The following is a 129708-nucleotide window of genomic DNA, read 5'->3' as shown; positions in this document are numbered from 1 at the left end:
TGAAAGGTAACGGAAATCTTTTCATAACTAATGGCCTCAAAAACCCAAGGTAACCTAAACCCCTTCTAATCCTGTAACTAATATGCTCATTTTCTCTAAATATGCATTTTTCACAGTAGATAGAATTTGAAGTTTGTCCTTAATGTCTGACACAATATATGTAAAAATAATTGTTTAAATAATTATATTTTTTAATAAGAATATATGGCCATATATAGATATGTTTCTTTTTTAAGCTTTAGGTTGAATATAAGCTCAGAAATATCAGAGAGCCATTTCTGCTTGTTTGTTAGGTTAGTACCCAGTAATTCAGGCCAGCCAAAGTAATAAATTATTAATGTAGAAGCAAATTAATACCAGGCATATATCACTCAGTCCAGCAAAAGAGGTATTACCCTAACTTCACAGATGGAGAAAGTTGAGGAGCTTTACTCAAAAGCGATAGAAACAGGATTTAAAACCAGGTTGGCTAGCTCCTAATTCTTTAGTTCTCCTTTGCATCATGGAGAGCTAAGAAGCTACTTTTTAGGTTGAATGGTATTAGAGATCAGATTAATTTATTCTATGGAAATGGAGTTCCAAAGACCTACCAGTCTGTTTTAGTCATTTCAGAGGTCAGCCAGATAGGTACTGGGGGGTGGTTGCTGTCATATGCATTTAGATGTGCATGTAGGACCACGCACCTTCAAAAATAAACATCAGTTTCATGAGTACTTTGGTAGAATAGGTATATGTATTATTTGCAAAACTTTTTTACGCAAGAGATTTCAGGAAAAGTTTTAAGTGGTGTTTAGAGATTAATGTAAAACTCAGAATACCTTTGCGAATAAAACTTTATTTAATCTATAATACAAGGAGTTGATAGAATGATCTATTTTTTTAAAAAAAAATGATTGCTTTATTAATTAATTAATTTATTTAATTTTTGGCTGTGTTGGGTCTTCCTTGCTGTGCGCGGGCTTTCTCTAGTTGCATTGAGTGGGGGCTAGTCTTCGTTGCGGTGCGTGGGCTTCTCATTGCGGTGGCTTCTCGTTGCAGAGCATGGGCTCTAGGCACACGGGCTACAGCAGTTGCGGCACGCGGGCTCTAGAGCGCAGGCTCAGTAGTTGTGGCGCACGGGCTTAGTTGCTCCGCGGCATGTGGGATCTTCCCGGACTAGGGATTGAACCCGTATCCCCTGCACTGGCAGACGGACTCTTAACCCCTGCGCCACCAGGGAAGTCCCAAAGAAAAAAATGCTCTGAAATATTGCTGTGCTTCATTTAAGAGCAATGGTAGTCATCAGGGTGTGTGAAGCAGTACCAGGTCCAGTTTAGTTTTATTGCTTAGTGCAAAAAAATTGCAAAAACAGAGAGACAGAGAATGTAGGAACGAGAGTAAGTCTTCTAAGTATCGTGTTCCGTATACCGTAGTACAGCCTTGGGAATATAAGGATGAATAAGATGCAATTTCTGCCCTCAAGAAGCTCATATCTAATAGGGAAAACAATCATGTAAACAAGTTTTTTTTTAAAGTAAATAGGTGAGTGTATGAATACGGAACAACTTGGAGTGCTTGATTAATCCAACTAGTACATTTCAAACTGATTTTATTGTGGAGTTTTTAAAGTAAGTGTATATTTAAAATAACCAAAGGAAAAAAAGAAAAGACTTGACATTATAATTATATTGTTAGACCATAAATAACATCTTTGAAATGGTTTTTGTATAAAGGCTAGTTAGGATGGAAAAAATATGCATGTGATTTGTATTTTTAAATTCAAAGGACAGGTTGGGAAGTAATGAGCAAGATCTTATAAACATTCTGTAAATTCATGAGCCAGAGAAAAGGATGCAAACTCAAGTACTAGCAATGGCCTTGAAAGTAACAGAAATGAGAGAATAGGCAGTGAAAACCGCGGAAGAGTTGGCCGTTGACACTTTGGCCTTGGTATGAGGGAGAAAACTTGGAGAGTTGGAGCTGGTGGCCCTGGAGAGGGCTTACAGTGTTAAACTACTCTTCTGCTTCAGCTGATTGATACGTTGGAAAACTGACAGATACAATGCTGATGCATCTTCTAAAAAAATTTGTTTTTACTGTTTTAAGTTTTAAAATTAAAAAAAATTTTATTTGTGGTTAAAAAACCACAAAATTTACCATCTTAACCATTTTTTAGTCTACAGTTCAGTAGTGTTTAGTATATTTACATTGTTGTGCAACCAACCTCATGAACTTTTTCATCTTGCACATCTGAAACTATACCCATTAAGCAACAACTTCCCCATCCCCTCTTCCTCCAGTCACTGGCACCCACCATTCTACTTTCTGTCTCTGAATTTGATGACATGATGTCCTCAAGATTCATCTATTCTGTAACATATGTCAAAATTTCCTTCCTTATAAGGCTGAATAGTATTCCATTGTATGTATATACCACATTTTGCTCGTTCATCTGTCAATAGACATTTGAGTTGCTTCTACTTTTTGGCTATTATGAATAGTGCTGTTATGAGCATGGATATACAAATATCTGCTCAAGACCCTACTTTGAATTCTTTTGGGAACATACACAGAAACAGGAATGCTGCATCATGTGGTAGTTCCTTTTATAAGTTTTTTAGGAATCGCCATACTGTTTTCCATAGTGCCTGCACCATTTTGCATTTCTACCAACAAGAATTCTAATTTCTCCACATCCTCACCAACACTTATTTTCTTTTTGTTTATTTTAATAATATCCATCCTAATGGATGTGATTTCGACTCTTAAAAAGAAGCCAAAAATCTGGATTGTTGATGTGTAACCAGTTTTCAAGTATGGCAATTGAAATTAAATAATTTAAAACGTTATATGAGCCAAGCAAATGTGCAGGGCAAAATGTGGCCAGAGGGTTCCAGCCCGAAGATAAGATCAGTTTTAGAAATTGGAACTTGATTACTATAAAAACTTATTTTCATTTGAGATGGTAAAATTTACCGAGTAAGTTTGTGATAGGACGTGATACTGTAGAGAAGTACTTTGGAGCCAAATCTCTCTGCTATGCCTACCTCACTGAATTTTGGAGATTAAAGTCTATATTTGATTTTTAAAAAAATATGTAGAGCAATATTGGTTCAAATGTTGGCCTGGAAAAATGTATACCATATATGACGTACTTGATAAATTATTTCTGAAGTCATTGGAATTAGTGCCTGCTTGAGAAATAACATGTAAGTTAGTAGAATTATACTAATTTATAGCTCTACCAGACAATTTAGATGTGTTTTTTTTAGGGATATTTTTAGTTTGGGGGCACTGTTTTATAATGGTCTTATAGACATAGATTGTAAGTGAAAATAGTCTACTTTCTAAGAATTTCCAGGATACTTTGGGGCATGTGGTAGTATTTTTAAAATATAGTATTTATACTTTAAAATATAAAAGGTTGTAGACGGTATGAAAATGCAGAAAACAGTGAGTAGTCTACTTTGGCCAGTGTAGAATGCAGGGGTGGGAGTAGAGGAAATGGAGGGAAGGTGTACTTGGAGATTAGGCCTAAATTATGAAAATTATTAAAGGCCTTATTATTTGCTATATAAGCCATAGGGAGTAACTAAAGTTTGGTTGTTGTTAATTTGAATGACATTTTAAAATTTGGTACATTTTTATGAGGATCTACTACTAGCCAGTCACTATAAAAGGTGTTTTCCATAAATTAACTCGTAATCATCTGCTTTAGAAACACTCTTCCTCTGGTGCAGCAGGGAGGACAGATTAGAGAGGGAAGAGTCTGAGTCAGGAAGAGCAATTAAGCAATTACAGCAAAGATCTGTTGATAAATCAGTGATCCTCAAAGAATGGTTCTCAGCCCAGCAGCCCAGCATCAGCTGGGAATATATTAGATGTGCATATTCTTAAGCACCACCCCAGATGTAAGAAACTGGAGGTGGGGCCTAGCAATGTGTGCTTTGACAAGTCCTGCAAGCGACTGTGCTAAAGTTTGATGCCCCCCAAAGTTTGTATATCAATGGATTTCAAATTTAGGAATCATCTGGGGAGGTCATTAAAAATTCAGGTTCCAGACAGAGGAATGGATAAAGAAGATGTGGTACATATATACAGTGGAATATTACTCAGCCATTAAAGAATGAAATAACGCCATTTTCAGCAACATGGATGGACCCTAGAGATTGTGATACTGGGTGAAGTAAGTCAGAGAAAGAGCAGTGTCATATGATATGGCTTATATGCAAAAAAGAAATGATACAAATGAACTTATTTACAAAACAGAAAGAGAGACTTAGAGAATGAACTTATGCTTACAGGGGTGGCGGGGGAGGAATAGTTAGGGAGTTTGGGATTGATATGTACACACTGCTATATTTAAAATGGATAACCAACAAGGCTTACTGTGTAACACAGGGAACTCTGCTCAATATTACATAACAACCTAAATGGGAAAAGATTTCGAAAAAGAATAGATACATGTATATGTATAACTGAATCACTTTGCTGTACACCTGAAACTAACACATTGTTAATCAGCTATACTCCAATATAGAATAAAAAGTTAAAAAATATCCAACTTCCAGGGGCTACAAATCTATTTTCAAAAACTTCTCAGGAGATTCATCAGCCAGGTTTGGATCCAGTGACCTAGATGAAAAGTAATGTCCTCAGCTAAGATAGTGGTGATGGAAATGGAAGGATCAAATAGAAAAGATATTTCTAAGACACTCTAATACCTCTAGAATTATATTAGGCCCTGATGGCATAAAATTATACGAAGCAGTTACTGGTTTGAAAGTACTTTCTAGTGGGAAAAGAGACAGGCAGGTGCTTGAGCAGGATGAGGAATAAGTTAGCATGTCAGTAAAGCAGAACTGAAGCAGCTCAAGAGACCTGAGGTTTAGGGGTGGTAAGTAGTGCCACATGCTCCAAATGATCACAAAAGGTGAAGATGAAAAGATGCCCTAGATTTGGCAGTTTGAAAGATTTTGTAACTTTTGTCATGGCAATTATATTGGAGTGTGAATTTGTGGGAAGGTACGCAGAATTCATAACGCTATTTGCAGCATGATTGAGAAGTAAGAAATATGTTCAATTTGTGGGGAACAGAGAAGAGATTGCTAAAAGCTATGTGCGCCAAAGCCCTCCTCTTGCCAATAGTTTACATATAAAGATTGCCTTTGGGTGTGTGGTCCTAGATTGTAACCGCAGAATCTAGTTGTGTTTTTTGTGATTACCGACTGCTTTGGAAATTCCATTTCTGATTGTTGTGTTCTAAGTTCTTATATCTGCTTCTTTCATATCTAAGATGTTCTTAAATATGCTGCATTGTTTCATGCTGCCTAAGTATCCTCAAAGTGTAGTTTTTTAATGACCCTATTCTGGTTAGTATGTTTATCATATTAAGTATTCTTGGGTTTTTGTTTTATTTTGTTTTGTTTTGCTTTTGGCCAAGCCACACGCGGGATCTTAGTTCCCTGACCAGAGAGGCTGAACCCCACACCATGGCAGTGGAAGTGCCGAGTCCTAAACACTGGACCACCAGGGAATTCCCTAAGGGTTTTAAATGGAATAATGTTTTGAGGTATTAATTTGGAAAAATATAATGCTGAATTGCAAGGAGAAGACTAAAATAGCAAAGCAAAGACTAAAGCAAAGGAGAAGACTAAAATAGCCAAAGAAAATTCTTAAAATTTTTTCAAGTTAGTAAATCTTTTTTTTTTTAATCTTTATTTATTTAGTTTTTTGGCTGTGCTGGGTCTTAGTTGTGGCACATAGGATCTTCAGTTGTGGCATGCGAATTCTCAGTTGTGGCATGTGAACTTTTAGTTGCAGCATGTGGGATCTAGTTCCACCTGCATTGGGAGCGTGGAGTCTTAGGCACTGGACCACCAGGGAAGTCCTTCAAGTTAATAAATCTTAAAAAATGATTTGTGTTGACAAACTGTATATGATTCCTCAGTGAAGTTCTCTTTGTTTGCTAATGAGAGGCTTTGGGAGTATTTTGGTAAAGGTTTGAACTAAAGCAGGCCTAATGGACCCCCTTAAGTCTGCAGCTGCTTTAAGTTGTTGAGGGATGAAGCTTTTCAATGTTCTGGTAAACCTGGAACAGTACAATTGCTACTTACTCTGACTAAACATTTCACCTGGCTCTGCTAGAACAATTTAGGGTCCTCTGGAATCATTGTTTTCTTTAAGTTAAGTAAGGAATCAGAAAGAATTCACTTGTAAGCCAAAGTCATGTAAGACAAATACCCAAAGCTGCTCCATAAGCTTGTGAAATTTTAAAAAGCTGTTCAATAACTGTATCTCCAAAACTCATTTTGATGAAAAAGCATAAAAATTAGGAATGAAAAAGGCTAGGCACTAGTCCTGACTTTCCTATTCATTAACTTGCTATGTGATATGAACAAATTAAATTATCAGTGGGCCTCTGTTTTCTCATGTATTCTTAAGTATAAAATAGGATTCAGCTGATAAACCATAATGGAAAATAATATGAAAAAGAATGTATATATGTGATATAACTGGGTCACTTTGCTGTACAGCAGTAATTAACACATAGTTGTAATTCAACTATACTTCAGTAAAAAATAAATTGAAAAAATAGGATTCAGAATGTGTGTACTGTAGAGTATGAATCATAAGAGATGTTATTACAGATATTTATTGGACAGTTGAAGTAAAAAGTAGCAGTCCAAAATTGATGAAATGTCGTGGCTAAGAGACAAGTGGAATAAACACAACTGAAAAAAGAAGGGTAATCTCACGAAAAGGAGGAATTCAAATTCTTTTTCTCCTGTCCATTCCCCCTAAGAGAAACATTCAGCTCTGATGTTGGTGTTGGTTAATCAATTAGCCAACTTTATCAAAACCCAATTAACAAATGTTAATTCAAAATTTAAAGTTACAGAAACTTTTACTTGCAGTAGTTCTAAAGTTAACTGAACCTGAGGACACAGTGTAATGTCCTTATAAAAAGTATTTAATTGTGATAACACTTTAGTATTTAATTAATGATTAAAGGAAAGGAACTAAAGTTTACCGAAATGTTTTTTTCCCAAAGATATCTGTATCCATACAATTGCCTAGATGAAGATTTTTTATTTTGTATTTATTTTTGGCTGCGCCTCATGGCTTGAGGTATCTTAGTTCCCCGAACAGGGTTTGAACCCAGGACACTGCAGTGAACGCGCTGAGTCCTAACCACTGGACCGCTGCGGAATTCCCCAGGATGAAGTTTTTTTTTTTTTTTTTTTTTTTTTAAAAACGATATTCACTATCTTGTTCTCATTCAGAGTCATGGCTTTATTTTATTTGTCTGTTTTTAAAATTTTTTGTTCTTGGGGTCATGGCTTTAAATAGCACCTCTACATGCTGATTCCTCTAAATTTCCAACCTAGACCTCTCCTGTGATGCCCCAGATTTGCATCTTGACATCTCCACCATTGCCTAGTAAGCACCTCAAATTTGATGTACCCACATTGAGCTCTAGATATTCCCTTCATGGTAACTACTCCTCTGCTATTTTCTTTTTCTCAATAAATGGCAACTCCATGGTTCTAGTTTCTCAGGCCAAAAACCTTAGTCATTCTTACCTGCTCTTTTTCTCTCACACTCTACCTCTGATCTGGCTTCTACCTTCAAAACATATCTTGACTCCAAATGTTACCGCCTCTGCTGCAGCCACCCGGGCTAAGCCACCATTGTTTCTCGTCTCAATTATGTAAACAGTCTCCTAACAGCTCAAAACCCTCCCATTTCAGAATAAAAGCCACATGTTTCTACATGATTTTCCCCCTCCTTGTTATCTTTTTGACCTCATCTACTATTCTCTGAACTCACTCTGCTTCAGCTACCACTTCCTCACTGATTTTACCAAAATAAAGTCCAAAAAATTATAACAATTTATTATATAAAAAAGCTACTCTACTACAATTTGGTAAGATTTAATACTGTAATTCTTCACGTATTTTTAGAGTTAATGGCTTTTGAAAATCATGCTAAATGATGAAAATTATTGTATTCACACGTTTTTAAGTGTTTTGTTCAAACCGGAATATTTTTCTACATATTAACAGACGGTGACCTGGTTTGGGGATACTTTTACATTAAAGGGCCCACGACCTATGTATTTCTAACTAGTCACCGTATTAAAAGGTGTTGGACCAATTTTAAAACGTCAGTTCACTTATTTCGGCTGGGTACCTAAAAGGAACATATTAACAAAGTCGTTGAAATTACCTCATGCCTAAAATGCGGCATAATTTAGGAGCTGTATGGTAAAAATCCATTATATTTTTATATTTTTACAATGCAGACGGACCATCAAACTGCACAAACATATCCATGTAGATGTTCTCAGATTTAAGAAATATGCCTCATCTGTCCTAGGATGTGGTCTGTAGCCTCAGCATGAACATCATGTCTGACCGTAGGCAGCAAATAAATATTTTTCGAATTGAACCATAATCCCGAAGCAAACTTGGAAGAGCTCACGGAGAAACGCAAAAGCACTTGCGCAGTGATTCGATAAGGTCGTCCAATCAGAGTCGAGCTGGACGGGGCTCTGCGGAAGGAAGGTAGTGCGCACGCGCGGTGGGCTCGTCCGCAATTGGCAGCCCCGAGGCGGGAATCTTGAGCCGCTCTGGCGTTGAGGGAGCGCTGTCTCCCCCGGTTCCTCCTGGCTGGTGGCGCAGCTTCCTTCGGAACCTCTCTGGTGCGTCCCTGGAGGGGGAGGCTTGTGAGGCTGCGACAGCCTGTAGGCTTGTGTGGGGCAAAGAGGGGAGAGGCGCCGGAGCAGGCCTCTGACGGAGGAGGGAAGGAAGGCGGCGGAGCTCCTGTGGCCGCCTCCTGCGGGTCTGGGAGCGCGGAGGGGTCTCAAGTGTGAGGGGCGCCTTCGCTGCTGGCCGTGGGGTGGCTGGTGGCGGAGGGCGCGCCGTGGGGGTGTGTTTGTGGTGGGGAGGCCGAAGCGAGAGGCGACTCCGGGCGGTGGTGCTTCCGCGCCCGCACTGCGGTCAGCCCGCTCGGCTTCTGTGGCGCTTGGGTTTCTTTCCCCAGGACTAATCTCCACTCTCCTGCACGGTATTAATTAATAGTAAGTAACGGAAGATTTTTGTAGGCCGGTTTAGCGGGGCCACAAAATCAAAGGAGCGACCTAAGCCAGGAAGCGAAATAACTACTTCCTAATGTAGTTGGAAGGCGAAAAGCAGAAACAGCAGGGGGAGGTGCGTAGCTGGTTCTTGACTGTTTTATTTGCATTCTTGCATCCTAGAGATTTTTTTTTTTCATCCTAGAGGTTTGATGGTTGCACCCCATCCCCCCTTCAAAGCCAAACCGAATCCACAGATTCTGGTCATAATCCCCTTTGTCGAACTTCATCCTTTGCTATCCCCCTTCGCGGAAACTCTGCTCTCATAGGACCTTATGTATCAAACATCTAATAATGATTATCATAGTAACACTGAGTGCTTACTGTGTGTCAAATTTTGTTCTAAGTACTTTAAGTATTTCATTTAATCCTCCCAACAATCTTATGAGTAATTATTGTTGTACCGCCTGTCATAGATGAGGAAAGGGAGACACAAAGAGGTTATGTAAACTGTGCAAGATCACATGCTTGGAAGTGTCAGTCCAGATTTATATTCAGGCATTTGCCTCCAAACCTGTCTTCTTAATTATTACACAGTACAGTGTATTAAATTGCCAAGTGCTGTAGGCCTTCTGATGTGTCATCAGCCTGGATTTGCCGTTTTACTTGGGAGAACAGAAGCAGTAGGTGTTAAGAGTGTAACAGATGTTGGAGCATCACAGTAGGGCTGCCAAATGGGCGTTATTTTTAGGGCCTGGGAAGAGGGCTCAAATAGCACTAATTTAAGAAGTAGTAAGGATCGGGCTTCCCTGGTGGCGCAGTGGTTGAGAGTCTGCCTGCCAATGCAGGGGACACGGGTTCGAGCCCTGGTCTGGGAAGATCCCACATGCCGCGGAGCAACTAAGCCCATGCGCCACAACTACTGAGCCTGCGCGTCTGGAGCCTGTGCTCTGCAACAGGAGAGGCCGCGATAGTGAGAGGCCCGCGCACCGCGATGAAGAGTGGCCCCCGCTTGCCACAACTAGAGAAAGCCCTCGCACAGAAACGAAGACCCAACACAGACATAAATAAATAAGTAAATAAATTAAAAAAAAAAAATTCCCTATCCTTAAAAAAAAAAAAAAAAAAAGAAGAAGTAATAAGGATCCAGAAGCATTTAGGGGGAAATATACTGATGTCTGCAGTTTACTTTGAAATGCATCAACAAGTTAAATGGCTTGATGGATGCCTAAGGTCATACATAAATGGCAGAACTAGAAATCAAGCCAAGGCAGGCTGGCTCCAGAGTGCCCTGTGCTGCTTCTCACATGCCTGCATACTCAAGTTCATTATTATTTTCTTTAGTTTACAGGTTAAATAGCAGGGTCGAAAAATTAGACATTGTGTATTAGATGTAGAAAAGTTTAAGGGTTTAAGGTAGTGATTCTTAGAATTTAGTGTTGAAAGAAGTTTTAGCAGCTAGTCTGTTCTCTTTATTTTATAAATGAGGAAGTTGATATACAGAGCGTTTAAATAGCTTGCCCGAAGTTTCTAGTTACTGTATTTTCCTAGTGTTCCTTTTAAAAAGGTGTCAGTCTGCAGGTGGGTCTGACTGGAACCTATTACATTTCATGATGTGGACATCATTTTTTTTTTTTTAATTTTAATTAATATATTTTTATTTTTGGCTGTGTTGGGTCTTTGTTGCTGCGCGTGTTGCTAGGCACGCGGGCTTCAGTAGTTGTGGCTCGCGGGCTCTAGAGCACAGGCTCAGTAGTTGTGGTGCACGGGCTTAGTTGCTCCGCGGCATGTGGGATCTTCCCGGACCAGGGCTTGAACCTGTGTACCCTGCATTGGCAGGCAGATTCTTAACCACTGCGCCACCAGGGAAATCCCTGGACATCATTTTTATTAACGATATCTAGAATTTATTACGTTAAGTGGACTCATCATTATTTTATTTCAGTTGAGCTGTGGTTGTCTAAAAGCCTTGAGTTTTTCATCTGAACTTCCCATTGTTCTGTTTCATTTGACTGAGTAACTGAGTCTAAATGCAAGGCCTAACATTTACCTGTTTTTAAATCATCTTGTTGCAGTTAGCTTTTGTCAATTTCAAATTTTATTTCAGTTACATGTAATATTCTGCTGACCTATTATAAAAAGGAAATGAGGTTGATGAGGTTATTCTGGCATGACTTGTTTGGAAAGAATCTGTGTTGACTATTGCTACTAGTAAATACTGCTTCTAAAGTAAACAAATAATCACGAACAATCTATATAATAATTTGATGTAAGATTGTGCTAATAGAGATCTGTTTTGCCCTTTGTTGACCTTAAACAAATAGACTGCAAGTTAATTCTCTAGCAAAAATGGGTTTATTCAGGATAAGCAAAGAACTGTAATTCAGAGTCTGCAACGACGGTGAGCCACATGCAAGTCCTGCACAACAGAGAGAGAAGACTTCTTTTATAGCGGGGAAAGGAAATTTATTTATTTATTTATTTATTTATTTATTTATTTTCTATTTATTTGTTTATTTATTGGCTGCTTTGGGTCTTTGTTGCTGCGCGCGGACTTTCTCTAGTTGCAGCGAGCGGGAGCTACACTTCGTTGCGGTGCGTGGGCTTCTCATTGTGGTGGCTTCTCTTGTTGCAGAGCACGAGCCCTAGAGCCTGCGGGCTTCAGTAGTTGCAGCACACGGGCTCAGTGGTTGTGGCTCACGGGCTCTAGAGCACAGGCTCAGTAGTTGTGGCACACGGGCTTAGTTGCCCCATGGCATGTGGGATCTTCCCGGACCAGGGCTCGAACCCGTGTCCCTTGTATTGGCAGGCAGATTCTTAACCACTGTGCCACCAGGGAAGCCCAGGGAAAGGAAATTTAAAGGGCTATGGTAAACAAAGAGTTCAATGGAGGAATTGAGAATTTGAAGTATCATGGCTTTTTATTGGCTGAGCTCTTGCCAAGCAAGAAGAGGAGCTCTTTCTTCTTCCTGTTGGGCTCTGTTGTCTCATAGGGCATGAGAGCTCGCTCTTCTTGCCTCCTAACTCTGTTATAATTGAGGTTTCTGTTTATTAATTTTTACATTTTCCCCTTTTGATCAAGGTCTTTCTCTGAATGCATCACTGATCAAGAGTCAGGTTTTCCAGTTTCAGCAGCTTTCTGTCCCTTAATGCCAGGAAGGGCCTTTCCTGGGTGAAGTGTCCCTTGTTGGAGGGGAAAATGCACAGATTGGAAAACTATTGAGGTCACATTTGAGTAACAAGGAGGAGTAGGAGAAAGAACTCTCAGGCACTTTTTATCTAAAGTCCATATGTCATCAAGATCTTAGACATTGAAGATCATCTGAAGTGTTATGTCATCAACAAAGGTGTGGCAGACAAATTTCCAACAGGCCTGGTTTGGATATCCTTGGAAAGCTGTCTCATCAGATGTCATCTGCTTCAGTTCTGGGAAATCTTTACTTTTGGGTCACCAGATGATGTGCTGTCCAGTCAGGGTTTGGTGCTTTCTTTGGATATGTCACGTGAACCCAAGTGTCCCCTGGAGTTTGGCGGCACATTGGTTGGGTAGTATTACCTGATAGGGGGCTTTCCATTGAGGTTGAAGAGAGTTCTTCTGGAGGCGTATTTTCTAATAGATGAAATCTCCAGGTTACAAAGTGTGATGGTTAAGGTCTTCACTTCCTGAGAGTGCACTGTGGAAAGATTGCTCTACCAAAACATTGTTATTTTTAATAGAAGCAATTTGGCCTTTGCATTATTGGACTATCTCTTCTTTTATTAGTTGTGGTTCAGAAGAGCCAAGTGCCTTGAGAGTCCTGTGACTCTCAAAGGGTGAGAGTTTATGAGTTCCAAAAGGGGTAGATGTGAGATTTAGAAGGAAGGACCAATGGCAATGCTTTTGGCCAAGGTATTTGGAGGGCCTCTACAAATTTTGTCAATTGAGTCTTAATAATGCCGTTAGTGTGTTCGACTAAACGAGAGCATTGAGGGTGGTCAGTGCAATGAAAGTGCTGTAGAACTGGCCAGACAGTGCAGACTTGTTGAAGTGCCTGATGAGTAAAATGGGTTGCTCAAATATTTTGAAGTTTGAGGTTGGGGCAATCTTTTCCAAAAAGGCTTTAGCCACAGAAGAGGTGGTAACTTATCTGTAAGGGAAGACTTCAGTCTGGTGTGAAAATGTACAGACCATGACTAGAACATGTTCATATCCTTGAGATGAAGGAAGTTGTGTGAGATCCATTTGCCAGACCTCAAATGGTCCAGTGGCCAGTTTAAAATATCTGGGAGCAGTACCAACAGGTTCCCTGGGTTGTATTTTGGACAAGTGGGACAAGTGAGGTAGGCACATTTTTGCAGCCTTGTTAATATTTCCCCACAAATATCGATTCATGAATGCCATCGTTTTGTCAGTAGACCAGTGGTTTAATGCATGTACAGTGGTTAGGAGTGGGAATTTTAGAGTCTCCAGTAGTCTGGGTTGTTATCTGGTCTAAACCAGAGCTTTCTCTTTTTATCAAGCCGTCAACTGTTGAATTTCCAATCTTGTTTTTCCTTTTCTGAGGCCCATTGTTGGGCTTGTCTAGCCAGTTTTTCTAAGTTGCCATTTGGGAGAATATCCGTTTGGACCATGAGAAACGTTTGGCTGCCATTGGTTCCTTTAAGGGCAGCATTCCTTGTGGAAATGTCAGCTGGGTGATTTCCCTTAGCTTCCAGAGAGTCAGGTTTAACAGAATCTTAATAATGGCTAATGTGGCAGGTAAAAATAATGCATCCAATAACTCCTGAACATAGGAGCCATTTAAAATTTTATTTCTGCTGGAAGTAAGGAAGCCACATTGCTTTCACAGCGTTCCAAAATCATGAGCTACTCTGAAAGCATATTGACTATCAGTATAAATATTTACAGTTTTCCCCTTGGCTAAAGTACAAGCCCATGTAAGAGTATATAATTCAGCTTGTTGGGCTGAAGTAGTAAAGGTGCTGCCCCAGCACTGTCAAAAGGAGTTGCAATATTGTCACTCTCTCAACCATCAGTGAACCGTAAAATGTCAGTGTTACCCAAAGGAATTTCCTGCAGATCATTCACAAGGATTCAGGAGATGATCCCTCATCCTTAAGCAGTCATGAGGGACTTTGCTGACAGAGGGGAGAAGAGTAACGTGTGTCAGGTTATTACACTGTAAAAGTGTTATGTAAGGAGTGGTTAACAAAAGGAGGTGAGGCAGCTGACTGAGAAATGTTGAATGTGATGAGACTTTAGGAGGATTTCTACTGCATGAGGTACAAAAATGGTTAAAGGGGATCCCACAACTTTTTTCTTTGTGGTCCTAATCAAAAGGGCAGTGGCAGTAATGGCTGTAATACCCTATGGGTTGATGGTGGTCCCTGTGTTTTTGGGTGAGTACTGCAAGGGCATTTCCTTCCTTTTCAGATACAGAAAGGAAAAGAGGAATCTGATAATTGGGATGCCCAAGGGCAGGTGGGTTCATCAAACCCTTGTTTAAGACCTTAAAGACTCTCTTGTCTGGTTCTTCCCATGACATTGGTTCCGGGTTTTTCTTCAGTAAAACGTACAGAGGATTGGCCATAAGAGAGAAATTTAGAGTGTTATCAGAGTGATAACCAACTAGCTTGAGAAAACCTCACAGTTGACACTTAGTTTTGGGTTTTGGGAAACTTTGGACGCTGTGAAGGCTATCTGGATCTATGTGGAGCCCTTGTTCTGATATCAGATGCCCTAAATATTGAACCTGGGTTTGGGCAAGCTGCGATTTTTCCTTGATGATCTTATGTCCCTTTAAGGCTAAAAGCTTTAGCAAGTGGTTGCTTTCTTCCAGTGAGGTGGCTTGAGAAGGAGAGCAAAGAAGCAAATTATTCACATATTACAGCAAAGTAGAACCTGTAGGGAACTTTATATCATCCAGATCAGACCTTAGGATTTATGAGGAATAAGGAGGACTCTCAGTAAAACCCTGAGTTGTTGATTTCACCAGAAGCTAGCTATTTATTTATTTATTTATTTATTTATTTATTGCTGTGTTGGGTCTTCGTTGCTGCGCGCAGGCTTTCTCTACTTGCGGCGAGCGGGAGCTACTGTTCATTGCGGTGCACGGGCTTCTCATTGCCGTGGCTTCTCTTGTCGTGGAGCACAGGCTCTAGGCGCGTGAGCTTCAGTAGTTGTGGCACGCGGGCTCAGTAGTTGTGGCTCGTGGGCTCTAGAGCGCAGGCTCAGTAGTTGTGGCACATGGGCTTAGTTGCTCTGTAGCCTGTGGGATCTTCCCAGACCAGGGCTTGAACCAGTGTCCTCTGCGTTGGCAGGGGGATTCTTAACCACTATGCCACCAGGGAAGTCCTTTCTGATGTTGATGTTGTTGCTTTTATCAGTGGCTCAGCCATGCAGGAGCCAAGCCAAAGGCAGCTCAGCAAAGCTCTAGTGAAACAGCCTAGTTCTGCAGGAATGAGCCCGAAGGTTTAACAGTGCAGTTCCACCAGAACAGCCCATTTCAAAAGGAATCTGGCCAAAGGCTGAACCGGCACATTTCCAGTGAAACAGCCCCTGTTCCACAAGGAATCAGGCCGAAGGCTAGTGCAGTTATAGTTGAAACAGCCTGATTTTTAAAGGTGTCAGGCCAAGTGCCAAATGAGTACTCACAGACAGAACAAGGCCTTAAATAGAAAGAATGGGCCCTTAAAATAGATCCCAAATAAAACCTAGAGAGCTTCAAAACACAAAGAGGGTGGAAGCTCAGATCCAGGAGAAAGACTTACTCTTGAACCTCAGGGTTAGGAAGAAAAGCAGTGGGCATCAATGGACTCTGTGTGGGTACTGCATTTGTTTGCTCACCAGCCTTGAAGTCATCAGGGGTCTTCTCTGGATCCCAGTCTGGGCCACCAAAATGTTGACTTTAAGCAAATAGACTGCCAGTTATTTCTCCAGCAAAAATGGGTTTACTCGGGATGGGCAAAAAATTGCAATTTGCGGTCTGGAACCATGGTGAGCCAAGTGCAAATCCTGCACAACAAGGAGAGGAGAGCACTTTTATAGAGGGGGGGAAAAGGAAGTTAAGAGGGCTATTGTAAACAGAGTCCATTGGAGGAATTGAGAGTTTGAGGTATAGTGACTTTTCTTTTTTGGGGGGAGGTGGGGTCACACCGTGCCCCCTGCAGTGGAAGTGGACCACCAGTGGACCACCGGGGAAGTCCCAGTAGTGGCTTTTCATTGGCTGAGTTGTGACAGTCTTATTGGCTGAGCTCTTGCAGGCAAGAAGAGGACTCTTTCTTCTTCCTGTTGGGTCTCTGCTATCATCATATAGCGTGAGAGCGTCCTTGTCTGGCCTCTGGTCTGTATTTTTTTTTTTTAATTAATTAATTAATTTTATTTATTTATTTATTTATTTTAATTTATTTTATTTTATTTTTTTTGGCTGTGTTGGGTCTTCATTTCTGTGTGAGGGCTTTCTCTAGTTGCGGCAAGCGGGGGCCACTGTTCATCACGATGCACGGGCCTCTCACTATCGTGGCCTCTCTTGTTGGGGAGCACAGGCTCCAGACGCGCAGGCTCAGTAGTTGTGGCTCACGGGCCCAGTTGCTCCATGGCATGTGGGATCTTCCCAGACCAGGGCACGAACCCGTGTCCCCTGCATTGGCAGGCAGATTCTCAACCACTGCGCCACCAGGGAAGCCCTAATTATATTTATTTTTATTTTTGGCTGTGTTGGGTCTTTGTTGCTGAGTGCGGGCTTTCTCTAGTTGCGGCCAGCAAGGGCTACTTTTCGTTGTGGTGTGTGGGGTTCTTATTGTGGTGGCTTCTCTTGTTGCAGAGCGCAGGCTCTAGGCGCGTGGGCTTCAGTAGTTGTGGCACATGGGCTCAGTAGTTGTGGCACATGGGCTTAGTTGCTCCATGGCATGTGGGATCTTCCCTGACTAGGGCTTGGACCTGTGTCCTCTGCATTGGCAGGCGGATTCTTAACCACTGCGGCACCAGGGAAGCCCTCTGGTCTGTATTTTAATTGAGGTTTCTGTTTATTAATTCTTACACCACTACTAATCCCTCAAACTATATAAAGCCTGGTTATTTATCGAATACTCATGTATGTCATCATTTTTAAGTTGCTGTAATTGGGAAATGTCTAACCATCAGTGATGGCGTGTCACAGCTTAATTGGCTGCAGTTCTTTTTTTTTTTTTTGTAGAAAATTGGAAATACATAGGAAAGAACTCAGAAGAAATTTAAAAATTACTGGTAATTCTAACATCTAGACATAGTCAGTGTTAATGTTGTGGCATGTGTTTTTCTAGTCTTTTAAAAATCTTTATAGATGTGTAATTTACAGTTTATAATTCAGTGCGTATACTTAGACGAGTTTTGACAAACTTGTAATCACACTACAATCTGATGCAGGTTATCTCAGTCACCCCGAAAAGTTCCTCATGCCCCCTTGCTTTCTAGACTTTTAAAAAGTACAAACACACATACTATTTTTTTGTCTTTTTTTTTGTTTTATAAAATTGGAATGATGCTGAACATGTTTGGTAGCCATTTGTGAAATGAAAACTTATTATTTTTAGAGCAGTTTTAGGTTTACAGCAAAGTTGAGGGGAAGGTGGAGATTTCCCATATACCCCTGCCTTCCCTCATTATCAGCATCCCTCACCAGAATGGTACATTTGTTACAGTTGACACACATAAGCACCCAAAGTCCATAGTTTACAATAGTATCCATTCTTGGCATTCTACATTCTGTGGATTTGGACAAATATATAATGACATGTATCCATCATTAGGGCATTATACAGAATATTTTCATTGCCTTAAAAAATTCTGTGCTCTGCCTTTGCATCCCTGCCCCTCCCCTAACCCTTGGCAACCACTGATCTTTTTACTGTCTCCATGGTTTTGCCTCCATAGTTTTTCAGGATGTCACATTGTTGGAATCATACAGTATGTAGCCTTTTCAGATTGCTTCTTTCATTTAGTAATATGCATTTTTGGTTCCTCCATGTCTTTTCATGGCTTGACAGCTTTTTTTTTTTTAAAGTGTGGAATAACATTCCATGGTCTGGATATACCACAGTTTATTTATCCATTCACCTACTGAATGCTTGGTTGCTTTCAAGTTTGGCAATTATGAATAAAGTTGCTATAAACATTTGTATGCAAGTTTTTGTGTGGACATAAATTTTTAACTCTTTGTTGAAAGGAGTTATCCTATGTTAAAAGTACGTTCAGTTTTGCAAGAAAGTGCTAAAGTGTTTTCCAAAGTGGCTGTACCGTTTTGCATTCCCACCAGCAATGAACAAAAATTCCTACTGCTCCACATCCTCAACAGCATTTGGTGTTGTCAGTGTTCTGGATTTTCTTCATTCTTGGTGACATATGATGTGGAGCATCTTTCCATGTGCTTATTTGCTATCTGTATATCTTTTGTGATATGTCTTTTAAGGTCTTTGGCCCACTTTTTAACTGGGTTGTTTTCTTATTGTTGAGTTTTAAAATTTCTTTGTACGTTTTGGATAATAGTCCTTTATCAGATGCACCTTTTGCAGATATTTTTTCCCAGTCTGCGGCTTGTCTTTTCATTCCCTTGACATTGCCTTTTTTCAGAGCAGAAGTGTTTAATTTTAATGAAGTCCAGCTTATCAATTATCGTCTTTCATGGATTGTGCCTTTGGTGTTGTAGTTAAAAAGTCATCACCATACCCAAGATCATCTGGATTTTCTTCTATATTATCTTCTAGGAGTTTTATAGCTTTGCGTTTTACATGTAAGCCTCTGATTCATTTTGAGTTAATTTTTGTGAAGGGTGTAAAGTCTGTTTCTAGATTCATTTTCTTTGATGTGAATGTCCAGTTGTCTCAGCACCATTTGTGGAAGACACTGTCTTTGCTCCATTGTATTGCCTTTGCTCCTTTGTCAAAGACTGTCTTTATGTGGGTCTGTTTCTGGCTCTCTGTTCTATTCTATTGATTCATTTGTCTATTTCACCAATACCACACTGTCTTGATTACTGTAGCTGTATGTTAAGTCTTAAAGTCAGGTAGTGTCAGTTCTCTTTGTTCTCTTCTTTCCATATTGTGTTGGCTATTCTGGGTCATTTGCCTCTCCATATAAACTTTAGAATCAGTGTGTTGATATCCACAAAATAACTTGCTGGGATTTTAGTTGGGATGGTATTGAATCCATAAAGTTGAGAAAAACTGACATCTTAACAATATTTAGTCTTTCTATCCATGAACATGGAATATCTCTCCATTTATTTAGTTCTTTGATTTTGCTCAGCGAAATCAAAAGATTTCACAGCCAAAATCTTTTGATTTTTCCCCATATAGATCTTATACATGTTTTGTTAGATTACACTTAAGTGTTTCATTTTTATGAGGTGCTGATGTAAATGGTATTGTGTTTTTAATTTCAGATTCCACTTATTCATTGCTGGTATGTTGGAAGACAGTTGACTTTTGGATGTTAACCTGGTATCTTGCAACCTTGCTAAAATAGCTTTTTGTAGCCATTTTTTATTTGATATATAAAAAACATTTCTCATTAAACATTCTTTTATTTTTTTTAATTTAAGGACTTATTTTTTATTATTAACTTGGAAGTATTTTTGATACCAGTTTTTAATTATTTTTTTAATGTTTATTTATTTATTTGGTTGCACTGGGTCTTAGTTGCAGCAGGTGGGCTCCTAAGTTGTGGCATGCAAACTCTTAGTTGCAGCATGCATTTGGGATCTAGTTACCTGACCATTGATTGAACCTGGGCCCCCTGCATTGGGAGCGCAGAGTCTTATCCACTGTGCCACCAGGGAAGTCCCTAAACATTCTTTTAAAATGTGATATTTTCCCCATTAATGGCTGTAGAATTATTTATATAACAAATACTGAATGCCTTCTTGTGTTGGTACTGGCAATATAGTGATGAATGGAATGTAAGACTTCATGCCTGATCCAGGAGTTTACAGCTTGGGGGAATTAATAGGTAGTTTCATTACAGTGTGAAAAGTGCTTGGGTAGTGCACACATAGGAAGGGTCTCTAATCCAGTCTTTGAGCAGAGATAAAGAGGGCTCATAGTTAAGAGTCCTAAAGGATAAATTGGAATTAATCAGGCAAAGGAAAATGCATAAAGGCATTCCCAGCACTGTAGAGGGGAAAGTTTGTTCAAAGGCCTAGAGGAAAAGAGAACACGGCTTGCTTGGGAAACTGCAGTACTACTCACCATTTTAGTGGTGTATGAAGAGAGTGTGTTCCATTTTGTGGATGTGACATAACTTATTTATCTAGTACCTTCTTATGGATATTCAAATTTCCTTTTTTTCTCTTACTATAAGTAATAATGGCATGATTACCTTTATACATAATTCTTTGAGTATATCTTTGGTAATTCCTTAGGGTAAATTCCCAGAAGTGGAATTTCTGGATTAAACAAATAATATTGGTAGCCATGTACATCGTTGTTGATGCCATATCTTGTGTAGTGTTTTGTGAGATTACTTTGAATAAGAGTGCTTACTGCCATCCATTGCAGAAGCATGATGTGTGCATGTAATGCTCTTGCCTTTTTTATCTGTCTCACCTGTTCCTGGTGGAAATAATACTGAGCAAAAGTTTGGAAACCTGGGTCTAGTCTCATGATTTATATATTTAAAATATCCCACTGTTTTAAAAGGAAACTGAACTGTAAATGTGTTCTTTTAATTGCCAGGATTTTATTCATTCATTCAAAAATATTCTTTAGTGATTATAATGTATCTGGCTTTGTGGTCGAAGCTGCTTACAGAGTGGTGAAGAAAACAAGAATGATTGCTACCCTCATGCTGTTTATGGATTAATGGAATAGAAAAAAAGCAACATGCTCGATGTATGTCTGTGAATAATTATGTTTCTTTTGATTTTGAAACTACTATCTAAGTTGAGTTTAAGGCTTTATAATCATTATCTAATCTATAGTTTTATCAAAATCGGTACAATATATGCTCAGGTTTACACCATGTAATTTAAATCTTAAATATTTTTCAGAAGCCTTTTGTGATGGAAAACAAAATGTTACCAGCTGTTGAATTTGTTTCCTAAGGCTTTTTACAGGCTTATTCTCTTATATTTTTAAAGATGTCATGATTGTAGTGATGATATACTTGGAGGTGATTCTAATCTGACTTACGATTAAATCATTTTTGTTTTGGGTATTTTTCAGGTTAATACTGCTGAATATGAGACGATCGGCAGCACCAAGTCAGTTTCAAGGGAATCCCTTCAAAAAGCTAAAATTTATACCGCCAGCAAGAAGTAATCCAAGTCCTAATGAAGAGGTTACAAAGCTGAATTCAGATATAAAATTATTTGAGGTAAAAAAACAAAACAAAACAAAACAGTAAAGGAAGTATAATCTAGAGAAGCATGTATTTTTTTTAAAAAGTGCCATTTAAACAGGTAATAATACTTAATGCCTATAGGAATTTTCAGTATCTCTGATAAATTCTTCTAAAAACCTTAGAAATAATGACTAAATATATATATTTTAAAGGAACGACATAAAATAAACTTGGGTTAGGTCTGTAAAATAAACTTTTGGTAACAGTGAAAAATACCTCTGCAAGGGAAGGGGTGGAGATTCTTGTTAAAAAAAAAGTTGTTCTGATCAGTGTTCTTTTTAAAGGTACCACATAAATAAGTGAAAACTTTACATAAGGCAATTTAAAGGGAAAACATATAAATAATGCTTTATATCACTGTTCTGGACACTTCCTTTCATTTATACTTGTAAAAAGTAAGTGCTTGAAACAGTCTTTTTTTTTTTTTTAACAAATCTACATTATTTATTTGTTTGTTTATTTATTTGGCTGCGTCAGGTCCTAATTGCGGCACATGGGATCTTCTTTGTGGCCCGTGGGGTCCTTTGCTGGGGCGAGCAGGCGTCTCTCTAGTTGCGGCGTGAGGGCTCCAGGGTGCGCAGGCCCAGTAGTTGCGGCACGTGGGCCCAGTTACCCCGCGGCATGTGGGATCCCAGTTCCCCAACCAGGGATCGAACCCACGCCCCCTGCATTGGAAGGCAGACTCCCAGCCACTGGACCACCAGGGAAGTCCCGAAGCAGTGTTTTTTTTTTTTTTAATTTTATTATTTTTTATAAAGTTGTTTATTTTTGACTGCGCTGGGTCTTCGTTGCTGCGTGCAGGCCTTCTCTAGTTGTGGCGAGCAGGGACTACTCTTCATTGTGGTGTGCAGTCTTCTCATTGCGGTGGCTTCTCTTGTTGTGGAGTGCGGACTCTAGGCACACAGGCTTCAGTAGTTGTGGCTCATGGGCTCTAGAGCGCAGGCTCAGTAGTTGTGGCGCATGGGCTTAGTTGCTCCACGGCATGTGGGATCTTCCCAGACCAGGGATCAAACCTGTGTCCTCTGCATTGGTAGGTGGATTCTTAACCACTCTGCCACCAGGGAAGCCCCCGAAGCAGTCTTAATATATATTCTTTACTACTAGGATGAAGGATTGTTTTAGTCTTAGGTATATGGAAGTTATATAAAGGTTATATAGAGCATATATAAAATGGGCAAGCCACACTTCTGCTACTCTACAGTTCTCTGATTCATTTATGTTATGGAGATTAAAGTCTGCTAATATTCTATTTTTTTTATTATTGTAAGATATATATAACATAAAATTTGCCATTTTACCATTTTTAAGCATGCAGGTAAGTGGCATTAATTTCATTCACACTGTTGTGCAAAAATCACCACTGTGTTCAAAACTTTTTCATTACTCTAAACAGAAACTTTGTAACCATTAGGCAATAATTCCCTCTTCTCCCCTTCGGTCATCACTATTCTACTTTCTGTCTCCATGGATTTGATTACCCTAGGTACCTCATATAAATGGAATCATAAATATTTGCCCTGTTGTCTCTGGCTTATTTCATTTAGCCTGACGTTTTCAGGATCGTTCATGTTGTAGCAGGTATCAGAACATCAGTGCTTTGTATGGTTAAGTAATATTCAGTTGTATGTATATGCCATATTTTGTTTATTCACTCATTTATTGATAGATACTTGAGTTGTTTCCACTTTTTGGCTATTATGAATAATGCTCATGTGAACACTGGCATACAAGTTTCTGTTTGGGTACCTGTTTTCAGTGCTCTTGTGTATATACTTAGGAGTGGAATTGCTAGATCATATGGTGATTCTGTGTTTAGTTTTTGAGGAACTACCAAATTGTTTCCATAGCTACTGAACCATTTTACATTCCCACCAACAATATATGAGGGTTCCAGTTTCTCCACATCCTCAGCAACACTGGTTATTTTCTGTTTTCATTTCTGTTGTTTTGTTTTGTTTTTTTTTTTGATTATGGCCATTCTTGTTGGTGTGAAGTGGTATTTCATTGTGGTCTTGATTTGCATTTTCCTAATGACTAGTAATGCTGAGCATCTTTTCATGTGCTTATTGACCATTTGCTTATCTTCTTTGGAGAAATATCTGTTCACGTCCTTGGCTTTTAACTGGTGTTTTGTCTTTTTGTTGTTGAAAACGTCTATTGATTTTTGACTCTGTGTTTTTTGGCCTGCATCTGTTTATTTTATCCTACACTCCTTTAGAATTCTGGCCACAATGTAAGGAGAAAGCTATGTAAGCATAGTTTTTAATTTTAAATAAGGTTTCTTTTTGTACAAGCAACTTTATTTAAATACAGTTCACATACCTGTAATCTACCTACTACAATTCAGTTGTCTTTATTATGTTCAGAGTTGTGCAGTGCTCACTAAAACCAATTTTAGAACATTTTTATCATTCCAGAAAGAGACCTCATACACATCAGCCCATCCAAATCCCCCAGCCCTTAGCAACCACTAATCTACTTTCTGTTTCTATATATTTACCTATTGTGAACATTTCATGTAAATGGAATCACACATGTGGCCTTCTGTGACTCACTTTTTTCAGTTAGCAGTGTTTTTCAAAAGGCTCATCCACATTGTAGCATGTATCAGTAATTCATTTCTTTTTATTGCTGAATGTATTAGTTTTCTATTGCTGCTGTAACAGATTACCAGAAATTTAGTGACTTAAAACTATGCAAATGTGGGACTTCCCTGGTGGTTCAGTGGTTAAGAATCTGCCTTCCAATGCAAGAGATGTGGGTTCGACCCCTGGTCAGGGAACTGAGATCCCACATGCTGCGGGGCAACTAAGCTCACACACCACAACTACTGAGCCCGCGCTCTCTTGAACCCACGCACCACAACTAGAGAGAAGCCCACGTGCTGCAACGAAGAGCCTGTGCACCACAACGAAAGATTCCGTGTGCCGCAACTAAGAATTGATGCAGCCAAATAAATAAATATTAAAAAAAAGGAAAACAATGCAAATGTATTATCTTACAAATCTGTAGGTCAGAAGCCCAACGTGGGTCTCACTGGGCTAAGATCAAGGTGTTGGCAGGGTTGCATTTATTTCTGGAGGTTTTAAGAATGTTTCCTTTGCCTTTTCTAGGTTCGACAGACCACCTACATTCCTTTGCTCATGGTCACCTTCCTATGTTTTCAAAATTGGCAATGGCAGTTTGAGTTCTTATATTGCCATCTTTTTTTTTCTTTTTTTAATCAGTCATCAATTTTATACACATCACTGTATACGTGCCAATCCCAGTCGCCCAATTCAGCACACCACCATCCCCACCCCACTGCAGTTTTCCCCCCTTGGTGTCCATACGTTTGTTCTCTACATCTGTGTCTCAACTTCTGCCCTGCAACCTGGTTCATCTGTACCATTTTTCTAGGTTCCACATACATGCGTTAATATACGATATTTGTTTTTCTCTTTCTGACTTACTTCACTCTGTATGACAGTCTCTAGATCCATCCACGTCTCAACAAATGACTCAATTTCGTTCCTTTTTATGACTGAGTAATATTCCATTGTATATATGTACCACAACTTCTTTATCCATTCGTCTGTCGATGGGCATTTAGGTTGCTTCCATGACCTGGCCATTGTAAATAGTGCTGCAATGAACATTGGGGTGCATGTGTCTTTTTGAGTTACGGTTTTCTCTGGGTACATGCCCAGTAGTGGGATTGCTGGGTCATATGGTAATTCTATTTTTAGTTTTTTAAGGAACCTCCATATTGTTCTCCATAGTGGCTGTATCAATTTACATTCCCACCAACAGTGCAAGAGGGTTCCCTTTTCTCCACACCCTCTCCAGCATTTGTTGTTTGTAGATTTTCTGATGATGCCCATTCTAACTGGTGTGAGGTGATACCTCATTGTAGTTTTGATTTGCATTTCTCTAATAATTAGTGATGTTGAGCATCTTTTCATGTGCTTCGTGGCCGTCTGTATGTCTTCTTTGGAGAAATGTCTATTTAGGTCTTCTGCCCATTTTTGGATTGGGTTGTTTGTTTCTTTAATATTGAGCTACATGAGCTGTTTATATGTTTTGGAGATTAATCCTTTGTCCATTGACTCGTTTGCAAATATTTTCTCCCATTCTGAGGGTTGTCTTTTCGTCTTGTTTATGGTTTCCTTTGCTGTGCAAAAGCTTTGAAGTTTCATTAGGTCCCATTGGTTTATTTTTGTTTTTATTTCCATTACTCTAGGAGGTGGATCAAAAAAGATCTTGCTGTGATTTATGTCAGAGTGTTCTTCCTATGTTTTCCTCTAAGAGTTTTATAGTGTCCAGTCTTACATTTAGGTCTCTAATCCATTTTGAGTTTATTTTTGTGTATGGTGTTAGGGAGTATTCTAATTTCATTCTTTTACATGTAGCTGTCCGGTTTTCCCAGCACCACTTATTGAAGAGGCTGTCTTTTCTCCATTGTATGTTCTTGCATCCTTCGTCATAAATTAGGTGCCCATATGTACCTGGGTTTATCTCTGGGCAGTCTATCCTGTACCATTGATCTATATTTCTGCTTTTTGCCACTACCGTACTGACTTGATTACTGTAGCTTTGTGGTATAGTTTGAAGTTGGGGAGCCTGATTCCTCCAACTCCATTTTTCTTTCTCATGATTGCTTTGGCTATTCGGGGTCTTTTGTGTTTCCATACAAATTGTAAGATTTTTTGTTCTAATTCTGTGAAGAATGCCATTGGTAGTTTGATAGGGATTGCACTGAATCTGTAGCTTGCTTTGGGTAGGATAGTTATTTTCACAATATTGATTCTTCCAATCCAAGAACATGGTATATTTCTCCACCTGTTTATGTCATCTTTGAGTTCTTTCATCAGTGTTTTATAGTTTTCTGAGTACAAGTCTTTCGCCTCCTTAGGCAGGTCTAGTCCTAGGTATTTTATTCTTTTTGTTGCAATGGTAAATGGGATTGTTTCCTTAATTTCTTTTTCTGATTTTTCGTTGTTGATGTATAGGAATGCAAGAGATTTCTGTGCATTAATTTGGTATCCTGCAACCTTACCAAATTCATTGATTAGTTCTAGTAGTTTTCTGGTCACATCTTTAGGATTTTCTATGTATAGTGTCATGTCATCTGCGAACAGTGACAGTTTTACTTTTTCCTTTCCAATTTGGATTCCTTTTATTTCTTTTTCTTTTTAGATCGCTGTGGCTAGGACTTCCAAGCTATGTTGAATAATAGTGGCAAGAGTGGACATACTGGTCTTCTTTCTGATCTGAGAGGAAATGCTTTCAGTTTTTTACCATTGAGAATGATGTTAGCTGTGGGTTTGTTGTATATGGCCTTTATTATGTTGAGGTATGTTCCCTCTATGGCCACTTTCTGGAGAGTTTTTATCATAAATGGGTGTTGAATTTTGTCAAAAGCTTTTTCTGCATCTATTGAGATGATCATATGGTTTTTTTTTTTTTTTTTTTAATCTGTTTGGGGATTTGGGTGTTTTTGTTTTTTTTTTTTTAATCTTTTATTTATTATTTATTTTTGGCTGTGTTGGGTCTTCGTTTCTGTGCGAGGGCTTTCTCTAGTTGTGGCAAGCAGGGGCCACTCTTCATCGCGGTGCGCAGGCCTCTCACTGTCGCGGCCTCTCTTGTTGCGGAGCACAGGCTCCAGATGCGCAGGCTCAGTAGTTGTGGCTCACGGGCCTAGTTGCTCCGCGGCATGTGGGATCTTCCCAGACCAGGGCTCGAACCCGTGTCCCCTGCATTGGCAGGCAGATTCTCAACCACTGCGCCACCAGGGAAGCCCGATCATATGGTTTTTATTCTTCAGTTTGTTAATGTGGTGTATCACATTGATTGATTTGCATATATTGAAGAATCCTTGCATCCCTGGGATAAACCCCACTTGATCATGGTGTATGATCCTTTTAATGTGCTGTTGGATTCTGTTTGCTAGTATTTTGTTGAGGATTTTTGCATCTATGTTCATCAGTGATATTGGCCTGTAGTTTTCTCTTTTTTGTGGCATCTTTGTCTGGTTTTGGTATCAGGGTGATGGTGGCTTCGTAGAATGAATTTGGGAGTTTCTCCCTCTGCAGTTTTTTGGAAGAGTTTAAGGAGGATGGGTGTTAGCTCTTCTCTAAATGTTTGATAGAATTTGCCTGTGAAGCCATCTGGTCCTGGACTTCTGTTTGTTGGAAGATTTTTAACACAGTTTAAATTTCATTACTTGTGATGGGTCTGTTTATATTTTCTAATTTTTCTTGGTTCAGTCTTGGAAAATTGTACCTTTCCAAGAATTTGTCCATTTCTTCTTGGTTGTCCATTTTACTGGCATATAGTTGTTTGTAGTAGTCTCTTATAATCCTTTGTATTTCTGCAGTGTCAGTTGTGATTTCTCCTTTTTCATTTCTAATTTTATTGATTTGCATTCTCTCCCTTTTTTTCTTGATGAGTCTGGCTAAAGGTTTATCAATTTTATCTTCTCAAAGAATCAACTTTTAGTTTTATTGATCTTTGCTATTGTTTTCTTCGTTTCTATTTCATTTATTTCTGTCTGATCTTTATGATTTCTTTCCTTCTACTGTCTTCAGGTGTTCTTTGTTCTTCCTTCTGTAGTTGCTTTAGGTGTAAGGTTACATTGTTTATTTGAGATTTTTCTTGTTTCTTTTTTTTTTTTTTAATAGTTTTTGAGCCTGTTCTTTTTTTTTTTTTTTTTTTTTAATTAATTAATTTATTTATTTTTGGCTGTGTTGGGTCTTTGTTTCTGTGTGAGGGCTTTCTCTAGTTGCGGCGAGCGGGGCCCACTCTTCATCGCGGTGCGCGGGCCTCTCACTATCGCGGCCTCTCTTGTTGCGGAGCACAGTCTCCAGACGCGCAGGCTCAGTAGTTGTGGCGCACGGGCTTAGTTGCTCCACGGCATGTGGGATCTTCCCAGACCAGGGCTCGAACCCGTGTCCCCGCATTGGCAGGCAGATTCTCAACCACTGCGCCACCAGGGAAGCCCTTTTCTTGTTTCTTGAGGTGAGATTGAATTGCTATAATCTTCCCTGTTAGAACTGCTTTGGCTGCGTCCCATAGGTTTTGGGTCGTCGTGTTTTTGTTGTCATTTGTTTCTATGTATTTTTGATTTCCTCTTTGATTTCTTCAGTTATCTCTTGGGTATTTAGTAGCTCACTGTTTAGCCTCCATGTATTTGTGTTTTTTACAGTTTTTTCCCTGTAATTGATTTCTAATCTCATAGCATTGTGGTCAGAAAAGATGCTTAATACGATTTCAATTTTCTTAAATTTTCCGAGGCTTGATTTGTGACCCAAGATGTGATCTATCCTGGAGAATGTTCCATGTACACTTGAGAGGAAAGTGTATTCTGCCACTTTTGGGTGGAATGTTCTATAATTATCTATTAGATCTATCTGGTCTATTGTGTCATTTAAAGCTTCTGTTTCCTTATTTATTTTCTGTTTGGATGATTTGTCCATTGGTGTATGTGGGGTGTTAATGTCCCCTACTATTATTGTGTTACTGTCAATTTCTCCTTTCATGGTTGTTAGTATTTGCCTTATGTATTAAAGTGCTCCTACGTTGGGTGCATAAACATTTATAATTGTTATATCTTCTTCTTAGATTGATCCTTTGATCATTATGTAGGGTCCCTGCTTATCTCCTGTAACAGTCTTTATTTTAAGGTCTATTTTATCTGATATGAGTATTGCTACTCCAGCTTGCTTTTGATTTCTATTTGCATGGAATATCATTTTCCATCCCTTCAGTTTCAGTCTGTATGTGTCCTTAGGTCTGAAGTGGGTCTCTTGTAGACAGCATATATATGGGTCTTGTTTTTGTATCCATTCAGCCAGTCTGTGTCTTTTGGTTGGGGCATTTAATCCATTTACCTTCAGGGTTATTATTGATATATATGTTGCTATTACCATTTTCTTAATTGTTTTGGATTTGTTTTTTTTTTTTTTTTTTTTTTGTTCACACACACACACACACTGTATTTTATTTTTACAAGATGGATTTGTTTTTGTGGGTGTTTTTCTTCTCTTGTGTTTCCCACTTAGAAAAGTTTTTTTAGTGTTTGTTTTAGAGCTGGTTTGGTGGTGCTGAATTCTCTTTGCTTTTGTTTGTCTGAAAAACTTTTGACTTCTCCATCGAATCTGAATGAGATCTTTGCTGGGGAGAGTAATCTTGGTTGTAGATTTTTCTCTTTCATCACTTTAAGTATATCCTGCCATTCCCTTCTGGCCTGCAGAGTTTCCACTGAAAAATTAGCTGGTAACCTTTTGGGAATTCCTTTGTATGTTATTTTTTGGTTTTTTCCTTGCTACTTTTAATATTTTTTCTTTGAATTTAATTTTTGTTAGTTTGATTAATATGTCTCTTGGTGTGTTTTTAGTAAGGTTTATCCTGTATGGGACTCTCTGTGCTTCCTGGACTCAGGTGACTATTTCCTTTCCCACATTAGGGAAGTTTTCGACTATAATCTCTTCAAATATTTTCTCAGACCCTTTCTTTTTCCTCTTCTTCTTCTGGGACCCCTATAATTTTAAATGTTGGTGCATTTAGTGTTGTCTGAGAGGTTTCTGAGATTGTCTTCAATTCTTTTCATTCTTTTTCTTTATTCTGCTCCTTGGCAGTTATTTCCACCAGTTTGTCTTCCCGCTCACTTATTTGTTCTTCCGCCTCCATTATTCCGTTATTGCTTCCTTCTAGTGTATTTTTTATTTCAGTTATTGTGTTGTTCATCTCTCTTTGTTTGTTCTTTCATTCTTCTAGATCTTTGTTAAACATTTCTTGTATTTTCTCAATCCATGCTTCCGTTCTATTTCTGAGATTCTGGATCACCTTTACTATCATTACTCTGAATTCTTTTTCAGGTAGATGGCCTATTTCCTCTTCATTTATTTGGTCTTGTAGGTTTTTACCTTGCTCCTTCATCTGTGACATACTTTTTTGCCATCTCTTTTTTTTTTTTTAATGAGTGGGATTGTGTTCCTGTTTTACTCGTTGTTTGGCCTGAGGCTTCCAACACTGGAGTTTGTAGGCTGTTGGGTGGAGCTGGGTATTGGTGCTGAGATGAGGAACTCTGTGAGACCTCACTCCAATGAATATTCCCTGGGGTCAGAGGTTCTCTGTTAGTCCAGTGGTTCAGACTCAGAGCTCCCACCGCAGGAGCTTCCTGCAACCCCAGGCTCATGAATCAAGATCCCGCAATCCGTGTGTGGTGGCAAAAAAAAAAAAAAGAGAAAAATAACAAAGTAGAAAATAAAATTAGACTAGGAGACTAACAGATACGTTAGAAACAATATAAAAATAAAAATATAGATGAATCAACAAGTAGAAGGTACATCAGTACCACAATAGTAAAAAAGAGGAGGAGGGAAAGGAAAAAAAAAGGGGGTGGGGGAGGCCTTGGCTGTGGAGAGCAGGGCCTAAGCAAGGGCGAAGTTTGGGTGGTGGGCCTGGCCAATGATCAGGACCCACAGGGCTGGAAAAGGCCCTGGGGGTGCGGATTAGGCTCAAGGAACAGAAGGGGCCCAGTTGTGCCCCCCACCCCGGTCTCAGAGGGCAGGGAACCTCACCTGGGAGCCCAGCAGGCTTCCTGGGGTTGAGTGGGTGGGGCAAACGCCCTCCTCTCCCCTCCTGCTCCTCTGGTCTGGGGTCTGGGAGGGCCCTTCCTCCCTGCCTCTCCTGATCTCCCTAGTCTTCCTCCTATGCCCCAGGACCAATGCGGCCAGTGGGGGGGGGGGGGAGGAGGGGAGAGGGGGAGCCTTTGAGGGCAGGGGACCGGCCTGGGAGCTCAGCAGGCTCCCCTGCCCAAGAGGGCCAGATGATCGCCCTCTGCTCCTCACCCGCTCTTCCCGGAGAGTCCCTCCTACCTGCCTCTCCTGATCTCCCTGGCCTCAGAGGCGCTGATCTTGTCTGGCCTCCACCTCTCCCCCCTCGGTACCCCTCCGTCCTACCAGTTCACCTTGGGGTTCCTCCCGTCTCCTTGGGAGTCAGAATTCCCCACCAGCGGCCGGCAGGCGCCCTAGTTGTGGGGAGACGCTAACTCCGCATCTTCCCACACCGCCATCTTGACTCCTCCCTCACCTGACTTACTTTAAAATCTTATCAGATAGGTTTTTGAATGTCTCTGAAATTTATTATAATGAATATTTGTAGAGGTATGACGACTGTGTCTGTTATTGTGAGTTGTTATTTAAAAAACATTTCAAACATACTGTGGTAGGAGAAAAATGGCCTTCCAAAAATGTCCATGTCCTAATCCCTGGAACCTGTGAATATGTTACCTCACGTGGCAAAAGGGACTTTGACTAAGTGATTAATGTTAAGGACCTTGAGATGGGGTGGGGGGTGGTCATCCTGGCTTATCCAGATGTGCCCAATATAATCACAGAGGTCCTTAAAAGTAGAAGAGGGAGACAGATGAGAGGGTTAGAGAAAGAGATGTGATTAAGGAAGCAGGGGCAGAGAGATGCAGAGGAACTGGCTTTGAAGTAGAAGAATGGGGCCACAAGCCAAGGAATCTGGGTAGCTTTTAGAAGTTTGAAAAGTCAAGGAAATGTTTTCTCCCTTAGAACCTCCTGAAAGAAATGCTGCCCTGCTGATTACCTTGATTTTAGCCCGTTAAGAGCCAAGTGAGAGTTCAACTTACAAAATTATAAAATAAATTTGTGTTGTTTTAAGCCACTAAGTTTGTCGTAATTTGTTACAGCAGCAACAGAAAGCTAATATGTATACAAAAATAGAGAAAAGAGTATATGAAGAACCCCCGTGTACCCATCGCCCAGCTTGAACAATTGTCAGTTTATGACCCATCTTGCTTCATTTTTACCTCTCCCGCTCCCTCCCCCCTTCTTCCCCTCTCATTATTTTGATTCAGATTCCAGGTATATCTTTTCATTTGTAAATATTTTAGTATTTGCCTTTAAAACATAAGGTACTGTTAAAACAACAACAGCAATACAGTGCAGGTATCATTATCACACTTAAATTAACAATATTTAAGTGTTTCTTTTAATATTGAGAAATTTAGCAAGAAAAAAAGCAGTTGACTGAGAATGGCATATTGTGACTTATTTAAAACCTCATTTGATATGTTGCTTAAAATACACTATAATTGTAAGCATAATTTTCATTCTGTGATGTCTTTCAGCTTTTATAATGTAATAAAACTAGCTTAAAAAACAAACAATAAAAATTATAATTTTTATTTTTAAATATTACCCATTTAGGTATGAGAAACTAGTAGCTCACATTTTAAATTAGGAATCTATTATGTAAAAATAGGGGAAATTATGTTTAATATCAGCATAAAATACATATTTTGTTCTTTTAGGTTGCTGCAAATAAGAATACTTTTCTGCAGTCACAAAATGATCCCAGAATATGCAGTTTTAATCTGCCTACTGAAGAAAGTTCTAGAGGAATTAATCATGGGGATAATTACAGGGGAAAATATTGCTTGGAAGCATCTGCAAAGACAACATCAGACCCACATCATACAGGTGAGACTGTTCAGGTTTATACTTGACCAGTCTTATTACAGTATTATTTAAATTGATTATTTACAAGAATGAATATGTTATATTTGAAAATAGTTGATGTAATACCACTAGATCGCTGGCAATTCAGATTTTTTGTTGTCGTAATTTATCTTTAATGATGGAGTAATAACCACATCATTCAAATCTTGCATTTTGTAATAGGCATATGTCTAAGGTTATTCATTGTAAACTTATTGGTCAAATAATGGTCTTTACCTCAAGTACCAAAATAAATTGTGTTTTAAGATTTTTTTTAAAATTTAATTACTTTGACTTATTTATTTTTGGCTGTGTTGGATCTTCGTTGCTGCGTGCGGGCTTTCTCTAGTTGCGGTGAGTGGGGGCTACTGTTTGTTGCGGTGAACAGGCTTCTCATTGCGGGGGCTTCTCTTGTTGCGGAGCACGGGCTCTAGGCGTGTGGGCTTCAGTAGTTGTGGCACGTGGGCTCAGTAGTTGTGGCGCATGGGCTTAATTGCTCCGTGGCATGTGAGGTCTTCCCGGACCAGGGCTTGAACCCATGCCCCCTGTATTGGCAGGTGGATTCTTAACCACTGAGCCACAAGGGAAGTCCTAAGGATTTGATTTTTAAAAAAGTTTTAAAATGCATTAACAGCACTAAAAGGAGAGGTGAACTTTAAATGAGTAAAACTGTTGATTCATTTTAGTCCATTGGAGTAACTTCAAATCAGTTAGATTTGAATTATGAAAGTATATAATTGCAGGAAAACCAAGCATTTAACAAGTTGAATTGAGTTAAAATAATGACTGTGGTTCTTTTTGCATCTGTAAGAGATTAATATTTTTCAGGTAATTAAAAAAATTATCTAGGATGTTCATGGATGTTTATTTGGCCTGTGAAAGGGACCATTAAGACTACATTTTTCTAAATAACATTTTATTTTTTGGTTGAATAAAGAGTGTCAGGGAGAGAGCCTCATTTGCTGGTCTATAGAATATAGCTACTATTTTAAGATACCAGTGCAAATCAACAAAGTGCCTTAAGTGCTTAACCCTTTTGAAGGAAGTTTTTGAGCTTTGTGATAATTAATAAATTTTACATATAAATGGGTTCATTTCTTGTTGGGCAGAAGGGACTTCTGATTTTTCCCAACTGGCCAGTATCCTTAGCACCATTTACGTGCTCTCAAATTTGTAACAAATGTCAGGATGAAGTTGACAAGGACTTCTGGTGGTATCAATTTAGGGAGATCCCTAGAGACAGCTCTGGGTTTGGCAGTTTAGCTTCTGCCCTGTTTCACTGATTTGCTCTCTCTTTATTACTTTCCTCCTTACCTTCCTCCTTTTCTCTTTTCTTCCTTCCATCTTCGTTAGGTGAATATCCTATTTTCCCAGGCTTTCTTCTCTACTGTCAAGCCTGTGATGGATAATGATCCATGTATGCCTGTTTCTTTTCTATCTTGGTAGCTAATCTCTTCACCAGAGAATGATATTTAGACTCTAGAATATAATACATTTCATGTTACTGATTTGGGGCTTTTTTTGCATTCTACTATAGTTTCTCATTCTGTTCCCTGTTAAATATGAGAAAGGAGTTAAGAGTTAAAATAAATTGAAGAGGGAGTTAATTTACTCAACCTTTAATCCCTTAATCCCTTCTCTTTTTTAGTACATTCACTGGACTGGGGAACGTGTGCGAACTTCCTGATACCCTCCTGCCTCTCATTTAGAGAGAGAGGTTAACTGGGGAAAAGAGTGTTGTGAGAAACATCTTGCTTTCTATGGTGATTGCTGGAGAGGAATGTTGTGTATAGAAAAGTATGGAGATGAAAGACCTGTATAGTATATATTCACCTTTTGACATTCTTTTAATTCCAGGTCTAATCCACCTTGAAGTCAGGTCCAAGCCTGCATGTCCCAGTTAAAATATGTCCTCATTTCCTGTTACCTTTTTTTTTTTTTTTTTTAATGTCTGAAACCTTTATATTAACATATTTCCATACAAATACAAATATAAGATTTTTAGAAATTTCATGTAATGTCTGAAACATTTATATTAACATATTTCCATACAAATAACCCAATGAAAGTTTAGTATTAGTTGTTTTGTTTGTTTTTTATACTGCAGGTTCTTATTAGGCATCAATTTTATACACATCAGTGTATACATGTCAATCCCAATCGCCCAATTCAGCACACCACCATCCCCACCTCACCGCAGTTTTCCCCCCTTGGTGTCCATATGTCCATTCTCTACATCTGTGTCTCAACTTCTGCCCTGCAAACTGGCTCATCTGTACCGTTTTTCTAGGTTCCACATACATGCATTAATATACGATATTTGTTTTTCTCTTTCTGACTTACTTCACTCTGTATGACAGTCTCTAGATCCATCCACGTCTCAACAAATGACTCAATTTCGTTCCTTTTTATGGCTGAGTAATATTCCATTGTATATATGTACCACACCTTCTTTATCCATTCGTCTGTTGATGGGCATTTAGGTTGCTTCCATGACCTGGCTATTGTAAATAGTGCTGCAGTGAACATTGGGGTGCATGTGTCTTTTTGAATTACGGTTTTCTCTGGGTATATGCCCAGTAGTGGGATTGCTGGGTCATATGGTAATTCTATTTTTAGTTTTTTAAGGAACCTCCATATTGTTCTCCATAGTGGCTGTATCAATTTACATTCCCACCAACAGTGCAAGAGGGTTCCCTTTTCTCCACACCCTCTCCAGCATTTGTTGTTTGTAGATTTTCTGATGATGCCCATTCTAACAGGAGTGAGGTGATACCTCATTGTAGTTTTGATTTGCATTTCCCTAATAATTAGTGATGTTGAGCATCTTTTCATGTGCTTCGTGGCCGTCTGTATGTCTTCTTTGGAGAAATGTCTATTTAGGTCTTCTGCCCATTTTTGGATTGGGGTGTTTGTTTCTTTGATATTGAGCCGAATGAGCTATTTATATATTTTGGCGATTAATCCTTTGTCCGTTGATTCATTTGCAAATATTTTCTCCCATTCTGAGGGTTGTCTTTTCGTCTTGTTTATGGTTTCCTTTGCTGTGCAAAAGCTTCAAAGTTTCATTAGGTCCCACTTGTTTATTTTTGTTTTTGTTTCCCTTACTCTAGGAGGTGGATCAAAAAAGATCTTGCTGTGATTTATGTCAAAGAGTGTTCTTCCTATGTTTTCCTCTAAGAGTTTTATAGTGTCCAGTCTTATATTTAGGTCTCTAATCCATTTTGAGTTTATTTTTGTGTATGGTGTTAGGGAGTGTTCTAATTTCATTCTTTTACATGTAGCTGTCCAGTTTTCCCAGCACCACTTATTGAAGAGACTGTCTTTTCTCCATTGTATATCTTTGCCTCCTTTGTCATAGATTAGTTGACCATAGGTGCGTGGGTTAATCTCTGGGCTTTCTATCTTGTTCCATTGATCTATGTTTCTGTTTTTGTGCCAGTACCATATTGTCTTGATTACTGTAGCTTTGTAGTATAGTCTGAAGTCAGGGAGTCTGATTCCTCCAGCTCCATTTTTTTGCCTCAAGACTGCTTTGGCTATTCGGGGTCTTTTGTGTCTCCATACAAATTTTAAGATGATTTGTTCTAGCTCCATAAAAAATGCCATTGGTAATTTGATAGGGATTGCATTGAATCTGTAGATTGCTTTGGGTAGTATACTCATTTTCACAATGTTGATTCTTCCAATCCAAGAACATGGTATATCTCTCCATCTGTTGGTATCATCTTTAATTTCTTTCATCAGTGTCTTATAGTTTTCTGCATACAGGTCTTTTGTCTCCCTAGGTAGGTTTATTCCTAGGTATTTTATTCTTTTTGTTGCAATGGTAAATGGGAGTGTTTCCATAATTTCTCTTTCAGATTTTTCATCATTAGTGTATAGGAATGCAAGAGATTTCTGTGCATTAATTTTGTATCCTGCAACTTTACCATATTCATTAATTAGCTCTAGCAGTTTTCTGGTGGCAGTTTTAGGATTCTCTATGTATAGTATCATGTCATCCGCAAACAGTGACAGTTTTACTTCCTGTTACCTTTTTATTTTGAAAAATTTCCTACATATAGAGAGGTTGAAAGAATAATCCAGTTATCATCATAAATTCAATAGTTGTTAACATTCTGCCTCATTTGTCCCTCCCCACCCAGCCCCGCCCTGTGTATGCAATTTTTTTTTCTGGACCATTTGAAACTAAGTTGCAGATACCATGCCACTTCACCTCTAAATACTTCAGCATGTATATCTTAAAATAAGTGTTTTCTCCTATATAACCACATTATTACACCAAACAAGATTAACAGTAATTCATAATATTTAATATCTAGTTCATCAGGAAAACCATTTTTCCTTAAGCTAGTTTAGGTTTGGTTTCTTAACAACCAAAAGAGCCCTAATAAGTACATTTTCACTCTGTTGCGCACTTCAAGTCTCATCAAGTCTGTTGAGGTCATACTGGATTAGGGTGGACCCTAAATCTGCTGCAGGAAGGGGGACCCCTTCCAAGGGCCCGAGAGTGGGCTCTTGTCTAACACTCGGAAATGAAATGTCCGAGGAGACACACGTGCTGACAAAGCAAGAGACTTTAGTGGGAAGGGGCACGCGCATGGAGAGCAGGAGGGAAAGGGAACCCAGGAGGACTGCTGTGCCACCGTGGCTCACACTCCCGGGTTTTATGGTGATGAGATTAGTTTCTGGGTTAGTCTCTGGCCAATCATTCTGACTCCGGGTCCTTCCTGGTGGTGCACGCATGGCTCAGCCAAGAAGGAGTCCAGCGAGGAGGATTCTGGGAGGTTGGTAGGCCATACGGTCGGGCATCTCCTTTTGACTTTTCCCGAATTCTTCCGGTTGGTGGTGGCTTGTTAGTTCCATGTTCCTTACCAGGACCTCCTTTTGTAAAACAGCTCATGCAGATGGTTACTGTGGTGCCTGGCCAGGGTGGGCAGTTTCGGTCAGTGGTTCCTCTAACAAATCCAGGGGCTGGTTATGAGGAGAGAGACATAGAAATACAGAGGGAAAAAGGCCTTGTGACAGTGGAGACAGAGATCAGAGTAATCCAGCTGCAAGCCTAGGAGCACCAAGGATTGCTGGCAACCACCAGAAGCTAGAAAGAGGCACGGAAGGATTCTCCCACAGATCCTTCAGAGAGAGCATGGCCCTGCTGACGTCTTGATTTTGAACTTCTGGTCTCCAGATTGTGAGACAATAAATTCTGTTGTTTTAAGTGTTTGTGGTACTTTGTTATAGCAGTCCTTGGAAATTAATAAAGGGAGCCCTAGACCTTCTGATACTCACGGCTATACTTACATTCTTTAGAAAAACAAAGAAATTTTTTCATTCTTTCTGATTCCTTTTCATTGTGATGAAGTGTAAGATGAGACCATTAATTCTCCCTCAGGCTGTTCAGCTATACTCTTTATATTTTATCTATTTACCTGAGTCTCCTTCACTAAACTGTGGCATACAAAGGCAGGAACTTTCTCTTGTTCGGGTTTTAAGTCAAACAGTATGAAATCAAAAACATTTTATGACTGATTGAAGGGATCTTGAAAAACTTGTAGTTGAGTCCCTTGGCTAAGCCCTTTGGCTCTGAAGTACTTCAGGTAAGTCAAGAAGTTAAGAAGGAGCTGCTGGAACATTATAGTGTGCAAGTATTGGTAATACTTAAAAGAGAATAGTTTCTGAAAGTGTTTGGAACAAAAGCCATGTTGTAATGGATATGTGATGAGTGGAGAGAGGAAAATGGAGTCAGTGAATGTAAATAAATAATGTATGTAAATCAATAAAGAAATTTGGTTTTGAAGGGAAGGAGTAGTATCTTGAGGGATAGCAGGGAACCACAGAGGTTTTTTGGTTGTTGTTTTTAAAGCTAATATGTTGTGGGTTGAGAAGAAAGAGATATTGAAGAGGGGAAGATTAAAGGTATAAAAAGGGAGTGATAAAATCTCTGTTGGAGAGAGAAGTGTTTTTCTAATGATTTTTAGGTCCCTGGAGATGTTTGGACATATTTTCAGGGGTTTATAAATTCTCAGAGAAGCTTAGAATTCTGTGTTTTCTTTTAAATAATATGAATAAAAGTATATAAGCCTATGTTGGATCTTTCGGATGGCCACCATATAATTGAGTTTTTTTTTTTTTAAGTGCTACTTGACTTTTTTTTTTTTAAATAAATTTATTTATTTATTTTTGGCTGTGTTGGGTCTTCGTTGCTGCGCACGGGCTTTCTTTAGTTGCGGTAAGCGGGGGCTACTCCTCGTTGTGGTGTGCAGGCTTCTTCTCATTGTGGTTTCTCTTGTTGCGGAGCAGGAGCTCTAGGCATGCGGGCTTCAGTAGTTGTGGCACATGGGCTCAGTAGTTGTGGCTTGCAGGCTCGAGAGCGCAGGCTCAGTAGTTGTGGCACAAGGGCTTAGCTGCTCTGCGGCGCATGGGATCTTCGTGGACCAGGGCTTGAGCCCGTGTCCCCTGCATTGGCAGGTGGATTCTTAACCACTGCACCACCAGGGAAGCCCTATAATTGAGTATTATTACAAGATTTCATGTCTGCACATGAGAACAGAGGTAGACAGAATGGGCTATACTCCTACCAAATGAAGGTTTCATATATTCAGATTAAGGATGGTCAAAAAAGAATTGAGCCCTCATATGCCGTATTGGAGAAGAAGCTTGTTGGACACAAAAGGACTTGTATATGCCAGATCTTTTGGTGCCATACTTATATTGTGATTAGCAGTTTAATTTCAGTAAAATAACACTGTCATTAAATTAATGTGATTTTTGAATTTTATTGGTTTATAATTAATTTATAGATGTTTGATTTATCTTTGAAATCTTTTTTCAGTACATTTAGAACTCCTGCATTCTTTTTTTTTTCTTTCTCTTTCTTTTTTTTTTTTTGGCCCCGCCGCATGGCTTGCGGGATCTCATAGTTCCATGACCAGGGATTGAACCTAGGCCATGGCAGTGAAAGCCCAAAATCCTAACCACTAGGCCACCAGGGAACTCCCCTACCTCATTCTTTTTAAAAACTACATAATATTCCATTGTGTGGATTTGCCAAATGTACTTAACCAGTGCCATATTAATGGATATTTAGGTTGCTTGGTATCTTTTCTTATTACAAACAAAGCTACAATGAATATCTGTATATTACAATCATATGTGAGAATGTATTCATAGGATACCTTAGGGTATCAAAGGTCTCAAGGTATGTGCATTTACCTAAGTGTCCATCGACAGATGAATGGGTAAAGAAGATGTGGCACATATATACAATGGAATATTACTCAGCCATAAAAAGAAATGAAATTGAGTTATTTGTATTGAGGTGGATGGACCTAGAGTCTGTCATACAGAGTGAAGTAAGTCAGAAAGAGAAAAACAAATACCATATGCTAACACATATATATGAAATCTAAAAAAAAAATGGTTCTGATGAACCTAGGGGCAGGACAGGAAGAAAGACGCAGACGTAGCGAATGGACTTGAGGACATGGGGAGAGGGAAGTGTAAGCTGGGATGAAGTGAGAGAGTAGCATTGACATATATACACTACCAAATGTAAAATAGATAGCTAGTGAGAAGCAACTGCATAGCACAGGGAGATCAGCTCGGTGCTTTGTGACCACCTAGAGCGGTGGGATAGGGAGGGTGGGAGGGAGACGCAAGAGGGAGGGGATATGGGCGTATATGTATACATACAGCGGATTCACTTTGTTATATAGCAGAAACTAACACAACATTGTAAAGCAATTATGCTCCAATAAAGATGTTAAAAAAAATAAAATAAAAACAAAATGTGCAGAAGTGGTGATTTAAGCAAGATAAAATGGGCAAACAGGATAAGCACAATGGAAAGAAAGGAAAAAATTTTTTTAATATCAGTTAATATGCTTTTGGTTCAAGTATTGTTAAAAATACTGGATTATAAAATTGAATTTTATTAGCATGTGTATCTGGAAATTGCAGTCTTTAGGATTGACTGATGTAGCAGTTTAAAGGATGTCATTATGATGCCAATTTCTGTCTACTTCTGTCATCCACAAGATTGGCTTCATTCTTAGACTGGTTCCCCTCATGTTAAATGATAGATACCAGCAACCATTGGGACCACATACTTCCTTTTCCTCGTCAATCTGATGATATGTAGATGGTCCCTACTCATAATCATTAAATAAGGTTTCTTAACTTTGTGCTGATATTGAGTTACTTTCCTGTGTCCAGAGGGATTCCTAACTTTAGACCTATTGTACCGCAGTGAAGAAGAAGCCTAAAGTGCCTCAGAGAATCATCAGATACACACTCTCCATCCCTTCCTTGGACGTGGGAGCTATCTCACCAAAATTTCCTTGCTGCTACATGCTGGGGGAACACCCATGTTAACTATACTGAAAAATGATTAAGTGAAAAAAATAGTTAAAATAAAGATGAGTAGCTTTAGCAACATTTTTAGTATACAAAATTTAACAAAAGGCTAGTTTCCTTTAGCTTACAATGTTTTTACCCCAAAGATAAGACCTGGTTAAACTGAGTTCCTTAATAGGTGGCTGGGAGCTATTTAAAGAAAATGTATGTAAATTTAGATTGTATAGAGTAGGTCTGTGAGTCACATAGCATGGCTGGAGTAAGTTTTCATAATTTGACTCTGTGAGATAATAGAAAATGTCTGTATTGGTCTCTACCCCCAGTTCCTGGCACAGAGGGCCTAAAACCCTTGTAATTTCCTCAGTGATAAGAGCTTTAGGAGCATCTTTTTTTCTTCTAATATTTGGTCTTTGACCTTAGTTCCTTACACAGAGTTCCTAAATCCCTTGGAATTTCCTGGGTAATAGAAATGTCTTTTTTTCTAATGAGGTGACTCTGGGTGGGCTCCTGGTTGAGGGCTGGTCACCAGAAAGACTAAGCCGTGATTAGAAGCTTGAAATTTTCAGCCCCATTCCCATTCTCCAGAGAGGGGAGATGAGCTGGAAATGGAGTTGATGGTTGATCATGCCAATGTGATGAAACCTCCATAAAAATCCCAAAAGTACGGGGTTTGGAGACCTCCGCGTTGGTGAACATATGGAGGTGCTGAGGGAGTGGTGGTGCCCAGAGAGGGCATAGACACTCCGAGCCTTTTACCTGTGCCTTGCCTATGCATCTCTTCCGTCTGAATGTTCATCTTTTATCATATACTTTTTTTTTTAATTTTTGAATTTTATTTAATTTATTTTTTTATACAGCAGGTTCTTATTAGTTATCTATTTTATACATATTAGTGTATATATGTCAATTCCAATCTCCCAGTTTTATCATATACTTTTATAATTAACTCGTAAAAGTAAGTAAACTGTTTTCCTGAGTTTTGTGAGCTGCTCTAGCAAATTAATTGAACCTGAGGAGGGGGTCCTAGGAACCTCTGATTTATAGCCGATTGGTCAGAAGCACAGCTGACAACCTGGACTTGTGATTGGCATCTGAAGTGGGGTGGGAGCAGTCTTGTGGGACTGAGCCCTTAACCTGTGGGATGTGATGCTATCTCCAGATAGATAGTGTCAGAATTGAGTTGAATTGTAGAACACCCAGCTGGTGTCGGAGTGGTATGAAAGTAGAGGAGAAACATAGCAGGAGCACTGAGTTTTTCCTTCTTAGACTTCTTTCAGTTCTGTAAGGGTTTTCAAGATCCCTGTTAAAACCTAGGTTTTGATTGTCTTTTTTTTGGCTGCACCGCGTGGCTTGCAGGATCCTAATTCCCTGACCAGGGATTGAACCCAGGCCCGTGGCAGTGGAAGTGCTGAGTTCTAACCACTGGACCGCCAGGGAATTCCTGGTTTTGGTTGTCTTGAGTGCTTAACATTACAGGGTATCATCACCAAAGCACAGTGCTGAAGTATGAGATATAAATGCTGTAACTGAGAATGATTCTTAGGGTTTGGATTCACCCTGGCTTTTAACCCTGTTTTTATGTGGCAGATTTTTAAAGTGTCATCTTCCTCACATATTGCAGTGTGATATATGCCTTCTCAGATTCTCTTGCCACCGTGTGCTTCCTAGACTGACTGCTTCACTGTACCGCACTGTGCTGCCTCACTTGAGCCACCACCTCACGGTGGCCGCCACCCCACCGGGCCGATGAACCACACCCTGAGAGGGTCTGGTGGATGACACACCACACCACAGGGCTTGGGGGTAGCACCCTGTGCCCGTGTGGAGGCTGGATGACACAGGCTGAAAGTGCGGTAGAGTTTATTCCTAGTGGGGTGAGCTTGGCCACTGGGAAATGGGAGACAGGAGGGAACCTGCCTGATAAATTCCACTTTTCCCTCCATGGACTACTCTGAGGACTGGTTTCTGTTTGTAGTCTGTCAGATGTTCCAAAGAGAGTACCAAGTGGATGCATTTGCCAAGCGACCTACTCTGTGTTTTCATAGCTTGCTGTAAAGATGTAGCCAGCACTTTTAAAAATAGTATTTATTTATTTACTTATATTTTAGCCTCGTGGCCTTCCCAACCAGAGATCGAACCCGTGCCCCCTGCAGTGGAAGCACGGAGTCTTAACCACTGGACCGCCAGAGAAGTCCCCCAGCCACCATTTTACATAGTTCCTTGCTTCAGTTTATTTTTTTTCACTCTTGATGCCCTGTATATGCAACGCCCAAGTAAAGCCTCAGCATTCTAGTCATTGCTTCAGGCCCTGTTTGCCAGAGAACCTGGGCTAAGACAAAGATTAATAAGGCATAATATCCTTACCTTGGTGGTGTTTTTTTTTTATCTCCTAAAATATAGAAATAATCTCAGTAGTCATGGTGAGCTTTTTGCCTAGCAAGTAGTTCATAGAAAAAAAAAAAAATCACTCCTACCCACAGTTATTCCTTATTTATTAAGTTTAATAGATCTAATTATCTAAATTCTATTTTAGAAATTTAGCATTGTTCAGACTTCTCACAGTTTTAATAGCTAAAGAGTTAAAATATATTAGCTGCTATTATTTTATTTTTAAGGATACTTTTTTGAACATATTAGAATTCTCAAACATTAAGAAAAGTTGATCATTTTACATTGACTACCCATATACCAACCACCTAGATTCCAGAATTAAAATTTTACTGTATTTGCTTTATTGCATATATATTCATCCATTCATCCATCAGTCTATCTTACTTTTGTTTTTTATTTATTTATTTATTTTAAAATATTTACTTATTATTTATTTTGGCCGCGCCAGGTCTTAGTTGCGGCATGCGGGATCTTTAGTTGTGGCATGCGGGCTTCTTAGTTGCAGCTTGCATGTGGGATCTAGTTCCCCGACCAGGGATTGAACCCGGCCCCCTTGCATTGGGAGTGCGGAATCTTACCCACTGGACCACCAGGGAGGTCCCTATCTTATTTTTAAAAAATGAATTTTAAAGTTGCAGACATCAGTACATTTTCCTCAGAATACTTCATGCATTCATTAAGATTAATGTACCTAAATACGTTTCTCCCCATAAAATTATCTAAAATACTACAGGTAAAGCTAGGCTCTTATATATTTTACCTGTAGAAATTGGTATTATTGATGTGAGTGGTGTGTTTCAAATAAATGATACCATACAGTATACATATATCTACCTACAACTTGATTTTTTCATTCACTAGTGTCAAAGATAAACAAAGCCAGACATTAGTTAAAGCAGTGGAAACAGATTTTATTCAATAACTCCTGACAGTGGGGTAAAGACCTGAGCTCCATTCTGATTTGTGCAGCTTTTGAAGGGAGGATGAGGGAGTCAGAGAGGGAGCTCAAGTAGAGTCAGGGAAGTGAAAAATTACAAAAGGTAGGTCTGTGTAAATGAGATTAGGGCAGCTCTGTCTGCTAGCTAGCAGTTATCAAAGTTAGGATTCTCCCTTCTCACTAAGACTGGGAGGCCTTGGCTCTGTTCTTCCTGATAATTACATTTCAAAGGAATGACTTTCAGGTCCTTGAGAAAGACTCCTGAGTTGTGGGAGATTTAGTAAATGTGCTACCAAAGGGAGGTCAGGGACCTAGGGTCAGGTGTTAGCTAGAACAAACAGTAAATTCTTTTGATAGCTCTGAGCTTTTCCAGAATGGGACTCACAAGGAGGCTAGGTTGGGGCCTTTAGGTTGCTAGAGGCCATCCTAGTGTTGGTCAAGTCTCTTAATGCAGGGGTTTGGATGGAGTTGTTCTGTGCTGAGAGTACTTTGTAGTTCTCACTAGTATGCTTTGGAGTCTTTTGTTTTCATTTTATAACATATAGATGTACCTATTCTTTTAATTGCTGCAGGGTATACCACGGTATGAATATAACATGATTTATTTAGGATTTTTATTAAAAACAATCCTGCAATGAACATCCTTGTGCATGTGGTCTTATGAACTTATGCAAATATTTCTCAGTTGTCAGATCATAACGTGTTTACATTATATTTTAATATGGTTTGCTAATTGCCTTCTGAAATGGCTCTGCCATCATTACTGTATGAGAGGATTTATTTCCCCAAATTCCTTAACACATGCTATTAAACTTTTTAACTTTTGCCAGTTGAATGGGTAAAAACAACTATGGTCTTTTACTTTCCATCTCCCTGATTACTTGTTGAGCTCTTTATATATTGGACGTTTATATTTTATTCTTTAAATTCTGTTTGTATTCTATATTTGTTTTTCTGTTGCATTGTTTTTCTTAGTTTGTAAGAATTGTTTATAATTTAATTTTGAATAATATGAATATATTTTTATTTTTATTTTTTTATTTTATTTTTTTTTAATAAATTTTTTTAAAATTAATTAATTAATTTATTTTTGGCTGTGTTGGGTCTTTTCTGTGTGAGGGCTTTCTCTAGTTGTGGCAAGCGGAGGCCACTCTTCATCGCGGTGCGCAGGCCTCTTATCATCGCGGCCTCTCTTGTTGCGGAGCACAGGCTCCAGACGCGCAGGCTCAGTAGTTGTGGCTCACGGGCCCAGTTGCTCCGCGGCATGTGGGATCCTCCCAGACCAGGGCTCGAACCTGTGTCCCCTGCATTGGCAGGCAGACTCTCAACCGCTGTGCCACCAGGGAAGCCCTGAATATATTTTTATAAATTTCTTAATAATACAGTTAAGTTAAAGGTTCTTAACTGTTCCTGTCAATCTTAGTCTCCTTCCAGTAATAGCTGCTGTCATTAGTTTGGTGCCTATGCTTCGATACCAAAGCTGTCCAATAGAAATATAATATAAATCATATATAAATATTAAAAAATTTTCTAGTAACCATGTTAAAAAAGTAAAAAGAAGCAGGTGAAATTAATTTTAATTATACATTTTAATTAACTCAATATGTATATCATCTGAACATGTAATTAAAAGTTATTAATTATTATTTATTTATTTATTTATTTATTTTTGGCTGTGTTGGGTCTTCGTTGCTGCACGCGGGCTTTCTTTAGTTGCGGCGAGCGGGGGCTACTCTTCCTTTCAGTGCACGGGCTTCTCATTGCGATGGCTTCTCTTGTTGCAGAGCACGGGCTCTAGGCGCACGGGCTTCAGTAGTTGTGGCTCGTGGGCTCAGTAGTTGTGGTTCGTGGGCTCTAGAGTGCAGGCTCAGTAGTTGTGGCGCACGGACTTAGTTGCTCCGCAGCATGTGGGATCTTCCCGGACCAGGGCTCGAACCGTGTCCCCTGCGTTGGCAGGCCGATTCTTAACCACTGTGCCACCAGGGAAGCCCTAAAAGTTATTAATTATTATTATTCATATTAAGTCTTTGAAAGCTGGTGTATATTTTACATTTACAGCATATCTCAATTTGGATGCTGTATTTTTATTTTGAATTCTTGATTAGTATTTAGATTTCATAATATTTATGAAATAAATAAGTTCTAAACACACATAAAAGTTGTCCATTAGCTGAATTGAGTTTTAAAAAATTTCTGTTTATATTTGTATCTGTATCAACAAAACTAGTTCATCTTTTTTAGAAGAATTGATGTGACTCGGAAACAGAAGCATGTCAGTTTCAAAAAAAAAAAAAAATGTCTGTCCAAGTTAAGCAAATTTACTAATTCTTGTGTCAATTCAGTATTATTAACATTGAATTCAAAAGAGCAATGTATAAATTTAAAAGCAGCTCTAAATTGATCAATATCAACAAAGTGTTTTTCAAATTTTTCTTGTAGTTTTTTCATGCAATTTACATAAAACTTAATTATAATTAAAATTTTCTGTCGATTCATGTTAGAGGGATGTATATGGTTAGTTACTGATTTGTATTTTTATGGAAATTTTTACTTTAAACATATATTCTTTTACCTATCTAACCAGGTCACAAATATGCCTTTCTTTTCCTTGGATTTTCAAATTTAGCTCACTCATATACAGTGTGATATTGATGAGAAAACGTAAATCACATTGCCATTTTTTTGTCTTTGATTATTGAATGTTTAGCAAGTATTCTTTTTGTTTTTAAAAAAATCTTGAGTTGGAGTTAACAATACAATAATTATAAACAATAGTAATTATAAACTTTATAGACAGTACGATAATTTATAAAACTCTCCATGACTCAACCAATGAGCACTGGCAAAGAACAGAAAATATCATTAAATAGTGTTCTATTTTTTTCTTTTTTAACCAGTTCCATAAACCGGTATTTGCATACGTATTCCAAATGGTTTTAACAACTATATTCTTGACATTTTTCATAGAGTCTGCTCTAGAAAGTTGAGCACAATATTTGCATAATGTGTGTGGAACAGAGTAATAAATGAAATATTAATTTCTTGTTTTAAAATTTCAATAAATCCAGATTTTTAAACTTAACCTAACAGAGCATCATCTATTATAGTAGAACTGTTATTTTTCCATGTCTAGCTGAAATTCTTTGACAGATATAGATTAAAAAATATCTGTGTTATGAGTTCATATATCTATTTGGTCATGAACTGATAACATTTCTTTGTAAATTTTGAAGTCCTTTGAGATAAAATGTGACCCATGTGTTAATAGGGCAGTATCTCTTTTATCGTATAACTTTTTTTTTTTTTTTTTAATTTTATTTATTTATTTATTTTTGGCTGTGTTGGGTCTTCGTTTCTGTGGGAGGGCTTTCTCCAGTTGTGGCAAGCGGGGGGCACTCCTCATTGCGGTGCGCGGGCCTCGTACTATCGTGGCCTCTCTTGTTGTGGAGCACAGGCTCCAGACGCGCAGGCTCAGTAATTGTGGCTCACGGGCCCAGTTGCTCCGCGGCATGTGGGATCCTCCCAGACCAGGGCTCGAACCTGTGTCACCTGCATTGGCAGGCAGACTCTCAACCACTGCGCCACCAGGGAAGCCCTATTGTATAACTTTCATTGTATAACTTATTGTATAACTCATTTAAATCTAAAGAGAAGTACTTGCAATTTTAAAAATATTGTATCAATTGATGTTTGATATGTTAGGTCTTGTATTCTACAGGCAATTATTGGTTGCTTAATTGAAGATCTTTTCATTTTTAAAACATCGTTTAAAATCTTTTCCCCATAATTTTCTGACAAAATTTCCATAACTGAAATAGTATATATGTATTTTTACCATCTCTTTACTAAAAATGGTTTTCTTTTTTTGTGTGTGCAAGAAACCAAACTATTTTATAGCTGGCCAAAGTTACAAGGTCAGACCTTGTTACATATTATTTAAAAATATTTCTGGATATTTAATTCTGATTTGAGGTGACTAAACTTCATCAGTTCTTGTTTGTTGAGAGGAAACTGCTTGTCAGATTTACTATGTGTCTGTTGACAATGTCTCTTAGCGTTGTCTAGTTTATTTTCTTTAACTTTTTAAAATGCATTAAACAGCTTATTCCTGTTGTTTTGATTTAGCAAATTGCATTTGGTATTCAGTGTGAAATATGTAATATGCTTTAGTTTGGTCTCTCATTTTTTTCTTTATTATTCCAGAAAGAGTACTAGCTTCTGCATCTGCACTTGATTCTGCATCAGTAGTATACTTTTTTATATTAAAAAGTTTGCCCATTATTTTTTTAGCTAGGAAAATAATTTAATTATAATTAAGACAGAATAAGTAATTCAGATTAATAATCAATTACAGTTTACACAGGGTATCACTATAATTTGTGCTGTCTGCATAAAATATTCAAACAAATCCATTAAATGTTATATCAGTGCATAGAAAAAATTCATTCAAGCAGAATCAATTTAAGATTGACTACACTGCTGATGTGATTATGTGTAATGTCAAGAAAAATTCTACCAGACAAGTTAAACAGGCAAGAAGACTTTACTCAAGACTACTGCTGACTTCCCTGGTGGCACAGTGGTTAAGAATCTGCCTGCCAATGCAGGGGACACGGGTTTGAGCCCTGGTCCGGAAAGATCCCACATGCTGTGGAACAACTAAGCCCATGTGCCACAACTACTGAGCTTGCACTCTAGAGCCCGTGAGCCATAATTACTGAAGCCCGTGTGCCCTAGGGCCCGTGTGCTGCAACTGCTGAGCCCGTGTGCTGCAACTACTGAAGCCCATGCGCCTAGAGCCTGTGCTCCGCAACAAGAGAAACCACCGCAATGAGATGCCCATGCACTGCAACGAAGACCCAATGTAGCCAAAATAAATAAATTAAATAAATAAGTTAAAAGAATCCGCCTCCCAGTGCTGGGTACATGGGTTCGATCGCTGCTCCAGGAAGATCCCACATGTCGCGGAGCAACTAAGCTTGTGCCCCACAACTCCTGAGCCTGTGCTCTAGAGCCTGCGAGCCACAACTACTGAGCCTGCATGCCACAACTACTGAAGCCCACGCGCCTAGAGCCCGTGCTCCGCAACAAGAGAAGCCACCGCAATGAGAAGCCCACGCACCACAACGAAGAGTAGCCCCTGCTCACTGCAACTAGAGAAAGCCCATGCGCAGCATCAAAGACCCAACGCAGCCAAAATAAATAAATAAATAATTTATTAAAACAAAAAAAAAAAGACTTGCAACAGGGGGGAGAGACTGGACTCAACTGCAATACAACAGGGATTTATATCCGATGGGCAGGGTAAGGGAGTCAGTGGGTGGAAAATTACTGAGAGGAACTTGGTTAGGTATTAAGGGTGGGAGTATGAAGAATCTGGTTAGGTATCAAGGGTAGGGGGATTCTCTATAAACTGGTTTATTAGCAGGATTCTTGCTAAAGTCCTAGTTGAGAAGAAGGCTCAGAGGAGCCTGACTACGTTTGGTCAAGGAGGGAGCTCTTGTCCTTAATACTAGAAACAATAGTATCATTTGTGACAAAAGGGTTAAGTAAAATGTAATCCTACCCAAACAATGAAGTTGTGTTTAATGGAAAAATATGCTGCTTCAGGTAAAAAATTTTGTTTAAATTAATTAAAATTCAATAAAGTAAAAAATTCAGTCCCGTTAACCGCATTTAAAATGCTCAATAACTGGACTTCCCTGGTGGTCCAGTGGGGCCAAAAAAAGAAAAAAAAAATGCTCCATAGCTACCTGCAACTCATGGCTCCTGTAATTAGGCAGAAGAGTTCCAGACCTTCTTGGAGTACATTTTCATACCTATGTATGGACCTGCATTCTATACCTACACATATATTTTCTGTACCTACAGAAATATTTAGCTTTGGGTGTTTTGGGTAAGCATAATGGGATTATATTGTATGTATTTTTGTTTTACTTGCTTTTTTCACTTACCATGTATTTTGGAGCTTGTTCTATGTCAATACACAGAAATCTACCTTTTGCATTTTAGTGCTGCCCAGAGTAGACCATAGTATGGGTATACTTTAGTGACTTTAACTTGTCCCCAACTGATGTGCTCTTAGATTGCTTCCAATACTATGCAACTACTAAGAAGGCTCTGCTGCTCCTTGTGTGTTTGAGTATTTTTCAAGGTAGATTCTGAGAAGTAAAATTACTGCAATTTTAGAAGTTTTTACACATGTAAACTATTAATACATACTCTGAGATTGCCATCACAAATGCCATTTTACACTCTCATGAACGGTACAGAAGAGTACTCTTTGCCCTGCACCCTCATCCACTCCTGACATCTTCAGTCTTTAAGAATTTTGCCAGTCTTATGGATGAAAATCATTTTTGGTATACATTTCCTTGATAGGGAGGTTGAACGTTTTTTCACATTTCCTTATGGATGTCTTATGGATGAAAATCGATTTTGGTATACATTTCCTTTATGGTGAGATTGAACGTTTTTTCACATCCTTATGGATGTCTTATGGATGAAAATCATTTTTGGTATACATTTCCTTGATAGTGAGATTGAACGTTTTTTCACATTTCCATTAGCACTTCATTTCTTAACACAATGCCTTTATTTCTTCCAAAAATAATAATATTGTTTAAAGACAGTATATATCCTGTGTTCTTGCTTTCCTTTGAGTAACTGTGGTCAGGTTGTTGGAGCAGGTCAATTTTCAGTTTGCATCTCTAGGGGCAAGAATCATTTGCATTATTATTTTCTACAGTTTTACTCAGCAGTAAAACTGCTCAAAGACAGTGAAAGGCTAGGACTACTAAAGAATCAGATTACCCAGTAGAGTATGCCAGAAAACACCTAGCATCCTATAGTGCACCCAGCAATCTTTCACTTTTTTTCCTGACAAATAACACATTTCCTGACAAATAACACATTCTAGCACATTGTCTGGCTCAGAGTGAGAACTTAATAAATTTAATTTAATTCTCTTCTATTGAAAGAATGAAAAACAAAGTAATTGAAAATTGGTGACATTTCTGTAGAACTGTATTCTCTGGATAGGGGCTGTATCTAGATTTACCTTTGTTTTCTTTGGGCCTTTCTCAGTGCTTGAGAACATTGTTACAGGTGTTCAGTAATTGATTGAATGGAACTGTGTTCAAGTATGTTCTAATTCATTCTCCTATCTGGAGAAACATGTATATCAGGAGAAAATAGGCTTATTTGTTTACATTGTTATTTATCATGTTTCAGACAGAGATTAGAAAATATATCCTAAACACACAAATTGGTGGCCTTGCAATAGACTAGCTGTTTCCTTTCATAGTCCAAATTGTGTGAATATGGCTAAATAAAGATCGTACTCTATAATAATAGCAAATGCGATTTTGTTGTGTGCAGTCTTAAGGTGTTATTATGCTGTTCTCACTGTGAATGGTGTTTTTTACACATGGTAAAGCAGGCTAGCATATTCATGTGCGTTACAGCTGGAATAATGCATTGCTTTAAAAACATAATTTTTATCTGCTTTTTAGATTTAGTGTTCAACAAAAATTTCTTCTTAAGTAACTGAAAAAAAAAAAATACACGGTGGCTACTGTAGACTGTAAAATGAAGGAGAAGCTTAGCTTTACCGTGGAGTCTGAGCTGGGTGTAACCTAACTAGCTAGAGGATATGCAATTCCTGATTGACAGCAGGACCAGCATTATGCAGATTTTGTAAGGGAGAACAGCAGCTCAGAAACAGTGATTAGGGGCTCTGTTAGGAATCACTACATTCACCACTCATATCTTTAGTTTTTCATTTTTCTGTCTACTGGATTTGTAAACAAATAGTACAAAACAGTTCTTCTTTTGTTTTTATTAAAGTGATACTGCAATGCAGTTTCAGTCTATCAGCTAGGCAAACGTGTCGGAATTCGATATTCTCCCTAAATTAGCTAATTTTTAGCTGTGTTCCATGCTTATCTCTAGACCTTTGTGTATTAAATCCTACCTCGAGCTGTTCTCTTTATACACAAGTGTGTTTTGCTTGTGCCTTCCTGTCTTCTTCAGTGAGAAGCTTTATGTAGGTCAGGCTTGGCTTAAGCAGATTTCCTGAACCTGCGTCAGCTTAAGCTGGAGGAATTTTAATAAACCCTCCCCTGTAGGCGTGGGCCTAAATGAGGCTAGCCTAGTTAAGCCTGATCTTTTTCTGTTTGTGAAAAGAGCTGAGCAGAGCTGAAGGCTGCATTGTGGTTTCAGAAACTGCCTACTTAATTTGAAAAGAACAATGGTAGGAAAAGCTAGATCTTCCAATTTTACCTTATCTGAAAAGCTTGATTTGTTAAAGCTTGTGAAGCCATATGTTAAAATTCTGGAAGAACACACTAACAAACATTCAGTAATAGTGGAAAAGAATAGATGTTGGGATATCATAGCAGTTAACTATAATGCAAGTGGAGTAGACCGCCCTCCTCGAACAGCGCAGGGCCTACGCACTCTTTACAAAAGGCTCAAAGAATATGCCAAACAGGAGCTATTGCAGCAAAAAGAGACCCAATCAGATTTTAAAAGCAATATTTCTGAGCCAACCAAGAAAGTTATGGAGATGATTCCCCAGATTTCCAGTTTTTGCCTGATAAGAGACAGGAACCACATACAAAGGTAAGCTTTATTTTATTTTGTTGTGAAAATTATGGCGCCTCCTATCTATTGGGCTCTGGCTTAGTTGTGATAAAGATATGCATAGTAAGCATCCCCACTACGGGAGCAGTGAATAGTGTCTTTGTTTTGCCTTCTTAAAAAAGAAAAGTGAGGCTATAAGGGATTTTTCTGCTGCACTGGATTCAAGCCACTTTTTATTGTCTTCCCCTCCCCCTTCCCTCCTTCTGTAGTTTCTAAAAAGTAAAGATTAGGGAGGAATAAATGGGATGTAATTTGTGACATTACCTCATAAACTTTTTAAGCTTTAAAATTAAATTGTTTAATTAGCTTCTGAGAGATACCTTTTTCTTATTTCATTTAAGATTACATTTCATTAGAATTTTCAATTTTGTATAAAGTTAGCAGTTTCAGGAAAACTGGAACCCTTGCTTTTTTTTATGAATTATCAGTGTCTACACTTACTGAATATTAATTGAGCTAAAAACCTAAAATGAACATTTAAGTAAACTTGTTAATGGCATCATTGTATATATTAAAGTTTAAAGTATTTTTAAATGTACAGTTTAAAGTATTTTTCTAACTTACATTCAAAATAAAAAAGACAAGGAAACACAAGAAAAGGAGTTAATGCCTAATTAGGGATTCAGATTACTTAATAAAACTAAAAATTTTTGTTGTTTTTACACATTAATGGTCTAGTTTCACTTTGATTTGGGCTTATACAGGAAAGGGTAAGCTCTCCCATACTATTCTGCAAGGGTTTCAAACTATGAATTTTAATATATCAATAAGAGCAACTGGATTAGAAACAGTTTTTTTGGTTGAATTTGTGCTCTACATGACTACTTGCCTGGAAATCTTCAAAAACTATTATCCTGCTGCTGATTCAGATTTTAACCTCTGGCAAAAGATAAAAATGGCAGCTACAGGCTTCTTCTGAATCATTTAGGGTAATGTAAGCAAACGGTAAACTCCTTGTTAGTTGAGGAACCTTTCAAACAGAACTTTACAAGTCACTTTCCTATTGGTGGAAGAGTCATTATATAAGCAAAATTATTAATTACCTATGAAATCCCTTTGAAGTTAGGGAAGAAATGGAAAAACCTTTTTAGCCAAACATATTTGTTATTTTGATAATCTACTAGGATAATATTTTTGAGCCCAGCTTCTTACCATATACTTCTTATTTCTAGTTGATAGCATAGTAAAAAAATAGCACCAGTGGGAATCCAAGACGTTGATACACAGTATATTAATTCATGGGGTCACTTCCTAAACTGTTCACTGTGATGACAAATGATTAAATCCTCCTAGTATGCTGAATGTCCAAAAAAAAAAAACTCCACAGTAAGACTGTTTTATACTCATTAAAATTTTTCCCTTCTTTGAATCATAAAGAACAGTGGCTTTGCATTATAGGTATAAAACTACCTTTTGGGTATAGGTTTTTATAATTTGAAAACTACACATAGAAACTGTAGTTTTATCAAGTTGTGTATTTTAAAAATACACTGATACAGAAGAGAAATAATATATAAGATACAAAGATATATTTACATTTTGACCGCTGTGTGTGTGTGTGTGTACATATGTATGGTATATATACACGTACATACATAGAATATATATACCTGCACAGTCAATCTTTGGGACACCAACATTTCTCTGATAAAATGAGTTGATTTACACATTTCCATACCTACTGTTTAAACAATCAGTTTTTCAGATTTTAAAGGTAAGAATATCAGAAATATGCCAATTAAATGCTTATTTTTGTTAGCATGTCTGCTCTGCCACTTTCTCTATACTAGCATTTTAATTTATAATATATTTATGTATTTAATATACTTATACCTGTTTGACATCATCTCAAATCTTAATTATCTCAGAAGTTTATAATTACACTAAATTATGCTTCTATATAAATATGACTGTTAATCTCATCAAACTCTCTATACTTAATAAGGAAACTATTACTGCTTATATAATTTAACATATTTAAGTATATACAACTATTTTGTAAGGCTATTTATTTCTACAACTGACATTGATTTATGTCTTTATATTTACCTCTCTTTAACATCAGATTATATTTTGTGTTTTTATAACCAATTTGATCCTCAGAGTTCATATTCATAAATTTTAGAAGTCCTTTTCTGTTTTATCATTTTTTTTGTGACCTTCTCTAAATCATTTTTAGACTTTGTTATGCCTTATTTGTAATGTTTTAACTAAAGTGGAATGGAATATTCCAGATATAAGGCATATTTTTAATTTACATGGGAGTATATTGTCTATGTTTAATTGTGAATCTTATAGTCTATTATACATACTAATTTGGAGAAGTAATTATGTGGATTTAAAAAATTTAATTTATATCTGTTGTTTTAACTTTTTGCCAATCCAGGATTTAGAGATGTTAATAAAAGCAAATCTTACTAATTTGAATTACATTTATATTCCATTGTTTTGCTTTTGAAAATCATAAAATGACAAAAAAAGACAAGAATGAAAATGAAGGAATTTATATAATCTACAGATTCTTCGTAACATACTAGATATCTTATTATTTCATTAGTACTTCTTAGACAAATATCTGATATTTCTGGCAATTTAATGTTATTAGTAAGTGACATATGGGGAGTTTAAATTCTTTTCCTTATGTTCTACTTAAACTTCTTCCAGCATTTTAATCATCCATGTAGAATGTATTCTAACCTATATTACTTATTTATAATTTATAAAATGTTATTTAAATAATGTGAAGTGTAGCGTTTCCATTAATGTTCCAATAATCTCTTTCACCTCGATAACTTTTATTTTTAAGTTAGGCAGAAACATAAATTTAAGAAAAAAACCCTCAAGAAACATTATGTATTCTTAATTCACAACTTCATGTTATACATGAAATTATTTAAAAACCAACAGAATTTTAAGGAACATTGTGTTTATGTCATAACAAATAATATAATGTCAAAGTTTAAATTATGCTGAAACTGTAGTTGCCTCTAACAGGAATGCATATTTTATGGAAATTTCATGTAAATTTAATAAACTTTCAATATATCATATATAGGCCATTAAAAAAACATTGCATTAAAAAAACCATTTCATTTATTCAATCATTCAACATATGATGAGTACCTGTGAGGTTCCAAGTAGAGTATTATACTGGGTACTGATGATCTGGTGGTAGATCTAAACCCTTGCCCTTGTACACTTCACCTGACCACTGGTTAAAAGACTTAAAGATCACCTGAGTCATGTGGTTTAGGATAGGTAAAGGGGAAACACCATTGCATCTGAAATTGGATAGTTAGGAGAACCCCCTGATAGTTGGGCATACCCAAAATCATACACAATCTTGTTTTTCCTGTGTGTGTATGTGTGTGTGTGACAAATACAGAAATCAGTACGTCTCAGAGATTGCCTTCCACTGTCCTCTTGGAAGTCATAGACCCTGGTGATTTTTAGATCAGGACAGGAGAGGAGAAGCAGGAGGTCTAGGACTAAGGTGTCGGGATAGCAAGGCCCAGAATGAATTAAATGACACTACACCATTTAAGAACCTCAGGCTTATAGGGACAATTGGTATCTCTTTGAGAGTATCAAAAATGCCTTTTCTTTTGTAATTTACCTCAGTAGCCTTGTGTAGTATTTGTAAGTTCCTGTTCTTTTAAGAGCCCAATTTTAAAGTTAAGGATGGAGAGAGCCATATATATATATATATATATATATATATAAAATTAAAATCCCAACCGTAGTCACTTTAATTTATTATTCCAAGGGTTAAAAATATTTTTTGTTTCATAATTTTCTTTATAGCTTGATAATTTAATGTATATTAAATATGAAATTATGCTTTAAAATGCTCTTGTATTCATTTGATTTACATTTTATAATGCTTTTTTGTGTGCTGTAGTGCAAACTTGGATGAGGAAGCACAGGCTGGTACAAGTTCACTACAGGTAATGTTGGACCACCATCCAGTTGCTATTACAGTGGAGGTGAAGCAAGAAGAAGACATTAAGCCCCCTCCTCCACTGGTTTTAAATTCTCAACAGTGTGATACTTTAGAGCAAAGAGAAGAACATGAATTAGTACATGTTATGGAAAGATCTTTGTCACCGTCACTTTCCTCTGTTGATATGAGAATGACATCGTCTCCATCTTCTATCCCAAGGAGAGATGATATTTTTCGGCATGAAAGTGGAGAAAATTTTAGGTCACAGTTAGGGTATGATCCTCAGATTCTGCAAATGCTGAAAGAGGAGCATCAGATAATTTTAGAAAATCAAAAAAATTTTGGATTATATGTTCAGGAGAAGAGGGATGGATTGAAAAGAAGGCAGCAGCTAGAGGAAGAGCTGCTAAGAGCAAAAATTGAAGTGGAGAAGCTGAAAGCAGTTCGCTTACGGCATGATCTATCTGAATATAATAGCCTCTAAGATTTTTTTTTGCAGTCTTGCAATTTGATAATTTTAATTTTGGCCAAATTACTTTCATTTGGGAATATCCTGAAGCAGAGTATATATTCTTTTTTTTTTTTTTTGGCCACGCCGCATGGCATGTATGATCTTAGTTCCCTGACCAGGGATCGAACCCACGCCCCCTGCAGTGGAAGCACAGAGTCTTAACCACTGGACCACCAGGGAAGTCCCAGAGTATATATTCTTAAAAAATATTGTTAATCTCTCTTATGAAAAAGGCTTTTTGACATGATTTTCTAATTATTTAATTTTCCTTTGATACATATTAAAACGCTGATTGGTATGGTTATAAATTTTTTTGTCTTCCTCTAATTTTTTTCCTAAGATGTTTTAATTGTTGGCCTTACAAAAGATGTTTTATTTTGATTAGTAACATATACATAAATAACATATATAAATACATCAGTATTCTTTCAAAGTTCTGAATCTTCAACATTTTTAATTAGCACTTTGAAAGCTGTATGTAGTTCAAAGTTTTTAAGTCAATCTAATTTAGAAGCAATACTAGCCTAATAGAAGCTTGTCTGTATGACATTGATTTTTATGCTTTCATTCTTTGACGGAGTAAGTCCTAGGATTTTAGGGATGGAAGGTATTTGGAGAACACTTTTTCCCACCTCAGTTTTGAGGTAATGAAACCGAGGTCCAGGGAGAACTCAATGATTTATTTGATGTAACAAAGCTCTTTATGGCAGAGCAATGACCAGCACTCAGTTTTTGTTTCTCTGTAATTTTTTCCCCCCTGCTATTCCACAGAAGTAAAAATCCACAAAAATATCCTACATGTTAAAAAATTAGAAATATTTATTTCATTAAAATTGCTTTTAAAAATTGGTGGGTTATGAAATCAGGGGAATTGTGTCAATTACCCCCTTCCTCCTCCTCCTTTTTTTGTCCAGCAAAATAAGATATTCTACTGGAGATGTTATATATTTTGACTACAAGATTTAATACGTCAATTCATTTGGAATGTCTTAGTCTGAAAAAGATTTCTTTCACAGTAAAATCACAGTAAAAACTTTAATGAACAAAATTAAAATTTTATTTAGAATAAAAATAGCAAAAATTATATGTTTATAATTTATGATATCTATAGTCTTTTATGTTTTTGTAAATATTGCTATTTTAGTATTTGTGGAAATAAATAAAACCTTGATTCTTAAAGCACACATAGACATTTATGTTAAATCTTTAATATGTTTATTACTTAAGGATTTCTATTTTTGCTGGGGCTGTGTTGAGGAAGGATATTTAAGCCAAGCTTTAGAATGGGGTAGGTAGGATTTCAGCTGTATTGGGGAGAAAGGATGTTTATGTCAGAGTGAGCAGCATGAAAAAGGCATAGAGAATGGGAAAAAGTGGGTCAGAGTGTATAAGCACAAATACAGTGCTAAGCCAGGTGATTTTTAAGTGATTTTAAGTGAGCATAGAGAGGGCCACTTAGGGCTGTGATAATCTGGGCAAGGACATATACCTTGACTAACTGGGGTAGCTACCCTTGAGCTCCAGCAGAATTTTTACATGCAGAAATGAGCCAGAAATCTGCATTTTTATGAGAAATGTTTATTTTTAAAACATTTGCAAATAATTAAAAATATTTAAAATAATAAATAGACGAAACATGTGAGTGGGCCTCATTCAGCCAGTGGGCTTTCGGCTCATGGCCTGTGGTGTAGAGCAGTGGTTCACCAAGAGTAGATCCTGACCAGCAGCATCAGCATCTCGAGAACTTGTGAGATATGTAAATCCATTCCTTTCGGATCAGCAACTTGAGGGGTAGAGTACAGCAATCTGTTTTAATAAGTTCTCTAGAGATTCTGATGCAAGCTAAAAAACCACTCAGAGAACCACTGGAATAGAGTATTTTGAAAGCTAACATGGTGCCTAAATCATGTTAGATTTTCAAAAATTTTTGTTGAAGAGTGGGTGAAGGTAAATTGAGGGATGTCAATTTGGAAGTTGGAAGCTGGTTGGTGCCACATTATGGATTACATTAAATGCTGTTTTTAAGGAATCGAATGTGAATATATAATGGCAAGTCATGGAAGGCTTTTGACTAGGGACATATGACTAGAGCTCTGACTTAATGTCATAATAGCAGCATTTCAGGGTGGGCAATGTAGTGAGGGGAAATTAAATCTGAAATTTAGGTTGTGACTCTAGGAATAGAAAGAATAAAAATAAAATGGACTCCTATGGTACCGTTTTAGCTTGTTGACTGCTTAATTTCTTTGGCATTTTGTATCTGCTATTAGAGTTAAATATTTTATTATAAAAATGCCTTGAATGTATGATACATCCTTTTGACAATTTCATCTTCTTTAATCTGTGCTGTGACTTTTCTTTCAGTCTAATGAATCTTATAATTCTTATTTGAGGTAATGTTTTTACAGTATTATTCCAGTAAATCTTTACAGTAGTAAGCTCTAACTTTTTGAAATGATTGAAAACAAATTACCATACAAAATGTAATTTATGTTATAATCTTAGCATGGTACTACTCAGAATTGTTAATGAATGTTCAGTTTGAATGCTGACTTTGTACAGCTAAATCAGTTTTCCAGGTGTGTTCTGTGGAACATTAATTCTGTGAAATGTTTTTAGCCAAGTTATGTGTTCAAAAAAGTGCAATATACATCTTTTTTGGTGGTTAGATTCTAGCATAAGTGTGGAAGGTAAAAATGTATACTATATAAAATTGCCCTTGAAAAGTTTTTTGCTACCCAGAAAGTAGTGTAAACATAGTCTGCTACAGTCGTATTTTTCTCCAGCAGTGTTCAAGATTGTTGTTTCGTTGCTTATGTCATATGACAAATTTGTTAGCATGTAGGGACTGAGTAGAATAAAAACCTTATTTTACATATTTTTAAACAACAGAATTACACTCATTGCAGTGAGTTTACTGCAGCAGTTTTTCTGAGTCAATCTTGTTTAATTTTAATCTGCAAAAATTAAAGTGAATGTGGTTCTGCTCCATTTTCATTGCTCCATCTCCCCACCTATGCAATTATAATTAGCATAGTACAGTTTATGGGAATTTCTGTGTAAAGAAGACTTGTTTGATGACTGAACTCTTTTTAGAGGCTGTTTATTATTATCTTGCAGAGTATCTTAGGGAAATTCTGAGCTAAAGCTTTTTTCTTTTTCTTTCTATATTGAGACTTTTTTGAGTTTTTGACTACTTACCAACTTACATTAGCAGTTTTTGCTGAGGACAAGTTTCACTAAGGGGAATATATAATGGCAAATTCTGTTAGTACCAATGGAATACAATTGAAGCCACCAGACATCCTACTATAGAGAACTATTTGGGGCTGTGAGTTTACTTATGAAATGTAATGCTGGAAAAACATAGGAAAGAGTGTTTTTATTTTTAAAATGTAGACTTGGTTCCGTAGAAATACTATTTCATCCAATATATTAGTAATTTAGATCGTGCCTAGTTATTCTTGCCACCTTCTTGTCTTTTCTTATCCATTTGAACTTAAATGGATATGTTTGTTTTTTTACAAGTTATGTTATAAACCTAGGTATGATTTATAATGGCATTCTGAAAAAGTTAATGAAGCTCTTTCATTTCTAACAAATGCCAGATTTCTAAAAATATTCAAATTAAATATTTTCCTTTTTTGTATAATGCGACATCAACTTGGTGTTATTTTATTTTTGAAAGATTCACTCTACCCTATTGCCTCTTTACTTACAAGAAAATGTTTGAAATATGAATTATTTTCCATGTGCCTTCTTTTAGAGTAATGTCAAGTTTTAAATAGATATGTTTAAATAATTAAGTGTGGTAAATTGTAATTAATATATACTGTAGATGATAGTGGTTAAATGCGTTGTTAATACATGTTCTTTTAAATACATGGTAATACATTGTACTGATTTGTGTACTCTTTGTGTGCCATAAAGCAAAGAATTCAGTACTATAGAGGTAAATTTTTTTGTTGAGGCATAATTGAAATACATTTCTTTAGGTGATATAATAGATGCCAAATGTACCATGTCTAAATTTCATAATATATTTATTTTTTTCAAATGTTAAGATTCACAAATTCTCAAAATCAATTAAATATTTGATGGTGACTTTGATTGTGAATAGTTAAAAATAGATGAAATGTGGTTGCAATACTGAACAAATACAAAAGAGTAAATTCTTAAAATATGCAACCTAATTAAACATTAGTAGTCATGCTAGATCTTGTATATAATTTTGAGAAATTGGTTCCGTATTTTTTAATGTATCTTCTTAAAGTTTCATTAAAAGTAGCAGCTATAATGTGAATTTATATAATTTATTTTTAGTTTTCCATTCCTTTGTAAATAGTAGAAAGCAAAGTAAATAAATAAATAAAAATAAAAATACCACCCAAGTTAGCCCAAACAATTTAGACTAAAATGGATGTATCATTAGACTTACACTTTGTTAGTAGATCTTTCATGAGTGTGAATTCACCTCTGTTACGAAGATTAAGAAATCCTTCAAATGTATAGAAACGAAAGAATTTTATAGTAAACATTCATATGCTTACCACCTACATTCTACAATTAATGTTTTGCTATATTTGCTTTATCACATATTTATCTGTCTATCCATCCATAAATTTTTTTTTTTTTAAGAAAACTTATTTTAAAATAAGTTGCAGAATTAGTTAGAATACTTTACCCATAAACACTTCAGCATGAGTATTATGAACTGGAGTTCAATATTTATTTGTGTGTGTATGATTTTTTAGGTAAGATTTGCAAACAGTGAAATGCACAAATCTTAAATGCACCATTTGATGAGTTTTGACAAATGACTACACCTGTGTAGCTTAAACCCCCATCAAGATTTAAAAAGTTATCACCCCAGAAAGTTCTCTCCTGCCCTTCCTAACCAATACCCTGGTACCTCAGGCAACCACGGTTTTTAAAAAACCACTAATTTTTAATAAAACATAGATAAGTTTTGCTTGTTCTATGACACAATATAATTGAGATCATGTAGTACAGACCCTTTGTTTCTGTTTTTTTCACCCGTCTTAATGTTTTTAATATTCATCCATCCTCTAATCAGTAGTTCATTGTTTTCTGTGGCTGAGTAGTATCCATTTTATAAATATACCACAGTTTGTTTATCCATTATCTTTTGACGGACTTCTGGGCTATTTCCGGATTTTGGCTATTATGTATATTATTGTATAAATGTGTCATGGACTTAATGCTGGATTAAGGAAGATATATGTTTAACTGTTTAAGAAACTGCCAGACCTTTTCTCAAAGTGATTATACCATTTTACACTTCCCTCCATAATGTATGGATTACTATTTTTTTAAATAAAGCTTTGCATGTTCATTGACTGGAATGTCAGAATCGAAATTGATGAATAACTTTTTTTGATATTTAAATGAGTTTAAAATGCTGGGCAGATAGTTTAGATATCTGGGAATATTATAGTTTTACTGATTTTTTTTCTATTTTAGCACTTATTGCCACTTATTGCATATATGCTTTGACATGAAGTACTGAGAAATATGATAAAATGTATATATAGTCCCTGCCATGCTCATGAAGTATCATTCTGAAAATGATCTTTAATGCAAAGAAATACCTTCTAGGTTTATTTTGTACGTAATGATACTTGTACTTAGTTGACCTTCATTCTGTTTTAAAGAAAACTATGGATGATTACTAGTTTGAAGTAATTTGTATATTAATGTTTGTATATTCTTTAGTGTAATAAAAACTATATGTTTCAAATCTTATATTTATATTGCAGTTATATGTTAATGCATATTAAAAGTTCTGGTAGCTTTTGGTAATTTTGAAACTCAAAAAATGCAGTCTGCAAGAGTATTTACATTTTTTATTGAATTTGATGATATATGAGACATTTAAAATTCTTTTTGCTCCGTTGAAAACAGTGTGTGTATTTAGAATTGTTAAAAAAAAAAAAGAATATTAAAGGCTTGGGTTTATGGGATGTATAATTAAACCATGCAACCCTAAAGTTATTATGCTTAGGACTCATTCATTAAGATGATAATGTCTACTATTAATATTAAAATGACAGTGTCTCCCCCTTCCTCTTTTATCAAAGCATGGTTTTAAGCACTTCTTACCTTGTGAATCTTGCTGTAGGCATTCAAGCCTCTTGTTTATGAAGACCGTTTTTGGTGTTTATTTGGGAAGTAAATTACAGGGTCAAGGGGGAAATAGATCAGAACCAAGTTCAGAAACAAAAATTACAGGTAGAGTGGAATTGTTAGTGGTGGTTAGTCTGGGATGTAGCAAATTAGTCATTATTTTATATATTGCAAGTAGTCTAGATGAAGGCAGTTATGTTCCATATATGTTTAATTCCCAGTTATCTTTATTCTACTTTTTTGCAGTCATTCACCCTCTCCCTTCCCTGCCCTATAGCCTACATTTAAAATGGGGCTAAATGGGAAGGGACTAGTGCAAGATGATGATGACGGTAGTTAACATTTAGAGAGAACTTACTGCATGGCAAGTACTGTTCTAAGCATCTTATATATATTAGCTAATTAGATGAAATATGGTTGCAACAAGTCTGTGAGGTAGGTATTAGTATTACATTCATTTGGCAATTCATAAACTGGCAGAGGGGTAAGTAACTTGTCCAGGGTCACATAGCTAGTAAGGGGCAGACTCAAGATTCAAACTCAACCAGTCTTGGCTTCCGAGTTCATGCTTTTATCTTTCTTCTGTTCTGCAAAAGAAAGGATATATCTAATTCTGAGAATATTATGGTATTTCAAAGTGATTATAAGAAATTCTGGATTCTTAGAATTTAACTACTGTCTTTTGTTCTAGTCAGCTTTTTTTTTTTTTTTTTTTTTTTGTGGGGGAAGGTTTGGACATAACAGCATAACAATCAGCTCCTGAGAATATAACAGGATATTTGACTCTAGGAATGTTTTTCCCAGCCATTTTTGATGAAGACACACTTTTTATCCCCTCTTTAGCAGCAATCCTGAGGAATTGCACTTTTCTCTTAGATAACCAAGTAAAAAACGGGAACAAATTTGAAAAATGCAGAAGGATATTGTCAGTCTTTTATTTAGTGCACAGAGACTGCTACTGGTAGAAATAGTGTAAAAAGAAAACTAATTGAAATTGTCCAGAATTGCACATCACAAATTTTTTTAGAATTAAAAAACTGATCAAAGCATCCCGTCTTTTTCGTTAATGCTAAAACCCTCAAAACTTTATCTGGAAAAATCAAGGTTCGTAAGACAACAAAAATAACACATGACAACTAACTTACCTAAAAACTGGTAACTTTTTTTTGACTAAAAACTAATGGAGTAATACAATCTTCATAATATTTAGGCAAAATCTGATTTAGCAAAACTGTATTTGGTAGAAATTATAGTTATAAAAGAAAATTCATGTTGGCAAAAGTTATAATCAGGAAAATACTATATATAAAGAAGTGACCGATGAATCAAATCTTTGTAATAACATTTACTTGGAAAATAATCCTGAATGTACAGTATGTACAATGATGCAGCTGGGTTCAAAGTTAATTTCTAAGGCTACTTTCTCAATGAAAATTAATTTTAAGGTAGTTTTTTTTTTTTAACATCTTTATTGGAGTATAATTGCTTTACAGTGTTGTGTTAGTTTCTGCTGTATAACAAAGTGAATCAGCTATACATATACATATAGCCCCATATCCCCTCCCTCTTGCGTCTCCCTCCCACCCTCACTATCTCACCCCTCTAGTGGTCACAAAGCACGGAGCTGATCTCCCTGTGCTATGCAGCTGCTTCCCACTAGCTAGCTATTTTACATTTGGTAGTGTGTGTGTCAATGCTACTCTCTCACTTCGTCCCAGCTTACCCTTCCCCCTCCCCGTGTCCTCAAGTCCATTTTCTACGTCTGCATCTTTATTCCTGTCCTGCCCCTAGGTTCATCAGAACCATTTTTTTTTTTTAGATTCCATATATATGTGTTAGCATGTAGTATTTGTTTTTCTCTTTCTGACTTAACTTCACTCTGTATGACAGACTCTCGGTCCATCCACCTCACTACAGATAACTCAATTTCATTTCTTTTTATGGCTGAGTAATATTCCATTATATATATGTGCCACATCTTCTTTATCCATTCATCTGTCGATGGACACTTAGGTTGCTTCCATGTCCTGGCTATTGTAAATAGAGCTGCAATGAACATTCTGATACATGACTCTTTTTGAATTATGGTTTTCTCAGGATATATGCCCAGTAGTGGGATTGCTGGGTCGTATGGTAGTTCTATTTTTAGTTTTTTAAGGAACCTCCATACTGTTCTCCATAGTGGCTGTATCAATTTACATTCCCACCAACAGTGCAAGAGGGTTCCCTTTTCTCCACACCCTCTCCAGCATTTATTGTTTGTAGATTTTTTGATGCTGGCCATTCTGACCGGTGTGAGGTGATACCTCATTGTAGTTTTGATTTGCATTTCTCTAATGAGGTAATTCTCCTTTAATTTAATATTTTTATAATCATGAAGGAAAAATGTACCTAGAATCAAAATGGCAGTTTTGAAAACTACCTGTTGTTATGGGAATATGGTGATGACCAAGATCAAAAGAGACCTTCCTCTCAACACTTTATAGTTTAGTGGGGAAGGCTTACATTAAATCATTTGTCACATAATTAATTGCTGAGTTAATGCTGAGATAATAATGCAACTTGACGTAGTTTGGCAGTCAGGGAAATTTAAACTGTATGGAAAACTGAGTAGAAGTTAATTTAGATCAGTGTGTTGGAGGAACAGAGGTAGAAGGCCCTTTGGCTGGAAGTAGTGTTTTCTTCGATACCTTTAAGACAAATGGATGATCAGATTTACATTTAAAAATAGATATAGTAAATATGGAAAATGGCTTTAGGGAGTAGAGGTGGCAAGAGAACACTTCAACAGAACTGTTTATAATAATGGTACAGTAGTCCAGACCAGAGATGTTGACTTGGAAAGAGTAGAGACAATGCAGAAGGCAAACAGTACACAGCTTTGTGAACCATGAAGGGGATAGAATCATCTGGATTTTGTGGTTGATTGGCTCTGGAACTGAGAAAATGAAGAATGTCGTGGATGATTTCCAATTTTTGGCTTGAATAAGGGTGGTAGTACTTTCACTGAGAAATGGGAAAACTGAAGGAGGAGCAGTTTTTGGAGAGAAGAGAAGTGGACCTGGTGAGTTTGAGATGTTTATGAGACATTCATGTGGATCCAACTGGATATACTGGTATACTTGCAGATCTAGAATCATGATATGGGCTAGAGAAAAAAATTTAAGTTAGCACAGGGAAGGTATTGAAGCCATGGGAGTAGATGAGCTAATTTAAGGAGAAGTGGTGCACAGTGAGGGGAGGAGGGCCTAGAACTCAGGTCTGAAGAACTCCAATAAACAAAGGTTAGACAAAAAAGTAAGAACTGGCAAAGATGTTTAAGACACAGCAACCAAAGAAGGAGGAGGAAAATTTGAAGTGTGTTAGCAGGTATAAAAATGGAGTTCAATATGTCAAGATAGAAGTGGTCAACATTTTCCAATGCTTTTTGAGAATTTTGGTCAGGACTAAAAAGTAACCTGTGGATTTATTGACAAAGAGCTCCTTAGTGGTCTTTAACAAGGCAGCTTTGGGGGAGGATCAGACTGGAAGCCAGATTGGAGAAGTTGAGGAGTGACTGGGAATTTGAAGAAACGGAGGGAGTTAAGTGGGTGTTTGGTTGCTTGAAGTGGAAACATGGGGGCAGGCAGCTTTTTCAGGCAGTATAAGTTCCCTTTTTATGCATGTGTTCTAGTTTATCCCTGAACATAATGCATCACAGAATAACTTTAACTTTATTTTTCCATGCTGTGGCCTTCTTCTGTGATTTATTGTGGGGAAAGGAGTTTAGCAAGTGGGAAGTCAAGAGTGATCTTTCTAAGAGCTCTTTATTACCCCTAAAATAATGCACTAATTATCCCTCCTCATTGTTTCTCTCATTAAGTTTATCTTAATGAGAAACTAATTCTCATTAAGAAATAAAAAGAATCAACCTTTGGACCTGTTGCTAAAACATAATCATTTATTGAGTTACAGAATGATGTTTAATAATTTCTAGTGAGTGGGCTTATTTCCACCTGGCACATTTTAATCTGTTAAATGCTACATGTTGCCAAAACATAATAGTTTTTTTTTTTTTAGGGGGGAGGGATAGGGAGGAGTGTTTAAATGACATGGACTTATTTAAAATTTCACAAGTTATTTAAAATTTTATTACAATAGAAGGTATAGTGAATTCCTTATATTAAAGAAGATGTAGATGGATTCTTGATTCTTCTAGCACAGTCAACACTTTTTAAGTATTAGCCTTTAACATACTAAAATTTAATAGTGTTTTATATTTTACTTTAATTTTGACATAATTTCTTATAATTCAGGTTCTCTTTAATGCCTGTTTTCTACTCATAGACTTCACTGAAATTTTGTAATAAGATAAGAGTTTGGGTTTAGACTACATTTTGGGCAATCTAAGTTGTTGGACGAATGAATGTTGAGGGTTTTCAGATCAGATTGAAAATTCAGTTTAAAGAAATGAAACTTATTTTAGGTGCATCTTTTATAATGTGAAATTAGAGGAGTCAAGCAAAGAGGAGAGGTAAATATATATAAAAAACTCTCACCACTAATAATGAAATTCAAATTATAATGTTAAGTAAATGCCATTTCTGTCTATTAAATTGGTAAAGATGAATGTTTACACAAAAATCTGTACATAAATATTCATAGCAGCTTTATTTGTGATAGGTAAGAGCTAGAAACACCTCAACTGTCTTTCAGTATTCCATACAATAATAAGGAACAAACTTGATACAGGCAGCAACTTGGGATGAATCTCAAACACATTATGCTGAGTGGGAGAAACCAGCTTGAAAGGTTGTATACTGTATGATTTCCATTTATTCGACATTCTCAAAAAGACAAAACTATATTGGTAGAAAACAGATCAGTAACTGAATAGGGTTAGGGTGTGACTAAAAAGGAATAGCATGAGAGAGTCTTTTGGAGTGGTAGAACATCTATATCCTGATTGTGGTAGTGTGTAAGTAAATTTATACCTGTGTTAAAATTTGTAAAACTGTACAGCAAGAGAAAAAGTCAGTTTTACTGTATGATAATTGTAACAAAAAATAAATACAGTTAGAGAAAAATTGGTAAGGTAATATATTATACTGATATATAGTAGTGAAGTGGATCCTCTCGGTTGGTGGGAATATCATTGGTAATGTCATTATGCAGATATTAAACACCATTTTACTTTTTTTTTTTTTTTTTTAAATTACACTATACTAGGTGTGCTTTATTTATTTATTTATGGCTGTGTTGGATCTTCGTTTCTGTGCGAGGGCTTTCTCTAGTTGTGGCAAGCGGGGGCCACTCTTCATCGCGGTGCGCGGACCTCTCACTATCGCGGCCTCTCTTGTTGCGGAGCACAGGCTCCAGACGCGCAGGCTCAGTAATTGTGGCTCACGGGCCCATTTGCTCCGTGGCATGTGGGATCTTCCCAGACCAGGGCTCGAACCCGCGTCTCCTGCATTGGCAGGCAGATTCTCAACCACTGTGCCACCAGGGAAGCCCCATTTTACTTTTTAATTTAATGATATGGGAAATGTATTCACAATAATATATCAAAAGAGGAGGCTAAAAAACTCTACATCATAATTCCTGGTATATTAGAAACATGATTTCCCCCAAAGAAGTATATAAAATTACCCTTTGTTCAAACACCCTCATTATGAGAGGAAAGCCGGAAACTGGAGCCACTGCACTTAAGTCCTTTGCCTGCTTGACTGTTCTGTTCAGGATTACAGCGGCCAGAGTCCTTTCTGGGGCTGATAAGAGGTCACTGGGCCAAACAATTCTGAACACAGCTGTCTCAGCTGTATATCAATCATTTGTTTTCTCAGAAAAAAACTTTGATGGTTCTGAGGATAATTTATTGTTTGGAGATAGTCAAGATTCACTTTCTAAATCCATGAATACCAATGATGAACATATGCATTATCTGAATTCTAGTAGTGACAGTGGTTTTTCAGGCTTTCAGGAGATTGGTTTACCTGGCTTGAAGTTGTACAAGTTTTTTTTTTTTGTCATACGTTTTCTCTTTGGTAAATACCTTCCAGTGGCATGACTGGTTATAGGAGGCGTATGTTTAACTTTCTAGGAGTCTGCCAAACTGTTTTCCAAAGTGATTGTACTACTTTACATTCCTTCCAGTAGTGTGTGATATTTCTAGGTGATCTACATCTTTTTTTTTTTAAGTTATAATTGACTCTACATCTTCGTTAACACTTAATACAGTCAGTTTAAAAAATTTTAGTCAATTTAGTGAGTGTGTGGTGTTATCTCATGTTTTGAACAACTTTATTGATTTATAATTCACATACCATATAATTCACCCATATAAAATATATAATTAATAATTTTTAGTAGTATATTCACAGTTACGTGCAACTATCACCACCATTGTAAGATGTTTTCAACACTTCAAAAATAAATCCTGGGGACTTTCCTGGTGGTGCAGTGGTTAAGAATCCGCCTGCCAATGCAGGGGACATGGGTTCGAGCCCTGGTCCAGGAGTATCCCACGTGCCGCGGAGCAGCTAAGCCCGTGTGCCACAACTACTGAGCCTGCGCTTTAGAGCCCGTGAGCCACAACTGCTGAGCCCACGAGCCACAACTACTGAAGACCTTACGCCTAGAGCCCGTGCTCCGCAACAAGAGAAGCCACTGCAATGAGAAGCCTGCGCACCATAACGAAGAGTAGCCCCCACTCGCCGCAACTAGAAAAAGCCTGCACACAACAACAAGACCCAACACAGCCATAAATAAACAAACAAATAAATAAATTTATTAAAAAAAAAAAGAAATCCTGTACTCTTTAGCTTTCAACCCACCCCACCATGTCCCCCCGCCCTGCCCCCCCGCCCCAACTCACCCTCACCTCCCAGCCCTAAGTAACCACTAAACTACTTTCTGTCTCTATAGATTTCCCTGTTCTGGACATTTCATATAAATGGAATCATGTAATGTGTAGTCCTTTGGTGACTGGCTTCTCTCACTTAGCATAATGTTTTCAAGGTTTATACATGTTGTAGCATGTATCGGTATTTTAATCCTTTTAATGGCTGAATAATATTACATTGTAGTGATGTACCACAATTTGTTTATTCATTTGTCAGTTGAATGGATATTTGGGATGTTTCTACCTTTGGGCTATTATGAATAGTCCTGCTATAAACATTCATGTACCAGTTTTTTGTGTGGATGTGTTTTTCTGTCTCTTGAGCATATACCTAGGAGTGGAATTGCTGGGTCATATGGTAACTCTAATCTTTTGAAGAATTGCAAATCTGTTTTCTAAAGTGGCTGTACTATTTTACATTCCACCAGCAGTGTGTGAAGATTCCAATTTCTCCACGTCTGCACCACACTTTTTATTATCTTTTTGATACTTATCATCCTAGTGGATGTGAAGTGTATCTTGTAAATTTATTTATTTATTTATTTTTGGCTGCATTGAGTCTTCGTTGCTGTGTACAGGCTTTCTCTAGTTGTGGCGAGTGGGGGCTACTCTTTGTTGTGGTGCGTGGGCTTCTCATTGTGGTGGCTTCTCTTGTTGCAGAGCATTGGCTCTAGGCACGTGAGCTTCAGTAGTTGTGGCACGCGGGCTCAGTAGTTGTGGCTCGTGGGCTCTAGAGTGCAGGCTCAGTAGTTGTGGCACACTGGCTTAATTGCTCCGTGGCATGTGAGATCTTCCTGGACCAGGGATCAAACCCATGCCCCCTGCATTGGCAGGTGGATTTTTTAACCACTGTGCCACCAGGGAAGTCCCATTAAGTAGGTGGTGTATTTTAAAAGATAAAGTAATCATTTGGTTTTTGTTTTGTAAATTCTATTGTTTTGATAGCTTCCCGGGGTCAAGTGTGTATTTGGTAAAAGACATAGTGAATAGCTCTTCAGTAATGGGGGAATGAGATTTTCCTCTCTTCAGCCGGAATAACTTTTATCTAGCCATTGAAAATATAGTGTACAAGTTAGGTGAGAAGTAAGAGCTAGGGCTCAGTATGAGGGTGGTCTGTATTCCTCATGGAAGTGCTCATGTTTTAACTGTAACAGCCAAGGGGAAAAGAGAAAATAAGACAGAAATAAGGGGAGATTTTGTCTTTAGTGTCAAGTGTACTTTGAATTAATAGATAACTTTTAGTGTTTTTTGCTTCAAAACACTAAAAGATACCATTATATAGAATATTATATACATGCCTTTCAACCTATACTGCTGTTATTCTTTGTCTTATTTTATTATGTTTTATCTTTTTTAAGTTGAACTATAATTTACATGCAATAAAATGTATAGCTCTTAAATATCAGTGATGATTTTTGCTAAATGTATATATGCATGTACCTGTCACTCAGAACAAGTTCTTTTATTTATTTTTTTAAAAATTTGTATTGGAGTATAGTTGATTTACAATGTTGTGTTAGTTTCAGGTGTACAGCAAAGTGAATCAGTTATACATATACATATATCCACTCTTTTTTAGATTCTTTTCCCATATAGGCCATTACAGAGTACTGAGTAGAGTTCCCTGTGCTATACAGTAAGTGCTTATTAGTTATCTGTCTTATATATAGTAGTGTGTATGTGTCAATCCAATCTCCCAATTTATCCCTCCCCTCCCCCCCACCCCCGCCTTACCCCTGGTAAGGGTAAGTTTGTTTTCTACATCTGTAACTCTATTTCTGTTTTGTAGATAAGTTCATTTGTACCCCTTTTTTGGATTCCACATATAAGTGATATCATATGATATTTGTCTTTCTCTATCTGACTGACTTCACTCAGTATGACAATAGAGCAAGTTCTTCTCTCCTGCCTCTTTCCAGTCAATTTCCCAACTGTAGAGGCAGCAACCACTTTCTGGTTTCTATCACCATAAATTAGTTTCCCCATTGCTGGAGAATTTTCTGTGTTAGATTGTTTGGATATGTTTTTGTAAGGTGATATTGGAAATGTTTTCAAGAGAAGTATAGACTTTTGTAAGAAACTTTTGATTTCCTGATTATATACTACTGAATTCTCAGAATCAGTGGTCCAACCTGATTGCTCCCTCACTAGGAGACAAGAGAATTTTAATGAAATTTAGCCTGATTGCTACTTTACTGTTAGGTTTTTCTCTGAGAGAACTCTGTGATCTTATATTACTTTTCCTTGATTTCGTCATGTCACTGTTAATTAAATCAGTTATTTATTCAAAATGTGATTATAGATCTTTTTCCATGGATGCTGAAATTTTATCTTTAATTAGTAGAGTTTAAAATGTTGCCAGTGATTTTTATGTTATTTTACTTCAACATAGTTTGTATGATGATAAGAAATTTACATTCATCATACTCATGGTAACGTTAGCCCGTGACGTTTGCAATTTCCCAGTTTATAAAATGCTAACATGTGTATGAAACAATACTTAATATAATCTAATTTACCTGTGCTTTTATTTGTTGAATGATCTTACTATTTAAATATTAAAGTCATCTTTAATAATGTGGTTTTTATTTTATTTTTTATTCTAGTTCATTTAGCCCCTAAAGAAATAACAGTGTCTAAGGGACAAGAAGAGGAACCTGATAGCCTAGTTAAATATTTCAGTGTTGTTTGGTGTAAGCCTTCAAAGAAAAAACACAAAAAGTGGGAAGGTGATGCTGTTCTTATTGTAAAAGGAAAGTCATTTACATTAAAGGATTTGGAAGGCAAAGACATTGGAAGAGGTATTGTGATATTACCTGATGTTTATGATTTGGTCTAAAATTAATATATATCTCTGGCTACAAAATTGAAATGTAATTGGGTTTTATAAAGTTGTTCCTTAGTTGACTTTCATGTCTAAATTATCTCATAAACATAAAATTATCTCTTAATCGTGAGTCTGACAGTCTTATGTATACTCAGTGAGATGAATCTCATCCCATGGTTTCATTTTCTCCAAAAATAAAATGGCCAGCCAGGTATATACAGTTACATTGGCATTTTTGTGAGATTAAGCAGTTTGTCTTGGTGTGTTTTACATCTTTTTTTTTTTTTTTTTTCCAGAATGCTGAGTGATTAAAAGTTAAAAAGATTTTGGTATTAGGAGTGGAATGGTATTTAACATCAATGATACCTAAAAAAAAATCTGAAGATAGCACGGAGATAATGACTAGACATGACCTAGATTAATACATCCAAATTGGAGGTTACCATTATTTCCGTTATAAAATGTTGCCAGCATGATTTGTACAAGTTAGCCCACAAATTCAGAGTACCTAAAACCATTATGGTTTTTTTGCATTGTCTCTTACTGTTCAGTTCTGAGTGTGGCCCATAATTATAAAATCTGTTCTACAAGTTCACTCATTCATTTGAAAACACCATAGTTTATAGCTTTCAGTAACTGTTATGTGCTAAGCACTATGCTAGGAGTAAGCATTCAAAGATGGATATAGCTTATAGTTTAGTGGGGACAGGGCAATGTAGTTGATAATCAGGAAGCACTAAGGTAATTGTTTCAATGAGAATTTTTGCTAAGCACAACACGAGCATATATAGAAGGACCATTTAAGTTGACCTTCGAGGCTAACGGAAAGCTTCATAGGAGTTATTGTTTAAGGTAATATTTGAAGGATGGATAATTTTGTAGGGGATGAGAAAGGGGCAAGGCATATGTACAGGTTCAAAGGCAAAACTACTTCAGTGTTTCAGGAATGTAGTATATGAAGGGCAGTGACAAAGAGGCAAGAGTTGAGGCTGAATGGAATTATCTGCAATAGAATTTTTTATTATAAAAATATTGAACAAATGCTATATATTCACTCTTATGCTTAGTGTTTAGAGAAATTTAAAAAGAAAAATTACACTACACATTCCATGTTGTTGGTTAGGGTAGATTGAGGCAAAATTTTTGGAGAACTTGTTTATACCTATTTAGTGAAATTATATTCTAAAGCCACCTAGAGAGGTAAAAATTATCAAAATTACCCTGGAACATCTGTTACCCATAAGGTATAGTATATATGGTTTTGAGTATGTATAGTTTGTAATAAAATGATCTTTCAGTTGCAAGTAGTGATAAATGCAAATTAGGTTATAAACAGTGGGTTTTTGCTCTGACTACCCAAGTACAATCACCTACGGTGATTTTAAAAAATGCCAGTGCTTAGGCCTTGACCTCTGAGGCTCTGATTATTTGGTCTGGTTGGTGGGAAGAGGGGCTGGACGTCCATATATTTTAGGTTTCCAGATGATTCTCATATCCACCAGGAGTTGAATCCACTGGTTTAAACATTAATGGAGGTTTTAATTGGCTTTCAAAGTGAAAACATCCAAACATAAGACTTGGTTGCTTAATTATAACATTAATAAATATATCAACCTGGAGTTAATCTTGCAAGTTATTGCCTATAATGCAAGCGGTTTTTCTTTTAAATAAATTGGATATACAGCATTTAAATATTGTTAATGTAGGAATAAACACTCTAAGAAAACTGAAGGCTGTAATGCTGAAATTGCTAATAGCTTGTGATAATGTAGTCAGATTCAATTGACTGTCATTACACAATACCCAGAAAAGAACAAGTGTGGGAAACAGAGTTCAAGAGTTTAAAGAAAGTCTTCTGGAGACTTAGAGATGTTTGAGACAGTCATCACTATGGATCAAAGTGAAATGAGAGATCTTGGAATTAGAGACTTTTGAAGATGCCTCAAAATTATGTTTATTCTTATCTCCCATTTTCATGTGATTAATAGGAATTGGATTAGTAGTGTTGGATTCTATATGAAGATAAAACTATTCTCTTCCTTAGTGTGGAGAGATCAAGACTGTTGTTGAATTGAGATAGTTTGGGAAATGGAGGGATGGGTCTTTAGCATTGAGGAACTCCAGCCAAATAACTTCTTCCTATATCAGACCTCTATCATAAATAATTGAAGAATGTATATTATGTAGTTACCAATTGGCATGGATTGTAACTGTTAGCCCAATCTTAATAGGGAATTGTAGCAATTTCCAGCTAGTTTAAAAGGGTCATGTCATGTTTTCTAAAATGTGATGATCTTTTATTTTTTGTTTTTAGAGACTTTAAAAAGTTTTTGTTGTACACAGTTTTTGCCCCTCCTAGTGGCACAAAAACCACGCATTTAATGTAGACAAACGTAGGAGTCTAAAATTCCCTCACTCTATCTGGTTAATGAGTTCATTTTAAACAGACTCTGACTAACTTACTCATATTTATATTGCATCAGCACCTTACACATGGCAGCACTTAATAAATGTCTGTTGAATTAATAATAACTCAAACAAGTTTGATATTATAAAATATCCCACTTTTTATTCAGGAGCTAGAACTTGGACTGTCAGTGGCCTCTATGACAAATGTATTTTTACTGTGCTATCTCAGGTGGAACAATACAGTACTAGTTGTGGTAGAGATTATTTTTATTGCTAGTTCTGCACATTTCCAGCTGTTTCTAAGTGGAAATAGAGCTGCCCTGGTATTTCTCTTGTTTGTTCACAAGAAAGGAGGGTCCGTCCATATAGTATATCAAACTCTTTTCTTGGCTTGATTTTCTACAGACAGCAGATGGCAAAACTGAATACAATAGGCTGTATTTTCAGTAATTAAGAAAAGCCTTGCCTCTCTAAAACTTGCCTAATTTTTATAACTATATAATTATTTATGCCTTCTTATTTTTGCATGTATGTGTGTGTGTTTTTACTAAAATGATAAATTATATTTTTGTTCTGGCTAATGGTTATATGAGGCTATTTGAATTCCAAGTAGTTTTTATTCTGTACATTTACAGGAAGAAGACTCTGGTTACACTAATTAAGTCATTTTAGAGTGTCAATAAATTAAATTAATTTTTTTCTCCTCAATTTAAAGGCATTGGATATAAATTCAAAGAGCTTGAAAAGATTGAAGAGGGCCAAACAATGATGATTGGTGGAAAAGAAATAGAAGTCATGGGTATAATCTCTCCAGATGATTTCAACAGTGGCAGATGTTTTCAGCTTGGAGGAGGAAGTTCTGCTGCCTTACGTTCTTCTCAAGCTGTCAAGAAGTGTTTCTCTAACCCTTTCAAAAGTGTCTGTAAACTAAGTTCAAAGGAAAAGAGACAGAACAGTTTCCAAAATTGCAAACCACGCCATGACCCATATGCACCAAGTAAGATTTCAAAACTAATTTGAGTATTATGTTTTTACTGTCTAAAGATGTTTTGGTATGTGAATTTAAAGTTTAAATTTTGTTTTAAAGCTTTCAGGTAAAAGTATATATTATTGTTCAGACATACAGTCTGACATAAGGGATAATGTTGAAGTTGAGTAACAATATAGTGTGAGAATTATTTCATAAGTAAATGTACAATTGAAAGAATACAGTAATCAAAATACTATACATGTGTTAAAGGAAAATTGTGTAAATTGTAGATGTATACACACATACATACATGTATATGATTTTGAGTAAAAGCTGATGTCTTTAGGAGGGAGAAAAATTAGTAAATTCATGAGTTAGGAATATTTTTGAGCTTCCGTTTTGAAGACCGTATGCTTTGATCACGTATATTAGTGATTAGTGATTTAATTCAGTATTAAAATATTGAAAGGTCAGTTGTCAGGTAAAGAATTCAAATTTTATTCACGAGAATTCAGTTCATCAAGTTAATTTTCACATTAATGAATTTAATTAAAAAATTACATAAAAAATAAAACCATGTCTGTATATGACTTTTTAAAATTTGATTGTTCAGTCAACAAGTATTTTTTGTGTGCCTTTTATACATTGGGCCCAGAGGTGAAACTGTCATGACAGAGCTTCTCATTTGGTGAGGAGACAGACAAGAAATTTGAATTATAGTGTAGTAGATGTAGAAGTTGGAGAATAGGCTTTTTTCGTTAGCAGTAGTAAAATAAAAGTATTAAAATAACTATAAAAATAACTATTAAAATAATCATAAATAAAAGTATTAAAATAACTATTTTCCCCTCTTGCAAGTATTATGGAAACATAGAATTTTTTAAATAAAGGGACCTTTTAGGTAATTTAGACCAATCCCTTCACTTTGCATTTGAGGAAACTGAGTCCCAGAAGGATGAACTGACTTGCTTGAATTAAAATAACTATTGGCATAATTGAGATTAAAACCCCCAAATTAAAAATTCCTAGCTCTATTCTAGCTTGTTTGAGACTTAATTGAAATTTAGAGAGTGGAAGCTTATGCTTCTGATTTTTCTGTTTATCTAAATATTTTGTCTGTCCTGCTAGCTCTTTTAACAAGCCACCTTCTCTCCTTTATTCTCATTTCTCTTTGCCTTCCTGTCATGTAATAATAGAGGGCTGTGGGGAACTGAAAAGAATACTGTACTTAGTCAAAGACCTGAGTTAGGGTCCTGGTTTTACCACTGAACTAACTGGTTCTTCAACCTGTTGGGGGAGTCACTTCATTAATGTTTTTGCCTCCTCATGTGTGAAATGTGGGTTCTAATAACTACCATAGAGACTTAGAGTGCCTGGTATATGTCGTGTATGATAAATATTTGTTGACTGAGTGAATGAAAAATTTTATTGTGATAATTTATATATATGTGTATATGAGCATGTGTGTGTGTGTGTAAGCAAGCCCTTTTTGTAAATGGTAAATAGTTGATTATTCTCTCTTTTTTTTATCTTTGTAAGGTTAGGACTAAGTTGTACACTTAAAACTAAAGCATGGCAGATTTTGTTAGCATTGAATGATGCCTAATCATTGTGACGGTAGAGGAGCATCTTAAGATTTGAATTGGTGTCCTATTGCTGTGGTGCTTTAGGTTTTATTTTTCTTGAAGCTGGGTACTTTGTTAGATGACTTATGATTCTATGGTCCTTCTTGCTTGAGCTGTGTATCATCTTTACCTCTATCTTCTTTTTTTCCCTTTGTCCTTTTTAAAAGATAGAAAAAAATGGGGCCATTTCTTGGTTGGAAATCGACAAGGCATACACTCTTGCTTTGTTACTGGGATATAGAGGAAACCCAAGGGCCAAGTTTTCCATTTTTAAAAAATAATTAATTAATTAATTAATTAATTTTTTATTTTTGGCTGTGTTGGGTCTTCATTTCTGTGTGAAGGCTTTCTCTAGTTGGGGCAAGCGGGGGCCACTCTTCATCGCGGTGCGCGGGCCTCTCACTGTCGCGGCTTCTCTTGTTGCGGAGCACAGGCTCCAGACGCGCAGGCTCAGTAGTTGTGGCTCACGGGCCTAGTTGCTCCGCGGCATGTGAGATCTTCCCAGACCAGGGCTCGAACACATGTCCTCTGCATTAGCAGGCAGATTCTCAACCACTGCACCACCAGGGAAGCCCCAAGTTTTCCATTTTTCACTCCCTAGTCCCCTACCTGCCAGGAATTAAACTCAAAAATGAGAGGTGAATTCCTGGTTGCTCAGAAACGTGGGAAGATCACAGAAAATTTGCCTCTGGGTAATTGCTATCAGTAAACACAACCAGACTCTCATTCCGGTGACTATGTATTTCCACATTGGTGGTTATTTATTTAATCTCCTTTTTTCTTTCGGCCATGCCATGCGGCTTGTGGGATTTTAGTTCCCCGACCAGGGATTGAACCCGCGTCCTCGGCAGTGAAAGCGCAGAGTCTTGAGCACTGGACCGCCAGGGAATTCCCATATTTGATCTCCTGGAACCCATTTTTAAAAAATCTCCTTTTCTCATCTTTGTTCTTCTCTTTTTATCTTTTTGTTTATTTTTTAAAATTCATTTTGTTTAACCATGATGTAGACATACAAATATATCCAAAAAATTATTTTGATGAGTTTATTTTCTGATTTCAGATTTATCAGTTGAGACTGGCTTTCTAGTTATGTTTGATTTTGTTTTTTTGGGTGACTTTTAATAAATCTTTTAAATTGTATTAGCATATTTCTAAAGAATTACATTGTTATTTGATGGTTACTTCATGCTGCTTTGCAAAGATTCATGAATTTTACATTTATGAATGAAGTAATTAACTTTAAGCAAATAATGGTGGTGAAGTCAATGGAAAATTTGTCATTCTTTCTCAGTTCTTCTGAATAATAGGAGTAATGGTCATTGTTAGTGGGTACAAGAATGAAAAAAGGGAGCCTTTATATTAAATTTGGAAAGCCTTTCCAGAATAAGAAGCTGTGAGCATTAGCAAGAGCATCTTGACAAAATTCCAACCTGTGCTTTCAGTTGGAAATAGTTCTCTTTGCTCTGAATACTGAACTATTAAGTGTTGTGGCTGAATTGTTTATTAGACAACAGTGAATTTCAGTGGTTTCAAAGCACTTTTGGGCATGAAGTTTGGAAAGCTCTTCACAATTCTTTGCATGAAATCTTACATCGATAAGGCAAGAGATTTTATTTTTTTAATTTTGTACCTTTGCTTAGCATTGATGTTACTGAATTTCAAAGTTTTTTTGCCACAAATGATGGCAAATAGTTCTATCTTCTGAGTAATTAGAGCAAGATAATGTAGTTACTGACAGAGTGAAATTGGAATACATTTATAATTATACTTTTCTCTTTTTCTTAAGATTCCCTTGTTATGCTACGACCAGATAATAATCACCAGTGGATGTTCAATAAGAACTGTTTCCCTGTTGTGGATGTAGTGATAGATCCTCACCTTGTATTTCACCTTCGAGCACATCAGAAAGAAGGGATCATATTCCTTTATGAATGTGTGATGGGAATGAGGTAGGAAAATAATTAGTTTAATCTGAGCTTTGATTTAACCTGTAACATAATGGTTTTCTAGGACAAGCCAGATATATAATGCGTCTCAGTGGGTACAGCGTATATTTTAGTTGGTAGGAATGGCAAATGGTACTTAATGTGTATGTTTATTCCGCAGGTAGTTCTTGATGGATGCTGTGTGCCAGACATCTTTCTAGGAACTGGGCATACAGCTTATGAGGATTTTGCAAAAAGGTTTTCTTCTTATCTCACCTCTACTTACACACACAAAGAAAGAGTCCCTCCTTCCCCCCCACTTTTTTTAAGCAGATTTTTTTAAAAATTTATTTGTAAAATTTATTTTTGGCTGCGTTGGGTCTTCGTTGCAGTGCACGGGCTTTCTCTATTTGCGGCGAGTGGGGGCTACTCTTCATTACGGTGCACAGGCTTCTCATTGCTGTGGCCTCTCTTGTTGCGGAGCATGGGCTCTAGGCGTGTGGGCTTCAGTAGTTGTGGCATGTGGGCTCAGTAGTTGTGGCTTGCATGCTCGAGAGTGCAGGCTCAGTAGTTGTGGCTCACTGACTTAGTTGTTCCACGGCATGTGGGATCTTCCCGGGCCAGGGATCGAACCCGTGTCCCCTGCATTGGCAGGCAGATTCCTAAGCACTGCACCACCAGGGAAGTCCCCCTTCTCCCCTTTTAAAATTGAGTTTTCTTAAAGAATTGTAGTCGAAGTACAGTTGAAGTATCAATAGAAGACACACACATACATACAAACCAGACAAAGGGGGTAAAAAAAAATCAAAGGTCTCTGCTAACATGTTAGTTAACATGTTTCCTTCCAGTCCTTTTTTGTTTTGTTTTTAATGCATAGGACCTTGATTTTTACAGTGGTTATTTACGAGGGAGTTGGGAATGTAAATTCCCCCAAACTCTAAGAACCCCTTGAATGATGACAAGTTAAGGGAAAACTGTTTCCTAGAAACTTTCTAGATTCATGTTCTTTCTCAAATCTGTTCTTCCTTTTGGAGATCTTATCTCACTTGGCCTGAGAATCATCTTTGATTTCTTCTCTCTGACCTTCTCTATCTAATCAAACCTAAACTTTTGATTATTTTGACTTCCCAAATATCATTTGGGTCCTAATTGTTTCTGGCACGTCACTGTAGCAGCTCTAGTAACTGGTGTCATAAAATTATATTTTATCTGGACTATTGCAATGTTTTCTAACTTGTGTATCTGCTTCTGATACTTCTCAGATTCATTCTCCTTATCACCACTAGCTTGATTTTTCTGAAAACAATTCTGAACATGGCATTTCCTCGCTTAAAATTATTATAATTCTCAGAACTTAGAGCAGTGTTTCCTAATCTGTGATATGCACTTTACTGGGTTGTGTATGGAATCATTTTAGGTATACATGGACAAACTTTATTTTTTACTTTTAATAGTAGCATATTGAGTTAATGAATAATTAGAAAGAAATAGCACATTAAACTTTTTGTTTCACAGATAAATTATGCTTAGAAAGAGTTTTCGAATAAATCTAAGTAAAAAAGTGAGTTGATTTAGAGAAAAATAATAAATAATAACATATAGTAGCACATGTATGGCAAAAATTTGTAATGGTAGTCATGAAAGACTGATGTTTGGGAGATGCTGACCTACAAGGTACAGTCTGAGCTTTCAAGGATAAGTATCCTCATCTTCTGTCTTCTTCCTGTCTTGCCAGCTTCCTAGCTTATATTTTCTTGCTTGGAATTCATTCAGTTCAAGCTCCAGCTATCCTGATCTACCTGATTAATGTAGTGAATTCCTATTTACCTTTAAAAGTCTGCTCAAGTTTCGTCTTCTTCAAGGGAAGTCTTCCTGTTCTCTTCCCTGTACCATGATGATGGATGATGGATGGTGGATGATGGATCACTATTTTCTCTCTGTCACTCACTATGTCTCAGTTAGCTGGCATCTTGCAGTGGCAAATTGTTGATCTAAAATAATAATAGTGGCTATGATTCATGTTTGTAATTTTTTCTCTACACTTTGGAATGGAGAACATATATAAAATTGTGTGTTGTTTTTTTTTTTTTGGCTGCATCGGGTCTTAGTTGAGGCATGCGGGATCTTTCGTTGCGGCGTGCGGGCTCTTCGTTGCAGTGCGCAGGCTTCTCTCTAGTTGTGGTGTGCAGGCTCCAGAGCTCGTGGGCTCAGTAGTTGCGGCATGCGGGCTTAGGTGCCCCGTGGCATGTGGGATCTTAGTTCCCCGACCAGGGATCGAACCCGCGTCCCCTGCATTGGAAGGCAGATTCTTAACCACAGGACCACCAGGGAAGTCCGCTATAAAATTGTTTTTGGTTATTATTTCTACTAGTAAGAAATATAGTGGATTAACAAACTACACTTATGTTTTTGGTAATATCCTTAATTCCTTTGGATTTTGTAACTTTTAAAATGTATATCTAATACCTTCAAAGAGCTTTAAAAACTATGAAGTGGTATAAAATACCACTTACTTATATTATTATATTCCTTAGAATATTTAATTTTAAATTGCATTAACCAAGTAGGTTTGTTGGATGAGAGTTTTACTAAATTACATGTATTAGATCAAATAGTTAGTGTTTAATTTTTCTTACAGCTCAAGGAGCTATTTTGGTTGAGGACTTCATTTACTGCCAGAGGATCATAAATACAGACCAATAGATCTTTCTGGTTTACATTTCAATATATTTTAAACTGTTTCGATATCTAATACTGAAACTGATAAAAACTGCTCGACTGTTGGTGATGAGAAGCATGGTTATAGTTAAATTATTCAAAGGTAGATATAAAATTGGGATTCATTTCTGATCTCTAAATATGGATACATGATAGTAACAGATGATTTAGATTCAACTCTAATTTCAAGTTGTTTTAGTAATTTAGTTGACAAATATGTAATGAATATAATTAGCAAAGATGCAAAAGAGAGATATGTCATAAATCAGCTGATTGAAGAGCTAGAAAAAGTGTTTAGTGGGGGCTAGAATTCATCCTACGTACAAAATATCAGCTTCTGGTTCTTGACTAATAGGTGATGATGTTAGGGACATAAAATATTTTCCTTTTGTAATTGAAGGAAATATAATTGTTTCTAACAGGGTGAATGGCAGATGTGGAGCTATTCTTGCTGATGAAATGGGTTTAGGGAAAACACTGCAATGTATTTCGCTCATCTGGACTCTACAGTGTCAGGGACCCTACGGTGGCAAGCCAGTAATAAAGAAGACACTTATTGTCTCACCTGGAAGCTTGGTGAATAATTGGAGGAAAGAATTTCAAAAATGGCTAGGAAGTGAAAGGATCAAGATATTTACTGTTGATCAGGTAAGAGACTTTTAAAAGTTTAGCCCTGGTCATTTACTAAATCTCTAGCTTTTCAAATCAATACTGCAGTTTTCACTCTCTACGTAGCAGTTTTTCAAGTGTAAGTAACTCTGACCCTTTGCAGATAAATGGAATCTTGCCCTACAATTTGGTCATGGGTTAACATATTCTAATACCTAGTTAATGGTTGTCAGGAGTACGCTGCTTAAATTTGATTTCACACAGGTTTTGCCTGTGATTTGTTAAATATTATCTTTTTTTTTTAGGACCACAAAGTAGAAGAATTCACCAAATCTCCATTTTATTCTGTTCTTATCATCAGTTATGAAATGTTACTTCGTTCCCTGGATCAAATTAAGAATATAAAATTTGATCTTCTAATTTGTGATGAAGGGCATCGTTTGAAGAACAGTACCATTAAGACAGCTACAGCCCTCATTAGCCTCCCCTGTGAGAAAAGGATAATTCTAACTGGTCCGTATTTACTTTTGGGGAGATATGATGGTATTTTTGCCTAGTGAATATGCAAAACTTGTAATATGATGTTTGGCATCCAAAGAATTGATGGTATTGAGTGGAATTCATACTAATAAACCTATGTTAGTTGAGTCTTGGTAGGATTCTGAATTATTTAAATCCTATGTAATGTTCTGCAATCCAGATTTTGGATTCTTTGAGGAATAAACACAATGGTATCATGGTAAAGAAGGTAGGAGATGGGACTAGACTGCTTGTGCTTGGTTTCCAAGTCTGATATTTACAGCTGTGCAACTTTGGGCAAGTTACACTTCTCTGTACCTCAATTTCCTTATGTGTGAAATAGGGATAGTAAGACCATCTACTTCATAGAGTTGTTGTGAGGGTCAAATGAGTTAATCCATGTAAAGGTCTTGGAAGACTACCCTATACATGGTAAGTGTTTAATATAAATATCCTTTATTTTTCTATGTTTGTGCTGTATGCATATGGTTTTTTGCTGGCCAAAGCTTCTGGCCCAGATTGTCTGGAAAGATGAGATAGACTGTGTGTAAATACAAGAATCCTTTTCTACCCAGTCCTTTTTAGCTTAAGGCCTAGACTAGAATTATGCCTGAATAACTCAGTGTAGCTTTTCTCCCACACCTCACTTTGGTCTTATGTGGTAGCAGAGGAAAGAAGAGAGTTGTATTCATTACTAAGGTTTACAACCCTTCCGTTTTCTACTTAAGGCTCTATTTCCCTATCATCTTTAATCCTTTTGGAAGGGATGGGCAGGGCATGATTATCCTTATTACATCATATCTCATTGTGTCCTTCATGTGTCCTATATGCATGTCAGAGCTCTCCTCTGAAGTTTAAATGAGGAGGGAGAAAGGATGTGACCAACAGCTTATTCCTCCATTCCACATCTTTAGGGTAGAAGTGTGCCCTGGAGCAACAGAGAAAACTCCCCCTGTTGTGCTCTCATTGAGTTGGGGTGTGGAGGGTACCCATCTTTAAGTAATTTATGATCATTTGACTTCCAATTTGTGAAGAAGGATTGTATTTATTAACCATTACCAAATGTGATTTTTAAAACTATATGTGCTTTTTAGAAATGATTTTGGGAACTGTTAAATGACCTTTACATTCTTCACATTTAGTCACTTAAAGATAATAAAGATAAAAAGGACAGGGATCAAATCTTACAGTTATATCTACCCCAAAATGTAGTAGATGGTCAACAAACGTTTGTCAGTAATACTGGTGATAGGGAAACCAGAGAATAGAAAAACGGACTTTGAACATTTAGTAGAGGCTGTTTTTTAAAGAAAAAAATGAGTTGGGGAAATGGAAAACTTAATCTAGGTAATTTCTGTATCTTTGGCTATTTGAGAAACTAAGTGGATTCCTTATACTTTTTGACTAGCTTTTGATTTTGAGATCCTTGGGGCCAGGAAAGCAATGGAAAGAAAGATTTAGCTGAATTTAGTTACACTGTGTTGGGAGAAAAAAGCAGAGACTGTTTTTTTTACTGCTCAATGTGGGGTCAATATTGCTTATTTAAAGAGTAGTAACAGCTATGGAGTTAAAAAGATTGGCATTCGAAGGGGAAAGAAAAAGAAATAAAAAGGGAGAGTGAGAAACTAAGATTACTTTTAGGTAATAATAATAGAATAATAAAAAAATAATAGAGTCTCCTCTATTTGAAAAACAGATAATGTCCTTTAGCAAAAACGGACTTACTAATATTCTCAGTTATAAGCAAATACCAATTCAACTAGCATTACAAATTAAATTTAATATTTTCAGTAGAAAATGATTCTGGGACTTCATTCAGAAGGACTGTCCTGATGATGACCAGTGAGATTGTTTCCTTTGAGGAATTAGCATTGCCCCCTTTATTCGTACTTTGTCTTCTTTATCTTGTTTCTGCTTTCCTGTCCTTGTCTCTGTTGCTCCTGAGCTGTGAATGTAGGTGAAAACTAGCACTAACTAACCTCTTACATTTAGAAATACTTACAGTTGGTTTTATCGCCTTAGAATTGCCTGAATAAATTCTTCTTTTTTATAGTGGCAGGATATCTTACTCCCAAGGTGATTGTGTCTTATTAGGAAGTAACATTTGTATATGAGTATGTACAGTGCTACATACATAATAGGTGCTCAGAAGCTATCTAAGAATCAAATGAAAGTAATTTTGATTTTGTTTCCTGCTGCTATCTAGCCCAGTGCTGTGAAGAATATTTAGTTAATATTTACTGGAAATTTTAATATTAAAATTAAATTAAATTAAATTAAAATTTAATAGAGGTGTATTAGACTTCTAGGGCTGCCATAACAAAATACCGCAGACTAGGTGGTGGTAAATTTCTTCAGTGACAGAAATGTATTTTCTCACAGTTCTGGAAGCTGGAAGTCCAGTGTCAAGATGTCAGCAGGTTTGGTTTCTCCTGAGGCCTCTCTCCTCGCCTTGCAGATGACCATCTGCTCGCTGGGTCCTCTCATGGCCTGTTCTCTGAGTGTGTGCATCCCTATGTCTTTCTCTCTTCTTGAAAGGATACAAGTCATATTGGATTAGGGCTCCACCCTTATGAACTTCTTTAACCTTAATTACCACCTAAAAGGCCCTGTTTCCAAATATAGTCACATTGGGAATTAGGGCTTCAACATATGAATTTTGAGGGGACACAGTTCAATCCACAATATCTTATTATGTTAGATATCCTTCATTAGATGTTAGATATCCTTTCTTTATATTATAAAAAAGAAAAATCTGAGATTTGAAGCAAAATTCTCATTAAAAAGTGAGAGTTAAAAATATATACCAGACACAGACACACGCAGATACATACACATATTGCTATATTATAGCATGCTTAGAAACTAGAGAATGGAAATCATCCTTCAATCTCAATTTCTTAATGAGCCATTAGCATTTTGTCATTTTTCGTTATTCACACACACATGCATGCACACAGAGAACATACATACATATTTCTTTTTTATATACATACAAAATCCGTCTTTATTCATAGACACACACGCACATCAAAATACACTTAATGTAAACATTTTCCCATGATACTGCATAATTTTGAAATGTGGTGATGGATATCTACAAGCACATACTTTTCTGTATAGATTCTTAGAAGTGGAATTACAGGACCTGAAGGAAAGATACATGTATGAATATGTATAAAGAGCTCTTAGAGCTTTTTATGGAGATAATAGATGCAGATATAGCTGTAGGTTATTAGCAATGTTCCAGTACTTAGGTTGGGTGGTAGATTTATGTCTCCTTAAAAAGTAAACAGTAAAACAAAGAAAAAGCTTTTATTGCTGGGATAGAGGTAGGGAAAGAGAAAGAGTTCTCTCAGTTTCCCCAGAAGTTTCACTTCCATAGCCCTGAAAATAGTGTTAGTAAACATACAAACTTTACTTGAAAATCTTTAGTGTTTCCTTTTTTCTTGTCACAAGACTTTGCTGCTTGACTTTTATTAATGTTATATTATTTAGCTTCTTCTACAGGTTCTGCATAGTCTAGAATTAGAAAAGAATACTAAAAGCAGCGAACTGGGGACTAAACTACTTCTAGACAACATTTGTGACAACTCAGAATGATACTATACTAGTGTGTTGGCTATCTTGTAGGCCCTTCTTTTCTTTTCTTTTCCTTCTTTACTCCTTTTCCTTATTATTTTCTGCCCTAAATCCTTTTTCTGATCCCCTTCTTATGTTCTGCCTTTCCTTTTTCCAGTTTTGCTTTTGCCTCTTTCCCTTGTGTATCAGTTGGTGTGATTTCAGGTGTAAGTAACAGATATGTGGATCAAATGTGCTTATTCTCCCACATAACTGCAGGTCTAGAGCTAGGGCATGTTCCAGAGATGGGGATACATCAGTTCAACAATGTTGTTAAGGATTCTGATTCCTTTTGTTCTCTGCTGTGCCATGTTTGGTGTCGACTTCATATTCATGCTTGTAACAAGTGGCCAGAGCAGTTGCAGACATCACATCTAGATGTGGTGATATTTAAAGGAGAACAGGGGCTGGCTCTGCCTTTATCTCCATCTTTAAGGGTGAGGAGACTATCCCAGGCTCCTCCCTGACTCCTTTTATATCTCATTGGACAGGATGGGTCACATACTGTTGGTGGAAACTGTCGGTGCCCCACGAGCTCCCCTTTTCTGGGCTGTTGGACCCACCCCGTAGCTGCTGGGACTGTTGATTAAACAACCCATGTCTCCTGCCTTTTCTGGAGAATTATCATTGGTTGAGTGAGAGGTCCTTCTCTCCCCTGCAGCTTGGTCAATGATTGACTCGTATAGAGGAGCAAGTAAAATGCCAGCTCCTTTGCCTCAGGATAATTTCAGGAGCAACTTCATAATGCAGTTTATGCTCTAAGGCTCCCTGTAATTTTGCTCAAGCTAAATTGTTAGTTTCTTCCCCTGCATTTTCTGATTCTATTATTCCCTTTCTCCTGAGAATAATTTCTCCATAAATCATGTGTAGCCTAATCCTTATCTCAGGCTCTGCTTCTGAGAACCCAGTCTAAGACAAACCCTTTCTTACATCAGTCATTGACGAAGGGGTAGAACTACCATGATTAGCTTGGATTCATCATTTGGATGACTGTCTGGAAGCCAACCACAATGATCCTTGTACCTTTCGTTCCCTTCCTTCCTTCTTGCTTTTCCCATTCCCCCCATTTTTATTAATCATTGTCATGGATATTCTTTTAAAGGTTTAACAAAATGCATACCAATATAAATATATTTTCTCTAATTCTGTGATGTGTCTAAAAAAATTTAGAACTAACTAGGTGTATTAAAAAAAATTAGTAAGCATTGGTCCAACCTCGAGTCTGTATTTACTTTCAAAGGAAGTGATCATGAAACTCCTTAACATTGTAAAAATTCGTGTTGTCTGTTACTGAAATAAGTGCATTTTTATTTACTTCTATTATTTATATCTTTGGACAACTTTTTGTAGTCTGTTATTTGAAACTCATCTGGAATTATGCTGTTTTACTATGCTGATATATGTTCACTTGATATAATTATTGAAACATGCTAGTGTCTCTTTGAAAATTAGTTAGCCAAATATTACTGAGTATGTAGTATGTGCAGGGTATATCAATCTGTTACAGTCTGCGTCAGTCTTTAGGATCAATGAAGATCCCAATTTTATCCAATAACTTTGTAAGGTATTAATAATAGGTACCATTCACTGTGTCTACTAAATGTCAGGCACTTCACATCCATTGTCTTTACTTTTCATTGTAATACCACTGGGAAATTATTATCTTCCCACTTTTATAATTGAAAAAAATCCCGAGTTTAACTTAAAGGAGCTTAAGCAACTTTGTCCAGAGTCACACAATTATAATAATAACAACTAACAGTTATGGAACGTTTATTGTGCTACAGGCACAATAGTATATGAATTAACTCATTTGATCCTCACAACCCTGGGAGCTGCTATTATTATCCTAATTTTACAGCAAATAAAATTGGGGTAAGTAACTTTTCAGGGTTACTCAGAGAATAAGTGATGCAGGTAGGATTTGAACCCAAGCAGTCAGACTCTAGAGCCTATACTCAGCCAAAATGCTGTACAAAATAGACTTCAGTTCACAGTTAAAACCAGAGTTAAAATTTTGTACGATTATTAATTTTTGAAACATGATTTAGCTGGTCTTTCTTAGTTTGAGACTTTGCTTGTATTTAGTGTTCTTAGTGAAGAGAGTACAAATTTCTATAAAGACCTGATACTGTAAAACACAAACTTGACCTCTCATCACTTTTATCTCTTTAGGTACCCCAGTTCAGAATGATCTCCAAGAATTTTTTGCATTAATTGATTTTGTAAATCCAGGAATATTAGGCTCTTTGCCATCTTACAGAAAAATATATGAAGAACCAATTATTAAATCGAGACAACCTTCTGCTTCTGAGGTATAATTTACTTCAATAAGTAGTTTAAAAATGAGCAGTTTGGGAAAATCATTCATAACTTGGGTATTATTTTAATTTAGGAAAAAGTAAATTAGTAGAGTGATTTTTAAAATTTTACCCACAATTGTTCAACTCCTTTTGCATTTCTTACTTTAGAAAATGACCCTATCACTTTAAAAAGATTCATAAATAGTCACTTCACAGAAAATTATAAATGACAGTAAAACACATAAAAGCATTCATCTTTACTGGTATTGAAAAAGGTAAACCAAATAACCATGAAGTAACTTTTGTACTTTTCTACTGATGTTTTAGTTGGTTAGATTTACATTGTAATAGCAAGTGTGCATAGGAGTACTATTCTCTACTGACTGGAATATAAATTGGTACTACTGGAGGATAGTTTGGCAATATGTATCAAAAGCCTTAAAATTGGGTATAAAAATTTGCTGAGCATTTTCCATGAACTAGGAACTATATAAAAAATAATGATTGGGCTTTCCTGGTGGCACAGTGGTTAAGAATCCACCTGCCAATGCAGGGGACATGGGTTCGAGTCCTGGTCCAGGAAGATCCCACATGCCGCAGAGCAACTAAGCCCGTGCACCACAACTACTGAGCCTGCGCTCTAGAGCCTGTGAGCCACAACTACTGACACCCACGCGCCTAGAGCCCGTGCTCTGCAACAAGAGAAGCCACTGCAGTGAGAAGCCTGCGCACCTTGCGCACCACAATGAAGAGTAGTCCCTGCTCGCCACAAATAGAGAAAGCCCGCGTGCAGCAATGAAAACCCAACACAGCCAAAAATAAATAAATAAAATTAAAATTATATATATATAAAAGAAAAAATAATGATTTATGCATATATTTAATAGGATGGGAAATGTTTATGATACATTATTTAAAAATAAAATCACATTCATTTATTTACCCAACACTTACATATTAAATACCTAAAGTGGGCCTTTAATTGCTAAGTGCCAGACACTGGGGAATATGGTGATAAGCCAAACTGGTTGGTTGTTCCCATGAAGCTTTGTAGTTTGAGATCCTGTTTTTGTTACAAATAAAAATAAAACATCTAATATATTTACATATTTATACAAACAAAATGGTTTTGAAGATATACATAAAAACTCTTGGCAGCATTGGCTGTTTCTGGTTGATGAAAGTTGGCTTTAATTTTCTTATTTTTGCATAACTATATTTTCTGACCTTTCTCCAGTGAACCAATTATTTTGTAATAAAAATTGAGAATAGTTTTAAAATATAAGGGAAATTTTCTGTGATTTATATAGAAACAAATATGTACATATGGGATTTATTTTAAGCTTCCCTGTGAAGTTCTATACGCTCAAAAGATTCTATGTAGAGAATTTATTTATTTATTTATTTATATTTTTTGGCTGTGTTGGGTCTTCACTGCTGCGTGCGGGCTTTCTCTAGTTGCGGCGAGTGGGGGCTACTCTTCGTTGTGGTGTGCAGGCTTTTCATTGCGGTGGCTTCTCTTGTTGCGGAGCATGGGCTCTAGGTGCGCGGGCTTCAGTAGTTGTGGCATGTTGCCTCAACAGTTGTGGCTCGTGGGCTCTAGAGCTCAGTCTCAGTAGTTGTGGCGCACGGGCTTAGTTGCTCTGCGGCATGTCGGATCTTACCGGACCAGGGATCGAACCCATGTCCCCTGTATTGAAAGGCAGATTCTTAACCACTGCACTACCAAGGAAGTCCCCTATGTAGAGAACTTAAACATAAATTTCATTCATACTGTATTTTGACTTTAAAAATGTACTACTGGGCTTCCCTGGTGGCGCAGTGGTTGAGAATCTGCCTGCCAATGCAGGGGACATGGGTTCGAGCCCTGGTCTGGGAAGATCCCACATGCCGCGGAGCAACTAGGCCCATGAGCCACAACTACTGAGCCTGCGCGTCTGGAGCTTGTGCTCCGCAACAAGAGAGGCCGTGATAGTGAGAGGCCCGCGCACTGTGATGAAGAGTGGCCCCCGCTTGCCGCAACTAGAGAAAGCCCTTGCACAGAAATGAAGACCCAACACAGCCAAAAAAATAATGAATAAATAAATAATAAAAATAAAGGAATTCCGTTTAAAAAAATATATACTATTATTTAACGAACAATGTGTAATGATTTTGAAAGAGTCAGCAGTGCCTTGTGCCATTAATTTCTTGTAAGCTTGGTTTTAGGATCACTTACTTGTCAAAATATTTCCTTCCAAGAATTTGCTCTGTTAGTGCTTTGATAATGATTTTAAGACTACGTACTGTTACAGTCTTCTCATAAAAGCTTAGTTTCAGACAATTCGGTTTGTGGATTATTGATTTCCAGTGGTTCTCAATGGTGGCAATAGCCAAATAAACAAGGATTCGGAGACTGTGGCTTCACTGAATTAAATGATTATGCTAAACATTTAAAGAGATGATTGTTGATTTTTCTATTCTAAACTGTATTTCATTTATTTAGAAAAAATCTGAAGGGAAGCAATTAGTAAATGGTTAATCATTAAAAAATGTTTAATGTTCATTTAACTGCATGTTCTGGGTTGGCCGAAAGGTTCGTTTGATTTTTTCTGTAAGACTTGGCTCTAGTAGCGCTTAGTTGTCTTTAACTTCATTTGAAAGAATTTTGTTAGATGGTATTGTGACAGCTGTCATATCAGTGTGCATTAAAAAAAAAACTTACCAGAATTGGTGATCTTTTGTGTAGCCATTTTAATATTGAAGATGAAAGAGAACAGCAACATTTTCGGCATATTATTCTTTCTTATTTCAAGAAAGGTAAAAACACAACTGAAAGGCAAAAAGAGATTTGTGCAGTGTATGGAGAAGGTGCTGTGACTGATCAAACGTGTCAGAAGTGGTTTGCGAAGTTTCGTGCTGGAGATTTCTCGCTGGACGATGCTCCATGGTCGGGTAGACCAGTTGAAGTTGACAGCGATCAAATCAAGACATTAATTGAGAACAATTAATCAACATTAAACCACATGGTATAGCCGACATACTCAAAATACCCAAATTAAGCATTGAAAATCATTTGCACCGGCTTGGTTTTGTTAATCGCTTTGATGTTTGTGTTCCACGTAAGTTAAGCAAAAAAAAAAAAAAAAAAAAAAACCTTCTTGACCGTATTTCCACATGCAATGATCTACTTAAATGTAATGAAAACATTCCAGTTTCAAAACAAATCGTGACAGGCGATGAAAAGTGGATACTGTACAATAATGTGGAACGGAAGAGATCACGGGGCAAGTGAAATGAACCACCACCAACCACACCAAAGGCCAGTCTTCATCCAAAGAAGGTGATGTTGTGTATACGGTGGGATTGGAAGGGAGTCCTCTATTATGAGCTCCTTCTGGAAAACCAAACGATTAATTCCAACAAGTACTGCTACCAATTAGACCAACCGAAAGCAGCACTCGACGAAAAGCATACGGAATTAGTCAACAGAAAACGCATAATCTCCATCAGGATAACTCAAGAACATATGTTTCTTTGATAACCAGGCAAAAACTGTTACAGCTTGGCTGGGAAGTTCTGATTCATCTGCCGTGTTCACCAGACATTGCACCTTAGGATTTCCATTTATTTCAGTCTTACAAAATTCTCTTGGTGGAAAAAAATTTCACTTCCCTGGAAGACTGTAAAAGGCACCTTGAACAGTTCTTTGCTCAAAAAGACAGAAAGTTTTGGGAAGATGGAATTATGAAGTTGCCTGAAAAATGGCAGAAGGTAGTGGAACAAAATGGTGAATATGTTGTTCAATAAAGATCTTGGTGAGAATGAAAAATGTGTCTTTTATTTTTAACTTAAAAACTGAAGGAACTTTTTGGCCAGCCCAGTGGGTTTTTTGTTTTGTTTTGTTTAAAACACTTTTAAGTCTGCTGTTTTTCCATAGGAAGAAAAGGAGTTAGGAGAGAGAAGAGCAGCTGAACTTACTTGCCTCACTGGGCTCTTTGTCCTTAGAAGAACCCAAGAAGTCATAAACAAATATCTCCCACCTAAGATAGAGAATGTAGTCTTTTGCCGACCAGGAGCCCTACAGATTGAACTTTATCGAAAACTGTTGAATTCTCAGGCTGTCAGATTCTGTCTTCAAGGATTGTTGGAAAATAGTTCTCATCTAATATGTATTGGAGCTCTTAAAAAACTGTGCAATCACCCCTGCCTTTTGTTCAGCTCAGTAAAGGTAAGTAGTGTATGAACCTGTGTCAGGAATATGAGCTGAGAGTTCTATGTCATGTGAACCTAAGAGGGCAGATGGGACTAATCCCTGGGGTTGCATCTGTGGGTTTTCCAAAAGCTATGCAGCCTCTCCAGTGTGTTTCTTCTTTAGAGTTTATCCAGCCTTCTACTTGTTCTTCAGAGCATGCCCATATTCATAGGGCTGAACGAGGGATGAAATGGGCTTGAGGCTCTGCCTTCTAGAGTTGGTGCCCCCTGCCCTTTGGCGCCTCATCTAATGCTCGGTCCTGGTTTCCCTTCCTGTTTTATATTAATATAGCCAGTCAGTTTGTTTGGAGCTAACAAATACGAAATTTACCATTAAGAAATAATTTATTTTTTCCTCATTATAAAAGTAATACATGGTTGTTGTATGAAATCTATAAAATTCAAAAAATCACAAAGAAGAAAATAAAGATCATCTACTGGTTACAATGTAAATTGGTACAACTGGGAGACAGTTTGGCAATATGTATCAAAAACCTTAAAATTTTATGTATCTTGTGACCTGGCAATACCACTTTGAATAATTTGTGATAAAGAGATAAAGCTCTCCAGCCACAGAAAACCACATTTGGTATTAATAATCTTAGTTAATACTTATTAAACACCATGTACCAAACACTAAGTACTTTTCCAGTATTATTTTATTTATTCTTTACAAAATTCTATGGAGTAAGTACTATTATTACCATCCCCATTTTTTGGTGAGGAAACAGACTCAAAGATATGCATAAGTAGTCTTTTCTAGAGGAACTTAATTCTAATGATGCTATGCTTATTATTTAAAAATCTATTATTATTATTATTATTACTAAATAAATTGTGGGCATTTCCCCAAATTAGATGCCTTCTACAAGTATGATTTTTAATGGCTACATAGTTGAGCTGACCATTTGGATATTAATGAAAATAAGGCAGTTTGGGGTATAGTGAGAGTTTTCTGTTTTGGTGTTAGAACTAGGTATCAGTCCCTACTCTACTGCTTGTTTAACTAAAGGCAAGTTTAACCATGGCCAGGTTGTGTCTGTGAGGCTTAGCTTGTCTTAACTGAAAGACAGAGACAATAATAACTTCCTGATAATGTTATTGTGGCAATTTGATGAATTTTTATTACAACTATAACTGACCATTACAACTCATAACTGAAGAGTATTAGGTTGCAGAGAGTCAGAGAAGAGATTGCCCTGTCTAGTTGATGTGAGAAATCTAACTGGTAAATCTCTGTGATGTACCTCCATGCATCAGGCTGTCTTAGCATAAAGATATTATCTGTTAGTTGATTCTTAATTAGGATTATACATTACAGTCTTCAGGGAAGATTTTAAGACTACATTTGTCCAGCCTAGGCACATATGAGCCGATTCAGATTCTCTGAGAGTAGGACCCAGTCATGAAGATTTTAAGAAAGCTCTCCCAAGTGATTCTGATTATGTGTTCCTGGCTAAGAACTTGTGCATTAAGATCATTCATCTCCCTTGTATTTTGATTTAATATTCACCAGACAACTTTCTGCTAATGATTTGGCTTCCCCATGAACCTTTCATAGGACAGAATGCATAGACCAGTTGGTTTAAACAGGCAGGTCTCATTTATAGGTCAATAAATTTATATTCTGATTTATTCAGTCTCTTAATTTGGTTAGATGGCTAACCGAATGGCTCTTAAATGGCTCATTTCCCTAGAGCTTAAGCATATGCAAGTTTCTGAACATGAAAAGCTGTGGATTAGACCCTGGGTCTATGGTCCTTTGATAACCTCGCCAAGGTGTAGGCATTTTAGGAAACCTAACCCAAAGCAGCCAGCAACCATCTCTCCTCTCATGTATATCCCAGTTATGTAAATATCTTAGGGTTCCAAGTATTTTTAATCAAGTGACTTTACCCAAACATTGCTATGTTTTGGGAATAAGCCAGATTAAAAATAGTACTTTGTGCCCAGCATTTTATACTACTTGATTCACTGCCCTTAAGATGTTTCTAGTATTATTAAAGAAGGATTACAACACACATTAAAACATTAGGGAATTATTAAAAAAATATATAGTTAATTGAACAATTAAATAAATTCAAAGTTGAAATGTACTGTGTAACCATAAAATTTAAAAGCTCCCCAAAAGGGGGCATGTGAGTAATCAGGTGGAATTTGCATTGGGTCCTCAAGTATTTATAGGATTGGGATAATTGGGCAAAAAAAAGATGGCGCATTCCAGGCAGGGGTAGTAGGTTGAACAAAGTTTCAAGAACAATGATAAATCTGGTAAATGTGGGAGAGAGTGAGGAGAACGGCCAATCCCAGAAATTTTATCTAAAAAAGTGATGCAGTCATTAACAAATGTATTCTCCAGTATGTGTTCACATGTCAGCTAGGCAGTTTGAGGGGGAATTTCAGAGGTGGTGATAATCTCTTTGGAATAAAATTATATAAAAACTATTGGTAAAATAAACAAAATATTATAGATAACAATAGATTTCTCTGTTAACTTCTTGGCAGAATTGTTCCTTCTTTTAGAAGAAATTGATAAGATTGAGCGGACTGTTGTGCTTGATTTTGAGTATCACCTGGGAGGTGCTGTGTGAGCCTGCAAACTGGGAGAGAAAAGTAATAGCAGGGAGGGAAGGAGGGAAGAAGAGAGAAAAAGAGGTAGCAATGATGAGAAGTCTCAGGGTTTTGGAGAGGATAGATTTCCTAGAACTGTTTGACCTCTATTTTCCTCCTGTTTATTTCTCTGCTACCCACCTCCCCATCAGTCACACATCGGCAATGATACTGTGCTTGTGGGGTTCAGGGAGCAGGCATTTGGAGACAGCATTAGAACTGCTCTGTAATCAAAAATGACCAAATTGTGACCTATGGAGATTTACATAACAATTAGATTGGGCTTTTCAGGTAGCTGTTAATCTTCAGCTTTTTCCCCATAATTTTAGCATTTTTTTCCCTCCTGATTGAAAAAACATGAACCGGTGTTGACAGTCATCCTTTTGAACAGGAAAAAGAATGCAGCTCAACTTGGGATGAGAATGAAGAAAGGAATCTATATGAAGGCTTGATAAATGTGTTTCCCGCTGATTACAACCCGCTCATGTTTACTGAGGAAGAGTCAGGAAAACTACAGGTGCTGTCAAAGCTCTTAGCTGTTATCCACGAACTTCGTCCTGGTGAAAAGTAAGAAGTCAATTTAATAAACCACTTGTAAGTGCTTATGGAATTTCAGCTTAGACTCTGTCCTTATTCCCTCCCCTCACTGCCTCTTTTTGAAAAGAAGAAAACATTAAAGATAAGTTGTTTTCTTCTTTGGGGGCATGGTTAGCTCCCAGTCTTTTGTAAACTTATCATTAACAGTGTGTCTGTAAGTTTTTATTTAAGAAAAACTAAATGTAAATACATATATTTTAAAAACCCTAGAGATGTCTTTTGATATTATAACACCTAACTCGTTTGTTTATCACTTTCAGAATCCTTTGTTCTTTTTCTGTCCTGAAATGTTGATACTCCTGAGGGCTTTCTCTTCAGCCTCCTTCTCACTCTAAACACCCTTCCTGGTTTAGCTCTACTCCTCAGTTTCAGCTATCATCCACATAGTGTTGATTCAAAATCTGTATCTCTAGTCCAAGCCTCTCTTCTAGTTTCCACATCCTTCTTTCTATTTAATGGACATCTAAATCTGTCTGGACCTCAACTTCTCATGTACCAAACCAGCTTTATCATTTTGCCATTGCAAGACTGATCCTTTTTCATTATTCCTTGGCTTGATGAATGGTACCATAATGTAAGCAAAAAACACTCGTCATTCTAGACTTAACTTTTCTCCTTCATTTTCCCAATGTCATCAGTCACTACATTCTATTCTATTGATTTTATTTCTTTTTTTTTTAACATCTTTATTGGAGTATAATTGCTTTACAATGGTGTGTTAGTTTCTGCTTTATAACAAAGTGAATCAGTTATACATATACATATGTTCCCATATCTCTTCCCTCTTGCATCTCCCTCCCTCCCACCCTCCCTATCCCACCCCTCTAGGTGGTCACAAACCACCTAGCTGATCTCCCTGTGCTATGCGGCTGCTTCTCACTAGCTATCTATTTTACGTTTGGTAGTGTATATATGTCCATGCCACTCTCTCACTTTGTCACAGTTTACCCTTCCCCCTCCCCATATCCTCAAGTCCATTCTCTAGTAGGTCTGTGTCTTTATTCCTGTCTTACCCCTAGGTTCTTCATGACCTTTTTTTTTTTTTTTTTTTATTCTTAGATTCCATATATATGTGTTAGCATACGGTATTTGTTTTTCTCTTTCTGACTTACTTCACTCTGTATGACAGACTCTAGGTCCATCCACCTCACTACAAATAACTCAATTTCGTTTCTTTTTATGGCTGAGTAATATTCCATTGTATATATGTGCCACATCTTCTTTATCCATTCATCCGATGATGGACACTTAGGTTGCTTCCATGTCCTGGCTATTGTAAATAGTGCTGCAATGAATATTGTGGTACATGTCTCTTTTTGAATTATGGTTTTCTCAGGGTATATGCCCAGTAGTGGGATTGCTGGGTTGTATGGTAGTTCTATTTTTAGTTTTTTAAGTAACCTCCATACTGTTCTCCATAGTGGCTGTGTCAATTTACATTCCCACCAACAGTGCAAGAGGGTTCCCTTTTCACAACACCCTCTCCAGCATTTATTGTTTGTAGATTTTTTGATGATGGCCATTCTGACTGGTGTGAGATGATATCTCATTGTAGTTTTGATTTGCATTTCTCTAATGATTAATGATGTTGAGCATTCTTTCAACACTCCCTAACACCATACACCATTCCTTAATCTCAGGAATCCATTTCCTTTCAGGTACCAAGATTTTTTTTTAATAACTTTTAAATTTTATTTAAAAAATTTAATTTTAAAATTTTTAAAAATTTTTTATTGACGTGGAGTTGAATTATAATTTTGTGTTAATTACCACTGTACAGCACCAAGATTTTTGTTTTGATTCTTGTAATTACTGATTGGGTTGTGGTGGTCTCTTATAAACTATGTCCCTCTTACTTTAAATCCCATTGCATATCAATATTGCCCTAAATTATATTAAATACAAGTGTGAACATGTTACTCCTTTTCTTAAAAATCATTCAAAGATTCCTAGTTGCCTTCCAGAAATTTCTAAACTATGGCACATTGAGCAAGACTCTTCATGACCTGGGTGGTGCCTCCTTTTCCAACCTCATACCTCTTGACTCCTTGACACTTACCATATGGTCCAATCATACCATACTATTTGCAAAACCTGTAATTTGCTCTACTTCTCACTCTCTGTTCTTACCTGTTTCAGGTTCCTATGCCTGGTGTACCTCCACTTCTCATTCTTCTGGCCAACTTTCTCTTCTTTAAGACTCAGCTTGGATGCTTTCTCCTCTTAGAAGCCCCTGGCCTCATATTGAGTTAGATGCCCCTCTTCTGTACTCCCTTAGCATCCTGTACCTCCCTCTAATGGAGCTCTTCTCACGTTATATTGTAATCATTAGTTCTCTTCTGTGTCAGCACCTATAGTGCAGGGACTATGTCTTAATTATTCTTGTAGGAAGTATTCAAACTGTTTTTGAATTAAGGCAAAAATACAGAGAAAAGATTGCAAAATAATAATTATATTTAATTGTCAAGGAAGCTACTTAACCTCTTTGGAGCATTAATAGTATCATTTGACTTGTGAAAATTTTTAGATTTATTTTTCATAATAATGAAGTGACTAAAATAAGGAAACTTTCTATGAACTCTTTAATACAGTTGATTAAAATGTTTTATTAGATAATATTTTATATATACAAGAGTGTGTAATGTATGTATATATATGCAGACTGTGACCCAGTTTGAACTTAGAGTATGAACTTTTAGTTAGACTTTTATTTGCATCTTGTCTTCACTGGATTCTGTTTTTCGTTTTTTTCTGAACATGGGATAGGTGGTTATTGTTGGACAAGGAATATGAGTGAACAGAATTTTAGAGGAAATGAGAAGAGATCAAGTGTGACTGTAGGTGTGAGAATTTATCCTTGAAGATGTTCTAGAGGAAAGTTCCCCTCTTGTGGTGGGAAGGAAGGAATGAGGAAGAAAAATATAATTTGGGGGTAGGGGTTGGGTTGGAGTCATTTTGACTGCTTGTGGATCCTAAGAAAACTGAATCCTGCCTTGTCCGATGAAAGAAGAAGTAGCACTTCCATCAGTGGCACAGACTGTTCTGTTGCTTCACATTATCTGAAGAGATGGACCTTTCTTTTTAAATTGTGATAAAATACACATAACATGAATTTACTATCTTAATTATTTCTAAGTGTATTGTTCATTAGTGTTAGGTATACTCACACTGTTGTGCAACCAATCTCCAGTACTCTTTTCATCTTGCAAAACTGAGCTGTACCCATTAAATAACAACTCCCCATTCCTGCTTTTTCCCAACCCTTGGCAACCACCCGTCTACTTTCTGTCTCCATGAATCTGACTACTGTAGGTACCTTATATAAGTGAAATCATATGATGTTTTGTCTTTTTATGACTAGCTTATTCTACTTAGCATAGTGTCCTCAAAATGCATCCATGTTGTAGCATGTCAGAATTTCTTTCCTTTTTAAGGCTGAGTAATGTTCCACTGCATGTATATAACATTTTGTTTACCCATTCATCTGTCGATGGATAGTTGGGTTGCTTCTGCCTTTTGACTATTATGAATAATGTTGCTGTGAACATGGGTGTACCAACACCTTTTTGAGACCCTGTTTTCAATTCCTTTGGATATATGTCCAGAAGTAGGATTGTTGGATCATATGATAATTCTCTTTTTATTTTTTTGAGGAACCTCCATAATCTTTTTCGTAGCAGCCACACCATTTTACATTCTCACCAACAGTGGACAAAGGTTCCAATTTCTCAACAACCTCGCCAGCATTGCTATTTTCTGTTCTGTTTTGTTTTGTTTTTGACAGTAGCCATCCTAACGGGTGTGAGATGATATCTCATTGTGGTTTTGATTTGCATTTCCCTAGTAATTAGTAATGTTGGGCATCTTTTGATGTACTTGTTGACTATTTGTATATTTTCTTTCAGAGATGTCTATTCAAGTCCTTTGCCCATTTTTTTTAATTGGGTTGTTTTTTTTTTGTTGTTGTTGTTAAATTGTAGCCCCCCTTTTTTTCTTATGGCCAGTTGGGTATAGAGGCCAGGTTTTCCACATCTGAGCTGCCTATGCACAAACATCTCCTAACCCTTTAAAATATGTAGCTAGAAGTTGCTCACAGTGTTTTACTTCAGGGATAGTATTACTGTCTACACCTGACCTACTGTGTTATTGTTAACTAGAACTGGATAGTTCTATTTTAGGTCTTTAGGCAGAACTCGTCTACAGTGCTTTTGTGCATATTGAGATGAATTAGAATTGGGTGGAGGTGTATCTGAGAACTCCTGGCTTGTCTGGCTGGTGGCCCTTTTATGGAATTTTTAAAAAGAATACTTCAAAATTTAAAAAGTTCCTCTTCCCTCCTGGCTGTTGCATTCACGCACTAGGCTTCACGGCTTGGAGAGTAGAGTTCATGCCAAATTCCACCCCCCGTGCATCTCTTGGTTGGACACTCTTGTGCTGGGTGCAGCTTGCACTCTACCTGACATGGCAGCCTTGCCTACAGATTTCAACTCTTTTCAGGGACAGTATTGTGACCATAAAAATAATAGCCTTGTTTGAAAGTGGTATGTATGTGGGGGGGGGGGGGCTCTAGACCTCTGGAAGGGGATTGTCCAAGACTCTTTACCAAGATAGTCACCTATCCCATCAATCTACATCTAGCCTTGTAAGAACTTGTTGGGGGAAAATATTCTAAAGCCAGATTTCCTCCAGTCCAGTAAAGTTGTATCAGAAAAACTATGTTTAGATAATGTTATTCATCCCTGTAATAGTATAGAAAAGGAAGGAAAAAATGACTGAATTATTAGTATAGGAATTTTGGCAGATTGCATAAATGGTCTTAAATTCTCCCTCCCTATATCCATGTTCCTTTGCTGGGTAACTTTGGGTGATCTACCATTCTGACTCTGAGCTCAGCCACGTGACTTGAATTGGTCCATGAGGTGCTGGCAAACATGGCACAAGAAGAGGCTTGAAAAGATCTTGTGCAGTGGGGCTTGTCCTCCTTTGTGCTTCCTGGAAACTTTCTGTCACCATGTGAATAAGCCTGGGCTAGCCTGCTAGAGGGTAAGAGACCTGAGAAACTCAGCTGAGGCTTCCCAGCCGAGGCCCCTCACCAGTCAGCCAGTTCCCAGTCCACTTGGCAGCTGACTGCAGATGCTTGAGTCAGCACAGCCACGACCAGCAGAGGGACCTCTTAGCTGAGCCCAGCCCAAGTTGCCAACCTACGGAATTGTGAGCTAAATATAAAATAAATGGTTGTTGTTTTAAGCCACTGAGTTTTGGTTTGGTTTGTTATGTAGCCAAAGGTAACTGATACAGGAATACAAATATACATTATCTTTACCTTGTTAGCATAGATAATTAAGAGAATTCTAACTGTTAAACATTTGCCTTATTTTTAAAATTTCTAGTGCTAATAATTATCCCACTAGTTATAAAACTTGGAGGAAATATTCCTGATCTGTTTTTTATTTTTTGCTTCATTATCAAACTTTAGCTATTAGATAAATTCTGCTTTTACTTTTTACCATATTTTATTGTTTAAAATTTTTATTTTATCAAAATGTTAAAGGGCTTATCATTAAAAAAAACAGGAGTTCATAGTTCCATCTCTCCCCCTTTGCATCCTGTTTCTCAGAGGCAATCACCAGCTCCCATAGTATGTCGCCAGACCATGTACTTATACGGCTATCTCTTGTCTTTTCCATATTTTCTTCAAGAAAACTCTAGCAATTTTTCTTCATTCTTTATACATTGAGTTATAATCTTTTTTTAAATATGATAATGCTTTTTAATAGCTTCCCATGGCTTTTATTTTATTTTATTTATTTATTTTTTGGTGGCACGCAGAACTTCCCTGACCAGGGATTGAACCCTTGTCCCCTGCAGTGGAAGCGCAGAGTCTTAAACACTGGACCACTAGGGAAGTCCTGAGTTATAATCTTGATGTGCCTTAATATGGATCATGTTTTCACTTATTGAGCTGAAAACTCTATAGTAAGTCGTTTTAATCTGAAGACTCCATGTCTGGGAAGCAGTCTCTTTCTCAAAACAATTTTCTTTTGTTTTATCTGGAATTTCTGTCAGTCATATATTGAACCTCGTGGATTGATTCTATAATTCTTTTATCTTTCCTCTCCTATTGGTCATAACTTTTCCTTTTTAATCTATTTCCTGGAAGATTCTCTTTTTTTCTTCTAAATCTCCTATTAAATTTTTATTTTGGCTGTCATTTTAAATTTCCAAGATAATTTTCTTATTCTTGATTGTTCTTTTTTATTGCCACCTCTTCTTGTGAATGCTATCTCTTATATGAGAGTATTAATTATTTCCTTAAAATTGTCTTCTGTTTTCTCCGTTGCTCTGTTTTATTCATGTTTCTTTTTTTCTGTTTATTTGTTTTGGTTTCTATTTTTCGTGTTGGAGGCTGGCTTCAAGTAGCTGGTGGCCCTTGGTGTCCATTTATATTTAAGAGTAAGGCAGTAAAACACTAACTGAATGCTCTGTGTGCATGGGCAGGGCTTGTGGACTGCTGACCTGCATTAGGTAACAGGTAGGGAGCTGGCTTTTTTATTTGGGAATTCCCTATCTGTGGACCTTTTCTCTGGGGTCATTCAAATAAGTCATTCCAGAGATGAATCTTCCAATAATATCTTTCTTGGGGTGTGGAATGTGAGAGGAATGCTTGGCTGCTGGTGTTCTGGGAGTTGGCAGAAAAAGCGGACTGGGATCTTACCATCCATTATGCAGACTTTCATTTTGGTTTGTCACTATATCCCTGCCTTCTAGAGTTCCCTGGTCTAAGTTTCTTTGGTTTACTTTCTCCAGAGAATAAACATTCTAGTTGAGAAAGAAAAGCCAACTAGTTACATGGGATGAGGGCCTGGGTTCTACTTACCAGTGCTCTTGTAATAGCTCCAGTCTAAACTCCTTTCTTCTGAGCTGCCTTTACGAGATTCTATGGTGTGAATGAACTTGTACCTGTTTCTTATTGGAATCCCTCTCTTTGAGCACTTAAGTTTCACTTTCTCTGCACTCCTAAGCAGGTCACCATTCCACTATTCTCTGTTTTCATATATAAATGTCTCCTGTTTCATTAAAGATAGAGTTTGTATTTCTGTTTCTTATTCTCCTGCTGTTCTTAGGGTGACTTAAGAGAGGTAAAGAAAGCAGAAAGGTCTTTACTCCACTATCTTGATGCTGGAAGTCTCTTAGATATTGACTTTTATTTTTTGGCCACGTGGCTTGTGGGAATCCCAGCTCCCCAACCAGGGATTGAACCTGTGCCCTTGGCAGTGAAAGTGCAGAGTCCTAACCACTGGATGGCCAGGGAATTCCCTCTTAGATACTGATTTTAAAATTGAATTTGAAGGAGAATCTGTGTTTTAATTGTACAAGGTCATTGTTGGATGTTCTATAAATATCAGTGATAGTATTATCATGGTATTTTCCTTCAATTAAAAAAATCTAATATTGCTTTTAAATTGTGTATAAAGATTCTTTCTTTCTTTTTTTTTTTTTTTTTTAAGATTCTTTCTTTTTGCTTGACAGGGTGGTGTTGGTATCCAACTATACACAAACCTTGAATATTTTACAAGAAGTATGCAAGCGTCATGGATATGCTTATACAAGACTTGATGGACAAACACAAGTCTCTCAAAGGCAACAAATTGTTGATGGCTTTAATAGTAAATACTCTTCTGATTTTATTTTTTTGTTAAGTTCAAAAGCTGGTGGTGTGGGACTTAACCTTATTGGAGGATCTCACTTAATTCTCTATGACATTGATTGGAATCCAGCCACTGATATCCAGGTAGGACTGTTTATGCATTAAACAAACATTATAGAATGCCTATGGGGGATACGAGGATGATGATGATGTATAATAACTGCTGCATATTGAACCCTTATTTTATATCAGGCACTCTGCTAAGTGCTTTACATCTGTTTAATCTTCACAATAATCCTACAAGTGTGGATATTCTAAGCCCTGTTTTACAGATGAAGATATGGAAGCTTGTTCTCAGTCACATAGCTTACAAGAGGCAGAGCCAGGATTCACACCCAAACCTGTATGTCTCCAGGCTCTTATATACTGTGTAGTTGGGCCTTCAGGATCCTCATGACCATCAGGGGAAGACAATAAAGTGTTACAGGTGCTATGATCAGTGTTTGTGCAGAGTATGGTAAAGATATAAAATTAGCTTATTTAGGGAAATATTTCAGAAACAGCCTTTGGTTTTCTTCAGAATACAGTCCATTTTCATGTATTTTGAGATTTCTACCTATGGATTTGCACCTCATATGGTATCTGTGTTAGGATACCTGGAGACAACCCTCGGGTTCAGTGATTCACTAGAAGGACTCACAGAATCAAGAAAAACAGCTATATTCATAGTTAAGTTTTATTACAGTGAAAGGATACAGACTAAAATCAACACAGTTAGAAGGTGCATAGGGTAGAGTCCAGGAGAGACCAGGCACAAGCTTCCAGTTGTCCTTTCCCACTAGATTTGTATGGAACAACACTTAATTTTCCCAACATTAATGAGTGACAACACATATGGAATATTGTCAACCAGAGAAGTTCACTTGAGCCTTGGTGTCCAGAATTTTTGTTGGAGGTCAGTCATGTAGGCATGGATACCTGTGTGACTGACCTTAGTTGCTCAGTCTCTGATCTCTGCAGAGGTCAACTGGCCCAAGTCCCCACCTAAATCACACTGTTAGCATAAACTACTTGGTGTGGCCCAAGGCTCCAGGTAAACTAAGATGCTCTTATCAGGCAGGATATTCCAGGGCTTCCAGGAGCTGGTTGAAGGCCAGACTTTTCTTTGGAATGTGCAAGGTTTCAACATCAACCTTTTACTGTACAGTATCACTGATAAATCCTAAAACTACAGAGATCTATCTAGAGCCTGAGCTGATTGCAGGTATCCTAGGGATTCCTTAGGGGTGAATCATTAGCCTCTTGGACTGAGAATAAACCCTCCATGCTATGCTATACTTGATTCTTCGCATTCTTACTGCCCAAACTCGCTGTCCCGTTTTTTGATGCAGATAGACCCTCTCACTGTTGCATGGCACCCTGTAATTATTTTACAGTACCACAATGAGTGTTCATTCATCCCTTTCTTTATCCCGGCAAAAAAATTTGAAGTGGAGAATGCTTAGGTATGCCTGGGCTTTGCTTTTTGAAGCTGTAAGTGAAACCTAGAATTCCTAATCTTAAATGTATTAATGCAAGTTGCTTATGTGGGAAGGGTTATTATTAGTTTCTACTTGTACTCTCAGAATTCTCATTAATTTTCTATAGGCAATGTCTAGAGTGTGGAGAGATGGTCAGAAACATCCTGTACATATTTACAGACTCCTAACCACAGGTAATAACCCTTCAGTATGACAAAAATGTATTCCCTTTGAATAATTAAAGATTTTTTTTTTTTGTTAATCTGTGCTTCAGTATCAGGAGTACTGTTATTTTGTTAGCTAGTGTACTAATAAACATGCTTTACCCTACAAAAATAACAGATGTAAAGATCTGAAGGAAATCTAATGAATGTTTTCTCTTCAGGTACAATAGAAGAAAAGATCTATCAAAGGCAGATCAGTAAGCAAGGTCTTTCTGGGGCAGTTGTAGACCTAACCAAGACATGTGATCATATTCAGTTTTCAGTAGAAGAACTTAAAAATTTGTTCACATTACATGAAAGTTCACGTTGTGTTACTCATGACCTGCTTGACTGTGAATGTACAGGAGAAAATGATACAGGTTAGTTGTATTTTAATTGTTATGATGGTAAAGTTAATTAGTCTCTCTTTAGTAGTTGAAAATATTTAAATACAGAATAACTAAAATATTTACCCCTTGCATATGTTAGTTTTCTTTTTTCCTCATGTCACAGGGCAGCTGCCACATGGGTATTTGAGAAAATTTTAGTTAGAACCTTATCAGTTCTCTCAATTTAGCTTCTTATTTCCGAATCAGTTGTGAAAAATTTGGCCTATTGGTAAAATCTTTCAAATCCTGATAATAATGACTTCAGAATTAGGGAAATGTTTTTAATCCTTATTTCTATTTCACAAAAAACATAACACTTGACAGAATAATCCTCCTGTTTATTTTGTGTAGAACTTATTCCTAATGAGGTCATATTTTCTGGGGCAGTAAGCATGGGCTGCCATACTTCTTGCTTCTTGCTTCATGCACTGCTTGTGCTGCTTAAATGAGGCTGAAAGCGTCAACCCTCCAGAATTAATACCATTCAGATAGGTACTGGATCAGGAGTAGGACTTGAGCAAGCAATGTCCAGTAGTTGGAAGTCACTTGATTGTGTTGAGATGGGTTTAAGAAGTAAAACTGTATGAGACTAACATGGAAGAATTTACATTTTATATAATCCACACTCATCTTCTCTATAGTATGTTTTTTCCATTTTAGTAATTTCTTCTCTTATTATTTCTCTTTTCCCCTGTATTTATCTAATTTTTTTTTTTCCTTATTTTCTAAAGTTGAATCCTTAACTTAATGGTTCTCAGTCCTCTTTTCTGAAATGGGAATTTAAGGCTGTAAATTTTCCTCTAAGCTGAATCTCATAATTTTGATATGCAGTCTTTTTATTATTCAGTTCTAAATATTTTTTTTTCCATTATAATTTATTCTTTGGCTCATGAGGTATCTAAAAGTATGTTTTAAAATGTATTTTAGTTTTTGTTATTGAATTTTGGCTACTGCACTGTAGTCACAAATATGGTCTGCATATTGATTCTTTGGAAACTATAGAGACTTGGTGTGTGGCCTGGTGTGTTTACTTTGTAAATGTTTTTGTACATGAAAAGCATGTGTATTCTCTTAATTACTTAGTTTAGAGTTCGCCATATTAGTCAAATTTTCTGTTACTGAATTAGTGTTTTCTTATTTTACAGATTTAAAAATTTACTAATTTAACTGAAAAATTGGTAATATATTCACCTATCTCAACTATTTAAAAATATAAAATGTATATGGTGAGAACTCTTCCTCCCATAATGCCGTCATCTGCCTAGTTTCTAGTCCTGCTACCCTTTGCGAAACCAGTATTATTAGTTTTTTGTGTATCCTTCTAGATAAACTTTTATGCATATGCAAGGAACTCTTGCCCAGTTTTCCCCCCAATAAAGGGTAGTGTAATATGTGTATAGTTCTGTACCTGTTTCATTGAATAGTATCTTGAGATCTTCCCATATCATTAAAGAGTTTCCTCATCTTTTTTTCTCTCAGCTATATAATCCTCCCTTGTATGAAGAGACCATAATTTATTCATCTGACCTTACAGCTGTATAATTAGGTTCTTTCCAGTCAGTATATATCTTTATTCGTACATCTTTTTCCATATATTCAAATATCTCTATAAGGTAAATTATCAGTGTTGCTGTGTCAGAGAATATGTGCATTTGTAATTTTGATAGATCTTGCTAAGGTGCCCTCCACTGGGGGTTGTATCATTTATACCCCACCAACAATACACTATTTCCCCACAGCTTTACCAGTTTAGGATTATCAATTGTTTGGATTTTTGCCAATCTGATAGTAAAAAAATGGTATATTGGTCTAGTTTTAATTTAATTTAACTTTATTATGAGTGAAGTTGAGTGTATTTTCCTATGGTTAAGAGCTGTATTTCCTTTATGTGAACCACCTACTCATATCATTTGCCCATTTTTCTATTGATGACCTAATTCTTTGTTAGACATATCTGTTATTGAAAGAGATATGTTAAAATCTGACAGTATGACAGTGGATTTGTCAGCTTCTTGTTATTCTGTCAATTTTTGCTTTATACATTTTGTATCTTCTTTGTAAAAATTTTTTCATTATTGTTTATTTATTTTATTATTATGTAGTGATTGCTTTATCCCTGATGTCTTTTGCTTTCATTTTGTCTTTAGTTAATATATTACACTGACTTTTTAAAATTTTTATTGGAGTATGGTTGATTTACTATGTGTTAGTTTCAGGTGTACAGCAAATACACTGACTTTCTTATTGTTAGTATTTGTCTGGTATATCTTTTTCTATTCTTTTACCTTGAATCTTTCTGTGTCCTTATGTTTTAGGTATCTTTCATGTAAATAGCATGAGGCTGGATTTTCTTTTTTATCTAGTCTGATGTTCTCTTCTATAAAGATTTAATTTTATTTATTTTTGACTGTGTTGGGTCTTCATTGATGCACGCGGGCTTTCTCTAGTTGCGGCGAGCGGGGGCTACTCTCTGTTGCAGTGCATGGGCTTCTTATTGCGGTGGCTTCTCTTGTTGCAGAGCAGAGGCTCTAGGCACGTGGGCTTCAGTAGTTGTGGCACGAGGGCTCAGTAGTTGTGGCTCACGGGCTCTATAGTGCAGCCTCAGTAGTTGTGGCGCAGGGGCTTAGTTGCTCCGCGGCATGTGGGATCTTCCTGGACCAGGGCTCGAACCCGTGTCCCCTGCATTGGCAGACGGATTCTTAACCACTGCGCCACCAGGAAAGCCCTTGCTGCAGAATATTAATGAGTTTGATTATGGAGTGTTAAACCCACATTGTTACAGTTATATTCTGAATTTGGAAACGTATCTGGCCCCACAGGCTTTTAGATAGGAATTGCGGACCTGTAATACATCTCTTTGGATGATCATTTGTTTAATGTGTATTCCTCCTGCTAGACCATAAAGTCCTTGAAAACAGAAACCATGTCTATTTTTGTTCACCATTTTGGCCCCCGTTGCTCAAATCAGCACATTGTAAACAATTTGTAAATATTTGTAGAAGGAATGAATTAATTGAATTTGCTTATTTTAGCATAAACCATGGTGATCAAATGTAACAAGTCATATAAACTCATTATATATTTAAAAAGTATTGTATGTAATAGGATATTGATTGACCTAAGGATTTTCTCATTGTTTTACTTACTTCAGGTGATTCATTGGAAAAATTCCCTGTCTTTAGAAATTGTCAGCTTGGTACACATCAACAGAAGTCTGACTCCCTGAAACCTGTCTCCATGTCACAGCTGAAGCAATGGAAACATTTTTCTGGAGATCATTTAAATCTTACAGATCCTTTTCTTGAAAGAATAAGAGAAAATGTGTCATTCTTTTTTCAGAATATAACCAATCAAACTACTGCTATATAACCCCCTTTAAAAAATTAATCTAGTAAGTAAACGTAATTTTGGAAAACAAATAGAATTATTTTAATTATAATAATATATTTTATTGCAAAGTATATTATAGTTTTGATATAATAATCAAAACTGAGTTTAATTTTTGTATATATTCTTAAATATTGAAACATTAAAGACATACTTCTATCATCCTATAATTGTTTATTCATAATTCCATAATTCATGCAGTTTCATTAAGTAATTTCTAAGGAATTTTCATAAGGAATATTAAAAGGTAAAACGCCCAGTTTCTATCTTTGGGAAATCTAAACTGATTAGGAATATTAGACATAGATGTGGGAGACAACTGAAAAATTTGATAAATTTAAGCTATAGCTCAAAGGAGAAAGAGAATCAGAAACTAGGATTGCTAATGCTGAAGATTCAGTTGGATATAATAGTTGCTGCCGGGCAGTTTGGGTGAGAATGGTCCGTGGGTCGTGGCAGGACGGGGAGGAGTATTGGACACTTCAAAGCACCGGTTTCTAATCTGGGACTTCAGACTGTAAAGCCATGTCCACCAAGCATTGTTTGTACACTGGATAATGGTACAGCTACCATCATCTCAAGGGGTTTCTGTAGTAATTTTTGACATTAAATAGAAAGTTTTAATGTACAAAGCAAGCTTTAGACGACTGAAGTCTGCAAGAAGAAAGGAGTTACTCATTTAATCTTCAATTGGGGTTTCTGTAATCAGCTTTTGCTTCCTTTTAGGGAAATTTCTTTTAGACTGAATATTGTCTTGAGGTGTTGAATAAAGACTCAATTGTGTATCACCAGATCTGAGTTCTTTAGATCTGTAGTGCCATGCCTGGGCATTTGTACATCTAGGACTCATGAACTGGCAGTTTGGGGATCAAGTTTGTCGGTAAGGAAGTAGTCAACTAATAAAAAGCAAAAATGATGTTTCTTGGCCCTATGTATATGCCTCTTATATGAGGCTTTGCATATAAAACGTCTTTCAATATGTATCTTGCATCACATATTCTCAGGTGTAAAATCTTAAAAAAAAAAACGATAAGAGACTAGCAACTTTATTGTCTATCTTAACTGTAGTGGATACTAGGGTGTATTGCCCAGATTGCCCCCTTCAGGACCAATGTGCTCATTTACCCAGCTATTGGGAGTGCTGCCTCTGACCACTCATAGCCAAATCTCTGCCTAAGAATATCCCACAGCTGAAAGGAGCTGCCTCGCTCAAGGTTACCCTCCCTCCCCTGGGTGGCTGGCATCCAGTGATTTGTTGATGCAGGGTAGAAAGGCCCAGCCTCCTTGCCTCAATTTGGGACAACCCTTCAGGATCATTCCAGCTCCAGAGCTCCTCAGTTGAGGCCGGTGTTGCAGCTTCATTGCAGTTCAGCTTGTCTGTCTTTCCAGGCCTCCTTCCTTCAGTGCCTTACAGATATCGTGTGTTATAAGTTTTGCTTTATACCACATTTGAAAAATAGACCACGACAAAATGAATTACTATTTGTACATTCACAGTGTTGTACAATCATCACTACTATCCATTTCCAGAAGAGAGTTCTCTTCTTAATGTGTCCCTTCCCAACACTCAAGGCCTCTATCCCAGCAACTCCCTAGTTGACAAATGCAGTGAACTCTTTGCAGTCTTTATCTTGACTTCTGTTCACATTAGGTATTGGTAAACTTGAAATTCCTGCCTTTCTTAATTTTGATTAAATGATTAAACTCATTTGTCATTCCACAGATATTTATTGAGTACCTAGTACATGCTGGACATTGTCTTAGGGGTTATGCATATAACAATTAAATAGGCAAAGTCTCTGCCTTCATTGTGCTTTCATTCTAGCACTGTGAGAATAATACACATATATAATATTGCACATGGTGGTAAGTGCTATGAAAAGAAATAAGCAGAATAAGGGAGATACTAAACAAGGTGGGGATGGGGATTGCTATTTATATAGGGTGGATTTATGCAGAGACCTGAAAAAAGTGAGGGATTGAGAACCATGACATTCTCTGGAAAAAAGTGTCCCAGACAGAAGGAACCACAAGTGCAGAGGTCCTGAGACAGGTGAAGGAATGTTCGACATATCTGAGAAACAGCCAGAGGCCGTGTGGAGAAAGTAAGAAGCAAGTAAGAGCTGAGGTGAAAGAGGTAATTGCAATGGGGGATCAAATGTTACAGGGCATTGAAGACCACTTTGAGGGCTTTAGTTTTACTCTCAGGGAGATGGAAAACCTCTGGAGATTGAGCCAAGGAAAGTCATGATCTGAGTTGCTCTGTGATGAGAACAGACTGTGGTGGAAACAATGAGATGAGTTAGGAGGCTCTTGCCATAATCCAGTCAAGAGGTGCTGATGATCTAGACCAAGTGGTAGCAGGGCAGTGTTGAATTCTGGATATTTTAGAAGGCAAGGCCAACAAGATACGTGAATGGATTGAATGAAAAGTATAAGAAAAAGAGAAAAATCACGAGTGATCTTGGAATCATTTGGAATGATCCAAGGTTTCTGGTCTGAGCCAAAGGAGAAATGGAGTTGCCAGTTACTGAGATAAGACTGGGAGAGGAGAGGTTTGTGGGGGAAAAGTACAAGTTCACATTTGATTATGTCAAGTTTGATAGGCCTATTAGATATCCAGTGGAGATGTCAGATAAGCAGTTTGGTACATGAGTTGAATTCAGAAGCATTGGTCAAGGCTGGAGATAAATTTAGGATTTGTCAGCATGTAGATGGTATTTAATAAAGTCATGAGATTGGAGGATATTACCTAGGTAGTAAGTGTAGCTACAAAAGAGATGGAACAAATATTATAGTGATAAAAATTATAATGGCTAATATTTATTAAGTGTTTATTACTGTGTTCTAAATGCTAAGTGCTTTCCATGCATTAGCAACCTATGACATAGGGTTAGTATTGTCTTAGATGAATTGAGTTTTCCTATCTGTTCAATGATATGTCCAAGGGTAGTTGTGAAGCTTAAATGAAATAATATATGGCCAGCCAGGTAGAGGAATATTATCTTTTTATTTTTTATTTTTTTATTGAAGTATAGTTGGTTTACAATGTTATGTTAATTTCAGGTGTACAACAGAGTGATTCAGTTATACATATATATCTATTCTTTTTCAGATTCTTTACCATTATAGACTATTACAAGATACTGAATATAGTTCCCTGTGCTATACAGTAGGTCTTTGTTGTTTATCTATTTTATATATAGTCATGTGTATCTGTTGATCCCAAACTCCTAATTTATCCCTCCCCACTCCCTTTCCCCTTTGGTAACCATAAAGGTGTTTTCTGTGTCTGTGGAGAAATATTATCTTGCCTGCATTTGGAAAAACACGTGTTAATATTTGGGTGAGCCTTTCCAGACCGTGGGTGTTGGTTGCTGTCAAAGTGTAATGGAGGAAGAAAAATGTGGAATTTTGGAGACCATCTGCGAGGGAAGGGTGAGGGGAGAATACGGAGGGACTCTGGGACTGGGTTAGATAAGGGAAACTCTCTGTGATGAGAACCAGGGAGGATATTTGAATTACAGTTGTTCTCCAGTTGGTTGTTTGCTAAGTAGTGTGGAAACTAACGTTCCCTTCTTCTCTGCCCCATCCTGAAATCTTGCCAGAATTTCAGAAGAGAGGCTGAGTTTGGTGAGGGAATCCACGTGACATGGGACAAAGGCAGCGTGCATGACACAGGAGCCCAGAGCGTGAGAAGCACAGTGCCCAGCCCTTGGGAATCGAGGAAGCCTTTGGGACTCTGGCAGGCCGGAGGTTTGCGGGGGTCCAAACTCATTGAACGCAGGTGGTAAAGAGTACGTGCTAACATCTGGGTTACACATACAAAGCACCTCTTCTGTGGTAGATACTCAATTTATAAAAAATTCTCTTCTTTTGTCCATCATCTACTCCTAGTCCGTTCCTCTGCTATGTAGCATTTAACATAGTTTGTAACTGTTTATTTACCTTTCTCCCTCTCATGCTAAGCTGAATTCTTTGAGGACAGGGATTTTATCTTATTCATCCTAGTATCTCAGTACCTTGTATAGTCCCTGGTACAAGACAGCTACTTTTAAGTAAGAAATGAATGAATGAATGAATGAATACTTCATTGTTTTTCCCCCTTAGCCGCCATGATCGGGTTCCTTGCTCAGAGATCTCAGTTCCAGGGTATTTTTTAAGCCAATCTCTGAGCATGGAGCTGTGCTTGACACTGAAGAAGGCAGAGCCAGCGATTTTTTTTTTCCCTTCTGGCAGCATAGAGATGTCCCTTTTTGATTCCATTATTTCCATCAATCTGCTGCACGAGCTGACAAAAGCTGTCAGCACAATGGGTATTATTTGAGTCACATACGTGATTCATTTCTAATTACACAAATACACCTTTGATACATATTCATGTGAAAATCTTCTTGCTCTAAATGACAACATAAATACATTTTAATCACGTTCTCATTAGGACTGAATCACTAATGATGAATTAAATCGTGAGCAGCTCTGATCTGTAGAATTCAACTTCCCAACAGCCTATCCATCCATTGAACAGGGTGTATGATAAAGGAACAGGTCAAAAAATCCTGCTGTCATTTTGTTTCTGAGTATTGCAATCAAGGCGTGCATCACATTGCCTGGCAACTTTATTTATTTATTTATGTTTAAAAAAATATTACCCACTAATAATACAGTATAATTCTATTTCCAGTATCGCTGTTCATTTTATTTATTTATTTATTTATTTATTTATTTACTTACTTACTTACTTACTTACTTACTTACTTACTTAGGCTGCGCCGGGTCTTAGTTGTGGCATGCGGGATCTTCGTTGTGGCATGCAGAATCTTTAGTTGCTATATGCGGGCTTCTGAGCTGTGGCACGCGTGCAGGATCTAGTTCCCAATGCAGGGGTCCCGGGATCGAACCCAGGACCCCTGCGTTGGGAGTGCGGAGTCTTCCCCACTGGACCCCCAGGGAAGTCCCTTGCCTGGCAACTTTAGTGTTTGTCATATTAATGTTGGCAAGATTGAAATTCTGTGACTTGCAGCAAACAGCATGTATAATCAGCAGATGGCACCGTTTCTCTGAGTTGGTTCTGAATTAGTATACTGGGCCTTAGAGGGGTTTGTAGACATGCTACTTTTGTTATTGAAGGAAGGACGCAACAAAGGGATATTATTTTCTCTTACCTTGTGTGGCACAAGGGTTGTTTTTTTTTTTTGGTTTAGAATAGCTTCCTGTGGCCCTCTTCTATAGCCGGCCTGTGTTCTTTGCTTCAGGCCATTACAGACTTTCATCCCCTGAGAGCCCTTGTTGTCCACAAAATCAAAACCAGTTCAGCATACAGCTTTTATGGTAAAAAAAACTGTGGGAAAAAATCTTTATTGACGCAGACAGAATGGTTTGTTGGAGTTTGTTACACTTACTTGAAAACCTAAAGTGTTAAATGTAATTTAATCTTTATTAAAAAAATTATAAATCTCTTTGAGTAAGAGATAATGAAAATCCAACAAAGCAGGCCAAACAATTCCTTTATTTTTATTTTTTGAGGAAATATCAGCAAATACTTAAGACATTTTTGAGTAGTTTTAAATATGTTTAATGTCATAGGTAGGGACGTAGCATGGGGTGGGAGGGAAGCTCACTTCAACATCTTATCCCTCATCCTTGCTGTTATCTTTATTTTTATCTTGATGGAAATATTTGGTCCACATAGATGTTCATACTGTCACAGAACAGTATAGAAATGATATTTTACCATCGATGCAGTTGATTTGATTGTACTACCTATTCTGCTCAGGTCGTTCAGATTGACAAACTCACAAGACACAGTAGGCTGCATCCAGCTTTAGGGTTACTTATATTCAGGATGGGGAAAAAGAAAGCATGTATTGTAAAAGCAGAGCAGAAGTTTCCTGACTCCAGGTAAGGCTTCCAAATGTCCCAGCCACTCTGTACTTGGGGTACACGTGGTCATGGGAGATAAGACTGAGTTGGTGTGGACAACCTCAGTTACTGGGAGCCATCAGCCCTGGCATCCTTCAGCCTTTATGCCTTGTTAAGGTTGGGGAATAAAGAGTCAATATGGAGGCCAAGATATCCCTTTCATTATCGACAACAGCTTAGTTGGTGGACTTGGCTTGAGGTCTGTTACCAAGTGAGTGTGATACTGAACTCTATCCTGCCTATGAGGAAATGCTTCCCTGGGAAAGCTATGACATGGAGGCACTAGGAGAGCTTGGGCTTTCTATGTCTTGTCAAGGAGGAAGGAGGTGGAAATTTTTTTATTGAGGTAAAATTCGCATCACGTAAAATTCATCATTGAAAATTTATTGGGGATGTCCCTGGTGGTCCAGTGGTTAAGACTCTGTGCTTCCACTGCAGGGGGCACGGGTTTGATCCCTGGTCAGGGAACTAAGATCCCTCATGCTGCAAGGCACAGCCAAAAAAAAAAAAGAAAAGAATTTATTGAAGTGAGGTTCACATAACATAAAATCAATCATTTTGAAGTGAATAATTCACTTCCATTTATTATATTCGAAATGTTGCTTAGCCATCACCACTCTCTTATTCTAGAACATCTTCATCACCCCAAAAAGAAGCACTGTGCCTATAAAGCTTTACTCCCAGTGCTGGGGTAGACTGTTACCATTATGGGCCCTCTCATCTTCTGCTCTAAATCAGTGGCAAGGAAAGGAGGGTGACTGAACATTTGGGGTCCTGGAGAGGTTATTCCTCGGGGCGACTGTGAGAGGAGAGGAGGTATGGGGAATGATGGATGGTGTGTTGAACAAGGCTTCCAGTCTGACTACTCTGGTCCCTCAACCCACCTCCCAGCTGTCAACAAATTCCAGTGGCTTCTAGTACAGGTTTATGTTAACTTTCCATTTGTATTAGCGTTCTCTAGAGAAACATAATCAGTACAGAGTCAGTCTACTTTACTTATAGTCATCTGATTGTAATCTTTAATCATACCTAAAATATACCTTCACCACAGACTCTAGACCAGTGCTTTACTAAACAACTGGGCACCATAGCCTAGCCAACTTGACACAAAATTAACCACCACACCATTCATTCTTATTTATTTATTTTTAGTTAGTAGCACCTTTGTAATATTTACTGTGTGCTAGGAACTTTTCTAAGTGCTTTATAAATATTAACTCATTTAGTGTATTTATGCTTATTAATGAGAATCCATTATATGTGCACGTGAATACAAATCTTGTGTATGAATATAGATCATGACTTGTTAGATTGTTCCCCAAATATGTTTCCCCCCACCACCACCATTCATCTACTTTCTGTTCACCCTTAATCACTTTACTCTTTCATTTGGACTTATTGACTGAGTTTCCTTTTCCTGGGCTGCATCTCCCCCTGCCCCTGCATTCCTAGAGTGTCTGCTGCGATTCTGTGGCTATAATTGTCAGAGAATCCAAAATAACAGGAGCTAAAATGAGGCAGAAGTTTATTTCTTAACTTAAAAGTCTGGGTTGGTAGTCCAGGCTGGTGTGGTAATTTCAGTCATCAGGGACCCAGGCTCCCAGCTTGCTGCTACCCCTCTGTTCTTATTATGCAGCTTCTGCCTTGTGGTCCAGACTGGCTCTAGCAATCATCTCTGTATTACAGCAGACAGGAAGGAGAAGGACAAGCTCTTCACTTGAGGGCCCATTCTTGAAATTGCATGCCCCACTTTCACTTATATTGGCCAGAACTCGTCACATGCCAAGGTGGAATTATTCTTGACAAATGTGCCAGATAAGTCAGTCCTTCTCCCAGGGGTTATGGAATAAAGGAGCAAAGAGAGGCAGGAGTTATATTAATCGAGCTCTCTTTACTGGAATGTTGGGAAAGAAGCACATCCCCCTAATAATGCTCAGTCTGCACAATCTTAATGAACATCAACATATGGAGGACCATTCACTAGACAACTGGGGATGATGGGGAGTGTGGTATCCAATAAGATTTGAAAAAGTAGCTTGTAAGAGGGCTTTGTAAAGAAGACTGATGTACATATAGGCTACTATTTTTTTAGGCATTGTTGAATTTATTTTCAAGTTTTGGACAGAGTGTGATTATTTATGTGATTGCTATTTAATCTGTCATAATGAGAACGCAGTAATGCTAATAGCCTGTGGCTTATATCAGCACTTGGAAATGTTAACACAGTAATGACTATTTTCTACTGTTAGCAATAAACATCACAATAGGGTGTCACATTAACCTTTATTCTCTGAATCCTGTTTATATTTTAAAATTCAGTCACTGCAATAGCAGACACTGCCAGCTTTATTATAGGAAACCAGTTGCTGTTATCTGTCTCCCTTTATTCATTCACACCTTCTCAACCATAGGAGGAAACCATCAAGGAGAAACTTCTTGTTTTCTTCATGAGGCCTCATTAAACGTGGTCAGGATGGAAATGTAGCCGTAATTTCCCCCAGGGTTGGCTTTGAAAATCAGTTTCTCATTAGGGGCCAGCAAAAAATGTAGCACTAAGGCCATTGCGGGTGACACTTTTTTCTTTCTTCCTGACCTTTATGCTCTCTTCTGCTCAGGGGCAAAGCTAAGTTAAGACAGCTCACGGTACACCAGAGTCCATAAGCTGTGAGGAGGGGCCCACGGCTCTGTCATCTCAGCTAGAACAAGGTACTTTGCTCATCCCACAGAACAGCCGCTAATGTGCTCACTCTTATAGTTGATGAGGAGTTCCTGGAGAGGAGATCAGGGAAAGTAGGAAGGGTAGGCAAGTGTCAGAGAGCAAGAGGGAGGTGACTGATGGAGCCAAAGACCCTGTTCAGGTCCCAGTCCATGGGCTACTTTGTAAGACCGAGCAATAGTCCACTCTGAACATTTGGTTCAATCCTGCAGTGCCTGGGGGTGTCTGTGGAAGCCCCTGTGACAATGCCCAGGGTGATGGGGACATGGTACCTAATACTGGGGCATCCATTTTTAATAATTTGGTAATTTTGCTCTTACCAACAGAGGAAAAAAATTTCTACTTTTCCCCCCCAAACCTCATTCTTCTCACAGTGAGAGTCTAAGTCCTAGCAATGGCCTCAGGCAGACATGATCTGCCTGCATTACCTTTATGACCTCATCTTCCCTCAGCAACTCCACTCCATGCCCACCATCCTCCTCGCTGTTCCTTGAATGTCAAGCAGGCTCCCGTCCAGGTGCCCTGGGGCCTGGCCCATAGTGAGTAGATTCTCAGCAACTGATTGGGAACTTGAAGGAAGGAGTGTCCAATGGTATCTAACCTTTTCTATGGAAACAGGAAGGAATGGGAGACAGGAAAAAGCCGTCAGATGAGTACCAAGACTTTCCTTGTAGTGAAGGCACTTTTAAAAATGGGTTTTATGGTCCGTCACACATACTGACATATTGTTGCCGGAGACAAAATTCTTAGGTGTCGCTGTACCCTTGAAAGGTAATTAAGAAAGAACTGCATGATTGAGAAGGTTGACCGGATGCCGGAGAGCATTGATGTTTACTTTTCTTATACACTAAGACCCACTATCAGTCGTGGAGAGCTAGAGCCTTAAGAAAACACAGTAAGTGGCGGGGGTGTGAGTAGGTGGGGAGTCAGGATGGTGGAATAGGAGGCTGCAGAATTCGTTGCTCCCCACAAGTACATCAAGAATTCATCTACAGATGGAACAGTTCCCACAGAGCATCTACTGAACGTTCGTGGAAGACTTCGGACACCTAAAAGAATGAAAGAAAAAAAAGAAAAGAGGAATCAAAAAAGGGACCAGCTAGGAGATGAAAACATCATAGAGATTTGTAGATGTATTCATGCTTTGTGTAGGTACTTTAAAAAACATTTTTAATAGTAAAAAATGAGTTATGTGCTTTAAAAAAAGTTACAAACTTCTAGTTGTAAGATAAATAAGCACCAGGGATGTAATGCACAAAATGATAAGTATAATTACCGCTGCTGCATGTTACGTATAAAAGTTGTTAAGAGAGCAAATCCCAAGAGCTCTCATCACAGGAAAAATATTTTTTTCTATTTCTTTAATGTTGTATCTATATGAGATGATGAATGTTCACTAAATTTATTGTGATAATCATTTCATGATGTATGTAAGTCAAATCATTGTGCTGTACACCTTAAACTTATACAGCACTGCATGTCAATTATATCTCAATAAAACTAGACAACAAAAATTAAAAAAGGAAAGGAACCAGCAACCCTGGCGGGAAGCTGAAGGTGAGCAGAAGTCCCCACACTCAGGAAAACTCCCTCACGGTGGGGAAGTCAGCTGGGACAGAAAAGGACCTTCAGGGGATCAAAGGAGAATGCAGCAGATGTTCTGTGGGAGGCAGGACAAAGTAAGAACTGCACGCAAGGTCTACACCACAGCTCTGCACATTCCAGCCTGAATCATGAGTTGCCTGTTGCGAAAGGGGGCTGGGTGCTGGAAAGTGGGGTTTTCAGCACAGACCCAGGGAGGGGACAGCTGTTGGCTGTGAAAAGACAGCCTGAAGGGACAGGAGTAAGGAGCTCCACAACCGGGAAAGTCTGCAGAAAAGCCTGAGATACCATAAAAGTAAGGTGTCATTGTTGTGTGGTGCACAAGGGGCGGAGCTGCCGTATAACCCCTCTCCCCAGCTGCCAGCTTCTTCGGCCACCGCGGGTGCTGGGAGGGGCTCCCACCTGAGCGGGCCCACTCCCCCCTCGGGCCGGGGTCTCCTCCATCTGTGTGGGCTTCAGGGCCCCGAGCGCTGCCAATCCCAAAGCCTCCTTGGGAATCAGCCCTGGGTGCCCCTGCCTGGGATGAGAGTCTGTCAGTGCTGGTGGAGGCTGGGTGCTAAAGCATGGGGTTGGGAGGATGGATCCGGGGAGAGGAACGCTGTTGGCTGTGTGGATACAGCAGAGGGGATGGGAGTGAGGGGACGTGTGGCCAGGAATGCCCCCAGGGGAAGCGTGGTCTGCCTGGAAAGTGAGGCACCATGGTTGACAAGTGTGGTGGGGGCAGGGCCATCGCCACTGCCCTCATTCTCCAGTTCCTGCCTCCGTGGGCACTGGGAGGGACACCTACCAGAGCGAGCACGCCACAGTCTGTTCCAGCTGCCTGTCAGTCCCACTGCCGCCGGCAACTTGTAGGCACTTCAACTGTGGCCGCAGTACCCCTGCCCCGGCTTGAGTGAGTAAACGTGCCCCAAGCAGCCGCTGCTTTCACTCCCTCTTGCCTGGGCAAGGAGCAGACACCTGAGGGCGGCACACACGCAGAGGTGGGGTCAAAATCAAAGCTGAGCCCCAGGGGCGGTGCGACTAAGGAAGAGAAATGGAAATCTTTCTGTGCAGCTACACAAGCTGTGGATTAAATCCCCAATATCTGTTGGGTAAGTCCTGCGTCTGTGGAAACCTGAATAGACAATGAGTGTTTCAACAATTGAGACCGGTCTAGCCTTCACAGCAGTGGACTCTAGGGACAAGTACATGTGATACTTGGGCCAGGTCAGAGTCTGGGCTGGCTCCACAGTGCCCACAGTAGGTGCAGACACCTACCTAGAGGTATTGGAAGGCCTCCTGGGGAGGCGAGGATAGGCTCAGGCTCACTGTGGGAGCAAGGACACTGACAGAGGAGGCCCCAGGAAAATATTCTTGGTACTATTCTTCTTCTTTTGTTTGTTTCATTTTGCTCAGTTGGTGGTGGTGTAGCTTTTATTATCTTTTATTTTTAATTTTTACGTTTATTTTTAAATCTTTTTTCAATATATACAGTTTTTTATTTTTCTATTTTCAATTTTTTGTTGCTTTGTGGGTTTTTTCTTGTTTTTGTTCTTTGTTTTTTATTTTCTTTTTTCTAACATCTTTATTGGAGTATAATTGCTGTTTTTTACTTTCATTTTCTTTTTTTTCATTGTTTTTATGTGTATATTTTATATTTTCTTTGCTTTTTTTGTTGTTTGTTTGCTTTCTGTTATTGTGTTATTTTTCATTCTTTGTTTTTGTTAGTTTAGTCCTCATTGACTGTTCAAATATTAGAATTCTTTTCCTTGCTTGTCTGTTCCCTTGTTTTCTTTGTTTTTTGTTTTTGTCTGTTTGCTTTTTTTTTCTTTTTTCTGTGTGTGTGTGTTTGTGTGTGTGTATTGTTGCTGCTGTTTGCTGTTGTTTTTGCTATTTGTCTTGAGTTTTGTTTGTTTTCTTTTCATTTTTTTCTTTCCTTTTCTTTCTTTTGTCTGGCTGCACTGTGAGACTTGTGGGCTCTTGGTTCCCTGGGTCTCTGGGGTGGGAGCATAGTGTCCAGGATGGTGGGACCACCAGAGAATTCCCGGGTCCAGGGAATATTAATTGGCGTGTGCACTCCCAGGGGTATCCATATCAACACCAAGACCCACCCCACACAATTGCCTGCAGGCTCCAGTGCTGGACCCCTCATGACAAACAACCAGCAAGACAGGAACACAGACCCACCCATCAGGAGACAGGCTGCCTAAAGTTGTACTAAGCTCACAGACACCCCAAAGCACACCACCTGACAAGGTCCTCCCCTTCAGAGGGAAAAGACTACTCCACCCATCAGAGTGCAGGCACCAGTCCCTCCGACCAGGAAACCTACACAAGCCCCTGGACCAACCTCACTCACCAGGGGCCAGACAACAGAAGCAAGAGGAACTACGACCCTGCCACCTGCAGAAAGAAGACCATAAACACAGTAGGTTAGACAAAATGAAATGACAGAGTAATATGTTGCAGACAGAGGACCAAGGTAAAATCCCACAAGACCAAATAAATGAAGAGTAAATAGGCAATCTACCTGAAAAAGAATAAAGAGTAATGATAATAAAGATGATCCAAGATCTTGGAAAGAGATTGAGATGATTCAAGAAATGTTTAACAAGGACCTAGAAGAACTAAAGAACAAACAATCAGTGATGGACAACGCAATAACTGAAATGAAAAATACACTAGAAGGAATCAACAGCAGAATAACTGAGGCAGAAGAACGAATAAGTGAGCTGGAAGATAGAATGGTGGAAATAACTGCCGAAGAGCAGAATAAAGAAAAAAGAATGAGAAGAATTGAGGACAGTCTCAGAGACCTCTGGAACAACATTAAATGCACCAACATTCCAATTAAAGGGGTCCCAGAAGAAGAAGAGAAAGGGAAAGGACCTGAGAAAATATTTGAAGAGATTATAGTCAAAAACTTCCCTAATATGGGAAAGGAAATAGTCAATCAAGTCTAGGAAGCACATGGAGTTCCACACAGGATAAACCCAAGGAGAAACATACCTAGACACATATTAATGAAACTAACAAAAATTAAATACAAAGAAAAAATATTAAAAGCAGCAAGGGAAAAGCAAAAAATAACCTACAAGGGAATTCCCATGAAGTTATCAGCTGATTTTTCAGCAGAAACTCTGCAGGCCAGAAGGGAGTGGCAGAACATATTTAAAGTGATGAAAGGGAAAAACCTACAACCAAGATTACTCTACCCAGTGAGGATCTCATTCAGATTCGACAGAGAAAGCAAAAGCTTTACAGACAAGCAAAAGCTAAGAGAATTCAGCACCCCAAACCAGCTTTACAACAAATGCTAAAGGAACTTCTCTAGGTGGGAGACACAAGAAAAGAAAGAGACCTACAAGAACAAACCCAAAACAATTGAGCAAATTGTAATAGGAACATACATATCGATAATTACTTTAAATGTAAATAGATTAAATGCTCCAACCAAAAGATACAGACTAGCTGAATGTACACAAAAACAAAATCCGTACATATGCTGTCTATAAGAGACCCACTTCAGACCTAGGGACACATACAGACTGAAAGTAAGGGGATGGAAAAAGATGTTCCATGCAAATGGGAATCAAAAGAAAGCTGGAGGGGCTTCCCTGGTGGCGCAGTGGTTGAGAATCTGCCTGCTAATGTAGGGGACACAGGTTCGAGCCCTGGTCTGGGAAGATCCCACGTGCCGCGGAGCAACTGGGCCCGTGAGCCACAACTACTGAGCCTGCGCGTCTGGAGCCTGTGCTCCGCAACAAGAGAGGCTGCGATAGTGAAGAGGCCCACACACTGCGATGAAGAGTGGCCCCCGCTCGCCGCAACTAGAGGAAGCCCTCACACAGAAACGAAGACCCAACACAGCCAAATAAATAAATAAATAAATAAATAAAAGAAAGCTGGAGTAGCAATACTCATATCAGACCAGATAGACATTAAAATAAAGACTATTGCAAGAGACAAGGAAGGACACTACATACTGATCAAGGGATCAATCCAAGAAGAAGGTATAACAATTGTAAATATCTATGCATCCAACATAGGAGCACCTCAACACCTAAGGCAAATGCTAACAGCCATAAAAGAAGAAATCAGAAGTAACACAATAATAGTGGGGGATTTTAACACACCACTTACACCAATGGACATGTCATCCAGACAGAAAATAAATAAGGAAACACAAGCATTAAATGACACAATAGACAAAGTAGACTTACTTGATATTTATAGGACATTCCATCCAAAAGCAGCAGAATACACTTTCTTCTAAAGTGGTCGTGGAATATTCCTCAGGATAGACCACATCTTGGGTCACAAATCAAGCCTCAGTAAATTTAAGAAAATTGAGATCGTATCAAACATCTATTCCGACCACAACACTATGAGATTAGAAATCAATTACAGGAAAAGAAAACTGTAAAAAATACAAACACATGGAGGCTAAAAAACACGCTACTAAATAACCAAGAACTCACTGCAGAAATCAAAGAGGAAATCAAAAAATACCTAGAGACAAATGACAACAAAAACACGATGACCCAAAAGCTATGGCATGCAGCAAAAACTGTTCTAAGAGGGAAGTTTATAGCAATACAAGCCTACCTCAAGAAACAAGAAACATCTCAAATAAACAATCTAACCTTACACCTAAAGCAACTAGAGAAAGAAGAACAAACAAAACCCAAAGTTAGTAGAAGGAAAGAAATCATAAAGATCAGAGCAGAAATAAATGAAATAGAAACAAAGAAAGCAATAGCAGGGACTTCCCCGGTGGTCCAGTGGTGAAGAATCTGCCTTCCAATGCAGGGGACTTGGGTTTCATCCCTGGTCAGGGAGCTAAGATCCCACATGCTGCAGGGCAACTAAGCCTGCACACTGCAACTATGGAGCCCGTGCACTCTAGAGCCCGTGTGCCACAACTAGAGAGCCCACATGCTACAACTACTGAGCCTGCGCACTCTGGGGCCCATGCATCACAACTAGAGAGCCTGCACACTGCAACTGCTGAGCCCGCAGGCTCTGGAACCCATGTGCCACAACTAGATAGAAGCCCGCACACCACAGCAAAAGATGCTGCATGCCGAAACTAAGATCCGGTGCGCTGCAACTAAGATCCGATGCAGCCGAAATAAATAAAATAAATTAAAAAGAAAAGAAAGCAACCAGTAAAGTTTAAAAAAAAAGAAGAAAGCAATACTAAAGATCAATAAAACTAAAAGCTTGTTCTTTGAGAAGATAAACAAAACTGATAAACCTTTGGCCAGACTCATCAAGAGAAAGGGGAGAGGACTGAAATCAATAAAATTAGAAATGAAAAAGGAGAGGTTACAACTGACACCACAGAAATACAAAGGATCATAAGAGAGTACTATAAGCAACTATATGCCAATAAAATGGACACCCTGGAAGAAATGGAAAAATTCTTAGAAAAGTACCACCTTCCAAGACTGAACCAGGAAGAAACAGAAAATGTGAACAGACCGATCACAAGTAATGAAATTGAAACTGTGATTAAGAATCTTCCAACAAACAAAAGTCCAGGACCAGGTGGCTTCACAGGTGAATTCTATCAAACATTTAGAGAAGAGCTAACACCTGTCCTCAAACTCTTCCAAAAAACTGCAGAGAAGAACACTCTCAAATTCGTTTTACAAGGCCACCATCACCCCGATATCAAAACCAGACAAAGATATCACAAAAAAAAGAAAATTACAGACCAATATCACTGATGAACATAGACGCAAAAATCCTCAACAAAATACTGGGAAACCAAATCCAACAGCACATTAAAAGGATCATACACCACGATCAAGTGGGACTTATCCCAGGGATGCAAGGATTTTTCAATATATGCAAATCAATCAGTGTGATACATCACATTAAGAAATTGAAGAACAAAAACCATATGATCATCTCAATAGATGCAGAAAAAGCTTTTGACAAAATTCAACACCCACTTATGATAAAAACTCTCCAGAAAGTGGGCATAGAGGGAACCTACCTTAGCATAATAAAGGCCATATACCACAGACCCACAGCAAACATCATTCTCAAGGGTGAAAAACTGAAAGAATTTCCTCTAAGATCAGGAACAAGACAAGGGTGTCCAGTCTCGCCACTATTATTAAACATAGTTTGGAAGTCCTATCCATGGCAATCAGAGAAGAAAAAGAAATAAAAGGAATCCAAATTGGAAAAGAAGAAGTAAAACTGTCACTGTTTACAGATGACATGATACTATACATAGAAAATCCTAAAGATGCTGTCAGAAAACTACTAGAGCTCATCAATGATTTTAGTAAAGTTGCAGGATATAAAATTAATGCACAGAAATCTCTTGCATTCCTATACACTAACAATGAAAGATCAGAAAGAAATTAAGGAAACAATCCCATTTACCACTGCAACAAAAAGAAAAAAATACCTAGGAATAAACCCACCTAAGGAGGCAAAAGACCCGTACACAGAAAACTATAAGATACTGATGAAAGAAATCAAAGACCACAAAAACAGATGGAGAGATATACCATGTTCCTGGATTGGAAGAATCAATACTGTTAAAATGACTATACTACCCAAAGCAATCTACAGATTCAATGCAACCCCTATCAAATTACCAATGGCATTTTTCACATAACTAGAACAAAAAATTTTACAATTTGTGTGGAAACACAAAAGACCCCGAATAGCCAAAGCAATCTTGAGAAAGAAAAACGGAGCTGGAGGAATCAGGCTCCCTGACTTCAGACTATACAACAAAGCTACAGTAGTCAAGACAATATGGTACTGGCACAAAAACAGAAATATAGATCAATGGAACAGGATAGAAAGCCCAGAGATAAACCCATGCACCTATGGTCACCTAATTTTTGACAAAGGAGGCAAAAATATACAATGGAGAAAAGACAGCCTCTTCAATAAGTGTTGCTGGGAAAACTGGACAGCTACATGTAGAAGAATGAAATTAGAACCCTCCCTAACACCATACACAAAAATAAACTCAAAATGGATTAAAGACCTAAATGTAAGGCTAGACACAATAAAACTCTTAGAGGAAAACATAGGCAGAACACTCTGTGACATAAATTGCAGCAAGATCTTTTTTGACCCACCTTCTAGAGTAATGAAAATAAAAACAAAAATAAACAAATGGGGCCTGATTAAACTTAAAAGCTTTTGCACAGCAAAAGAAACCATCAACAAGATGAAAGACAACCCTCAGAATGGGAGAAAATATTTGCAAACGAAGCAACGGACAAAGGATTAATCTCCAAAATATACAAGCAGCTTATGCAGCTCAACATCAAAAAAACAAACAACCCAATCCAAAAATGGGTGGAAGACCTGAATAGACATTTCTCCAAAGAAGACATACAGATGGCCAACAAACATATGAAAAGATGCTCAACATCACTAATTATTAGAGAAATGCAAATCAACACTACAATGAAGTATCACCTCACTCCCATCAGGATGGCCACCATCAAAAAATCTACAAACAATAAATGCTGGAGAGGGTGTGGAGAAAAGGGAGCCCTCTTACCTTGTTGGTGGGAATGTAAATTGACACAGCCACTATAGAAAACAGTTTGGAGGTTCCTTATAAGACTAAAAATAGAGCTACCATATGACCCAGCAATCCCACTACTGGGCATATACCCAGAGAAAAGCATAATTCAAAAAAACACATGTACCCCAATGTTCATAGCAGCACTGTTCACAATAGCTAAGACATGGAAGCAACCTAAATGTCCATCAGCAGATGAATGGATAAAGAAGATGTGGTACATATATACAATCGAATATTACTCAGCCATAAAAAGGAACAAAATTGGGTCATTTGTAGAGACGTGGAGGGACCTAGAGAGTGTCATACAGAGTCTGTCATACAGACTGAAGTAAGTCAGAAAGAGAAAAACAAATATCATGTATTAACGCATGTATGTGGAATCTAGAAAAATTGTATAGATGACCTTAATTGCCAAGCAGAAATAGAGACACAGACGTAGAGAAGAAATGTATGGTTGCCAGGGGGGAAAGGGGTAGGGTGGGAGGGATTGGGAGGTTGGGATTGACACATATACACTATTGATACTATATATAGAATAGACAACAGATGTGAACATACTGTATAACACAGGGAACTCTACTTAATGCACTGTAGTGTCCTAAATGGAGGGGATATGTGCATGTGTATGGCTGATTCATTTTGCTGTGCAGTAGAAGCTAGCATGGCATTGTGAAGCAACTATACTCCAATAAAAATTAATAAAAAAAAAAAAGGTTAGTTCTGATCCAGAAACCTGTCAATTTGAACATCAATTGGATCCTGTTGATAACAAAAAATACAATTATTAAGATTGATAATAACTTCCATTTATTAAGCACTTATTATACTCCACACTTACCATTCTTATCTCACTAAAACTTCACAACAGTGTTGTAAAATAGGTACTATTACTGTGTTTGAGATGAGGACCCTGAAGTTAACAACATGGTCAAAACAGACGGGTGGTAAAACAAAACCTCCTTTCAGATGGCTCTTTTTTCTTTTTTCCTCTTGGCATTTCCTTTTTGTTTGTTTTTTAACACCTTTATTGGAGTATAATTGCTTTACAATGGTGTGTTAGTTTC

At 37.5% G+C, this 129708-nt stretch overlaps 2 protein-coding genes across 2 annotated transcripts; both read left to right on the top strand.

Annotated features, from left to right (window-relative positions):
- Positions 1 to 8603: 8603 nt before the first annotated feature.
- RAD54B (RAD54 homolog B) lies at positions 8604 to 114489 on the top strand. Its single transcript, XM_068525558.1, has 16 exons — positions 8604 to 8686; positions 21236 to 21386; positions 32737 to 32905; positions 73343 to 73537; positions 76688 to 76969; positions 80354 to 80516; positions 83633 to 83858; positions 84125 to 84332; positions 90135 to 90274; positions 94182 to 94472; positions 97497 to 97672; positions 105233 to 105494; positions 106998 to 107064; positions 107256 to 107453; positions 110614 to 110853; positions 114458 to 114489. Exons 2-15 carry the CDS (start codon positions 21252 to 21254, stop codon positions 110829 to 110831), a joined length of 2730 nt encoding a protein of 909 aa, XP_068381659.1. The 5' UTR covers positions 8604 to 8686; positions 21236 to 21251; the 3' UTR covers positions 110832 to 110853; positions 114458 to 114489.
- Positions 52813 to 57947, top strand: FSBP (fibrinogen silencer binding protein). Its single transcript, XM_068525559.1, has 2 exons — positions 52813 to 53234; positions 57157 to 57947. Exons 1-2 carry the CDS (start codon positions 52861 to 52863, stop codon positions 57680 to 57682), a joined length of 900 nt encoding a protein of 299 aa, XP_068381660.1. The 5' UTR covers positions 52813 to 52860; the 3' UTR covers positions 57683 to 57947.
- Positions 114490 to 129708: the final 15219 nt, after the last annotated feature.

The sequence above is a fragment of the Eschrichtius robustus genome, chromosome 17, assembly GCF_028021215.1.
Source record: "Eschrichtius robustus isolate mEscRob2 chromosome 17, mEscRob2.pri, whole genome shotgun sequence".
In the NCBI taxonomy this organism is placed as follows: domain Eukaryota; kingdom Metazoa; phylum Chordata; class Mammalia; order Artiodactyla; family Eschrichtiidae; genus Eschrichtius; species Eschrichtius robustus.
The sequence above is the reverse complement of the archived record's forward strand: the minus strand, read 5'-3'. Positions and strand labels throughout refer to the sequence as shown.

Bases quoted from the DNA above. Each gene is read 5' to 3' on its own strand.
- RAD54B (XM_068525558.1), top strand. From the start codon at position 21,252: ATGAGACGATCGGCAGCACCAAGTCAGTTTCAAGGGAATCCCTTCAAA. The intron at 84,333-90,134 runs GTCCGTATTTAC...TTATCTCTTTAG, and splicing joins GAAAAGGATAATTCTAACTG to GTACCCCAGTTCAGAATGAT. The intron at 107,065-107,255 runs GTAATAACCCTT...TTTTCTCTTCAG, and splicing joins TTACAGACTCCTAACCACAG to GTACAATAGAAGAAAAGATC.
- FSBP (XM_068525559.1), top strand. From the start codon at position 52,861: ATGGTAGGAAAAGCTAGATCTTCCAATTTTACCTTATCTGAAAAGCTT. The intron at 53,235-57,156 runs GTAAGCTTTATT...TGTGTGCTGTAG, and splicing joins GACAGGAACCACATACAAAG to TGCAAACTTGGATGAGGAAG.